At 43.8% G+C, this 144,179-nt stretch overlaps 1 protein-coding gene across 4 annotated transcripts; it reads left to right on the forward strand.

The window, feature by feature from the left end:
• Positions 1 to 16,976: 16,976 nt before the first annotated feature.
• On the forward strand, positions 16,977 to 100,759 carry TBC1D30 (TBC1 domain family member 30). Of its 4 annotated transcripts, XM_044280486.1 has the most exons (15): positions 16,977 to 17,067; positions 21,164 to 22,126; positions 49,899 to 50,063; positions 60,560 to 60,621; positions 63,087 to 63,152; positions 70,619 to 70,744; positions 76,254 to 76,439; positions 79,672 to 79,840; positions 83,627 to 83,795; positions 92,038 to 92,143; positions 92,586 to 92,698; positions 95,279 to 95,418; positions 96,337 to 96,543; positions 96,682 to 96,732; positions 98,869 to 100,759. In XM_044280486.1, exons 2-15 carry the CDS (start codon positions 21,634 to 21,636, stop codon positions 99,618 to 99,620), a joined length of 2,805 nt encoding a protein of 934 aa, XP_044136421.1. In that variant the 5' UTR covers positions 16,977 to 17,067; positions 21,164 to 21,633; the 3' UTR covers positions 99,621 to 100,759. The 4 variants fall into 4 exon arrangements, with proteins under 4 accessions (XP_044136421.1, XP_044136422.1, XP_044136424.1 ...); XM_044280487.1 differs by lacking the exon at positions 96,682 to 96,732; XM_044280488.1 differs by lacking the exons at positions 16,977 to 17,067; positions 21,164 to 22,126; positions 49,899 to 50,063 and adding an exon at positions 59,561 to 60,307.
• The last annotated feature ends 43,420 nt before the right edge of the window (positions 100,760 to 144,179 follow it).

Here is a 144,179-nt window from a genome sequence, read left to right on the forward strand (position 1 = left end):
AAAGCAGCAGATCCAGCTTCCCAAATCCCAAAAAGCAGCAGATACAGCTTCCCAAATCCCAAAAAGCAGCAGATACAGCTTCCCAAATCCCAAAAAGCAGCAGATTCAGCTTCCCAAATCCCAAAAAGCAGCAGATCCAGCTTCCCAAATCCCAAAAAGCAGCAGATCCAGCTTCCCAATCCCAAAGCAGCTGGATCTTCTGCTTTTTGGCATCGTTCTCATACAGAATCATAGTTTGCCATCAGCAGAGTGCTGTTTAGACGGCTTAGACGGCACAATATGCTGCCATCAAACGATGATTTGGGTGACCACACAAGCGATATTACCCAATGATTATTGCTTGTTCATGCGGTAATCAGCGGCACCTTTTATATCAGCAGATTATTGCTTCCATGTGCTTCTGCATTTGTGTGGCTGCAACATGCAGAACTCAGAAACCATTGAAGTCAATGTGATGCCAGCGGCCAGTAACTGTGTAATCCACAATCCACATTTTTATGGACCACCAAATACTTACGGTCATGTGATTGCTGCCTTAATATGTTGTATAAATCACATATCACATATAAATCCTTCGATTTTCAATGTTACCCTTCCTTTATGCAGCATGCTCCACACTGTACAATAGGACACTTTATTTCACTGCACATTGACTCTATGGACATACAGGAATTTTCTAATTAAATAGGAAATGAAGCTTTGCTAAATCAGCGAGGTTGTCATTTGAGCCCATTGTCTTCCTTTGCAGCTTAGTTGGTATGCTATTGGTTTTCCTGGAACCCAGTGGTATACTATTACATATGACTTGGAAACAAACATTCATTGTTACGTCTTGTACTCTTGCCATGATGTCTACACTAGAAATACACAATATTAGGGCCTCTTCATACATTACTGAATTGCAGAAGTGTGCTGCCACTAATATTTATTGATCTTAATTTGTTTATTCACACATCCTTTTTCTTCCACTGACAAAACACGCCCATTGAAGTCTACGGATCTGTGAAAACCGTGTTCTGTCAGTGATTTGCACTAACCACTGGTTGGAAATGCCAGGCATGGTATTCAGCCAGTTCCCTCACGTTCTCCAAATCTGGTTGTTAAAGAGGTTCTCTGGGAATTAAGAAAATGGAAATACTTAAATATTAGTTTAGTATAAATATATTTCAAAATATATTTCATTAGCTATAATAGATATATTTACAAAGATCACAGCAGATAAGTAGGATATTCTTAATGTTTTTCTTTTTCTTTTTTTGTTTCAAAATAAAGTATGGTAACATACGGCAGTACGTGTGTAAACGTTTTCGGCTATGCAAAGCCTTCCTCAGACACTGAAAGATTACAAAAAAATGACAATCAAGCCCTATGTAGATACTATATTAGGTTAACAGCATATAGTTCTAGCAAATAATATATAAATAATATATAAATAAATAATATATGAAAATAGAATATGAAAATAATATAATTGATAATAATATAATACAAAATACAGAGGCTGACTATGCGATCTACAAACCGGATTCCAAAAAAGTTGGGACACTAAACAAATTGTGAATAAAAACTGAATGCAATGATGTGGAGATGGCAAATGTCAATATTTTATTTGTAATAGAACGTAGATGACAGATCAAACGTTTAATCCTAGTAAATGTATAATTTTAAAGGAAAAATACGTTGATTAAAATTTTCACGGTGTCAACAAATCCCAAAAAAGTTGGGACAAGTAGCAATAAGAGGCTGGAAAAAGTAAATTTGAGCATAACGAAGAGCTGGAAGACCAATCAACACTAATTAGGTCAATTGGCAACATGATTGGGTATAAAAAGAGCTTCTCAGAGTGGCAGTGTCTCTCAGAAGCCAAGATGGGTAGAGGATCACCAATTCCCACAATGTTGCGCAGAAAGATAGTGGAGCAATATCAGAAAGGTGTTACCCAGCGAAAAATTGCAAAGACTTTGCATCTATCATCATCAACTGTGCATAACATCATCCGAAGATTCAGAGAATCTGGAAAAATCTCTGTGCGTAAGGGTCAAGGCCGTAAAACCATACTGGATGCCCGTGATCTCCGGGCCCTTATACGAGACTGCACCACAAACAGGAATGCTACTGTAAAGGAAATCCCAGAATGGGCTCAGGAATACTTCCAGAAACCATTGTCTGTGAACACAATCCACTGTGCCATCCGCCGTTGCCAGCTGAAACTCTACAGTGCAAAGAAGAAGCCATTTCTAAGCAAGATCCACAAGCTCAGGCGTTTTCACTGGGCCAGGGATCATTTAAAATGGAGTGTGGCAAAATGGAAGACTGTTCTGTGGTCAGACGAGTCACGATTCAAAGTTCTTTTTGGAAATCTAGGACGCCATGTCATCCGGACCAAAGAGGACAAGGACAACCCAAGTTGTTATCAACGCTCAGTTCAGAAGCCTGCATCTCTGATGGTATGGGGTTGCATGAGTGCGGGTGGCATGGGCAGCTTGCATGTCTGGAAAGGCACCATCAATGCAGAAAAATATATTCAGGTTCTAGAGCAACATATGCTCCCATCCAGACGTCATCTCTTTCAGGGAAGACCCTGCATTTTTCAACAAGATAATGCCAGACCACATTCTGCATCAATCACAACATCATGGCTGCGTAGGAGAAGGATCCGGGTACAGAAATGGCCAGTCTGCAGTCCAGATCTTTCACCTATAGAGAACATTTGGCACATCATAAAGAGGAAGGTGCAACAAAGAAGGCCCAAGACGATTAGACAGTGAGAGGCCTGTATTAGACAAGAATGGGAGAGCATTCCTATTTCTAAACTTGAGAAACTGGTCTCCTCGGTCCCCAGACGTCTGTTCAGTGTTGTAAGAAGAAGGGGAGATGCCACACAGTGGTGAAAATGGCATTGTCCCAACTTTTTTGAGATTTGTTGACACCATGAAATTCTGATTCAACATATTTTTCCCTTAAAATTGTACATTTTCTCAGTTTAAACTTTTGTTCCGTGATTTATGTTCTATTCTGAATAAAATATTAGAAGTTGGGACCTCCACATCATTGCATTCAGTTTTTATTCACGATTTGCATAGTGTCCCAACTTTTTGGGAATCCGGTTTGTAGTAAAACAAGCTTGTCCGGATCTCGAGGTCATCTGTGGTCAGAAGTAACTTTTTCTGTGTGGGATAGACACTGCGTCGGCCTATTACATGTTGCTGGGACGTCATATCAACTTGAAAAAATGCATTTAAGGAAGAAAAGTCCAGTTCCAAATCCCAATATTTAGCTCCAATACATATTCTGCTCCTAATGGAATATCGCTGTATTAACTGAGGTTACGCGTCATCCTAGTGACCCCTATATTCAATATAATCTGACCTCATTTCCACACTATACATATAACACATGTCTCTCTCTCCTAAGAACCTAAGAGATCTAAGTGAATTGTTTGAGAACATAAAAAACACATGAGAAAACATAGGAAAACAGGGCCTTCCATCCTTACCTGCGGCACAGGTATTTATATATTATTTATATATTATTTGCTAGAACTATATGCTGTTAACCTAATATAGTATCTACATAGGGCTTGATTGTCATTTTTTGTAATCTTTCAGTGTCTGAGGAAGGCTTTGCATAGCCGAAAACGTTTACACACGTACTGCCGTATGTTACCATACTTTATTTTGAAACAAAAAAAGAAAAAGAAAAACATAAAGAATATCCTACTTATCTGCTGTGATCTTTGTAAATATACTACCCGGGGTGGGAACCCTATACACAGCAGCAACTGACTGTTTGCGAAAAAATTTTTTGTATAAAATTAGCTATAATAGTTCATTTTTTTTCTAAGGAGCAATCTTTAGGAGAAATAAAATGGCCGCTGTCCTATTAGTTCACACAAAACCTGTCCTCATCACACAGCAGGACAAGTTACTTTACAGCAGTGAGGTAAAGAGCTGCCTCCTCCTCCTCCTCTCTACTCTGCTTGTCAGGAATTATGATCCTGAATACAGATGATAAGATCTTTAGCTGAATCTCTGTAGGAATGGAGTTCATGAGGAGACATGAAGTACAGAGAGGACGGACAGGACAGACTGTGGTAATTTAGATTGTATACAAGTGATGCTGCTTATTATCTACACCCCCACTATCCTCTCTGTACTTCGTGTCTCCTAATGAACTCCATTCCTACAGAGATTCATCTGAAGAGCATATTAAACTACAGTATATTCAGGATCATAATCCCTGACAAGTAAGAGAGGAAGATGGCGCAGCTCTTTAATTTGTCTTTCTGTGTAATTAGGACAGGTTTGGTGTGGACTAGTAGGATGGCGGCCTTTTCTTTTTTCCTAATGATTGCTCCCCGGACAAAAGGAGACATTTTTAACTAATGAAAGGTATTTGGTTATATATTTATAATGAAGTGATATTTAAGTATTTTCATTTTCTTAATTCCTGGAGAACCACTTTAAAATTACAGCAGCAGCTGCAGATGAACGCTTCCATTCCATAGTTTAGCTCCTTAGGCTTTTTAAAAGTTGGGTGGTATCTGTGTAGTGTATATATGGTGTATTTATGTATGTGTACCATGTATATGGTGTATTTATGTTTATTCCATATACATGGTGTAAGCGTGTCCACCGCTGAGTTGTCCACCTGTTGTTAAAAATTTGAATCCCACCCCTGGGAGATGCTATGCAGATCCTCTTTTCAGCCTAGCAGTTTATGTGGAAAACAGAGGACACACAGAGGGCAAAAAACAGATACCCAGACCCTTCAAGGACATCTACATGGATAAAACACTGACAATTTTTTAGGCATGTAAAATGGACATCGACATGTGAATAAGGCCTAAATATGATAGAACACTAGAAGCAGATATTGTAATATCAATTAAAGGGGTTGGCCCATCTGGGACATTGATGGCCTCATCATAAATTAGCCAAATCTGTGGAGAGTTCCTGACTCTCCCCTGACAGATGAAGTGAATTTTTTGCCTGACACTTTTGTTCTCCCAGGAGATAAGCCACCACCAGAAGTGTTTGGCAGCAACTTTCTCCCTTAATATGAATGGGGCCGGCGCTTCCATATAGGCAAGGGGGGCAATTGCTCCCGGGTGCCCGAGTTCTTAGGGGCCCCCAAGCCCACCACCCGACACCTGCCGATCCCGAGCCATATTTTTTTTTTTTGTGAGTCCTGCGCTTGGGTGGGCGTCGCTCAGACTCCGGGAAGGGGGTCAGCGGCGGCGGCAGGTCACAGGGAGATGAACGCTTCCATTGTTCCATTGTCCTCAGGACAGTGACACAGATGCCTGTGCTGTGGGGCAGGGGAGGGAGAGGCATCTCCCTTCCCTGTTTCTCTGATAGGCTGCCGGCACCAGGCCCGCAGCCCATCAGAGGCCGGTGCATGCGGCGCGATGACGTCATTGCGCCACCTGAGCTGTACAGTGCGGGACACAGGCCGGAAGAGGCCTGCATCGCATCTTTGTGTGATGGAGGTAAGTATAAGTGTTTTTTTTTATTTTTATACCAGACTTTTACTTCCACATGGGGGGAGCGGGAGGCACTTGATACTGGCACATGGGGGTGGGGGTGGGGTTTGGCACTTGATACTGGCACTTGGGGGGAGCGGGAGGCATTTGACACTGGCACATGGGGGGGTGTTGGCACTTGATATTGGCACATGCGGGGTTGGCACTTGATATTGGCACATGGAGGGGTTGGCACTTGATACTGGCACATGGGGGTGTTGGCACTTGATACTGACACATGGTGGGGGGTTTGACACTTGATACTGGCACATGGGGGGGAGGCACTTGATACTGGCATATGGGGGGGTTTGGCACTTGTTACTGGCACATGGGGGGCATGGAGAGGCACTTGTTACTGGCACAAGGGAGGTGGAAGAGAGGCAATTGATACTGGCACATTATTATGGGGCACTATGGGGGCTTCTACTAAGGCCACAAAGAAGGGGTATTTTATATGGGGGGCTCTGTGTGGTACTAGTATTTTCAGGGGTATTATCTGTTTCTGCAGTATAGTATTGGGGAGCACAGTGGCACAGTATTGGGGGTAGTAGGATGATTTGTCCAGAAGATGGGAGAATGATGGAAAAGTAGTAAACTAAGATTTTTTTTTGTTGTCAAACTGCAGAGACGGAAAATGGCGACAAAATGGTGGTCTGGTCTGAAGGTCTGAAAGGAGAAGATGAGGACAGAGAACATGTACATCAAAGGAGACGTCACTGGATGGAAGAAGTATGGGGCACTGTATTTCTGTAGTGATGGGGAGGGGGCCCCCCTTATTGTTTTTCGCCCCATGGGAAGTTCCTGATCATTTTGTTCTCCTGGGAGATTAGCTGCCGCCAGGATTGTCTGGCAGCTACTTTATCTTTTCTCCCCGTTGAATACACATACACTGTGTGCACAATTATTAGGAAAGTGAGTATTTTGACTATATCATATTTATGCATATTTTCCATCTCCAAGCTGTATAAACTTGAATGCTTATTGGATTGAAGCATATCAGGCGATGTGTACTTATGGAGATCAAGACCCTATATCAAGGGGTGCATAATTATTAGGCAGATTGTTATTCCTCTATCAAAATAGGACAAAAAGAGATTTAACTGACTCTGAAAAGTCAAACATTTTTTAAGTCTTTCAGAGGGATGCAGCACTCCTGAAATTGGGGCATGATCACAGAACAATCAAACGTTTTGTTGAAAATAGTCAACAGGCTTGCAAGAAACCCTTTAACTAACAAAGTTTTGAGAAGAATCAAATGTGAAGTGACCAGGAACCCATTATTTTAGAACTGCAACCTCTCTGGAGTGCCCAGAAGTACAAGGTGTTCAGTGCTTAGAGACAAGGTAAGGAAGCCTGAAACCCAACCACCACTGAACAAGACACGTCAAGACTGGGCCAAGAAATATATCTGAAGACCGACCTTTGAAAGGTTTCATGGCCTGATGAGAATGACTCTTGACGGACCAGATGGATGGGCCTGTGGCTGGATCAGTAATGGGCACAGAGCTCCATTTTGACTCAGACGCCAACAAGGTGGAGGAGGGGGACACTGCTATGGGCTGGTATTATTAAAGATGAGCTAGTTGGACCTATTCATGTTGAAGATGGACTCAAAATCAACTCCCAAACGTATGGCCAGTTTTTAGAAGACATTTTCTTCAAGCAGTGGCACAGGAAAAAAGTCTGCATCTTTCAAGGAAACCATTATTTGTATGCAGGACAATGCTTCATCGCATGCATCGAAGTACTCCACTGCATGGCTAGTGTGGGCATTCGCTCTAGTAGTTAGGATTAGCGCAGGGATGGCCAACATGCAGCTCTCCAGCTGTTGCAAAGCTACAACTCCCAGCATGCCTAGACTGCCTACAGCTATCAGCAGAACATGGTGGAAATTGTAGTTTTACAACAGCTGGAGAGCCGCAGGTTGGCCATCCCTGGACTAGCGGATGCAGTAGAGAGGCAAAGCACACAGTTCTTGAATTAAACAGCGGTGTTTTTTCACACATTGGTGTATAACAAAATGCAGATATGGTTTATCACAAAAGGCAGGTGGCTTGGTGTTTGTTCACACACAAGGAAAGTCCATAAACAATAAAATTCACCTTTTCTCTTGAGTGTTAATTCACACCCTGTTAGCAGTTCAGCTTCATCAAGTCCATAGGTGTCCTGTACGCCTTTAGAGGGGCCTGAGTCCTCCAGCCTCGGCTCAAACCTCAAATCCCAAACACAGCCCTTAGTTCACAGCACACAGACTTCTGAGCTCCACTGTCAGAGGGAGGTAAATCCACCACACCTGACAATGCTGGCAGTTTTTTATTCCTGGCAAAACCCAGCCTGGAACATAGGGAGTAGTCACCCACCCAGCACTTTGACTACTCCCAGTAAGAGCCATCCCAAATCAGCTATGACAGCCATGCTAAATCTCAAGGTGTCAATGAGCAATAGCTGCTGCTGACACATAAAATACAGACTCTTACTTGAACCTCAGTGACACATACCTTCCATCCACGATGGTTCCAGGTACCTTCTTACACTAGCCAGTAAAGGCCTTAAAGATGATAGAATAATGACGTGGTCCCTTCATTGCTTGATCTAAACCCTATTAAGAACTTGTGGGCCCTTCTTAAACGGGAGATTTATGGTGAAGGAAAACATACACCTCTCTGAACAGTGTTTGGGAGGCTGTGGTTGCTGCTGACAGACTCCATGGAGAGAAGGCTTATGGCTTTTATTAAAAAGCAGGGGGGCTATATTGATCAATAACACACACACACACATTAATAGTTGCTTATTAAGTGTGAACTCATATATATGCTTCTAAGAAAGACAAAGCCTCAATTTTACTTTCTTAAATATTCAGTTTGAAATGTATTACCATTTTGGATTGACAGACAGCACTATAGTTGTTCAATAATGAAATTAATTGTGAAAAATACAACTTGCCTAATAATTGAGCCGAATCAAATGTGTTTGTGTATGGAGGAGTCGGGAGAGACAGCTGTCGGCTGAACAATCGCTCTGCTGACAACTATTGAATGTATATGGCAGTATACTTTAGTGTACTAAGCGGGAATGAGTTCCCAGCGAACCAGCACACTACAGTTAGGAGCTAAAGCTAATTTTACATGCGCATATTCAGTCCAGGAAACACGTTCCATATGATGGCTGCATTTTCCGCATAAATACTTATGATCCTGTCAGTTCCTATCTGTATTGTACCCAAGATTAGCTCGCACAGGGCGCCTGAACACCTAAGGCCAGCCCTGCTTCCAGGACAGAACATGATTGTGTACAATTATCCTTATGGAAGTATTGCATGCCCAACTCTATGACACAGTGTCATCTTAACACTTTGGAAAATACACTTGGAATCCATGGCAGAAATCCAAGGCTGTTTTTTTGCACTGGACTTTCAGTTCACATGCTGTAGGTCCGCCAGTGGATTTAGCCCCTTTCAGTGGGGCTAATCCATGAGCATGCACTTGTGGTTTCCAAAAACAACGTGGATTCCAAATTTTGATCAATGGTCAGTTAATGTTAGGTTTTTTTGCTGTGGATTTCAGTGCAGAAAAAATGACAAAATCCATGTCCAAAAAACTTCATGTTCCATGTGAACCTTCCCTTATTGCACAGGCAGGACAGTGTTAATATTTGTCTGGTAAACATTATAGAAAATAGTTTTTACTGTAAGAGGGATTACTATACCTGATAGTCTGATTAAGGAGCTACATGATCACTGGATTAGCACATGCAATCAAGTTTACACTCTTTAAGGCCTCCTGTACATGAACGTGTGCTGCCCGAGGTGAAAACTGAAATGGCAAATGTCCCTATAGTGACCACCTTAGAATGTGTGCCGACTGAGGGCCAGATCGCAACCCCATTTACTTGGATGAGGTCCGCGATCCGTCCGTTCCGCAAAAAGATAGAGCAAGTTCTGTCTTTTTGCGGAACGGAAGTACGGAACGGAACTCCACGGAAGCACTCTGTAGTGCTTCTGTAGTGTTCCGCTCTGTGCTTCCGTTCCGCATCTCTGGATTTGCGGACCCATTCAAGTCAATGGGTCCGCCTCTGTGATACGGAATGCACACAGAACGATGCCAGTGTATTGTGGATCCTTATATGCGGTCCGCAATATGGCAACAGGACACCTACAATCGTGTGCAGGAGGCCTAAGGCTGAAACCCCTGGCAGGGCCCCAGTACAAGATTGTTAGAGACAGGTGAAATGTAAGTTATTATTATAATTTATGATCAGTGTATGCCATAAAAAAATATAAAACTGTAGCAGATTTTCTGGTATGTCCCCATATATACCCTACAAGTAATTACTGTTTACAGTGGTATTTACATGCAGGGTGTATCTGTGATTAACCTCTGTACTGCATATACTGTATCTACTTATATTGGTAATTACATGCAGGCAGGGGGCACCACCAATGAGGCCAGGTGAGGTGATTGCCTCAGGAGGCATCAGGTAGGAGCAAGAGGGGGGCAGCAGAAGGGCCATGGGCAATGATTAATTCCATTGTTGAAATGCTCATCTCTACATATTCGACTGCATCACTGTACTCAGGAAAGCAATGCAGTTGAATGCTGTGACAGGGAACAGGAGTGATGTCTCCCTGGCCCACTGTTTCCTCTAATAGGCTTTAGTCCTAGTTCCTGTAGCCTAATAGAGGCCGGTGTCATCATTATCGCGCTGCCTTTGCCGGGCTGCAGAAGGCTCAGGGCACAGACTAGAAGAGGTCTGTGTCTTGTACTGCATCGCTGACAGCAGAATGGAGGTAAGGCTACTTTCACACTAGCGTTCGGGGCTCCGCTTGTGAGTTCCGTTTGAAGGCTCTCACAAGCGGCCCCAAATGCGTCCGTATGGCCCCAATGCATTCTGAGTGGATGCGGATCCGCTCAGAATGCATCAGTCTGGCACCGTCTGTCCTCCGCTCCGCTCAGCAGGCCTGGCCGTGTGGAGGAAAACGGATCCGTCCAGACTTACAATGTAAGTCAATGGGGACGGATCCGTTTGAAGGTGACACAATATGGCTCAATTTCAAACGGATCCGTCCCCCATTGTCTTTCAATGTAAAGTCTGGACCGATCTGTCTGACTAACTTTCGCACTTAGAATTTTTTTGTGAATTATAATGCAGACGGATCCGTTCTGAATGGATCCCATTGTCTGCATTATAGGAGCGGACACCAGACGGATCCGCTCTGAACGCAAGTGTGAAAGTAGCCTAAGTATTTGAGTTTATTATTTTATTTGGCAGCATGCTGTTCACCCACAATGGAGTGGGGGTTATTTTTAACTGGAGAAATCACTATGACATTGCGGCTGTAAATAGGAGCATTTTTGTACTGGCACACATTATAAGGGGGCTGCTATGGGGACATTCATTCTACTGGGGGCACTAAAAGGTGCTAGTTTTGTGTACTGTCACACGTTATAAGGGACCATTTTTTGTACTGGCAAATAAGGGGGCATTTTTTGTACTGGCAAATAAGGGGGCTTTTTTTTTTCTTAGATAGCGCACATTGTATGGGAGCATTTGTATACTGGCACACATTGTAAGGGAAAGCATTGTACTGGCACACATTCTAAGGTGGCCAATATAGGGACATTTGTCATTTCAGTTTTCACCTCGGGCAGAAAAAAATCTAGGTGCGCCCCTGCCCCCGTAGTATATATGGTGATTTTTCTCTGTACTGTGTATATACTGTATCTGTTTATACTGGTAATTACATGCAGGGTGTATATGGTGATTATCTTATGTACTGTATATACCGAATCTGCCTATAGTGGTAATTATATGAGCAGCGTGTATATGTGATATCCTCTGTACTGTATATACTGTATCTGCCTATAGTAGTAATTAAATGCAGCGTGTATATGGCAATATAAACCATGCATGTAATTACCAGTATAAGCAGATACAGTATATACAGTACAGAGGATAATTACATATACACCCTGCTTGTAATTACCAGTATAAGCAGTTACAGTATATTCAATTTATTTAAAATCCACTTCTGGTTTTGGCTGAAAAACTTGCAGGATAATCTGCCTCAAATCTTCTTCCTCCAAAAAAGTAATTGGGGGATATTTAAAGGGATTATCCCATAAATAATATAAAAACAAGAAAATGTAGTACAAAAAGTAGTATATGACAAGCTCTTTCTAACAAAGCTAGAACCAGCCCTGTACCACACATGGATCCAGAGATCTCCCCATTCATTGTTCTGCTAGATTTATATCAAGACTAGCAGAAGTACCCGGCTTTGCACCGGTATATTTCATCTATTTCATTTTATATTTTCGTGTGTCGTAAAAAGATATAGACAGTTTCCCCCATAACAGTGACCTCCACAGTGCCCGCCCCTTTAACAGTGACTGCCGCTTTAGCATTGACCACCCCTTTAACGGTGACCTTTATAGTGGCCGCCCCTTTAACAGTGACTTTTACAGTGACCGCCCCTTTAACAGTGACTTTAACAGTGACTTTCACAGTGACCGCCCCTTTAACAGTGACTTTCACAATGACTGCCCCTTTAACAGTGACTTTCACAGTGCCTGCCCCTTTAACAGGGACCTTCATGGCGCCTGCCCTTTTAAAATTGACTTTCACAGTAACCGCCCCTTTAACAGTGACTTTTATAGTGACTGCCCCTTTAAGGGCTCTTTCACACCTGCGTTATTGTCTTCCGGCATAGAGTTCCGTCGTCGGGGCTCTATGCCGGAAGAATCCTGATCAGTTTTATCCTAATGCATTCTGAATGGAGAGAAATCCGTTCAGGATGCATCAGGATGTCTTCAGTTCCGGAATGGAACGTTTTTTGGCCGGAGAAAATACCGCAGCATGCTGCGCTTTTTGCTCCGGCCAAAAAAACTGAAGACTTGCCGCAAGGCCGGATCCGGAATGAATGCCCATTGAAAGGCATTGATCCGGATCCGGCCTTAAGATAAAAGTCGTTTCGGCGCATTGCCGGATCCGACGTTTAGCTTTTTCTGAATGGTTACCATGGCTGCCGGGACGCTAAAGTCCTGGCAGCCATGGTAAAGTGTAGTGGGGAGCGGGGGAGCAGCATACTTACCATCCGTGCGGCTCCCGGGGCGCTCCAGAGTGACGTCAGGGCGCCCCAGGCGCATGGATGACGTGATCGCATGGCACGTCATCCATGCGCATGGGGCGCTCTGACGTCACTCTGGAGCGCCCCGGGAGCTGCACGGATGGTAAGTATACCGCTCCCCGCTCCTACTATGGCAACCAGGACTTTAATAGCGTCCTGGCTGCCATAGTAACACTGAAAGCATTTTGAAGACGGATCCGTCTTCAAATGCTTTCAGTACACTTGCGTTTTTCCGGATCCGGCGTGTAATTCCGGCAAGTGGAGTACACGCCGGATCCGGACAACGCAAGTGTGAAAGAGGCCTAACAGTAACTTATACGCTCATAAGGCGTGTCTTTCCTGCTGGAGCTCTATTCCAATCACAGCTCAGGAGGCAGTTGAAAGATAAAACTGAGCATGTGCAGTCATCTCAGTAAGCAGGTCAAAGAAATGAGAAAAGAAAACACACCAGGTGGCGCTATACAGATACATTTTATTGAACTCGGTGGCTATACAAAAAATGTGATTACATACAGGTACAAAAGTATTCTGATCCAGGTGCTGGTTTGAAACTGTCGAATATTTTTGGTGGGATGACCCCTTTAACAAAACCAATCAGATTTCACCTTTAATTTTTCAGAGCTCCTTTGGAAAATGAAAGGTGGAATCTGATTGGCTATTTTAGGAAACTAAGCCAGTTTTCTGTTGCAGATTATACGTATTTTTTCCATGCAGGTTTTTGTGCAAAAAAAACACACAGTAAGGCCTCATGCACACGACCATTGTTTCATTCCTTGTCTGTTGTTCAGTTTTTTCGTGACTTTCAATGGGTCCGTTGAAAACTCGGCTAATGCCGTTTGTCATCCGCATCCGTGATCCGTGGTTCCAGTCCGTCAAAAAAATATAACCTGTCCTATTTTTTTCACGGAAAACGGTTCGCGGACCCATTCAAGTCAATGGGTCCGTGAAAAAAATGCGGAGGCACACAAGATTGTCATCCGCGCCCGAGTCCGTTTTTTTTCTATCATTTGCATGGCAAACTTGACTTAGACTTTTTTTTACTTTCCTTTATGTCTGGTGATCCTCCAAAAATAAAGAAAGACACACGGAAACAAAACCGGAAATGGATCACGGAACAACGGAACCCCTTTTTGCGGACTGCAAAAGAATACTGTTGTGTGAATGAGGCCTAATCAAGTACTAGCAAAATGAATGAGATTTGACAAATCTCATGTGCACTTTGCGTATATTTTGTTGCCGTGTGTATTGTAAAATCCACAGCATGTCAATTGTTTCTGCAGATTTGTAGTGCGGACTTCACCCCATGAGATTTACAGGGTGAGATCCAGAGCAAAAACATGTCAGAATCTGCAACAAAATCCACAAGCAATACATGTGGATTTTGGTGTCCCCGCACCCATGAGCAGGTAGTCTAAGGTAGTGTGCCGGCCGGGCCCGTGCTGCGAACCGCAAATTGCGGTCGGCAATGCACGGGCACCAACCGTGGGGCCGCCGCACGGAGATCGCGGACCCATTCACTTGAATGGGTTCTCGAATTGCATCCGACTGTCCGCCTTGCAAAAAAGTAGTGCATGCAAGTGCATCAAGTGAATGGGTCCACATCCGTGATGCAGGGTGCACATGGCTGCTGCCCGTGTATTGTGGACCCGCAGTATGTGGGCCGCAATATGGCCACGTCCAGGCAACTACCGTGTGCATGAGCCCTAAGGGTGCTTCACACATGAATTTGGGGAAGGAAATAGGAAGGAAGATGGACACCTCCTAGTGAAAACCCTAATCAAAGCCCTGACTGACTACCAGTATGAACAGACCCCAGTGAGGTAGGTGAGTTCACACACAGGAATACCTACTGGACCCTGGTACTAATGACAGGTATGAGACATCCTGTTCCTCCAAAATGAAGGACGAACAGGAGTCTCCCGAAAAACTGCAGTGTAATACAGTACCAGCCAAGTGTATGGGAATAACTCTTCTCTTAGGTGCAGAAATTGACCTGCAGTGTGGATTTTGAAATCCGCAACATGGCAATTGTGGTTTTCCTGTGTGGATTTTGCCCTTTTCAATGGAAGGCTGAGATCTGTAGAAAATCAATCTCAAATCCTTGTCAAAATACCCAATAAGCGTCCATTCACACGTCCGTTGTTTCTTTCCTGATCTGTTCCGTTTTTTGCGGAACAGATCTGGACCAGTTCTGTACCCATTAATTTTCAATAGGTCCTGAAAAAAATCGGACAGCACAATGTCCGATTTTTTTTCAGGGCCTATTGAAAATGAATGGGTACAGAACTGGTCCAGATCTGTTCCGCAAAAAACGGAACAGATCAGGAAAGAAACAACGGACGTGTGAATGGACCCTAAGGGCCCTTGCACAAGACCGCATGCCCTTCCAGACATATGATCCTATAAGGCCGTTGTTCACGGCCGTGAGCGGTCCGTGGAACCGCAGCCTGGATTCCTGCTGAGAGCAGGAGCGCACGGCATCATTGGTTGCTATGACGCCGTGCGCTCCCTGCTGCCGCCACAGTACAGTAATACACTGGTATAGATCATACCAGTGTATTACTGTATTGCAGTGGCAGCAGGGAGCGCACGGCGTCATAGCAACCAATGACGCCGTGCGCTCCTGCTCTCAGCAGGAATCCAGGCCGCGGTTCCACGGACCACTCACGGCCGTGGGCATTCGGCCTAAGAGCGGGACAATAGCCCCGTGGGAGGCCCGACGTGCACAGTATTATTGTACTCAATGATGCTGTGTACTCCCCTGAGCACGATCAACGCCGCTCCGGGACATGTGGCCCCCATGTCTCGGAGGGCATATGATCATGTGAAAGGGCCCTAAACGTAATAAATAGTGCAGATTTATTTGCATCTCTTTGAATGGAGCCAAGCACCGTGATTTGCGGACAAGAATAGGACATGTAAAAAAAGTTAAAAAATGTCGACAGGCACTCTATATCTGGTTTTTAAGGATATTTATTGATTGATATTGTACAGAGTTTTAGTTAAAAATGTTAATTTTTATTCTTATTCATTAAAAATTATTAAAAATTATTAATAATGAATAAGAATAAAAATTAACATTTTTAACAAAAACTCTGTACAATATCAACCAATAAATATCCTTAAAAACCAGATATAGAGTGCCTGTCGACTTTTTTTTTTACTTTTATCAATTACATACTTATCAGTGGGCAGGTGAACCACCTCCGACAAGAGCACCATTCCAGGGAATAATTTGGGAGAGCCACTATTACTCTTGCACAAGAATAGGACATGTTCTATCTTTTCACTGTACGGAAATACTGAAACGGAATGCACACGGAGACACTTGTTTTTTTTTGCTGAACCATTGAAATGAATGGTTCAGTATATGTACCGCATACTGAACTAAAAAAACTGGACAGTATACTGAACGCAAAATACTGTCAGTGTGCATGAGCCCTAAGGCATTTTTAAAGCACGTTTATTTCACTGATGTCTTTCTGAGAAGCAGATGTTAAAAATTGACCCATTCAATTGTATGGGGGCAGTCTGTCAGTGAAAAACGGACAAGATAGAATGTGTTCTATTTTTTTACGTCCGTTTTTCGCTGACATTGAAAAAAAACTGCCGCGTGATTGAATAATCCCATAGACTACCATTGGTTTTAAAACAGACATGTGATGGCCGTTAAAAAAATGTACATTACATGTCCGTTTTTCACTGTCGTGTGCATGTAGCCTAAGGATGCCAAACGGATGCCATACGGAACATCATGGTCACTTTTTTTGCGGATCCGCAATTTGCGGACCGCAAAACACATACGGTCGTGTGCATGTAGCCTTAGCTTGTAATTTTTGTGCAGATCCGTAGACGACACACAAAAACAGCATGGACGTGTACTGGGCTGTTTTATGCTTCCCAATCATTTCAATGGGCGATTCAGTGAGGACTGCGCCCCAAGGTTGGGTGTGCTGCTTCTTTCTTCTGTTTTCCATTGCTATGAATGGGAGGCTGTTTTGAGGCATATTTCTGGAGCTGATTTTAAGGCGGAAACGCTACAGTGTGAACTGGCCCTGTGGTTTTTCCACATAACAATCCGCCCAGAGAAACCCAGGCAATCTGGATGGTGTGCAGTCCTTTATGCAAAGAGTGATAATAGCTTTCTAGAAGGTACTGCAGCTATGGAGGAGGGTACAGGCTGCTCTTCAGTGTACATACAGTTTGCCAGGTGAACCCAGCAGTATTTGTACATCCTGGCACATGATGCCAGGCGGGGAAGCACAGGCTGAACACTTGTCATCAGGTCCCACTCCCGCCCTTCCTCTCCGCCTCACACATGACTCCGCCCTGCTGAGCTGCACAGCCGGGAGAGCAGCCGTGGAGATGGCAGCAGGGCAGGAGGCTTCTTAGCATGGCCGGACTGTCATAGCACCAGGTGTGTACCCCCTGCCATGTGTCGTGTGTACTGCGCCACTGCCATGAATGCTGCCCGTGTGGAGGGCCATTGCAGGATGTGCACTGCTGCCGTAGGAAACTTGTCAGAAAATGTCCCGGAGAGAGGAAATGCCATAAGTTTGTGCTGTGTGCCTGGTGACTACATAGTGGTGGGTTAGCCCCTGCACCCTGAGGTGGGCACTGAAGGGCAGCTCATGGAGGGAGAACACACAGGTTAGGTTGGCACCAATCCCTGGCACCAGTGTCACATCTCCCCCCTTCACTGGCACTTTATTTTTTAGTATTAAACAGGGTAGGTGGAAGGACCTGGCCATGTTATAACAGGAGTGTGAGTGGCCATGATCTGGTATGCCAGATGGCATAGTATGCCATGGGTGCTTTTTTTTGTTAGTTTTTTTTATACTATAATACTGTTTGTGATAAGAAACTGTAAAGGTCCACTGAACACACTTTTTTTTAGCAATTTTAAAAACAATTTGCTCAGCATTTAATTTTTAGTGGCATTTTTTTTAAATCTTGTGACGTTTTGTACTTTCTTTTTCTGGTGTCTTCAACACTAGGAAACTTATAGGAAAAAAAAGCTTCTAATAAATGTCGTTCCCAGAGCACGCTGCTTTTTGAGCTAAGTAAAAGTAAAAAAGTAGTAAAATAAATTATACTCATTCAAGAGGGAGTTCACATCAGCGTCATTAAAATGGAAAATAACGGAATTGCTAAAACTGAACATTTTAAATGCATTCCGTTGTGATCCGTCCTCATAGAGTTCAATAGGGGAAAAAAACGGAAAGCAGCATTTCGTCAGGTTTCCGGTGTTTTGGACTGAAAAAAAGTCCCGTCTGCACGTTCGCTGATGTGAACTCCCCCTTAGGGTACAGCGTTTTTCTTTTACGGCATAGAGTTCCATCATGGGGATTCAATACCGGAAAAGAACTGATCAGTTTTATCCCCATGCATTCTGAATGGAGAGTAATCCGTTCAGTTTGCATAAGGATGTCTTCAGTTCAGTCTTTTTGACTGATCAGGCAAAAGATAAAACCGCAGCATGCTACGGGTTTATCTCCGTCCAAAATTCCGGAACACTTGCCTGAATGCCAGATCTGACATTTTTTTCCATAGAAATGTATTAGTGCCGGATCCGGCATAAAAAATACCGCAATGCCGGATGCAGACCGGTAAAAATGTGAAAAAAATATATAATGGATCAATTTCTCCAGATGACAAATGGAAAGACGGATCCGTTCTTGCAATGCATTTGTGAGACGGATCCGCATGCTGTCCATTTGCATGCAGATTGCTGGATCCGACAGGCAGTTCCGGCGACGGAACTGCTTGCCGGATCAGGCTACTTTCACACTTGCGTTCGGAGCGGATCCGTCTGGTGTCTGCACAGACGGATCCGCTCCTATAATGCAAACGCTTAGATCCGTTCAGAACGGATCCGTTTGCATTACCATGAAAAAAAAAAAAAAAAAAAAAGTTTGGATTTTTTTTTGTTCATGATAGTGCAAACGGATCCGTTTTGACTTTACATTGAAAGTCAATGGGGGACGGATCCGTTTGAAAATTGAGCCATACTGTGTCAACTTCAAACGGATCCGTCCCCATTGACTTACATTGTGAGTCTGGACGGATCCGCTTGCCTCCGCACGGCCAGGCGGACACCCGAACGCTGCAAGCAGCGTTCAGGTGTCCGCCTGCTGAGCGGAGGACAAACGGTGCCAGACTGATGCATTCTGAGCGGATCCGCATCCACTCAGAATGCATTAGGGCTGGACGGATCAGTTCGGGGCCGCTTGTGAGAGCCTTCAAACGGAACTCACAAGCGGAGCCCCGAACGCAAGTGTGAAAGTAGCCTCACTCTGCCGCAAGTGTTAACTCCCCCTTATAAGCATAATTGTTGGCAAAAAAAATACTCTACTCAAGGATTGGAGTAGTTTTTACTCCAGGTGCACGGACTGCCAGAGGATGCACCTAATTTATGTGGAGGCATATGCTTCATCATACATTAGATGCATCCTCTGGCAACACAGGGGCTAACAAAGACCCCCATTGTTCCAAACCCCACTGTAGTACCACCACTGTGATCTTGCCGGCCGGGCTTGGTTCACATGACAGCAGTAGTGACACGTGCTTGACCACTGTAGGAATATGACCTCATGACTGCTGCAGCCGGGGTAGCAGTGGAGTGAATGGGGTTCTAAAAGGGGGTAGAACAGTTTTTGTTTTAAAACATTCACAACTCTTTACCATTTTTTTACTTTGACAGCGCCTTTAAAAGGGACCTAAACTGTTACTGAAACCGCTAAGGTGCAGCAGTGCGTCTCGGAGTGTTCTCCACCTTCGGGTTTCATCTGCTCTGTATGGATCCATAGAAAGTGTAGGGGATCTATACTCTGCATTCTGGAAAAACAGAGCTGATGATAGCTGAAGGTACTGAGTTGCTCTGAGAATTGGTGCAGCATCTTTGGGGTGCGTATGACACCCCGTGTAATACAGTACCAGCTCAGGCTTCTTTCATGTGTGTTGGAGCCCTGTGGCAGGTAGTGCCGGCATAGAACAGCCCGCTGGAGCTCCCTGGATTCGACATAGCAAGATGTTACCGCATCTTCTCCAGTCCTATTGGCTATAATGGGATCCGGCTGAGATCTGACCGCGACCCGGCAAATATGCCGGGATTCGCTGGGGCAAAAGCCGTTGCATGCAGTGGTTTTTGCCTGGCCAAACTCTGGCATATTTGCCACGTAGTGGCTAGATTTCAGCTGGATCCCATTATAGTCATTGGTGGGCCAACGGGCATGCTATGCCGAAATTGGAGAGCTCCGGTGGGCTGTTCTCTGCTGTAGATTTTAAAAATCTCATGTACCTGGTGCAGAAATTGACTTGTAGTGTGGAGTTTGAAACCTGCAGCATGTCAGTTGTTTGTGCAGATTTTCAGAGCAGAAAAGCATGAGATTTGGAGCAAATCAGCATCATGTACCCTACATATGGCTGCAGCATTCCACCCCCCCAAAAAAAAATAATACAAAAAAACACACCATGGATAATAACATTTCAACTTAATTCTTTGAGTGAAACATCAAACTAAGGAATTTTAGTGAACAGCAAACTAAGCAGTAAAAACCAGTGTCAGGCAGCTGCTGCCAAGGCCAATAAGATAATGGGTTGCATCAAAAGGGACGTAGATGACCATGATGAGAACATAGTCCTGCCACTTTAGAAATCACTAGACAGACCACACATGGAGTACTGTGTACAGATCTGGGCTCCTGTGAACAAGGCAGACATAGCAGAGCTGGAGAGGGTTCAGAGGAGGGCAACTAAAGTAATAACTGGAATAGGGCAACTACAGTACCCTGAAAGATTATCAAAATTAGGGTTATTCACATTAGAAAAAAGACGACTGAGGGGAGATCTAATTACTATGTATAAATATATCAGGGGTCAGTACAGAGATCTCTCCCATAATCTATCTATCCCCAGGACTGTGACTGTGACGAGGGGACATCCTCTGCATCTGGAGGAAAGAAGGTTTGTACACAAACATAGAAAAGGATTCTTTACGGTAAGAGCAGTGAGACTATGGAACTCTCTGCCTGAGGAGGGGGTGATGGTGAGTACAATAAAGGAATTCAAGAGAGGCCTGGATGTATTTCTGGGGTGTAATAATATTACAGGCTATAGCTACTAGAGAGGGGTCGTGGATCCAGGGAGTTATTCTGATTGGAGTCAGGAAGGAATTACTTCCCCTAAAGTGAGGAAAATTGGCTTCTACCTCACAGGGGTTTGTTTTTGCCTTCCCCTAGGTCAGCAGGATAACAGGCTGAACTGGATGGACAGGTGCCCTTTTTCCGCCTTACAAACTAAACTAAACCAGACAAATCTACAATTTTAAATGATACATTGCAAGTCCTGCACTAGGTGTCATTTTTGAGTGCAATTGTATTTACTGGACAGTGGTCATCGGACTCTTCTCTCCTACAAAGGGTCTGCTGGTGACCACCATTCCACCCAGCGTCAGATAAAGCAGGAACCTCTTTCTGTTGTATATCACTCATCTCATAATATTTCTTTTGTAGGGATTGCAGTGTCTGATTTAATCAGGTTATAACTACAGAAGTGTCCCTTCTGCTGTGAAGACATTTGGGATCATTTGGCCTGTGTTCCTGTCTCCTTATCCCGGCCACCCCACCCATCCTGCCAAGTGAAGTAGGAAAGTTGACGTGCATGCCTGCAAGCAACAGCAGGTGGAATGACTGGAGACGTCACTCTTCTTCTTCACCTGTTACACAAGTCGCTGAGAAAACTTACCAGACAGGTTTCAACCACTGCAACGGAAAAGCAGGGGAGAGTAAATAAAGGAGGCAGCTGAGGAGCGAGGACGGAATAATGGCAAGTACTGTACTCCCTCCCTTCCCCTATGAATAGTACATTCCCGGAACTTTTTCAGGTGTCTGAAAGTTGGATCTCGTGGAGGAGACTAGGAGACAGACTGGAATGGATATTGTTTGGGCTGTCCTGCATTGTTCCTGTATGATGTGCTAAAACCATGTCTTCACAGTTAGCTGAGAAGGAAAATGGGGACGAGACCATCTATGACGAATTATGCATAGATGATGAGAGTGATGTGTTTGTTAACAACACTCATCCTGACTCTGGGTTGACACAAAACTTAAATTTATGGCCTATCGCTTACCCAGCTGTCTGGCCACTTCCATCTTCTGAAGGTTGCGAGGCACAGGCGCTTCCTAATGAGAACTCAAGTGGAAAAAGTAGCACTGATGGTGCCAGTTGTAATTGTGGCCTGGAAGCACGCAGCCGCACTTCATCCCTGGTGAACGGTTTACTTACAGAACTCTATGACACTTATCGGAATGGATCTGGGTCTGGTCTTGGCCTGTATCATGACAGCGTGGACAGCTCGACAGAGGCGTCCGGGTCCGATGCCTTTCTGAGCAGGAGTAACCCCGAGTCTGGATTCTTGCTGGAGCTTTCCCAGAGACAGAGCCGCAGGCATCAGATACTGTTCCTCAGGCAGAAAGGTAAGCGTGATTTATCTCCTATCTCTCCATTATGCAGTAAGAAAGCCATTGCATATATAACCTAAGACAGCTTGCACTAACCACATTTTATTGCATTTTATGTCACTTTTATGGGATACATTTTGAGAGCATGTTGCAACTTCAGACATGGTCTTTTTTTTCTGTACAGTTGTATGAAAGGCATACTGCACTTTTCAATACAGTTGGGGCAATGGTGTACTGGCCAAACCTATGCCAAAGGACACTGGTTTGGCATACCTCAGCCTCTGGCATGTTAGACGTGTTCTTCCATTATAATTCCAGGACTTATTTGCCAGGGATAATCTTATTCAGTTGTAAAACTTGGATGGTAACTATTCTACTGGTTAGATCTGCAGAACTATATTTAAGCGGAACTGTCAGGGGATAGCATTTCATTAACACCTCATTCATGCCATCGTATTTTTCCTCGGCGTATTTTTGAGGATCGGATGCAGACCAATTCATTTCAATGGGGCCGCAAAAAATGCGGACAGCACACCATGTGCTGTCTCCATTCGTGTGTCCGTTCTGCAGCCTCGCAAAAAAAATTCCTTTTATTTGTCCGTTTTGTGGACTAGATTGGGCATTCTTACAGCGGGTCCACAAAAAATAAAAACAGATGCAACACGGATTTTATCCGTATTGTTTGTGGATCCATGTTTTGCAGTCGGCAAAATACATATGGTTGTGTGAATGCACCCTTAGTAACAGCTTGTACTCGTGGTACAGGTATAGACTGGGTTCTGGAGATTCTGAAAATCCCTACTACTTCCTAATGATGACCTTGTAATGCTTTACTATGCAGTTAAGGGCTCATGCACACGGCCATAGCCATTTTTGGAGTCCGCAAAACGTGGATACCGGTCGAGATCCTGCCACAATTTATAATTATTATTTTTTATTATTTCCTCAGAAATGTCCTATAGTTGTCCTCAAAACAGACGAGAATAGGACATGTTCTATATATTTTTTTGCCATAAAAAAAAAAAAAAAAAAAAAAAAAAAGTGACCATGTGAATAGCCCCATGGACTACAATGGTTCTGAACTACAATGTGTGTGTGATGGCACACGGCTGTTTTTCACTTTAGTGAAGGTACCCTAAGTGAGGGCAAAATATACTTAGGGACACATTTATTAAGACCGACGTTTTAGTAAAGCCTTGCACTCGCGGTGGATCCGCCGCAGTTATGTAGAGGCGCCGGCCTCTTCATAACTTCTGCTGATCCACCACCGCGTCTAAATGTAAGCTATATTCCTTGCTGTCTTACGTCTAATCCATTTTCAACTGCAAAAACAGGTGTAGAAAATGGTAAATGCCCGTCCTCTTCCCCGGCAACGCCACGCCCACTTTTTTTTTACCTGGTATGAGCAGGGAAAAGTTGTGCCAGAAATGCACCTTATTTAGGCGTATTTTGTGTTTACTAAATGGCCCCCTTAATTTTAAAAAGGAGTTATCCATCACTTTTTTTTTAAACTAATGTGTCCCCCTTACATCTATCAATGTGGCTTACAACTATCACATTGATGATTATGACAACATCCCTATCAGGCCAGCGCTGCCCTCCCCGGTGTAATTGGGCTCCTGACACTTTTTGGATCACAAGCCGTACATTGTGCACATGATCTAGGCCTGGCTACAACCCACAATGTACCGGAAAGCCATCTTGCAGGGATCCACATTCTGTATACAGAATCACTTTTGCAAGAGGCATTATTCAGAAGAATGTATTTTGCTGCATTTGGAAACATCAGATGAGTGATGGGGAAACTCTGTCCATGTTCCATCCGAAAACACAAGGGACTGCTTGTAGATAATGGTTTGATTTTCCTGCAGACCTGTGCATTAAAGGCCTAATTTACACAATTTTTATTTTTATTTTTGTGGATTGGATGCAGACCCATTCATTTCAATGGGGCTGCCAAAGATGCAGACAGGACACCGTATGTCCGTTTGGCAGTCCTTCAAAAAAGAGAGCGGAACACCCCTACTGGAATATCCCTTTAACCCCTTAGTGACAGCGGAGAGTGGGGACCCGACTCTCGCATGAGAGCCTGCGGTCCTGCTCGAACAGCCCGGACCGGCAGGAGTGCCAATCCGGGCTATTTAACACTATACATGCAGAGGGCAATGGCGCCTGCTGCATGTAAATTGCTGACAGAGGGAGCAGACTCCCTCCGTCTCCCATCTGCATTCCGCAAATGCGATTGCGGGGTGCTGATGTAGGCCCCAAGAGCAGCCTTGAGTAATTTCCAGCAGGCAGTACTCACCGATACCAATTACCGATACCAATTATGGTGTGGTAATGTTTTTACAGCAAATTTAATTTAGTCATAGGGGAGATTTATCAAACCTTGTATAAAGAAACAGCGGCGCAGTTGCTGATAGCAATGAAAAAATTAAAAGCTGGAATTTGGTTGCTATGGACAACTGCTTTACTTTTCCTTTTTACAAGGGTTAATAAATTAATAAATGGGCATATAACAGTGTTTCCCAACCAGTGTGCCTCCGGCTGTCCGGGCATGCTGGGAGGTGTAGTTTTGCAACAGCTGGAGGCACACTGGTTGGGAATCATTATTATATGCCCATTTCCGCCCCCCCCCCCCCACCTTATTTTATATTCACTGTTTGAAAATGTAATGGAGAGAAATTAACTGAATTTCTCCTCCATTTCATGCACCCTACCCACCTGGCCTGCTGTAAAACTTCCCATGCGGATGCACCAGAGTACTGGGAGGAAGTGGATTTAACTTCCTCCCAGTGCTAGGCAACAGCATGGGACTTGAAACACCGCCGCACAGAAGTCCCGTCCCCACGCTGATTGGCTGTGACCGCTGCTGCCACCACACAGAAGACGACACGGAACCTGGCGCTGCAGCCGCCATCCCCCGCCATCATCTTGGACACAGGACAGGCTGCTACATGGCCATCAGGTATCGGCAGTGGTATCGGCGACAACTGCACAAGTACAAGTACTTGTGCAAATGTCCGGTATCGATACCGAGAATAAAGATATTATGTTTTTTATACCGAAAAATGAACGCTGTAAAAACGTAGTGGCAGAATTGCTGTTTTTTCATCTGCCTCCCAGAAAGAGTTAATAAAAGTTAATCAGAAAGTTATATGTACCTCAAAATGGCGCCATTAAAAACTAAAACTTGTCTGGCAAAAAAACAAGCTCTCATAAAGCTACATAGACTGAAAAATAAAAAAGTTTTAGCTCTTGGAATGCGACGATGAAAAAAGGAAGAAAAACACTTGGTCAGTAAGGCCCAAAACAGGCTGGTCACTAAGGGGTTACAGGGAGTCTTCCAGTTGCACAAAAAAAACACTAGCAGTCAACCTTACTGCATTATATGTCAGATGATGACTTTCTGAGTGCATTTTGACTCCTCCAGCATAAGGGTCCATTCACACATCCGCAATTGGGTCCGCATCCGTTCCACAATTTTGCGAAACGGGTGCGGACCCATTCATTCTTTATAGGGACGGAATGGATGCGGAGAGCACACTATGTGCTCTCCACATCCACATTTCCGCAGCGGTTCCCAGATCTTCCGGTCCGCGGCTCTGGAAAAAAATAGAACATGTCCTATTCTTGTCTGCAATTGCGGACAAGAATAGGCATTTCTATGGGGGTGCCGGCCGGGTGTATTGCAGATCCGCAATACACTATGAACGTGTAAATCAGTGATGTCAAACTCGTGGCCCTCCAGCTGTTGCAAAACTACAACTCCCATCATGCCTGGGCATACTACAGCTATCAGGGAATGATGGGAGTTGTAGTTTTGCAACATCTGGAGGGCCATGAGTTTGACATCCATGGTGTAAATGGATCCTAATTGTGATCTGTGACCCGCACCCTGTGTTTACATCCCGGTGCAGTACTGACGGGGAGTGTCTGTAGTATCAGGTCTCCGCCTCTCCTTCCCCTCCCAGCTGGAATATCACAGATCTGAGCAGGGTCTGGCAGCCCATTAGTATTCGCTTCAATGCAGTGGATGCTAATGAAGCTGTGTTGGATATGGGTTGGGGGAGGGGCCCTTTTCCAGCACATAAACGTTAACTAAAGAAATTAGGCTACTTTCACACTCGCGTTTGGTGTGGATCCGTCATGGATCTGCACAAACACATCCGTTCAGATAATACAACCGTCTGCATCCGTTCAGAATGGATCATTTTGTATTATCTGTAACATAGCCAAGACGGATCGGTTTTCTATTGTGTCAGTGAAAACGGATCCGTCCCTATTGACTTATATTGTGTGCCGGAACGGATCCGTTTGGCTTAGTTTCGTCAGACGGACACCAAAACACTGCAAGCAGCGTTTTGGTGTCCGCCTCCAAAGCGGAATGGAGGCAAACTGATGCATTCTGAGCGGATCCTTTTCCATTCAGAATGCATTAGGGGAAAACTGATCCGTTTTGGACCGCTTGTGAGAGCCCTGAACGGATCTCGCAAACGGAAAGCCAAAACGCCAGTGTAAAAGTAGACTTATTTAACAGGATAGGTCAGTATCTGATTGTGGGAGTCTGACACCCTGGACCCGCCCCATATCAGAGTAGGAAGAGGCACTCACAGGAGCACTGCTGCCTTCTCAAATAGCTGATCGGCGGGGGGTCCTAGGTGTTGGACCACCACCGATCAGATACTGATGACCTATCCAAAATAAAAATAAAAAAATCTTGGAAAACCCATTTTTAATAAATGTCCCTCAATGTGTTCACTATATTGTGCAGATTATTATTATTTATTATTATTATTATTATTATTATTATTATTATTGGGAAACTAAATATTATTTTGTGATATTTCATAATAGGGGTCCATTCACACGTCCGCAAAATGGGTCTGCATCCGTTCCGCAATTTTGCGGAACAGGCGCGGACCCATTCATTTTCAATGGGGCCGGAATGTGCTGTCTGAATCCGCATTTGAGGATCCGCACTTCCGGATCCGCACTTCCGTTCCTCCAAAAAATAGAACATGTCCTATTCTTGTCCGCAATTGCGGACAAGAAACTGCATTTTCTATGAGAGTGCTGGCGATGTGCGGTCCGCAAAATGCAGAACGCACATTGCCGGTGTCCGTGTTTTGCAATTTGCGGATCTGCAAAACACATACGAACGTGTGAATGGACCCTTAGGCCTCATGCACACGGACGTTTTTTTGTGGTCCGCAAAAACTGTTTCCGTTGTTCCGTGATCCGTGTCCGTTTTTTTTCTTCCGTGGGTCTTCCTTGATTTTTGGAGGATCCACTGACATGAAAAATGAAAAAAAAAAAAAATCTAAGTCAAGTTCATGGACACGGATCACTGACACGGATCACTGACACGGATCACGGACGTGGATGACAATCTTGTGTGCAGCTGGGATTTTTCACGGACCCATTGACTTGAATGGGTCCGTGAACCGTTGTCCGTGAACAAAATAGGACAGGTCATATTTTTTTCACGGACTGGAAACACTGATCACGGACGCCGATGCCAAACGGAGCATTTTCCGATTTTTCCACGGACCCATTAAAAGTCAATGGGGCCGTAGAAAAAAACAGAAAACGGAACAACGGCCTCGGATGCACACAACGTTCGTGTGCATGAGGCCTTAGGATGTTAAAAAAAAAAAATTGATTTTTCCTTTGTAATGTTCTTAACTAGAGATGAGCGAATTTCCACTTATGAAATTTGTTCACACTTCTTTGGTGGTGAAAGGTGAATTGCGTTATGCATTCTGTTACCACGGACCATAACACAATTCTAGGACGGAATGCATAACGGAATGCCTTTAGAGGCAGGAGAGGACTCTCCTGCATAACGGAATAGGGACGGATCCGTTTTGCAGCCCATAGACTTTATGATGGAATGAATAACAGAATGCCTCTAAAGGCATTCCGTTATGCATTCCGTCGTAGAATTGTGTTATGGTTCGTGGTAACAGAATCCATAACGCAATTCACCTTTTACCAACAAACGAAGTGTGAACTAATTAGATAAGCGGAAATTTGCTCATCTCTATTCTTAACAATAACTTTGCAGAAAATTGTAACTTTTACCAAAAAAGCTGGAAAGTAAAAATTCAGTTTTTCTGCCATAACTTTTTACTATAAAGATTATTTTGCAGGTCTTAGTGAGTTTTGAACCTTCTGTTTGCGGCCAGATCCCTGTTATACCCCATTATAAGTCAATGGGGTCATGCGGCAGTATCTGGCAATGCTGGCAGAGCCTGCAGAAGAGCTCTGCTGCAGATGTGAAACTAGCCTTACCCACTCCTCTATAGAAAATCTCTCAGTTGGGATTTGTTAAGCCTTATGCACACGGCTGTTGCCGGCCGTGGCCCGTATTGCGGCCCTCAATCAGCCCATTCAACTTGTTGAATGGATCTGAATCTGTCGCAGCTGTGTACAAGAGGCCTTATAATTTTACGGTTTAAAAAAAAAAAATTTAATATCACAAAACAGTATTTGGTATCCAGTAATGATGTGATCGAGATTGGAAACCAACACAGTGGAAAATGTCACGTGACCGTGATGAATATAGTTGTCCACAGCTACTAATCTTACTGCTAATTTAACACCTTAAGGACAGAGGACGAGAATGCTCGTCCTAAATGGCTAATACTTTGCGCCCCAGGAAGAGTACACTCGTCCTGCAATCAGCAGCACGTATACTGACAGACGGATCCCTGCTGCATCCACCAGCATCGGTGATAACGCAGATCCCAGCGCTGACCGCGGCATATGGAAAGTTTGCGCTCCCTCTCCTTAGCCATTGGGTCCCCGCGCTGCGGTGGCAGGGACCCGATGGTTTCCATGGCAGCCCCAAGCCATTCCAAGGCCTTGGGGTCTGGCATGTACGGAGGCCTATGAGTCCTAACCCCCACGCTGAATCTCATAGGCAAACTATCAGTGTAATACACTGATAGTCAGTGCAGCACAATACAGATGTATTGTGCTTCATTGAAACGGGGATTAGACCCTGTAATGTTGAAGTCCTATAGTGGGACAAAAATAAAAAATATTAAAAGTGAAATAAAAGTGTTTTTAATAAAAAAACAAAAGCCCCTTTCCCATAAAAAGAGACATATAAAATTTGTAAAAAATAGAAAAAAATAAACAGACATATTGGGTATCACCGCGTTCGTAACAACCAGCTCTAAAAAAATATCACATGATCCACCCAGTCTGGTAAACACAGAAAAAAATAAGAAGAACTACTGTGCTAAAAAAAACCATTTTTGTCCCCTTTCATCACAAAAAGTGTAATACCAAGTGATCAAAAAGTAGTATGTACCCTAAAATAGTACCAATCAAACCGTCATCTCACCCTGCAAAAAATGAGCCCCTTCCTAAGACAATCACCCAAAAAATAAAAAAATCTATGGCTCTCAGACTATGGAGAGACTAAAACATGATTTTTTTTTTGTTTCAAAAATGCTTCTATTGTGTTAAATGTAAAAAAAGTAGACATATTAGGTATCGCCGCATCCGTAACAACCTGCTGTATAAAAATATCAAATTAAATAACCCCTCAGATGAACACCGGAAAAAAAAAAAAGCCACTTACATCACAAAATGTAATACCAAGCGATCGAAAAGTCATGCACACACCAAAATTGTACTAATCAAACAGTAATCTCATCCTGTAAAAAATGAGACCCTACCTAAGACAATCGCCCAAAAAATAAAAATTAACTATGGCTATTAGAATATGGAGACACCTAAAAATATTTTTTTTTCAAAAATGCTTTATTATGTAAAACTGAAACAACCAAAAAAGTTGTCATATTTGGTATTGTCGCTTCCATAACAACCTGCTCTATAAAAATACCACATGATCTAACCTGTCAGATGAACTCTGTAAATAAAAAATAAAAACTGTGTCAAAACAGCTATTTTTTGTTACCTTGCCTCACAAAAAGTGTAATATAGAGCAACCAAAAATCATATGTACCCTAAAATAGTACCAGCAAAACTGCCACCTTATCCCGAAGTTTCCAAAATGAGGTAATTTTTTGGGGAGTTTCTACTTTAGGGGTGCATCATGGGGTCTTCAAATGTGACATGGCAGCTTAAAATTATCCCAGTGAAATCTGCCCTCCAAAACCCATATGGCGTTCCATTCCTTCTGCGCCCTGCCGTGTGCCCGTACAGCAGTTTACGGCCACATATGGGGTGTTTCTGTAAACTACAGAATCAGGGCAATAAATATTGAGTTGTGTTTGGCTGTTGTAAAATCAGTTTTGAATACCTTGAGGGGTGCAGTTTCTAAAATGGGGCCATTTATGGGTGGTTTATATTATGTAACTACAACTTGTATTGGATATACACTAAAAAAAAGGGGGAGGGAGGGTCAAACTCTGTAAAAAGAAAAAGGCCCTGTCAGAGGAGAAAATAAAGTATGCAATGTTCAGAGGACTTTTTAATAAATGGGTCTTGAGCACAGGGGGTAGACTAATGTGATGCTTGTAAGTCACTACCCACCAGTTACTGCCACTGGGGGGGGGGGGGGATTATTTGTATACAGTTGCAAGAAAAGTATGTGAACCCTTTGGAATGATATGGATTTCTGCACAAATTGGTCATAAAATGTGATCTGATCTTCATCTAAGTCACAACAATAGACAATCACAGTCTGCTTAAACTAATAACACACACAGAATTAAATGTTACCATGTTTTTATTGAACACCATGTAAACATTCACAGTGCAGGTGGAAAAATTATGTGAACCCCTAGACTAATGACATCTTCAAGAGCTAATTGGAGTGAGGTGGTCAGGTGTCAGCCAACTGGAGTCCAATCAATGAGATGAGATTGGAGGTGTTGGTTACAGCTGGCCTGCCCTATAAAAAACACACACCAGTTCTGGGTTTGCTTTTCACAAGAAGCATTGCCTGATGTGAATGATTCCTCGCACAAAAGAGCTCTCAGAAGACCTACGATTAAGAATTGTTGACTTGCATAAAGCTGGAAAGGGTTATAAAAGTATCTCCAAAAGCCTTCCTGTTCATCAGTCCACGGTAAGACAAATTGTCTATAAATGGAGAAAGTTCATCACTGCTGCTACTCTCCCTAGAAGTGGCCGTCCTGTAAAGATGACTGCAAGAGCCCAGCGCAGACTGCTCAATGAGGTGAAGAAGAATCCTAGAGAGTCAGCTAAAGACTTACAAAAGTCTCTGGCATATGCTAACATCCCTGTTAGCGAATCTATGATACATAAAACAAGAATGGATTTCATGGGAGGATACCACAGAGGAAGCCACTGCTGTCCAAAAAAAACATTGCTGCACGTTTACAGTTTGCACAAGAGCACCTGGATGTTCCACAGCAGTACTGGCAAAATATTCTGTGGACAGATGAAACCAAAGTTGAGTTGTTTGGAAGAAACGCACAACACTATGTGTGGAGAAAAAGAGGCACAGCACACCAACATCAAAACCTCATCCCAACTGTGAATTATGGCGGTGGGGGCATCATGGTTTGGGGCTGCTTTGCTGCATCAGGGCCTGGACGGATTGCTATCATCGAAAGAAAAATGAATTCCCAAGTTTATCACGACATTTTGCAGGAGAACTTAAGGTCATCTGTCCACCAACTGAAGCTCAACAGAAGATGGGTGTTGCAACACGACAACGACCCAAAGCATAGAAGTAAATCGACAACAGAATGGCTTAAACAGAAGAAAATACGCCTTCTGGAGTGGCCCAGTCAGAGTCCTGACCTCAACCCGATTGAGATGCTGTGGCATGACCTCAGGAAAGCGATTCACACCAGACATCCCAAGAATATTGCCGAACCGAATCAGTTCTGTAAAGAGGAATGGTCAAGAATTACTCCTGACCGTTGTGCACGTCTAATCTGCAACTACAGGAAACGTTTGGTGGAAGTTATTTCTGCCAAAGGAGGTTCAACCAGTTATTAAATCCAAGGGTTCACATACTTTTTCCACCTGCACTGTGAATGTTTACATGGTGTGTTCAATAAAAACATGGCAACATTGAATTATTTGTGTGTTATTAGTTTTAGCAGACTGTGATTGTCTATTGTTGTGACTTAGATGAAGATCCGATCACATTTTATGACCAATTTGTGCAGAAATCCATATCATTCCAAAGGGTTCACATACTTTTTCTTGCAACTGTATGTACATACCAACTGGCTATTGGTCCATTACACTGAGCCCAGGATGTATGATGTAAATATACCACCCCATATGGGGTCCCAGTGACAGAGGGAAAGACAGCAGCCAGGTGAATAAAAAGAACTTCACTCACAGCTAAGCCAGACGCCAACCCCAATGTGACACGTGTGTGGAAGATCACAAACACCTGTGGCTGGACTAGTGCAGTGAATATAAGATGCAATAGTAGAGGAAGAGTGTCTGAGGCATGTGTATAATGTTTGGTTTGTGAACAGATGACCAACACTATTCCCCTCTACTAATGGCATTCAAGAGCCATGTCAGATAGCTCAGCTTCATAAGCAACAGGCAGAAAGTATAGGCTCAACGCGTTTCTTCTAATTAGTCATCAGGAGCGAGTAAAACTGCCTATAGATACGTAATTATGCTGAGCTGCAGCTGTCCCACCAGCATGGCAGCCGAACATGCTACTTTATGAAGGGGAGATCCCTCCCCTTTCATGATGCGGGGATTCTGGAGCAGACCAATCGCTGACCTGGAGGCGGCAGCTGCCTGTCAGCTCCTTCATTGCAATTGTGAGCGCTGAATAAGGATTCCCAACGTAGGAATTGAATGCTTGGCATAACTAAAGGCAGAGTGAAGGATTAAATCGCCAGGGAAAAACGGACGGGGACAATGCTGTGGCACTGAAAGTAGTGCGCTGAGAGGCCAATCACATAGAACACACAGAGATAAAAAACCAAGTGTAGGTAAGTATGCCATATGAGCAAAGATGCAAAGGGGGGGATACGCATAAATTGGCAAAAAGCAGTCGGAAGATGTATCCCTGTGTCATAAAGTATAGCATATACCTAAGCCATGCCTCCTCTCCTCCTTGCAAAAGATGGAACTAGGAGATGACAAACCGCAAAGAATATACTCCCTAAAGAGACATCTACTGTATTCAGTCAATAAAGCGGACATACGAAATATGGTCATTGAGTCCTTGAGGCCGCAGTGTCCCCAATTTAAAGGTCCATTGGGCCTCCTTCTGTAGGACTCGTTGATCCAAATGCCCCCCACAGGGAGAGGAATGCGGCATCTCAATCCCCTGAAACCGTATGGCCTGTATGTCGCCTGAATGTCGATTACTGACATGATGGGCCACAGGGGTGTCATTGTTTTTGCGGATGTCATTAGGATGTTCTCTTATACGGCGTTAGAATTCGCGGATTGCCTTCCCCGCGTATTGTATACCGCAGGTACATGTAATCCGGTATACCAGTCCGGAGGAGCTGCAATTAAAGTACAGATGGTATATGACTTGGTGGTAACTGTAGTACAGAATGTGGACCCGGGCTTGATGGAGTCACATGAAATGCAACTGCCACAGCGAAACGTCCCTTTACAGGGTTTATCCACCCAGGTAGAAGATGTTGGTGTCTGAAAGAAGCTGTGGCAGAGATGATCCTTGAGGTTGCGACCCCTCCAGTACGTAATCGCAGGAGTAGAACCGACACAGTTACCAAGGTCGCGGGTGCATGGTAGCGAATGTTGGTAGGCTGAAGAGACTACCCTACGGGGGTAACCTCTATTCACAAATCTGTTGGTCAGATCATAAGCTTTAACCTGGAAATCTAAAAGGGACGAACAGTTGCGACGCACTCAAAGAAATTGCCCCTTCGGTATACCCTTTTTCAGCAGATAGGGGTGGCAACTTTCCCAATGTAGTAGTGTATTTGTTGCCGTGCTTTTACAGTTGTGACTTGTATGTATCCCACCGTCTTCCGCCTTCATCATGGTCAGATCGAGAAACGTGATCTTAGTAGGGTTAATTTCCAAGGTGAAAAACAGGCCATGGTTATTAACATTAAGGGCCTGCACAAATTCATTGAACTCCTGTACAGTCCCATTCCAGAATATTAGCACATCATCGATGTATCTAGCCCACATCGTGATGTGACCTGACCAGGTGTTCATCTCATCTCCAAATACTGTCTCCTTCTCCCACCAGCCCAGGTACAGGTTGGCATAAGACTAGCCATGTCCACTCCCCTATCTGGTGGTAGACACGCCAGTTAAACAGAAAGACGTTATGATAAAGTCAAGCAGTCTGGCAACAAATTCATTATGCAGAGTATATTCCATTACTCGTTCTTGCAAAAATTGCTGTATAAACCTACACTCCTCCATGTGAGGAATGGAATTATAGAGGGCCTCCACGTCGAGACTGGCATGAAAGGTGCAGTCATCGACATGGAGTCCATCCATTTTGTTTACAATATCCAATAGTGTCCCTCACGTAGGAGGGCAATGCCAACACAAAAGGAAGCAGGATGATTTCGACATAGGTGCTAATCTGTTGGGTAAGGCTGTTGGTGCCCGACACGATAGGTCTACCTTTGAGGGGATGTCGACCCTTGTTCACCTTCGGCAGACTGTAGAAACATCTGGGGATGTGCGAGTAGGAGCGTGTCAAACTCAACTTTACTGATGATGCGCGCTTCAAGAGCTGAGTTCAGGATATACTTGAGTTCTTTCAAGTACTGCTCAGTTGGATTGGAGGGGAGAATATTGTAACAATCCCTGTTATTAAGAATGTCCATGCACATCCCAACATATTGTTCCCGGTCTAATAACACTATATTCCCCCCCCCCCCCCTTATCAGCAGGCTTTATAACGATGGTATCGACATGCTCAAGAGATAGAAGGCCCTCAATTTCCTCCAGTTGTCCTAGTTTATCAGTGACAACCCTCAGGAACACATCTAAGGGGTTGTCATTTATAGGTGGATTTAGGTGGGAGCATTTCCTCATCGAGGTTAAAGGGCCTTTTACCTGGGATCCCTTCTCCCTCAATAAGGAGATCAGCAAAGTTGCGCACATCCTCCAGATCTGCCAGATCAACACCTAATGCTTCACATTGATGTCTATTGTGGTGAGTAAAGAATTTTTTCCATTTCAGGTTCCTGATAAATAAATTCAAATCCTTGATCCATGTGAACAGATCAAAGGAATGAGTAGGAACAAGGGAAAGGCATTTCTTGAGAAGGCTAGTCTCACCATCAGATAATGTCCTATGCGACAGATTCATTACTTGTAACTCATCTCCTGCGGGGGCACCGGAGGGGGGCTTAGACAGACACATATTTACTGATCCCTCCTCTCTCTGAGTAGATACGTAGTTAGAGGGGAGCCCTGGCCTAAGAAATTACTAGTGGCCCTAGACTGAGTACCTCTACGTGGCCTACCCCTATTCTGTCCCTTGGAGGGTCTAGGAGGCTGCAATGGCAGGTCAATTTCCGCTGCAGATATATCATATCATAATTTATATTTATGCAAATGAGCTAGTTGGAGCATCATGGGTCTGGCTGTAGCACTAGGAGCACTGCTACAGCTACTTTCCGAAGGTCCGTACATTCTCCACTTCCATTGATTGACAGGGCAAGACATCTTTCCTTGTCTTCTGACACCTGCGCTCTAGAAGTGCTGCCAACTACATCATTCCACCCTAATGCCACCCTGGATTCAGAAACGGGGAAGGAGTGCCGTCATATGCTCTGGCTCCAGCGCATCAGTACGATCAACTCTAGCAGGCAGTATGCCTGGTTTAATAGGGTTGATCATGTTGACAGATGCTCTTTAAATTAAATTATGTAACTCAATAGTGTCAGGGCTTGAGACGACCTGTTCCTTTCAATATGAAGGAACCAGCGTCTCCCTGGGGCCTAGTAACAAAAGACAGAGGGGAAACAACTAAATATAAAAGGGAAGTAACACTTAACTTCTGAAGTAAATGGAGGAGCAGGAACTCAGAAGAGGACCACACACCAGCACTTCCAATACCAAACTGAAGCTATCAACTGCATAGCATGATGGGTGAAGCCAGACTAAATAGAGGAGTTGGAATGCCCACTAAGCTACACCTGAGACAAGAGGTGTGGTCATTACCTGCAACCACACACAAACCAGTGAAACCAAAGAGGCTGTTAGATCACATCATGTGCATCCAGTCTCTTAGATCTTCTGACACCTGTCACGTTAGAGACCGTGACACCAGTGCTTCAGGCATAAAGGAATCAAACGTTCCCAATAATTGCCTGCTTGTCAGCGGAGATGAGAGCTGCGCTAAAACTGAGGAATCGCCTCCACTTTATAGGGAATGCGATAAATTGTCCCCATTGAAAATAATTGTTCCTGGTCAGCAGCTCTATGTTTATACAGCAAGATCTGCTGCACAGAAACAATCATTTTAGATGCCAAATGAAAGACACGATCACCCAATGAAGTGTTTGCTCATTAATTGGGTCATTGCTGGCACCCTTTAAACAGGCCGATTTATTTGGTTCTACAAAAGCTCATCTCTGATAATTGCCCTGATTTTTGGTCCATGTAAAAAGACTATCACACTGCTTTTTATAAAACTCCCCACTTAAAGGACATCTGTCAGCAGATTTGTACCTATAAAACTGGCTGACCTGTTACATGTGAGGTTCACAGCTGAAGGCATCTGTGTTGGCCCCATGTTCATATGTGCCCGTGTTACTGAGAAAAATGAAGTTTTAATATATGCAAATGAACGTCTAGGGACAACAGGGGTGTTACCATTACACCTAGAGGCTCTGCTCTCTATGCAACTGCCTCGCCCTCTGCACTTTAACAAAGCCAGACAGTACAAATGTGATCACATCTGCCCCTGACCTCCTAAAGTCAATAAACGTGCAGGGGGCGTGGGCACATATGAACATTCAACCAACACAGATGCCTTCAGCTGCCAAGCACACATGTTACAGGTCAGGCAGTGTCTTGGGTACAAATCTGCTGACAGATGCCCTTTATCCGCAATGTTGGTACCATTGTACTTCTGTTCTGAAAGTAAGCTCCAATACCAGCGACCCACCAGCCTATGTCCCCGACACCTAGGATGTCATGGTCAGTGACATCATCCCACATATTTGCACAACTGTGACATCATCACATTTATGACGTTATCAGTAATCTTACAGGCATGTTGGTCAATGTCACTTGCAGGTTATGACATCACGGCCCTGTGAGTTCATGCAGCATTGTGACATTAACACATGCACTTGTGCTCTTCAGAGGACCCACCAGCATATGTTTCTTAGCTCTCAGCATGGCCCACCTCTTGCCACCGATTTTCTAGCAGCTATGCATTTTACATCTCAATTTATAAAATACCACCTATCGTGCACTTGACATCACTATCTGATGGGTATTGTCACTAACATTGACTAATGATGCCACTACTCCTATGAATTCATCATATGGCCTTATGCCCTACAGGGGATACAGCAGCTCATGCCCCTCACAACCCTTGGCTACAGAGCAAAACATGGGTCAATCCTTCCTTGTGTCATGTTTAGTTAATTGAAACTTGCACTGGAGTGAATAAACAGTTAAAGAGGCGGAGGGGGAAGAAGTGTCAACCGCACTTATTCAAGACACGTGGCATGTTACAGGAGCTATAAAACAAATGTACACCCTCTGCTGCTTGCAGATTTTTACCACAGGCATCCAGACAAACCCTACAATCTTGTAGACCTCTTGGGTTAGACTAGAAGTGAATGCTGGGCCCTGATCACTCTCAATGACCCCAGGTACCCCGAACCTGCAAACAGTTTCCTTGCATTAGTTTCTTAGCAGTGGTGGTTGCTGTCTGGTTTCGGACGGGGTAGGCTTTTGGCCACCCAGAGAACAAGTCTATCATTACTAGCACATATTGAAACCCTTTGGCATCTGGATGTGGTCGATTTGTATCCTCTGAAAGGGATATAAGTCCTTTGGGAGACATTTCCGGGGCGTGGGCTCAGTTCTGCAGGGGTTACATTCGGCACAGATGAGGCAAGACTGGGTATGTCTTACCAGGAGCGGGGTGATTCCTGTGGCCACCCATATTTTTTTAAGTAGTTATTTTATGATGGTTTTGGATTGGTGGGTGGGCCCATGAGCTACTGAGGCTATTAGGGGATAGAGGGCTCTGGGTAGGCACACTCTCTTTCCTTGTGTCCAGATTCTTCTTCAAGGGCTGACTCTTTCAACCAGGTTTCCTTTTCCATGGTAGTGGCCTGTTTCTGCATTTGTTTCAGTAGGTCCCATGTGACTTCTTTTTGTTCCAGGTCTTCCTGTGCTACCATAATCTGGTCTGATTGGACTCTTTCCTCTTCCTCTGCTGCTTTTCTGGCTGCTTGGTCAGCTAAGGCATTTCCTCTGGCCTCAGATGTCAGCTCGTGTATGGGCCTTTACCTTGATCACTGCCACTTGGGTGGGCAGGAGTACTGCTGCCATTAGAGCCGCTACTGCTGAAGCATTCTTGATTGGGGTTCCTGCAGCTGTGATGTAATCCCAGGCCTTCCATTTTACTCAAGTCATGAACTACTCCAAAGGCATATCTAGAGTCTGTGTAGATATTGGCTGTAGAGTCTTTTGCCATGAGGCAGGCTTCAGTGAGGGCAATGAGTTCAGCCTCCTGTGCTGACTGGGCTGGGTGCAGTAGTCTTGCACACAGCGCCTCATGCTCACTAGTGACTGCCATGCCTGTATGGAACTTCCCTCTTGTCATCGGCCTACCTTGAGCCATCCACAAAGAGAGTCCAATGTAGGTTTGTCAGAGGAGTGTCTTGGACTGATGGTGGAGTCCCTACTTCAGCTTCCATCATTGCGATGCACTCATGTTTTTGTTCCTTGTAAAGAGAATCGGTTGAGGTCCATAGTTCTTCTTCCTGAAGATCCTCTTCAGCATGTAGATCAATAAAATCTTCAGAATCTCCAGTATACCACCCCTTTGGAAGAGGAAGGGAGTGCAGCAGGGTTGAGGATGTGGCATCTCTGAATGGTGACATCTGGCAGAAGCAGTCTACACTGGAGCCAGAGGTGGCGTTGTGCAGTGAGGTGTTTAGGTTGACTCTGCTGAAGGACAGAATAGTGAGGGGTTGACCAAGTACAACGTCAGATGTGATGTCCAGAAGAGAGCTGGCAGAACAGATTGCTCTGACACAGGAAAGGGGGGCTTAGAATAGTAACCCAAGGGACTATTTCGGCCACCTTGAGTTTGAGTAAGGACTCCAGTCGCATGGCCCTGACGTTCCATGATATACAGTCAGAAAGGAAGATTGTAGTTGGGGATGCCAAGAGCAGGGGCAGATGCAATGGCGGTCTTCAATGTCTGAAAGGCTTCTCCGGCCTCCATTGTCATCTGGAAAGGTGTAGTAGCATTGCGGGGTATGCAGTCATATAGGGGCTGCATTAGGACTGAAGCATCAGGGATCCAGGGTCTGCAGTAGGAGTTGAGGCCCAGAAAGGTTTGCAGCTGATGAGGGGTGTCCGGGAGTTTGATGTCAGAGATGGCCTTTTTCCTGGCATCAGTGAGGTGCTTGCTACCTTGAGAGATACAGTGACCTAGGAAGACAACTTTGGGGAGACACAGCTGTAATTTGGCTTGTGAGACTCGACAGCCAGCAGAAGCCAGGAACTGGAGAAGTGAAACAGACATGGATAGGCAGACTTGCGGAGAGACTGCACAGAGGAGTAGGTCATCCACATATTGCAGGAGTTCCACTTCTGGGTGATCGGACTGCCAGGGTTGCAGAACAGAGGACATACAGTGCTGCCCATAATTATTAATACCCCAGGCAAATTTTGACTTGACTGAAAGTTACTTTTATTCAACCAGCAAGTAATAAGGCACACAAAAGCTCGCTTGGCCTTTGCAAAAGCTCATCTGGACAAAGAAGAAGACTTCTGGACTTCCGTGTTATGGTCAGATGAAACAAAAATTTTATTGTTTGGTCACAATGATGTTTCCTTAATTTGGTGTAAAAAAAGGAGAAACCTTCAACCCAAAGAACACCATCCCCACTGTCAGACATGGTGGTGGGAACCTAATGCTTTGGGGGTGTTTTTCAGCCAATGGACCAGGGAACCTAATCACAGTAAACGGCACCATGAAAAAAGAGCAATACATGAGGATTCTCAACAACATCAGGCAGTTTGCAGAGAAACTTGGCCTTGGGCACCAGTGGACATTTCAGCATGACAATGACCCAAAACACAAAGCAAAAATAGTGAAGAAATGGTTAGCAGACAACAACATTAAGGCTACTTTCACACTAGCGTTCGGGTGTCCGCTTGTGAGTTCCGTTTAAAGGCTCTCACAAGCGGCCCCGAACGGATCCGTCCAGCCCTAATGCATTCTGAGTGGATGCGGATCCGCTCAGAATGCATCAGTATGGCTCCGTCTGTCCTCCGCTCCGCTCAGCAGGCGTACACCTGAACGCTGCTTGCAGCGTTCGGGTGTCCGCCTGGCTGTGCGGAGGCAAACGGATCCGTCTAGACTTACAATGGAAGTCAATGGGGACGGATCCGTTTGAATTTGACACTATATGGCTCAATTTTCAAACGGATCCGTCCCCCATTGACTTTCAATGTAAAGTCAAAACGGATCCGTTTGCATTACCATGAAGAAAAAAAAAAAAAATATTAAATCATCCCTGCCATCTGTTTTGGATGAATATCACAGCATCGCTGGATAAAGATCACTTCTTCAAAATGAAAATAGCACAGAAAACGCAGTGTACTTCTTGTTTTTGATGCGTTTTTAGTGCGGTTTTTCATTATATAGATGTAGGACCTTGCAGTCTTCTCCATTATCGATTTTTTTTAAATGTATTTTTAAGTGTTAGGGCATTGAATTGTTAAGGGGATTATTTTATTGTTTTAACCTTATGCAATGATTTACAAATGTATGCATTATTAGTTTACCAAGTATGGGAACCCACTCCACAGAGGTGAAATCCACTCCATATAGTAATAAACCCACAAGGAAAATGGAGGAATGTGGGCGGGTGTATCCCATATATAAGGAGTGAGGATCCACTGACGGGGAGTCGTGAAAGTGCCATCCGGGTTCATCATCGGGTACAGCGTAGAGTCCAACGGGACACTAGGGGTGACGGGGGGATCCGGGCCAAAGGATATTAAAGGTCCAGCCATGGGCGTTCGCTGTGGAAAAGATGCTGCCGTAGCAGGGACTGATGAGACGTGCTGGGGAACTACAGAGGTGTGGTTATGTGGGGGCGTGGAGCACCACAGGCTAGGCATGTATTACCAGAGTCGTAATTTTGTTGACCGCACACTTTACAAGTCCAGCCTTTTTCCTGTCTGACAGCGCCATTATAGGGTGGTGGCTGCTCACGCCCAGTTAGTATATCGGGTTTACAGTAGTATCTCTTGCTGCTTTAATCACAATTTAGTTCTCCCCCGTCTTTCCTTACTACAGTCCAACCACACACGGATGGTATCTATTAACCTTTCATCCTCCAGCTTCCCTCTTTTCTCATTCAACAACGTCTGCCACATAGCCGGGCGCACTTTGCCACCTTTTGGTATGTTATCCAATTTTTCTAACTTGCTTAAACATTTAACATGGCGTTTGCCTCTCCGGTCCACCACGTACTGTTCGGGTGAACAGTAGCCCTTCGGGACACTTTCCTCATTTCCCTTCTTCTAGATCCTTCACTTTTGTTCTGGACAACACAGAAACCTGATGTAACACGTTGAGCCTAATGTCCCACACACTCTGAGTAGACACTGGCCGGTCTCCTCCCTACTGTCGTCTCTCGGTCACAACGCCGGGGTGACCGATTGACACAGGCACTTTAGAAGACCTTTGGATTTATATCAGTCTGTGTTTCCGTTACAAAGGGTCACACATTAAAAACAATAAACCACAATACATCAAGAAAGAACCCTTGCGTAATGTCCAATCGTCTCTCGCACCTACTGGAGCCGTCTAGAGACCTCTGTATAGCGTAATCACTGGACCTGATGAAGCTTTGAGTACCAGACAAGCACACCTCTGGGCTGCTGCGGACCTCTCTTCCCTCTTCTGTGATCGAGTCAGACAACCGGGCTGCACTCCGATACAGGCAAATAGGAGAACTCTCTGTCTCTGTCAGTGATACTTGTCAACAGAGTCTTTACAGTTTTTAAACACAGTACATTAAGACTTTAAAACACATGGGGTTTTTACTTTCATGCCCTCGAGGACGCCCCAAGCTGACACGGCACCCCTCCCTCAGACAGGCACGGATGGACTACACCAAAGGACACATGGAGGTAAGTTAAGACCGTTTTCTTACCTCTTATCACGGGCCTGCAGTCCCGGTGTCCGTTAGTAAGGTCCTCCTCATCTGGTCATCGGGGGTGCCGGATCAGGGGATCTTATCCTCGAGCCCCACGTTGGATCTGGTCAAACTGCCAGTTCGGTTGATGTACTGCTCCAAATCAATGTTAAATGAATACCTGCACGGAAAGATCAAACCGGCACACACAAAGCTGGGAGTCAAAGCAAGATCTCTGGTTTATTGCGGAACAGCAGACAGTATATAGGACAGCAAATATAGAACCGAAAGGAGTGGGGGGTGTAAGGTGGCATATATCTTTTCTATTGGCTATAAACTCTGGATTTTCTGTCACATCTATGTGCAATAGGAAGTTCCCCCCTCCCCCTTCCAGATGGGGAAGGCTGCTTGCTTGAGATGAACAGAAACAGGTACATAAGCTTGAGGTACATAATGAAGCATGAAAGTAAGCTTCTTGTTCTAGGCATTGGCTGGGTGCCTGGCCGCCATTTTAGCTAAAGTATAGTTCTCAATAAGCAAGTATACATTTGGTCTCAATATTCTATAGCACCATCACCTCCCTAAACTGTGATGTCGGAGGAGGCCAGGGAGTATGGTAATGACCTTTCATGATATTTTGTACGACCACTTCCTGGTAACCAAGTCTGCCTTAAACTCTTTGTATTGAAATATCTTTTTGGGTATTCACCCTTGCAATTTCATATTACCTTCATCGACTCCGTCCGAATGTCCTGCACACGTGCGTACCAAACATGGCGGAGATAATGGCAGGATAGCTGGAGTTATCTAATTGTTCCCTGTTACTAAGCTGGGATCTATTTGGTTTTAATACCATGGAAGCATATACAGTCAGGTCCATAAATATTGGGACATCGACACAATTCTAGGATTTTTGGCTCTATACACCACCACAATGGATTTGAAATGAAACGTACTAGAGACTGCAGACTGTAAGCTTTTAATTTGAGGGTATTTACATCCAAATCAGGTGAATGGTGTAGGAATTACAACAGTTTGCATATGTGCCTCCCAATTGTTATCAGACCAAAAGTAACGGGACAATTGGCTTCTGTTCCATGGCCAGGTGTGTGGTGTTCTCTCATTATCCCAATTACAATGAGCAGATAAAAGGTCCAGAGTTCATTTCAAGTGTGCTATTTGCATTTGGAATCTGTTGCTGTCAACTCTCAAAATGAGATCCAAAGAGCTGTGACTATCAGTGAAGCAAGCCATCATTAGGCTGAAAAAACGAAACAAACCCATAAGATAGATAGCAAAAACATTTGGCGTGGCCAAAACAATTGTTTGGAACATTCTTAAAAAGAAGGAACAAATCGGTGAGCTCAGCAACACCAAAAGACCCGGAAGACCATGGAAAACAACTGTGGTGGATGATCGAAGAATTCTTTCCCTGGTGAAGAAAACGCCCCTCACAACAGTTGGCCAGATCAAGAACACTCTCCAGGAGGTAGGTGTATAAGTGTCAAAGTCAACAATCAAGAGAAGCCCACCAGAGTGAATACAGTGAGTTCACCACAAGATGTAAACCATTGGTGAGCCTCAAAAACAGGAAAGCCAGTTTAGAATTTGCCAAACATCATCTAAAAAAGCCTTTACAGTTCTGGAACAAGATCCTATGGACAGATGAGACCAAGATCAACTTGTACCAGAGTTATGGGAAGAGAAGAGTATGGAGAAGGAAAGGAACTGCTCATGATCCTAAGTATACCACCTCATCAGTGAAGCATGGTGGTGGTAGTGTTATGGGCTGGTGTGGGCATGGATGGCTGCCAATGGAACTGGTTCTCTTGTATTTATTGATGATGTGACTGCTGACAAAAGCAGCAGGATGAATTCTGAAGTGTTTCGGGCAATATTATCTGCTCATATTCTGCCAAATGCTTCAGAACTCATTGGACGGCGCTTCACAGTGCAGATGGACAATGACCAAAAGCAACCAAAGAGTTTTTTAAGGGAAAGAAGTGGAATGTTATGCAATGGCCAAGTCAATCACCTGACCTGAATCCGATTGAGCATGCATTTCACTTGCTGAAGACAAAACTGAAGGGAAAATGCCCCATGAACAAGCATGAACTGAAGACAGTTGCAGTAGAGGCCTGGCAGAGCATCACCAGGGATGAAACCCAGCGTCTGGTGATGTCTATGCGTTCCAGACTTCAGGCTGTAATTGACTGCAAAGGATTTATAACCAAGTATTAAAAAGTGAAAGTTTTTGATTTATGATTATTATTCTGTCCCGTTACTTTTGGTCTCTTAACAAGTGGGAGGCACATATGCAAACTGTTGTAATTCCTACACCGTTCACCTGATTTGGATGTAAATGCCCTCAAATTAAAGCTGACCGTCTGTAGTTACAGCACATTTTGTTTGTTTCATTTCAAATCCATTGTGGTAGTGTATAGAGCCATAAATTTTAGAATTATGTTGATGTCCTAATATTTATGGACCTGACTGTACATAGCCTGAGTTCTCAGGAGGAAGCATGTGGCGCAAATACAGATTTGTCCACTTATTTCTTCCATGTAGGGTTGTTTCCATACCAAAATTTTAATTCGGTTTCGATACCATAAAAAAAGTATTGCGATACTCGATACCACGCAAAAAAAATAAAACGTCCGGCCCATATTCGAACAGTCCTATCCTATTTTTTGGGGGGACAAGGTGACTTTCCTTTTATGGCGTTCAACTCACAGGAGATATTTTTTAAGGTTTTAATAGTTTGGACTTTTCGGACGTGGCGATATGTAATATTTAATTTATTGTTTATATATTTTATATATAAAATTGGGAAAGGGGGTGATTTCTAATTATTATTATTATTATTATTATTTTATTATATTTTTTCAGTTTATGTAATAACTATTTCCCCCTTAGGGGCTAGAACCTGGGATCTTTTAATCCCTTGTCCTATTCACCCTGATAGAGCTCTATTAGGGTGAATAGGACGTCACACTCTCCCTGCTGCCCTGTGCAAAGTACACACAGCAGCAGCAAGGTTAGCATGGTGTCCAGGGCTTCAACAGCGTCCTGGCTGCCATGGTAACCGATCAGAGCCCCAGGATTACACTGCTGGAACTCCGATCAGAAGCTGCCACTGCACCACCAATGAGAGGAGGTGAGGGGACTGTGTGGCCACTGCCACCAATGATTTTAATACTGGGGAGGGAGCACTGCGCCACCAATGTTTTTAATACTGTGGAGGGGGCGGGGGAGGGCGCACTGCACCACCAATGATAACTAACGTTTAATATACAACTACAGCCGGCGGCAGAAACACATTGCCGACACCGTGCCTCTGACAGGGCGCTGCGATCCGCGGCAGTTAACCGCTCAGGTGGCGCACCTGAGGGGTTAATTGCCGCGGATTGCAGCGCCCTGTCAGAGGCAGGGTGCCAGCAATGTGTTTCTGCCGCCGGCTGTAGTTGTATATTAAACGTTAGTTATCATTGGTGGTGCAGTGGCCACAGCCCCTCCCCCTCCTTCTGCACTCTCATTGGAGGCAGCAGCAGCAGTAGCAGTAAAGGGGGAGGGAGAGACTGCTTCCTTCTCCCCGTGCTGCTATGGGAACATGGCTGCGCTGAGAGCAGCGTGGCATATTCCCTGATAATGGGCTGTGCAGTAGCACAGCCTAGTATCGATAAAAGGCAAATCGATACCGGGCTAAAAGTATTGATTGGGCATCGAAAGTTCGATACCCGAAACAACCCTATTCCATGTATATTGCAAGATAGGGGTTTCATGTGTGACCTCGGTGGAAAGGAAACTAGACTTTTCCTGACTCTTCTAACGGTTCTGGTCTGTATAACGCTGGTATCTGACATCTTCACATTTTATGATAGGGGTCTCTGGTTTCTGTGCAGTTCCATCTTACTGTTTTTTTATTGCTACAATTTCCTGATCTGTCTCTGGACAGGACATGGAAGAGGTGATGACCCCCTACAGGAATGTAAAGGGAGGGGTTGCCTACTCCTAACAATAATTTTTATATCTGAATCCCTCTATCACCACACACATCATGAGAAAAATATTAGACGCTTTTCTTTAACTTATGCCACCTCTTAGGCCTCTTTCACACGGGCGTCAGTTTTTTTGCCCGGATAAGAAGCGGGTGCGTTGCGGGAAAATGCGCGATTTTTCCGCGCGAGTGCAAAACATTGTCATGCGTTGCACTCACGTGAGAAAAATCGCGCATGTTTGGTACCCAAACCCGAACTTCTTCACAGAAGTTCGGGCTTGGGATTGATGTTCTGAAGATTGTATTATTTTCCCTTATAACATGGTTATAAGGGAAAATAATAGCCTTCTGAATTCAGAATGCATAGTAAAACAGCGCTAGAGGGGTTAAAATTTTTTTTTAACTCACCTTAGTCCACTTGATCGCGAAGCCCGGCATCTCCTTGTGTCTCCTCTGCTGAACAGGACCTGGGGTGAGCATTAACTAGGGGTAAAGGACCTTTCATGACGTCACTCCGGTCATCACATGGTACGTCACATGATCTTTTACCATGGTGATTCACCATGGTAAAAGACCATGTGATGACCGGAGTGACGTCATCAAAGGCCCTTAACCTCTATTTAATGCTCACCCCAGGTTCTGTTCAGCAGAGGAGACACAAGGAGATGCCGGGCTTCGCGATCAAGATTTTATTTTATTTTTTAACCCCTCTAGCGCTGTTTTACTATGCATTCTGTATTCAGAATGCTATTATTTTCCCTTATAACCATGTTATAAGGGAAAATAATAATGATCGGGTCTCCATCCCGATCGTCTCCTAGCAACCGTGCATGAAAATCGCACCGCATCCGTACTTGCTTGCGGATGCTATGCGATTTTCATGCTTCCCATTCACTTCTATGGGGCCTGCGTCGCGTGAAAATCTGACAATATAGAGCATGCTGCGATTTTCACTCAACGCACAAGTGATGCGTGAAAATCACCGCTCATGTGCACAGCCCCATAGAAATGAATGGGTCAGGATTCAGTGCGGGTGCAATACCTTCACCGCACGCATCGCACCCGCACGGAAAACTCGCCCGTGTGAAAGGGGCCTTAGGCTTCTTTCACACGAGCATGACGGATTGGCTCCAGATGCGTTCAGTGAAACTCGCACCATTTTGCAAGCAAGTTCAGTCAGTTTAGTCTGCGTTCAGTTCTTCATTTTTTTTTCCGCTTGGGTGCAATGCATTTTGATACGTTTTTCACGCGCGTGATAAAAAACTGAAGGTTTACAAACAACATTTCTTAACAACTATCAGTGAAAAACGCATCGCATCCGCACTTGCTTGCAGAAGCAATGCGTTTTTCACTGAAGACCCATTCACTTCTATGGGGCCAGGGCTGCGTGAAAAATGCAGAATATAGAACATGCTGCGATTTTTATGCAACGCAAAACTGATGTGTGTAAAAAAAACGCTCATGTACACAGACCCATTGAAATGAATGGGTCAGGATTCAGTGCGGGTGCTATGCGTTCACGTCTCGCATTGCACCCGCAGGGAAAACTCGCTCGTGTGAAAGGGGCCTTAGCTCGCTTACCTTAGACCAGTACCTGGTGCACACATTATGGCGCACATCACTAATAAAGTTGTTATAATTTATGACCCCACTTAGCAATGCCCTCATTGTAGATTTTTACACAAGGCATGTTGTTATTATTATTTTTTTTATACTCGGTTTATGGCAATACATGATGGACATACTATGGCAATACTTATTTGGAGGCTCTGAACTAAAAGTTCCCTTAAAAATGAGATTACTGTTGTTTGAACTCTTGTTCAGCCCACAGCTGTCTATCCTGACCCCCACTGTACAAATTCATGTTTTGCCAAACACGCATGTTTTGTGAATGGCTTATCTCTATCCAAGAAAAAAAAAGATCAGACATGTTGAAAGCCAACATGCCTAACTTTTCTTGCCCCCAACATTTGTTGTTGGGAGAATCAGTCTAAGGCCTCTTGCACACGACCGTATGACTTTTTCAGTATTTTGCTGTCTGCAAAAAACGGATCCGCGAAAAATACGGATGACGTCCGTGTGCATTACTTTTTTTGCGGAACAGAACAGCTGGCCCCTGATAGAACAGTACTATCCTTGTCTGTTATGCGGACAATAATAGGACATGTTTTATCTTTGACTGGAACGGAAATATGGTAACTGAAGGCATACAGAGTACCTTCCATTTTTTGGGCAGATACATTGAAATTAATGGTTCCGTATACGGTCCATTTGCGGGATGCAAAAACCGGAACGTAAACGGGGAAAAAAAAACGTTTGTGTGCAAGAGGCCTTATGTGTGTGGCCAACTAAAGAGTACTCCCATCTCCCCTTCACACCCAGCTGGAAATTGAGAGGTGGCTGCGCATGTGCGGCTCTCTCCATTCACTTCAATTGCATTTCCAAAAGTTAGCTGAATCAGAGCTTTGAAGAACATCTGGAGAAACATCTCTTCCAGAAACTTGGAATAAATCATTTTGAATATGATTTAATGCAGTCATAGTTTAACTTATGTGGACAATACTGTGCCCGTATTTGATTTTCATTCAAACGACATGTAAAAGTGATACAAGTTCATATGCCATTTCAATTGGTGAAAAAAGTTACATTAAATGGATTGTTTAATGTTTGACCAGGCTAATTAAAAATCTTGGACAACACCTACAATATTTTAACATATAGTCACCCGTTTCACTAGCGCAGTTCTCTGTAACCAGTCCAGTACTCCCAGTACTTGTTTTCAAACAGCAGTGGCAACGCTTCAGGATACAGCACGTGATTGGCTGCAGCAGTGAGGTGCCGAATCAAGGCACGTCACAGTAGTCATGATGTGTACAGTGACTTGCCTGTATTTAGCACCTTACTGTCTTTAGCTGTACACAGCTAAGGATAGTGATTGGCTGCAGAGGACATATGCATGCCACTGCTGCTGTTTGAAAAGAAACAGCAGTGGGAGTGCTGGACCAGGGCTGCAAGAAAGATGTGAGTATATGGTAGTTTATTATTCTATGACATTCTAGATGTTGTCTGAGATTTTTATTTAAAGTCACCTACTCAATCCCTTGTGCATGCAGCTTGGGTGCTCTGGGAGCCGCCTGCCAGCATTTGTTTTACAGACTGTGATGACGTGCCAATATCCCAAAACTTGACCGATACAGCCAATGAGTGGTCTCATAAGTCAAGTGTTGCACTTACTGGCATTATCACTGACGCTGTGATGTTTGTATGCTCTTCTTTCTAAATATATATTTTTACATGGCATTTTTAACTTTTTTCAGCTGATTTGCACCATGTACTTAAAGGCAATACATGGCAATGTGACCATCTTGATTAAATACCATTGTATTTAATAAATTCCCCTTGTGGTGAATTTCCATGCAGTTTTTAATTTTGCTTTGTACGTGTGTGCATGTAGTTTGTGTGGAATTTGTTTCTAACTTACTGCATTTGTTATCTACAGATTGCAATGAATTGAAAGCCGTAAGAGAAGAACTTAAGCATCGCATTAGAGTTCAGTCTGCCAAGCTGCTCCGCCAGCTGAAGCAGAAGGATAGACTTCAGCACAAAGTACAGAAGAACTGCGACATTGTCACGGCATGCCTGCAGGCAGTCTCCCAGAAACGTCGTGAGTATTCACTGGGAATAAGGTTTAGAAGAACGTGTCTGTAAATCCTTGCGCAGGAGTCCCAGCGACTCCATGTGCCGCGGTATGCTGCTCCATATGGTGCTTCTGGCAGGGGAGGGGGCAAGGTGCACCCTCGATGCACTTAGCTCCCCATTTGCATACGGATTAAAAGTAATAACCCTACAAGGAATGGTGCCTGTTCTAACAGTGAATTTTCTGCTGACACATTCCCTTTAAAGGGGGTTTCAACGCTAAACAGCTAAATATTTTATTATTTAACTCTTTCTTTTAAAATATGTTGGCTTTTTGAATTAAAAACAAAAGGTGTCTTAATGCCCTACCTGAAAAATTTTATTTTTTATTTTTATTAACGTCCTCTCTTTGTTTTATTGACATGCAGCATGGCATTGTATTGGTTTAAGGTACAGTACCTCAGCACAGAATGCATGATGTGTGCATCGCTGTTTCTTTTATTTAATTCTGTTTATTTCCAATTCTTTGAGTCTAACTGAATTTCAGTTGTGTTGTGTTGAAAGATGCTAACCTAAATTAAACTGTTCTGTGGTTAGTGAGAAAACTATAAAGTGCCGTACATGTGTCCATTTACCCCGATATAATGCTTATATATAAAACGAATAAACTATTTGTAAGGTCAACATATTACACCATAGTCCCCAATATACTAATTAACACATTAGCAGTGCAAGATAAAAATGTGGTGGAGAAAACTTTTCAATCCACTAAGGTTTGTAAGTCGTTGGCAGAGGTGTGGTTTAAAAGGGGTATTCTTATCTGAGACAATGGGGACATATCCCTAGGATATACCCCCATTGTCTGATAGGTGCGGGTCCCACTGCTGGGACCTATATCGAGAGCGGGCAAAGTGGTGACTGGAGGACTCTGGTCTGGCCACTACCAAGCGTGCTCCTCATAGAAGTGAATGGGAGTGCATGCCCAGCCACCGCTGCCCTTCACTTCTATAGGCCTGACGTAAATTGCTGAGCCAGCACTCAGCTATTTTTGGTGGCCCCATGGAAATTAATAAAGGGTAGCTGTGCATGCGCAGTGCACCCACCACCACTTCCGGGGCTCCGTTTAGGAGATATGCCCCCATTGTCCAAGATGAGAAAACCTAAATAATACAATTTTATACAACTATACACTCGCCTAAAGAATTATTAGGAACACCTGTTCTATTTCTCATTAATGCGATTATCTAGTCAACCAATCACATGGCAGTTGCTTTAATGCATGTAGGGTTGTGGCCCTGGTCAAGACAATCTCCTGAACTCCAAACTGAATGTCAGAATGGGAAAGAAAGGAGCTTGGCATGGTTGTTGGTGCTAGATGGGCCGGTCTGAGTATTTCACAATCTGCTCAGTTACTGGGATTTTCCACCACAACCATTTCTAGGGTTTACAAAGAATGGTGTGAAAAGGGAAAAACATCCAGTATGCGGCAGTCCTGTGGGCAAAAATGCCTTGTTGAAGCTAGAGGTCAGAGGAGAATGGGCCGACTGATTCAAGCCGATAGAAGAGCAACGTTGACTGAAATAACCACTCGTTACAACCGAGGTATGCAGCAAAGCATTTGTGAAGTCACAACACGCACAACCTTGAGGCGGATGGGCTACAACTGCAGAAGACCCCACCGGGTACCACTCATCTCCACTACAAATAGGAAAAAGAGGCTACAATTTGCACAAGCTCACCAAAATTGGACTGTTGAAGACTGGAAAAATGTTGCCTGGTCTAATGAGTCTCGATTTCTGTTGAGACATTCAAATGGTAGAGTCCGAATTTGGCGTAAACAGAATGAGAACATGTGTCCATCATGCCTTGTTACCACTGTGCAGGCTGGTGGTGGTGGTGTAATGGTGTGGGGGAGGTTTTCTGGGCACACTTTAGGCCCCTTAGTGCCAATTGGCCATCGTTTAAATGCCACGGGCTACCCGAGCATTGTTTCTGACCATGTCCATCCCTTCATGACCACCATGTACCCATCCTCTGTTGGCTACTTCCAGCAGGATAATGCACCATGTCACAAAGCTCGAATCATTTCAAATTGGTTTCTTGAACATGACAATGAGTTCACTGTACTAAAATGGCCCCCACAGTCACCAGATCTCAACCCAATAGAGCATCTTTGGGATGTGGTGGAACGGGAGCTTCGTGCCCTGGATGTGCATCCCTCAAATCTCCATCAACTGCAAGATGCTATCCTTTCAATATGGGCCAACATTTCTAAAGAATGCTATCAGCACCTTGTTGAATCAATGCCACGTAGAATTAAGGGGGTCCAACACCGTATTAGTATGGTGTTCCTAATAATTCATTAGGTGAGTGTATATACCATATTATATAGGTACTGTAGTGCCTACATAAGAATTAAAGGGCTTCTGTCACTCCACTAAAGAAAACCGGCGGTTTAATCAGGTGAACCACTGTGTGGGGCTTACTTAAAGGGTTTCTACCACCACATTTTGACCTAATTAGCGGTCAGACACTAGCGATCTGCTAGTGTCTGCTGTACCTAACCATGCTATTGTAATCCCTTTCTCTGCAGCTGTTACCCTAAAAAACGGACGAGCGGGGTGGAATACAGGGTGAGTAGATGGAGCCTCTAGGTGCTGAAAAGACGCCCCCATAGCACCTAGAGGCTCATTTGCATAGCAATAAAAGTTCGTTTTTTAGGGTAACCGCTGCAGAGAAAGGGATTACAATAGCATGGTTAGGTACAGCAGACACTAGCAGATCGCTAGTGTCTGACAGCTAATCAGGTCAAAATGAGGTGGTAAAAACCCTTTAATAGAAACCACCCATAAATAAACCTATTTTAGAAGCTACATCCCACAATTTATTCAAAACTGATTTTACAAACGGTGTTAACCCTTTAGATGCTCCACACGAATTAAAAGAAAATGGAGGCGAAATGTCAAAATTTTACTTTTTTTTTTTTTTTGTGTGCAGATTTTCCATTTGAATCTCCCCCCCCCCCTGTAACTCAGCAAGGTTAACAGCAAAACAAACCTAAATATTTATTACTCTGATTCTACAGTTTATAAAAAAAACACCCCATATGTGGTCGTAAACTGCTGTATGGGCACAAAAAGACTTAGGCCCCTTTCACATGAATGATACGGATTGGCTCAGGGTGCGTTCAGTGAAACTCGCACCATTTTGCAAGCAAGTTCAGTCAGTTTTTTTCTGCGATTGCGTTCAGTTTTGAAGTGCAATCCATTTTGAAGTGTTTTTCACGCTGGTAAAAAAACAAACAACATCTCCTATCAACCATCAGCGAAAGACGCATTGCGCTCGAACTGCATCCAGGTTACATCTGGATGCAATGAGTTTTTCACTAAAGCCCCATTCACTTCTATAGGGGCCAGGGCTGCGTGAAAAACGCAGAACATAGAACATGCTGTGATTCTCGCGCAACGCAGAACTGATGCGTTAAAAAAAATGTACACAGACCCATTGAAATGAATGGGTCAGGATTCAGCGCGGATGCTATGCGTTCACGTCATGCATCTTAACCGCGTGGAAAACTCGCTTGTGTGAAAGGGGCCTTATGGCTTTTGGAGGGCAGATTTTTATTGAATGGTTTTCAGGCTCCATGTCGAAACTACACTGTGTTAGTGAGTGCCTTGACCCCACAGGCGCTTTCGTCGAATTTAGAAACACTTGGCTGGGAAAATGTTGTTTTAACCCCAGATTTTCTAGTTTCAGAAGGGTTATGGGAGAAAAAGCACCACTCAATTGTTTACCCACGACAAAACCCCATATTTGGTAAAAAACTGCTCTGTTTCACCAGACCACAGGGTTCAGAAGAGAAAGAGTGCCAAGTGAATTTGAGGCCTAAGTTTGGTGATTTATACAGCAGAGGCTCTAAGGTGAAAAAAAGAAACCTCCAAGAAATCACTGCAGATGGTGCAAAGTGAAAATTGCAATTTAGCACACATATGCCAATTCACTGCTCAATATGTTGTGCCCATTGTGCGCCAGTCTGAAAAGCAAGCCCTCTTGTTATGCTATGTTTCTTGTTTTCTTTTAACTTACACCCTACATGTGGCTCTAGTTTTTTGCCTGGACATACAACAGGGCTCAGGATTAAAAGCGCACCATGCGTATCTGAGGCCCAGTATGTTTTTTTTACGCATCTGGTGCAGACAACCGTAGAGGCTCTGGGGTGAAACAATTGGAACATCCAAAAACTGACCCTATTTTGGAAACTCCACCTGCCCATCAAGCTATTTATTAAGGGATGGAGTGAGTATTTTGACCCCACAGGTGTTTTGCAGAAATTAATGAGCAGGGGACCATGCAAAATGAAAATGGAAAGTTTTAGGCTACTTTTACACTAGCATTTTAGTTTTCCGGTATGGAGATCCGTCATAGGGGCTCAATACTGGAAAAAAAAAGCTTCAGTTTTGTCCCCATTCATTGTCAATACGGACAAAACTGAACTGAACTCAACGGGATGCTCCAGAATGCATTCCGTTCCGTTTAGTTGCGTTTCCATACCGGAGAGCAAACAGCAACATGTTGTATTTTGCTTTCCATCCTGGGAAACTGATCAAGACAGACCCGGCATGACCCCAATGCAAGTCAATGACACAATTGAAAATTGATCCGTCCCCCATTGACTTTCAATGGAGTTCATGACGGATCTGTCTTGGCAATGTTATAGATAAGGCCCCTTTCACACGAGCGTGACGGATTAGGTCCGAATGCGTTCAGTGAAACTCGCACCACTTTGCAAGTAAGTTCAGTCAGTTTTGTCTTCGATTGCGTTCAGTTGTTCAGTTTTTTCCGCGCGGGTGCAATGCATTTTGATGCGTTTTTCACGCGCGTGATAAAAAACTGAAGGTTTACAAACAACATCTCTTAGCAACCATCAGTGAAAAATGCATCGCACCTGCACTTGCTTGCAGATGCAATGCGTTTTTCACGCAGCCCCATTCACTTTTATGGGACCAGGGCTGCGTGAAAAACGCTGAATATAGAACATGCTGCGATTTTCACGCAACGCAGAACTGATGTGTGAAAAACAATGCTCATGTATACAGACCCATTAAAATGAATGGGTCAGGATTCAGTGTGGGTGCTATGAGTTCACGTCACCCGCGCGGAAAACTCGCTCGTGTGAAAGGGGCCTAACACAAACGGATCAGTTCATAACGGATGCAGATCGTTGTATTATCAGTAACGGAAGCGTTTTTGCTGAACCCTGCCGGATCCAGCAAAAACGCTAGTGCGAAAGTAGCCTAAGGCCTCATGCACACGACCGTTGTTTGGGTCCGTTTTGGCGGCTCTGATGCGGACCCATTCACTTCAATGGGGCCGCAAAAGATGCGGACAGCACTCCGTGTGCTGTCCACATCCGTTGCTCCGCTAAAAAAAATATAACGTGTCCTATTCTTGTCCGCGCTTTGCGGACAAGAATAGGCATTATATTGACGGCTGCCCGTTCCGTTCTGCAAATTGCGGAAGGCACGCGGGTGTCTTCCGTTTTTTGCGGATCCACGGTTTGCGGACCACAAAAAACGGCATGGTCGTGTGCATGAGGCCTTACACTAATATGGCATTTCAGTGCCCAATAGCCTGTGCCATCTGAAACACATGGGTTCAGAAGGGAGACCACCTTTTGGTTTTTGCAGTGCAGATTTTGATGGATTGGTTTTGCACACCATGTTGCTATTGAGCAGCCTCTTGTGTTTTTTTTTTTTTTTTCTTGGCAGAGCTGTGTAAGGGTTTTTTTTTTTTTTTTTTTTGCAGGATCAGTTGCCATTATCATTGGTTTTATTTTGGGGCACATAGAACTTTTTGGTCACTTTTTTGGAAGCCGGATAAAGAAAAGGCAGCAACTCTGCCATTGCTTTATGGGTTTTGTTATTGTGGCATACACTGTGCAAGAAAAAAGCCATTTTTTATTTATTTTTCTAGTGATGGTCTTGTCTGGGGACTTGTTTTCTTGGTGGGATGAGGTGATGTTATCATTGGTATCCATTTTGATCACTCGATAGATTTGGCATCCGTTTGATTTATTTTTTTACGTCATTCCCCTGACAATATATCATGTAATATTTTTATAGAGCCGGCTATACCTGATATGTTTATCTTTTATTTTAATTATAAATAGCTTGATGAGAGAAGTGCTTTATAAATATAAATAAAAATGTTAACTTTTGATTTTTGTCCCACTATGGGACTTCATCTTTTCAGAGTCCAATCCATTTTACAATGCAGTACAGTACATGCTGTATTGTATTGCACTGAGCTGTCAGTTTCACACTGACAGTTCGTCTATGAGACCCAGACTTGCACCCGCTGCATATTGAGCAGGCTCACTGCAGAAGCCCGCTCCATACATCCCCTGTACCGGTACGTCATGGTGATTGAAGGGGTTAAGGGTATATTGAGTGAGCCTCTGTGGTCACATGCGCTTGGGGACACATCACTGCTGAGGTGCATGTGGCTATGGATGGAACGTCACACTACCAGCCAGACTCTGATGTGTGCAGTAAAGTGAAGATATACGGAGAATCACTGCTACAATCACTATCCCCAGAGTTAGACTGCTGAGGACAGTGATTGGCTGCAGTGGTCATGTGCTGAATACCGGCATGTCAACAATCCGCGTCAGGAGGTCCTTGGCTGTTTGTATCCCTGTCCTGTGCCTTTCGGTGGATGCAGTACTGATACTGTATGCAGTGTGAAGAGGACGTAGATGGGGAGATTAGTGATGATGCCTCACATTCTCTGGACAAAGCAATAAACAGTATCTAGCACACTGTGCAAAACATATGATGGTGTGCTAGCTATAGAAGCTGTCGAGGATTGCTTTAACACTTAAGCTGGTATGTCGCTTTTCATGGAAAGGTGTTGCCACAAATTAATTCAGAAAGAAAATCTCTGCTAAGTGTGAATAGTTTCTCCATATTTTATCACTGGATGTGTGTGTGTAAATGATCCTTTCCTTTGAACAGGCCTCTAATTATGATCAGCAGTGTTATTTCTTTATGGGCTGCTCCAGAAAAGACAGATATTGGTGGACTACTGCAGAGTGCGAGCCCTGCCGATCACAATAATGTCCTGTCTGCTTTCTGCCGTTCACTAGAATGACTAACATTCAATTGCCATTTCCAGAGCCCTTTTTAGAAACCATTAGGACTGCACTGTGATATATATAGCCTTATGGGTCAGGAGGTGCAGTTGCTTTAAAGCAGGGGTGCACAACATTTTCTGGTTGGGGGACACATTGCCAGACTGAACCTATGACAAGGGCCGAAAATAAAATTTAAAGGGGTATTACCAACTAAAACACAGTATTTATGGCATTTTGAACATACAGTAATGTCTGGTTACACTTCCAGGACTCCCATCTAATGGGTGAATACATGAAAAATACATGTGAGGAGCCACAAGACATAGACATACACGTATGTCACCAGATAGTTGGGGGCTGGACAGAATGGTATCAAGGGCCACATGTGGCCCCCGGGCCGCAGGTTGTGCACCCCTGCTTTAAAGGAACACTGCCGTCTTTTTGTATTACTGTAACAGCTTACATGTAAACTTTCTATGTGCTTTTTAAGATCATTTTTTGGATATAATTTTTTGAAGTCACGCCATGTATTCTACTTCCTTTCCTGGCTCTTAAATTCTGCCTTCATAAGGACTTCTAGCACAGCGAACAGCCTCATCTGACTCTGTCAGACCATTCACTGGGGCCAGAGAGGGTAGGGGGATGAGTGACTCCATTAGAGCACCACATATTACCCTGATAAGTGCAATGCTCTTCTGTGGACACCTTTATCTAGACCTATCCATAGAACAATAGAGCTGTCATAGTGTTATTCTAATTCTACAATCTACTATTATACTAGCAGGTAACATCCTTCCATAACAGCTGCTGTAAACTGACAATGGATTAACCGTCTATATGCAGATGCAGCCAAGCTAAAATTGATAGTTAACGCATAAAAGAGGACCTTTCACTAGTTTAAAAACTAACTATATCAGTGGGCAGAGCGGCGGCCAGGAGTCCCCCTGCACTTACTAGTATGTCTGGGCGCCGCTCCGTTCGCCCGGTATAGGCTCCGGTGTCTGCAGCTCCCTCTGTTGTACTGGGAGTCCCAGGCCATGAGCTGTGCGCTGCGATTGGCCAGCACTGCAGCAAGGGACACACCTAATACAAAAACTCCGCCCAGTACAACAGAGGGAGCTGCCAATACCGGGCGAACGGAGCGGTGCCCAGACATACTAGTAAGTTCAGGGGGACCCCTGGGCGCCGCTCTGCCCACTGATAAAGAGGACCTTTCACTAGTTTAAAAACTAACTATATCAGTGGGCAGAGCGGCGCCCAGGGGTCCCCCTGCACTTACTAGTATGTCTGGGCGCCGCTCCGTTCGCCCGGTATAGGCAGCTCCCTCTGTTGTACTGGGCGGAGTTTTTGTATTAGGTGTGTCCCTTGCTGCAGTGCTGGCCAATCGCAGCGCACAGCTCATGGCCTGGGACTCCCAGTACAACAGAGGAAGCTGCAGACACCGGAGCCTATACCGGGCGAACGGAGCGACGCCCAGACATACTAGTAAGTGCAGGGGGACCCCTGGGCGCCGCTCTGCCCACTGATATAGTTAGTTTTAAACTAGTGAAAGGGCCTCTTTAAGTAATCAATGTTAAAAAAAAATGTCAATTGACTTTTTCAATGGATTTCAATGGCTTTTGTCACTGTAACGTGTTATCAGAGTCCATTTTAGTTTGGCTACATCTATGAGTTTTATCTCTGTGCTGACTGCTAAAAATGACAATATTTTATAATATATATAATTTTTAATGGCATAGTACTGAAAAAGAAAAACAGCCAATCATTCTTTAAAAATGTGTTTAATGAATAATGAGGGGATGTACTAATACTGGCATTACAACCGCCAGTCTTGGTATGCACAGGCCTCTTCATAAATTTGGCGCTTTTCCTTGTGGTCCAGGTGCCAGACTTTCAAAGCTACGCCAGCTATGAGTATTTATGCCAGAAACTATAAATTATAGTAAATCTGGAAGGCTGCCCCGACCTCTCCCCACCTACCTTTCTTTCCACTTTTACAAAGTGCAAGACAAGTGAAAAGTCAGAAATGATTGTGGAATTATAGCTTGCACCACGATCTACGACTTTTTTTTAACGTAAACACTTTAGTAGGTGTCCCTTTCTGATGGACGTGTCCCTTTAAGGCTGGGTTCACACCTGAGCGTTTTACAGCGCGTTCCTACGCGCTGTAAAACGCACAACAGGCAAGAACCAATGATTCCCTATGGGAATGGTTCTCACCTGGGCGTTTTACAGCACGTACGATCGCGCTGTAAAACGCCCGACGCTCAAACAAGTGCTTGAGCTTTTTTTTGGGCGTTTGTCGCGCGTTCCCGCACAGAGATATTCGGGAACGCGCGACAATGTGTGCACGCCTGTCTCTGTATGCGCGATTGTAAACGCCCGTACAATCGCGCATACAGAGCGCTCGTTTCAGAACGCTCAGGTCTGAACCCAGCCTAAGGGTCTTGTGCCATAGCAGGGTATGGAGAGCATAGATACTGTACTGCATGAAAAGAGGCGTGGCTTAAATGAATCCCGTCACTCACTGTCGGTGGGTGGAGCTTCACTTAAAAGGGGTGCACCATTTTACTCCAAAATGGTGTCTCAATTCTGGGGTACAAATCTGTGTGAAAGTAATCCAACCAGTAGTTACAGAGTCAGAGAAAAGCGTGTATCGGTGCAGCACATGTATCCTCTACATCTGTAGGATGTATAGGATCAGTAAATCCGGATATCTAGGTCTATTGGCTTCCCTTGCCTGTAGTGTAATGATGCCTAGCCTCCATAAGCAGATGTGCGGTGCCATTAGGAGGAGGCTTCTACCACTGCTGGGAGGTGGGGCGCTCCTCCTCATCCGTACATGCTCTCTCCGCCGCCTCTGCACTGCAGATCTCCTCCACAAAGCGAGCATCCATCCCGTCACACGGTGCGGCCGCGACCGCCGCATGTGCGTCATTTATGTGAGAGAGCACGTCTGACATCCGTCCTACAGATGAGGCAGGAGAAGCTGTCCTGCAGCCTGAGGCGAGGGGGCAAAGGCTTGAAGAGGCAGAATGCTGGCGGAGGAGGAGTGGGCAACATCCTCAGCAGCGTGCTGAAGAAGAGGAGCTGCATCTCCAGGACGGCCCCCCGCCTGCTCTGCACCCTGGAGCCAGGTGAAGCAGTTCTCACTAATCCAGGCTTAACCCCGGCTTGGCTGGTGCGAGGGAGGCCGGAAGAGGAGCTGCGTGATGGAGACGCCTGGTAAAAGACGGCCCTTGTTCTGAGGCGCTGTGCTGCCGGGGGTTCAGCACTGGACAGCGCCCCTCTCTGCTGCCTCCGCTCAGGGCGCCGCACCTGCCTTGCTGAGGGCTTCTCACTCTTGTATGTCCTTACCGTGGAGGTAACCTTTCTCTCCTGTCCTGCAGGTGTGGACACCAAGCTGAAATTTACCCTGGAGCCTTCACTGGGCCAGCATGGCTTTCAACAGGTAAGACATCACCCTGGAGGTGCCCACAGGTTAATGTATCATTTGTTTTCCAGCTTTCTTACCAGGGTTGGCATTTTAAATATGAGTCAGTGACAATGATTCACGTCATTTTTTTTTCTAAAATTTTGAGATTGCGTTCTATTTGAACACATGTGTGCCTGTTTTTAGGACTCATTTCTTTAGGTCTTTAGAAGTACACTATTTTTTAAAATCTTTTTTTTTTTTTTCATTGATATGTTCTATACTTATATGCAGAGATTTGAAGGGAACAGGATATCCCATAAAATAGTGAGACTGAACCTCATATTCAGTATATACTGTTTTAGTTGATTCTGTCTTATAATGCTTCCTTTATTATTTAAAGATATACTGTATTTTTACGCTTTATAAGACGCACCCGATGATAAGATGCATCCTAGGTTTAAGGAGGAAAATAAGAAAAAAATATTTTTCATCAGACCTCAGATCAGATCCCCATAAATAACAGGACATCAGATCAGCCCTTCATGTCAGAACCCCATCAGACCTTATATCAGCCCACATAGTGAGACCCCATCAGCCCAGATAGTGAGACCCTCATCAGATCTCAGATCAGCCCACATAGTGAAACCCCCATCAGCCCACATAGGGAGACCCCATCAGACCTCAGATCAGCCCACACAGTGAGACCCCCATCAGACCTCAGATCAGCCCAGATAGTGAGACTCCCATCAGCCCAGATAGTGAGACCCCCATCAGACCTCAGATCAGATTAAAATAAAAACCATCTCTTACCTGTCCTGCGCCGCGGCTCCTCTCCACTACGTCCTGACGCTGTACGCGGTCAGAACAGTGCTGCGCCGGCCCCAGCAAGGAAGACCGAGGAGGGTAAGTACTACAAGCGCTTGTGGCCTTCACTCTCCTCTACCAGTACATAATTCATACTAGTGATCGCTTCCATAATAGAAGCGCTCACTAGTATTCGCTTTATAAGACACATGGCCATTCCCCCCCTCACTTTTGTGGGGAAAAAAGTGCCTCTTATAAAGCGAAAAATACGGTAATTAGCAAATAACAAAAATCCTTTACTTTGGGTTAACCTATAAAATAATTTTATCAAAATCTTAGACTAGATCTTTCTAATTTAAAGGGGCTTTCCAGGTGTTTAAAATGAATGACCTATCATCAGGATAGATCATCACCGCCAATCAGCTGTTTGAAGAGACTGGGGCGCTCCAGTAAGCGACGTGTCCTTCTCACAGCATACCAAGCACTGTGATGTCCATTGCATGGCGGCTGTGCTTGGTATTGCAACCTAGCGTTGTTCACTTGAATGGGACTGGGGTGTGCGTAGGCCATCTGATCAATGACATAGGCCTAAGAAGTCCTCACAGGAGAACCTACAAACTCTATACACATGTTGCTCTTGGTTGGATTGGAACCCAGGATGCTAGTCAACAGTGTTAACCACTGAGCCACCGTGCCTAGGTCAGATAAGGCCAACTGAGGAGATACGAGCTGCTGGAATGTTTGATATTCTTTCATGCCACTGCCAATACGGTGAGGGAAGAAAGACATTAAAGGGAACCTGTCACCGGGATTTGGAGTATAGAGCTGAGGACATGGGTTTCTAGATGGCTGCTAGCACATCTGCAATATCCAGTCCCCATAGCTCTGTGTGCTTTTATTGTGTAAAAAAAACGATTTGATACATATGTAAATTAACCTGAGATGAGCCAGAGCTTGAAAATATGACTCTTCTCTGGTCACACAAGTAAGATATGACTCTTTTATGTTAATTTTCATATGTATCAAATCGGTTTTTATACACAATAAAAGCACACAGAGCTATGGGGACTGGGTATTGCAGATGTGCTAGCGGCCATCTAGCAACCCATGTCCTCAGCTCTATACACAAAATACTGGTGACAGGTTCCCTTTAAAGTGGTTAGTCATTTTCTGGCCACTGATATTCTGCACCATTTTCTGTATCTTATAAGGTGAGCCCCCTTGTTGGCCAAGTCTTTTGTGCTGCCCTTACGGAGATTCTGTCTATAAAATGGCTGCTGATGGAGGGTCACGTGACCAGACACATCACCCAGTCTCCTCCATTCACATACACTGCACCTGCCATCTGTACTTTTACTGCTGGGAGTCTAGTGCAGGTGCAGTGTATGTGAATGGAGGAGACGGAGCGGTGTCTGGTCACGTGACCCTCCACCAGCAGCCATCTGATGGACAGGACGTCTATGCTGACAGCACTGATGTTCTTTATGCTAAAAAATATTTTATTTTACAATTTGACCTAAGGCAACTCGAGAACTTGTATTTGCTGGTGATTTTCTGTTGTAAAGTTAAACATTCTTTGCTCTGTATAATTCCTAAAAGATGTTTAGATGATAAGCAATCTGTTTATGTGAGAACATTTGCCTGTAGTTTTTTAAATAGTTTTTCATTATGTTATTATACGCTACTTGTTTTCCTAGTGGTATGATGCTCTCAAAGCTGTTGCAAGGTTACCCACTGGAATACCAAAAGAGTGGCGGAGGAGAGTAAGTTCTTTACAAATTTTTGTCTATTTTTTATAGAAAAATGTGTTGTTGGTAGAAAAAAAAAATCTGGACCCCTTATCTGTGGTACTACTGCAGATTGTGGCGACAGAGTCCCTTTATGCAGGTTCAGTCCCTAAAGCAAGTACTATAAGAAGTCCATGCAAAATATTTCTATCTTCTTATAGTCTACAACATTGTCACGGCAATGGTATGATGCCCAGAGAGTGCTGAACTAGAACAGGAGCCCTGCATGATGTTTTGTGGGCAACATTTGCTTGCCATGGTAGCTGTACATCATGCAGTAGTATCTCTCATCAGTGGAGGTTGTGAGATCACAACTAAAGGTACATTTTTGGCCAAGTAACAATGAAAAGGCGGCTGACAAACAGACGGTCCATTCACACATCCGCAAAATGGGTCTGCATCCGTTCCGGGGTGCAGACCCATCCATTTATAATGAGGCCGGAATGTGCTGTCCGCATTTGCGGATCCGCACTTCCGCATCCGTGCTTCCTTTTCCGCAAAAAAATAGAACATGTTCTATTCTTGTCCACAATTGCGGACAAGATTAGGCATTTTCTATTATAGTGCCGGCGATGTGCGGAATGCACATTGCCAGTGTCTGTGTTTTGCGGATCCGCAATTTGCAAGGACCCTAAGGCTCGGTTCACATCATGTTTTTCCCATCCATTTAACGCATTTAAAAAAAGTATACGTTAAACAGATGCCTCATGCCTCGAATGGATACAGTTGCATCTGTTCACCATTCAACTCCATTGTAAAAAAAAAAAGTATACTTTTTATTTTTATTTTTTTCTAGATTGTGCAGGATACAAGAACTTGGTATGCTGCATTTTAGTGTGTATGTGTGTGTGTGTGTATATATATATATATATATATATATATATATTGTAACATATAAGTCAAATGGAGGCATAAAACGTGATGTGAGCCCACCCTTACAGACTTATGTGTTTTAGTACACGATGTCTGATTAAAGTGGAACTCCAAGGATTAAGAGGGTTCTCTTAGGATAGGCCAGCAATATTAGATCAGGGGGGTCTGACTTCTGGCACCCCAGCTAATCGGCTGTTTGCAGCAGCTCCAGAACTTAACAGCTTCGTTCACCGTGTAGTGGCTGGGGCAGAGCTTCAGTAGCAAGCACCCGCCACCATACAGTGGGCAGAGCCATGAAGTTCTGGTGTCTAGAGCTCCTGCAAAGAGCTGATTGGGTGCTGGGAGTCAGACTCCTGCCAAGTTTGATACTGGTGATCTATCCTGAGGATAAGTCATCAATTGTTTAGTCTTGTAGAATCCTCCTTTTAATAGACTTCTTATATGTTTGCCACTTGGCTAATGCTTGTTTTCTTAGTTTTGATTTAGTTTCTTGTAGTTAATAACTATTCTGCACTTACTGTAATGGAAGTTAACGTCACCCTAACTTCCCAGCTATCTGCTTGTACTCAACAGCTAGTTTGAATTGCAGTACAAAGCACGGCATCTTTGATTAGACAGAAATAGATTTTAGACTGCCTCCCTCTTCCTTTTGACAGTCCATGTAAATTGTAATCAGATCATAGCTGTACCCTAATAGAACTTGAGGGTATAAGTTTCCTGATATTTATCTCATTACAGAGGAACTGTCGCCTATCCTGACATGTCTCTTTATTAACCTCTTGCATTCCCCGTGGAATAAAAATTGTGCATCATCATTTCCTATATCTTTGTTGTGCCATTCCTGTATTAATCTTACCAGAAGTTTATGAAAGTTTATGAAATGTAAGCAGCACGTAATAAAGGTCCATCTGTGTGCTACCAGTTGGTCATCAATATCTTATTGGTGGCGGTCAAACTCCCATCATCCTTGCTGATCAGCTGTTAAAAGGGGCTGTGGCACTCGGGAAAGTGATGTCACTTCCATCTGGTCACTTGGCCTTTTTGCAGCTCAGACCATTTCAAATGAATGGAACTGAGCTGCATTACCAGTCTTCAGCACTGTGCCTGGTATACTGTGAAGTGACCACAATGGTTGTCCGAGGGATGCAGCCCCCTCAAACAGCCAATTGTCAGGGGGGCTGGGAGTCAGGACCCCCAATCTGATATTAACCCCTTAGTGACCACCCATACGTGTTTTTACGGCGGTCACTAAGGGGCCTTGGGCTGGAGCGCCGCCTTTTTACGGCGGCACTTCAGCCCGAGTTAACGCTAAAATCAAGCGTAGTAGCTCCGTGCCCGCAGCTACCGGAGGTAGCTGAGGGCTCGGGGCAGTGATCAGAGACCGTGACAAGCGGTCTCTGATCACGTGATCGCCGTGATACACTTTATCACGGCGATCACCGAAAATGAAGCCTGAACTAAAACTTTCTCCCTCCTCTCATGTGAGAGAGGAGGGAGAAAGTCTCCGGTGCTAGGATCGGGTCCCCCAGCACTTCTATCCCTAAGCTGGGTCCCGATCCTCACCCCCCCACCCCCCTTACCCTCAAGGAAGATGGCGGCGGCGGCCGGCGCATGCGCAGACTGAAAGCCGGCCGCCGCCGCTTACTGTAAGGTCTCTCTCCTCAGGAGAGGAGAGAGAAGTTCAAGTTATGCCCCGATCGGGTCCCCAGCACCCCGATCGGGTCCCCCAGCACCCCGATCGGGGCAATAGGGCCCTTAGATATATTTTAATAAAGTTATTAGGGCCCCCCCCCCCCCCCCCCATCTAATAAAAAAAAAAAAAATGGCACAGACATGCGCACTGGTTACTGTGCTGAAGATCTGCCTTCAGCACAGTAACCATCAGGGACCAATAATAATGGTCCCTGATCATGTGGTCTCCATGATAAACCTATCATGGAGATCACATCCATTATATTTACAAAACATGGCCAGGACAGGGGCTGTGCTTCTCTCTCCCCTCAGCGCAGTTGTTCTGTGAGGAGAGAGAGATCAGACTTCTGTCCTGGCTCTGTGATTACATACTGTGAAAAAAAAAAGAAAAAAAATCAAATTATAAACTGTCCGTCAGTAACTGGCGGTCAGTGGATGTCCGTGATTAGGCGTCCGTCATTAGACGTCTATTAGTTACAGTCATTTATCTTTATTAGGGACCCTGTTCGTCTGTTACTGGCGGTCAGTGGGTGTCAGTCAGTGAGTTGTTGGGTGTCACTCCGTCAGTCGGTGGGTGTCACTCCGTCAGTCGGTGGGTGTCACTCCGTCAGTCGGTGGGTGTCAGTCATTTTTAGGGACGGTCAGTTATTTGAATTTTTCTGAGCTGTACAGAAAAAAAAAATGGCTCGGAGATTGTTAAGTGCGGAGCAGGCATACGAATTCCTCTGCTCTGACCACTCTGAATCTGGCACCGCTTCAGAGGCGGAAATATTTTCAGATAGCGGGGACTCTGATTCCATCCCCAGACCCCATAGCCCTATGGTGGTAGAAGTCACCACCTCCCCTCATTCTCCACCCAGCGGTCCCGTCCCTTCTGCTACGTGGGTTCCTGCCACTTCATTTTCCCCCCAAGTACCCCAATTTTTACCCACTCCCCAAATTAATGTGGATGTTGGCAATTTTACCCCTTATGATTTTTTTCATTTATTTGTAGATGATAACGTCCTTGAGTTAATTGTGCAGCAAACTAATTTGTACGCCACACAGTTTGCTGTACAAAAGCCCACATCTATTTATGTAAGACGGTGGACCCCCACAAGTGTCCCTGAAATAAAAAAATTTTGGGGCTTACCCTGGACATGGGCATTGTAAAAAAAACCTCTGTCCGATCCTATTGGGCTGCGAGTACTGTCCACTCAACCCCTGTGTTTGCAGCAGTTATGTCCCGTAACCGCTATGAAGTCATAATGCGGTTCATGCATTTTTCAGACAATTCCCAAGTCCCCCCCAGAACTGACCCAGCCTTCGACCGCCTAAATAAATTGAGACCCCTTATTTCCCTCCTTACAGATTTATTTTTGAAATTATATACCCCTGAGAAAAAATTATCAGTTGACGAGTCCCTTTTTAGTTTTAAAGGCCGCCTTTCCTTCCGTCAATATATTCCTTCCAAGCGTGCCAGATATGGGGTAAAGTTGTATAAGGTGTGCGAGAGCACAACCGGCTACACCTGTGGCCTGTCTATTTATGAGGGCAGAGACTCCCAACTTAACCCCCCAGGCTGCCCCGAAAATATTGGCACATCGGGAAAAATTGTGTGGGATTTATTGGCACCATTCCTGCACAAAGGGTACCACGTGTACACCGATAATTTTTACACTAGTATACCCCTTTATAAATCCCTCCATGCTGCAAACACAGGGGCTTGTGGGACAGTCCGCAAAAATAGAGTTGGATACCCACAACCGCTGGTCTCCAAACGTTTGGAGAAAGGAACATCCTTCGCCCTCGCAAGTGACCAGCTGCTTGCCGTGAAGTGGAAGGACAGGAAGGATGTCTACATGCTGACCACCTTGCATGCAGACACCACAGTGGCAGTTAGGGAGAGGGGGGCTACGGCGGACAAGCACAAACCGGTCTGTGTGACAGACTACAATAAATTTATGGGAGGTGTAGACCTCTCGGACCAAGCGCTTCACCCCTACCTGGTGAAGCGAAAAAACAGGGCCTGGTATAAAAAGGTAGCAATCTACCTCATCCAGATTGCTACCTATAATAGTTTTATTTTATTCAAAAAGTCCCAGGGAAACCTTAACTTCCTCGAGTACCAGGAGAAGGTGATTGAGAGTCTCCTGTTTGAGTCCCCCGCACCTAGGCAAGCCTTCGAATCGGAGGACGTTCGAAGGCTTTTAGAACGCCATTTCCCTCACCCCGTCCCTGCCACTACCAGCAAAACGTATCCACAGAAAAGATGCCGGGTGTGTAGCAAACATGGAAGGAGGAGGGACACCCGGATTTACTGCCCCAGCTGCCCATCACAACCAGGGCTCTGTAATTACCCCTGCTTTGAAACGTACCATACGGTTGCAAATTATTAATTTTATTTAATACCAAAAAGAACAGGGGGGGGGGGTCAGGAATTCAATTTATTCTCATTTTCTGTTTAGTTTGTGGGCTTTCCAGGGAGGGAGGGATCCCTTTGGGATGGTTCGTGGAGCTATTTTTATTTTTTTTCACCTTCTTAGCATTAATTTCTACAAAAAACTAGGGGGTCTAAATGCTCACTACACCCTAGATGAATACCTTAGGGGGTCTAGTTTTCAAAATGGGGTCCATTGTGGGGGGTTTCTATTGTTTTGGCAGCTCAACACCATTACAAGTGTGCAATGGGGCCTAAACCATTTTCAAGCAAATTTTGTGTTCTGAAAACAACTGGGTGCTCCTTTATGTTTGGGCCCTGCCGTTTGTCAAGACATAAGATTAGGGCCACAATGGGGGTATTTCTGAAGACAGGAGAAACAGGGTGATACATTTTGGAGTGTACATCTTCATTTTCATGTGCTCTGTAGAAAAAAATCTGTCTTTAAATTGACACTTTTGTGTAAAAAATGAAAATTACATTTTTTTCACCTTCTTAGCATTAATTTCAACAAAAAACTAGGGGGTCTAAATGCTCACTACACCCCTAGATGAATACCTTAGGGGGTCTAGTTTTCAAAATGGGGTCCATTGTGGGGGTTTTCTATTGTTTTGGCAGCTCAACGCCATTACAAGTGTGCAATGGGGCCTAAACCATTTTCAAGCAAATTTTGTGTTCTGAAAACAACTGGGTGCTCCTTTATGTTTGGGCCCTGCCGTTTGTCAAGACATAAGATTAGGGCCACAATGGGGGTATTTCTGAAGACAGGAGAAACAGGGTGATACATTTTGGAGTGTACATCTTCATTTTCATGTGCACTGTAGAAAAAAATCTGTCTTTAAATTGACACTTTTGTGTAAAAAATGAAAATTACATTTTTTTCACCTTCTTAGCATTAATTTCAACAAAAAACTAGGGGGTCTAAATGCTCACTACACCCCTAGATGAATACCTTAGGGGGTCTAGTTTTCAAAATGGGGTCCATTGTGGGGGTTTTCTATTGTTTTGGCAGCTCAACGCCATTACAAGTGTGCAATGGGGCCTAAACCATTTTCAAGCAAATTTTGTGTTCTGAAAACAACTGGGTGCTCCTTTATGTTTGGGCCCTGCCGTTTGTCAAGACATAAGATTAGGGCCACAATGGGGGTATTTCTGAAGACAGGAGAAACAGGGCGATACATTTTGGAGTGTACATCTTCATTTTCATGTGCTCTGTAGAAAAAAATCTGTCTTTAAATTGACACTTTTGTGTAAAAAATGAAAATTACATTTTTTTCACCTTCTTAGCATTAATTTCAACAAAAAACTAGGGGGTCTAAATGCTCACTACACCCCTAGATGAATACCTTAGGGGGTCTAGTTTTCAAAATGGGGTCCATTGTGGGGGTTTTCTATTGTTTTGGCAGCTCAACGCCATTACAAGTGTGCAATGGGGCCTAAACCATTTTCAAGCAAATTTTGTGTTCTGAAAACAACTGGGTGTTCCTTTATGTTTGGGCCCTGCCGTTTGTCAAGACATAAGATTAGGGCCACAATGGGGGTATTTCTGAAGACAGGAGAAATGGGGTGATACATTTTGGAGTGTACATCTTCATTTTCATGTGCTCTGTAGAAAAAAATCTGTCTTTAAATTGACACTTTTGTGTAAAAAATGAAAATTACATTTTTTTTCACCTTCTTAGCATTAATTTCTACAAAAAACTAGTGGGTCAAAAAACTCATTACACCCATAGATAAATACGTTAAGGGGCCTAGTTTTTAAAATGGGTTCACTTTTGGGGGGTTTCTATTATTCTGACACTTATAAACCTCTGCAAACTTGGCTTGTTTCAGGAAAAAATATGTACTTAAAAAATTTTAACATTTATGTTAAAATGTAAAGTCTCCTAAATAAAAAAAAATAAAAAGTAAAAATTTTTGTGAGTGCAGCCAAAATAAAGTAAAGATGTGGAAATAAATTTCTGATAAAAAAATATTGAATAGTATTTATGTATGTATATGAAATATTGCAGTTGAAAATAGGAAAATGTGCAGTTTTTTACAAATTTTCATAAAATTTCACTTTTTTAATAAGGATACGCATACTTTATCGGTAGAATTTTACCACCTAAGTAAAGTACAATATGTGACGAGAAAACAATGTCAGAATTACTTTGATGTGCAAAACCGTTACAAAGTTATTCTAAGCTAAAATGACACATGTCAGATTTCCAAAATTTGGCTTGGTCATTAAGGCCCAAACAGGCTTGGTCACTAAGGGGTTAATGACCTAACCAGAGGATAGGCCTTCTATTTTTATGTCCAGGAAAACCCCTTTAATTTCTCATATGCTGTCAGTGATTGAAAATTATATTTATGTCTAAACGACTACATATGAAAATCCTCTGTGTAATGAAACATTTTTTTTTTTTTTTAATATCAATTCTGCTGCGCTGACTTGTATTTCTTGTATTTTTAGGTATGGTTGACGCTTGCAGACCAATACCTTCACAGTATTTCTATAGACTGGGAGAAAACAATGCGCTTTACATTCAATGAAAGGAGCAATCCTGATGATGACTCAATGGGCATACAGATTGTCAAGGTAATACTTTACAGTGAAGGTAAGGCCACATGTACTGGCTGAGGTACAGCTGAGGTCATAAACGGCAGCCACATGCAGTTTTAGCTGAAAGTACAGTGGTTGTGCAACACATTTTTAGCTGTGGTTTTACAGGTTTCTACTGTACGTCCCAGACCTGCATCTGAAAACTGTGGTTGCATGTAGTTCCAGTCTTTCCCTTAGGCTACTTTCACACTAGCGTTCGGGTTTCCGTTCGTGAGCTCCGTTTGAAGGAGCTCACGAGCGGACCCGAACGCAGCCGTCCAGCCCTGATGCAGTCTGAATGGAGGCGGATCCGCTCAGACTGCATCAGTCTGGTGGCGTTCAGCCTCCGCTCGCCTCCGCACGGACAGGCGGACAGCTGAACGCTGCTTGCAGCGTTCGGGTGTCCGCCTGGCCGTTCGGAGGCGTGCGGATCCGTCCAGACTTTCAATGTAAGTCAATGGGGACGGATCCGTTTGAAGATGCCACAATGTGGCTCAATCTTCAAGCGGATCCGTCCCCCATTGACTTTACATTGAAAGTCTGGACGGATCCGTACTAGGCTATTTTCACACTTAGCTTTTTTTTGCTAAAATAATGCAGACGGATCCGTACTGAACGGAGCCTCCGTCTGCATTATTATGATCGGATCCGTTCAGAACGGATCCGATCGAACGCTAGCCGAACGCTAGTGTGAAAGTAGCCTTAGAAGTGCAGAATGGCATGCTTTTTTGCTATGCCTGCTTATTCATTCAAATAGCGAACTGCGTGACTGAAACGCGGAGCATTAAACAGAAAATGGTCCTGTACAGGACTATTCATGTACTAAAATGCCTTGTTAGTTAGTGGCATACGGAGCAAGACTTCACGTTAATATGTTGAAGTACGCTAAGGCTTACCAAAAGGAAAAAGTTGAAGATTTAAAACACATCACTTTACGTGACAAATCTTAAATGTCATGGATCCCTTCTGACATGTGTGAATATGTCAAGGTTTTTGTTGATATACAATGCATTTAGAAAGTTTTCAAATCTTTCACTGTTATCAACAAATTGTGTTGCGGCCTTGGGCTAAAATAAAAAACAAAATTCAGGCTTTTCTCCATGATTCTGCACTCAATATCTCATAATAACAAAGTAGATATTTTTTATTTTTTTATTTTTTTTTATAATTAACAAGGATAAAGTCAATTTTGCATTGACGTAAGTATTCAGACCCTTTACTCAGTACTAAGGCTACTTTCACACTAGCGTTCGATCGGATCCGTTCTGAACGGATCCGATCATAATAATGCAGACGGAGGCTCCGTTCAGAACGGATCCGTCTGCATTATATTGGCATATAAAAGCTAAGTGTGAAAATAGCCTCGGACGGATCCGTCCAGACTTTCAATGTAAAGTCAATGGGGGACGGATCCGCTTGAAGATTGAGCCATATTGTGGCATCTTCAAACGGATCCGTCCCCATTGACTTACATTGTAAGTCTGGACGGATCCGCACGCCTCCGCACGGCCAGGCGGACAGCTGAACGCTGCAAGCAGCGTTCAGCTGTCCGCCTGTCCGTGCGGAGGCGAGCGGAGCGGAGGCTGAACGCCGCCAGACTGATGCAGTCTGAGCGGATCCACATCCATTCAAACGGAGCTCACGAGCGGACAGCCGAACGCTAGTGTGAAAGTAGCCTTAGTTGAAGCACCTTTGGTAGTGATTACAGCCTCCAGTCGTCTTGAGTGTGATGCCACAAGATTTGCCTACTTGGATTTGGGGATTTTCGGCCATTCTTCTCTGAAGATCCTCTCAATCCCTGTCAGGTTGGATGAAGACCTTCAATGGACAGCCTTTTTCAGGTCTCTCCAGAAATGTTCAATTGGGTTCTGACTGGGCCACTCAAGGACATTCTCAGAGATGAACCTAAGCCAATCATGTGTTGTCTTGGCTGTGTGCTTATGGTCATCTGTTGGAAGGTGAACCTTCAGCCCGGAACTCTCTGGATAAGGTTTTTATTAAGAATACTGGTGTACTTTGCTCCATTCAGCTTTCCCTAAACCCTGACCAGTCTTTCTGTCCCAGCCTCTGAAAAATACCCCCAGCAAGATGCTGCCACCGCAGGTGATGAGCAGTGCCTGGTTTCCTCCAGATAAGAAGCTTATAATTGAGGCCAAAAAGTTAAATCTTGGTTTCGTCAGACCAGAGAACCATGTTTCTCAGTCAGTCCTTAAAGGGACACTGACAGGCCAAATCAGCATATTTAGTTATATATATGACATTACAGGTCTTATACAGTCTATTAAAACCATCTAAGTATCCCCCCTGTCAACCTTATAAATACCGAAAAATAAAGTTTTATAACCTGCCTGACTCGTCACCAATCTGCCCAAGGGGCGGTGTTTAATCTTAAATTGCGCCCAGCCAGCCGCTCCCAACTGCCGTTCTGAAGCCCCGCCCAGCTCATCAATATTCACTTCGCTGGGCGGCGGCTACAACTCTCCCCAGTCAAGATCCTGCGCATGGGCAATTGAATCTTCTTGGCATCGTCCTCGTCTAATCTTCTGCGCTTGCGCCCGGCCGCGGTTACATCGCGCCGAGACTGGCAGGTTATAAAACTTTATATTTCGGTATTTATAAGGTGGACAGGGGGATACTTAAATGCTTTTAATAGACTGTATAAAACCTGTAATGTCATATATATAACTAAATATGCTGATTTGGCCTGTCAGTGTCCCTTTAAGGTGCATTTTTGCATAATCCTGACAAACTTTCATGTGTCTTTTACTGAGGAGAGTGCTGCAGTGATGGTTGACCTTCTGAAAGTTTCTCTAATCTACATACAGGATATTTGTAGCTCAGCCAGAGTGACCATTGGGCTTGTGGTCCTGTTTTTTTTCTTTTCTTCCAGGGTCCTTTTTTCTCCATTTACTTAGTTTGGTGGGGCTGCCATCTCTAGGAAGAGTCTTGGTCTTGGCCACTGACCTTATGGAAAATTTCAATGCAGCAGAAATTTATTTTGTACCCTTCTTCAGATCTGTGTTTCCACACAATCCTGTCTCTGAGTTCTATAGGCAGTTTGTTCCTTCCTGTGGCTTGGTTTTTGCTCTGATATGCATTGTCAGCTGTGAGACCTTATATAGACAGAGGTGTGTCTTTCCAAATCATGTCAAGTCATCTCAAAGATGATTAAAGAAATGGGAGGCCCCATAGCAAAGGATAAAACATAGCATAACAAATACTTATGTCCATGTGAAATTTTTGTTTTTCCCTTTTTTTTTTTATCAAATCTTTTTTTTTATTGATTTTCAATAAGAGTTTATGCAAACAACCCAAAAAGGGGAAAACATAAGACCCCCCCCCCCCCCCCCCCCACACACACCCAGAGTCTCGGGTTCGTGGTTGTAAGAAAGTCTCTAGAAGAGGCATCGATGGTGGCTCCGTAGTATTCCAAGAACCTTAGTCCCAGAAGATCTTCAGGATAAGCCATTGCCCGACTTTCCATTGGTTCTCCGTTTTCCGCATGCATATCCAGCATCCACTCCAACTATCACCCAGTCATACCCACAGATCATCATGCAATACGTTCCCATTGCCATTCAAAGCAACAAGTCTACTACATTAAACCACAACATTATAATGTGATATCCAAAGGGACCATATTTTTTCAAATTTCTTATTACTCCCTTGTTTTTGGTATACGTAACTCTCTAGTCTTACTAGCATATGAATCTTATCTACTAAGTTCTGGCTAGCCAGGGGGACAGAGGCAATCTAGTGAAACGCAATTAGCTTCCTTGCCTGGTAAAGGATTCTTGTGATCGCTATTCTAAGCTCAGGGGTAATAGGTATCTCCCTGGTATATCCCAGAATACAGATTGTAGGAGTTAGTTCAATAGTTACATCAAACACATTACAGACTAAGTTCCCCACATCAGACCAATATCTTCGCAATCTTGGGCAATTCCACATTAAGTGAATTAAATCAGCATTATGTGCGCCACATCTAGGGCAAGTATCGTCCATCCTATACCCCATTTTGTGTAATAAGACTGGAGTTCTATACACTCTATGCAGTAATAGCAATTGTGAGACTCTGTGGGCCTCACTTACCGCTACCACCGGGAAATCCTCCAATACCTCCTCCCACTGTTCCATTGTTAAGTCCTTGACATCATGTTGCCATTTGGAATATAGCTGCAGCGGATGGGCCGTGTGTAACGCCTCCATTAAGCTCAGATAGAACGAGGAGATCACCCCTCTTGTATTCCCCAGGGAGGTAATATGAGTAATAATCGGATGTGAATCAGCAGAGCCCATCTTCTCCTTACGGTCTTGTATTTGTACAGCATGCCGTACCTGAGGGTAGACATAAAATAACGTCTTAGGCAGTCCAAACTCTTGCTGCAACATATTTAAAGGATTTAGGACAGTTGTTCTCATATAGCTGACACATTTGATTAAGACCATAGACGTCCCATAATTTCACATTAGTTACCGTGTTTAGCTCCTTTTATAGGTAGTTAGGCCAGAGCGGGGTAAGTTGTGTGTACCCTTGGATTCCTACAATCTCTTTAGCTTTCGACCATACTGTGTGTATAGTGCGTAGGATACCATATTGCCTACCCTGTCATAAAAAACTCCACCCTCCAAAGCTGCCTTTACATTCTTAGTACGGATAAGCTGCTGCACAACCCGCCCAGCAGTGCTCAACTTATCTGCCTCTCCCCATCCCCGAAGATGCTGTAATTGGGCCGCTATGTAATACATCCGTGGGTCAGGGACACTCACCCCCCCCCCCAGGGTTTTAGATCTGCACAGCACCGCAAGTTTTATTCGGGGTGTTTTTTAGTTTTTCCCTTTAATTAATTAGCAAACATTTCTAATTCTGTTTTCACTTTCTCATTATGGGGTACTGAGTGCAGATTGATGGGGAAAAATTTGAATTGTTTTATTTCAGCACAAGGCTGCAACATAACAAAAAGTAAAACAAGTGAAAGGGTCTGAAGACCTTTGAAATGCATTGTAATAGTATGAGGAACATTTTCTTGACATTAGGCTTCTTAATACAGAGTAACCACCATTTTGATGCAACAGACTTTCTGAATATTTCTGCTTGCTTGCCACATGATTGTTACAAAAGCATATGGCAGCTCAAGCTGCTTCTATGAATGTGAAAGGGAGTTTAGTATACTCTAATAGCATGCATTGTCTCAATCCAATAGACTTTTGCAAAAGCAAAAAGTGTGCGTGTATGCAATAGACAGGTCATCTGTCCATAAATGAGCTTTGACAGTTAATATAGTATGTTGATCAACGCCCGTTTATATATGTTTTATATGTGGTTGCTTCAATAAAAGGGGTCAGTTCTCATAAGCATGTTTATGGGAACAAAATGCTCATGTCTTTGTACAATATGGCGTAGATATATTGACCAACTTCTTGTACGTTAACCTCCATGACAGCTCTTCCAAGTTCAATAGTACACTAGTTGTTTGATGTTATTTGTATATGTGATTTATTCTAGGATCTGCATAGAACAGGTTGCAGCTCCTATTGTGGACAGGAAGCAGAACAGGATAGAGTGGTACTTAAACGTGTGCTGCTGGCTTATGCTAGATGGAACAAGACTGTAGGCTACTGCCAAGGATTTAATATTTTGGCTGCCCTTATACTGGAAGTGATGGAGGGCAATGAGGGTGATGCACTTAAGGTGGGTAAAGCTACTTAAACCCTTGTTAAAGTCAAGTTGGATAATACTCAATAGTTGTATATTTAAATGGATTAAGTATTTTTCCCTTTTTATAAGAGAACTGATGATAAGATTCACCTAGGTTTTAGAAAAGGGGGGGGGGGGGGGGGGGGAATAAGAATAACACATTTTTTATAAGACCTTAGATCAGACCCCAATATCAAAACTCAAATCAGACCCCAATCAGATTTAAAATCAAATGACCGCGAACCGGTCTAAAACAAATGTGGTCACCGGGAGCAGGCAGTTCCGAGAACAGCCCGATGAAGGCCCCCGGCAGCTGTTCTCTGAACTGCCTGCTCCCGGTGACCGCTTTTGTTTCAGACCGGCTCGCGGCACAGGTAAGGGCTTACCTGTGCATCGCCGGACTTGTGAGTTAAGATGGCAGCCCGCATGTGTTCGCCGGCCATCACTGGCGGTGAGTACATCAAGCGCTGACAACGCAACAATCACCTCCCAGCCTGCATACTAATGAGCGCTGCCATAAGTATTCGTATTCACTTTATAATACACAGTCATTTTTCCACCACTTTTCAGGGGAAAAAGTGCATCTTATAAAGCGGAAAATACGTGTATATATATACTGAGAGAGAGTCCATCCATTTCCTAATATTCTAACAAATAGCAAGGACTATTTTGTAGGAAGGATTTGTGAAAAAAGAATCTACTGTTAGAGAAAGTGTTTTGTCTTGTATGTCTCATTCGTATTATTAGATGTGGTGATTGTTTTTTTAAGTGAGGACTATGTATGTATATCTATCAAACTTGTATAAAAAGCTTTTTTCTAAAGGGAACCTGTCAGTCCTAAAATGGACCATAAACCACCAGCATTACCTTATAGCTGTTGATATCCGGTTTCTAATGATGTTCTTGTCTAGGATGCCAGAGGTACTTGATCGCTGTAAAACAACTTTTATTTCCTTGCTTGCCGTAGGCAAACGAGGTTCTTGAACTCCAGGGGGCAGCGGCTTTTATGCTTGAAGTCAAGCTTGCCGCAGCCCTTCCCACCCCTTCATGTTTGATTGGTGACCTTTTAGAATTTTTTTCAGGCGCATACGACGTATGATTTCTTTTTCCGCATTTGTGCGTTGATCCGCTGTAGTGTACTTCGCTTCAATGGGTCAATGCACAGACTCGCGCGGGCTAGCACTCCAGAAAACATTGTCGCACATCAGCGTCAGTCACAGGACCAGGGGAGCGCCAGCTTACCGCCGAGAATCGCCTTGTCCACAACATCAACATCCAGATGCCATCTACACTACAGCGAGGATCAATGCACAGGCGCTGGAAACAAGATCATATGGCACATTCTCGAGATCTCAGGCTGGAACCACACCTGAAAGAATCCAAAAGGCCATCAGTCAAATGGTAAAAAAAGGGGGCACAATGAGCTTGAATTCAAGAACCTAATTTGCATATAGGCAAGGAATAAAAGTTGTTTCGCAGCGACCATGCGCCTCTGACTCTTACACAAGAACATCATTTGAAACCTGATGTCAACAGCTGTAAGGTAGTGCTGGCGGTTTATCATCCATTTTGGTGCAAACAGGTTCCCTTTTGAGGAACATACTAAGAAGTGGGGTAATGCACCACATTGGGTTGGTAAAGTATCTTCAGCAACCGCTTAGTCTCTTGAAACACAGTTAATGAATGCATGAGAGATTATATAGCCGTGCAAGATTTTATGGTCAAAGTGCCTGCTAATAATTCATGAAGAACTAAAGCTACGTATTACAATCCCCCCCCCCCCACCCAATTAATTAGTCATGTGTTAATTTCATCAAAGCTTCCTCTAATGTAACATATTTGACAAAATAATTGAAGTAGAAAGATAAAATGAATATTTATCAAAATGCAGATAACTATTTTATCGTTTAGAAATCTTAAAAGGATGCGCATGAATTATTTATGGTTGTTCACAGCCCTTGTTGTTCTCACTGTATTTAGCCCTGCATGAAGCAGAAAACCTGACTATCATCCACCTTATTTTAATACATGTTGGGGTGCATTTACATTTCCCGACGGATGCCTCCAATGTATATAGCAGTATAGGAATACAGTTGCGTACGTCAGCCATAAGTTCCAGTCTTTAAAAAAATAATAATAATAATAATGTATACTGTGTTATATACATTGTTTTTTACTGTTTTGACTATGCTGTTTTTGTTTAGCAAACAAGGGGGTAGCAGATCACTCATTTGGTCTCTACTGGGAGAATGGAGGCCAATGGATACACCGGATGTATACACTGGGAGCATCAGTTTGCATCAGTTCAGTTTCCATTCCGCTTTGGTGTCCGTCTGATGAAATTGAGCCAAATTCAATGGGAACGGATCTGTTTTCACTGACGCAATAGAAAACGGATCCGTCCTCCATTGACTTTCAATGGTGTTCAAGACGTGGTTAAAGATGATACAAACGGATCCGTTCTGAACGGATGCAGACGGTTGTATTATCTGAACGGATCCGTCCATGACGGATCAGCACAAAACACGAGTGTGAAAGTAGCCTAAGGTCATTGCTAAAAAGCATTTGCATGAACGCTCGTTAGCGATGATCTTCCTGTGTGAGACTACCGCCAATTACCTGATGAACAAGCAAAGGCTCGTTCATCAGTTAATTAGAATCTTTTGGCAAGTTTAAAAATCACCGTTGCCCGGCGATGGCATTAGCAATCCCTCTTCCCCATACTGAGGAGGAGATTGCTGCATGTAATAGTAGCGGTCTCCCCCGCTGACAAGTAGGCAATTGCCAGGAAGGAACGCAAAGGTTAATAATATTAATAACATATAATATGTAATACTTTTGTTTTAAAACCAGAGTTGGAGTCCGTACATTTCTTCTGACTCCACTACCCTGACTTTATGTAGACACCATGTTGAATCTTTATTAATTTACGTGTAAACTTTTTTCTTCAAAACAAAAAAATAATTGTTATATAGCAAATAAGTGGTGTGAACCCTTACACAGCTAAGTATACAAATGTATGCATATTTGATATTAACAAGGTCAAGTCGATATAGTGTCATCTGTTCTGGGCAGGGCAGTCTGAACTTTTTGAGAATTTTGCAGGGCTTTAAAATGCTTTGCCGTGTCACCTGAGCATCACCATGTTCCCTCTTGGGTTGTAGTTCTTTGTATACCTTGGATCTTATTATTTTTGCGCATAAACATTGTTTGTCTTCCACCACAGATAATGATTTATCTCATTGACAAAGTGCTGCCAGACAGTTACTTTGTCAATAACCTGCGGGCTCTGTCAGTGGATATGGCTGTGTTTCGGGATCTCGTGAGAATGAAGCTGCCGGATCTATCTCATCATTTGGATGTACTTCAGAGAACCGCAAATCGAGAAAGTGGAGGTATGTTCATGCATAATGATCACATTTAAACCCTTCTTGTATCTTTATTGACAATGTGTTGTCATGGAAACTTTACTAATATTAGTGTCACGCTCTAGTGTGGGAGGGAAACACCACACCGAACATAGGAGGGAAAGGGGGAAGGAAATAAGGCTTGAAAACTAGGGAAGGAAGATGGACACCTCCTAGGTAACAACTTCAAAAAGCTGTGGCAGCACCAGGATCTCAGCCGAGATCCAAACAGCAGCTATCCACATGTCCAACTGAAGCTATAAACCACACAGCATTGTGGAGAAACAACTATAAATAGGGAAAGCTAAATGACCACAATAGCAACACCTGGAGGTTAACCCCTTAAGGACCCGCGCTGTACATGTATGGTGCTGGTGGACATGACATAAGGACCAGCGCCGTACATGTATGGTGTGCTGATCGGCCGGGTGCAGGAGCTGCGCCCGCCCCATCAGCCGCAGGGGTCCGGCTGTCACTGATGGCGGGATCCCTACTGTACGCGCCGCCATCTGTGAAAACACAGATGCCGGTGCATTTATCCTCGCCGTCAGTGCTGACAGCGGGACGGTCCCCACGCTGCAGTGACGGGGACCCGATGGCAGGGAAGGCAGCCCGATGCCTATCGTGACAGCCTGTGAGATGTAGCCCTCTGGCAATCGTCTCCATTAGGCTTGTGTCGGATTTGGCAGCGCTTTCTTGTAAGGACCTCTTTCTTGTTCTCCACCAAGATAAGGCGGTGCTCCTCCCGGTATCTTATTTTCAGCCGAAGGTGTTCTCTGTCTTCTACGTCAACAAAGACATTGTTCTCCCTTCGTTCTGCACCTCTCTCTCACTTCCTAGGGAGCGAGCTCTCTGTCAGCTGGACGTGGTTTGGGCTCTAAGGATTTACCTGTCCATTTCTAGTTTGTTCCGCCGTACGGACTCCCTATTTGTTGTTCCTGAAGGTCCCCGCAAAGGCTTTCCAGCATCTAAGGTGACGATTGCCAAGTGGATTAGTTTAGCAATTGCTGAAGTATACCGCTCCCGGGGCAAGGTACCACCCCTCGGTGTCACGGCTCACTCGACCAGGGCGGTGGGTGCTTCTTGGGCTCTGTTCCACCATGCTTCCGCGTCACAGTTGTGTAAGGCAGCGACTAGTTCTGCCTTGCACACGTTCACCAAGTTGCATACTTTTGCTTTAGCAGACGCTGCCCTGGGCTTGAGCTTCTGCGAGGCAGTTTTCATGAGGGTGTGTTCTTCCTGCCCCGTGGACTTCTTTGGAACGTCCCACGGTCCTGTGTCTCCCAATGATACGAGCGAGAAAAAAAGATTTTTGTGAACTCACCTGTAAAACTTTTCAGCCTAATGTCGCCTCCTAGTGGCAGCAGCAGCTATACCCACGGTCCTGTGTCCCCCAGTGAATTAAGCGCGAGAGATTTTACAGGCGAGTTCACAAAAATCAATTTTTTTTTGTTTCAAAAATGCATTTATTGTGTTAATTGTAAAAAAAAAAAAAAAAGTATACACTTTGGGTATCGCCGCATCCGTAACAACCTGCTCTAAAAAAGAAAAATGCCATGTGACCTACCACGGTGTCGAAAAAGCAATTTTTTGTCACCTTGCATCACAAAAAGTCTAATAGCAAGCGATCAAAAAGTCGTATGCTAATCAAGTCGTCATGTCATCCCGCAAAAATGATACCCGAACTAAGACAATAGGCCCCCCCAAAAATATGATTTATTATTATTTATTTTTTTGTTTAAAAAATTATATTGTGTAAAACTTAAATAAAAAAATACATATTAGGTATTGCCACGTCCGTAAGGACCTGCTGTATAAAAATATCACATGGACTAACCCCTCAAGTGAACACCGTATAAAAATAAAAAGTGTGTCAAAAAAGCCATTTTTTGTCACCTTACATCACAAAAGTGTAAGGCCCCTTTCACATGAGCGAGTTTTCCACGAGGGTGCAATGTGTGACGTGAACGCATAGCACCCGCACTGAATCCTGACCCATTAATTTCAATGGGTCTGTGTACATGAGCGTTGTTTTTCACGCATCAGTTCTACATTGCGTGAAAATCGCAGCAAGTTCTATATTCTGCGTTTTTCACGCAGCTCTGGTTCCATAGAAGTGAACGGGGCTGCGTGAAAAACGCATTGCATCCGCAAGCAAGTGCGGGTGCGATGCGTTTTTCACTGATGGTTGCTAAGAAATGTTGTCTGTAAACCTTCAGTTTTTTTATCACGCTCGTGAAAAACGCATCAAAACGCATTGCACCCGCACGGAAAAAACTGGACAACTGAACGCAATCGCAGATAAAACTGATTGAACTTGCTTGCAAAATAGTGCGAGTTTCACTGAACGCATCCGGACCTAATCCGTCATGCTTGTGTGAAAGGGGCCTAATACCAAGCGATCAAAAAGTCATATGCACCCCAAAATAGTACCAACCAAACTGTCATCTCATACGGAAGAAAATGAGCCCCTACATAAGACAGTCGCCCGAAAAAAACAAACAAAAAAAAAACCGATGGCTTTCAGAATATGGAGGCACTAAAAACTGCCACCTCATCCCGTAGTTTCCAAAATGGGGTAATTTTTTGGGAGTTTCTACTCTAGGGGTGCATCAGGGGTTCTTCAAATGTGACATGGCAGCTCAAAATTATATCAGTGAAATCTGTACTCCAAAAACCATATGGCGTTCCTTTCCTTCTGCGCCCAGCCGTGTGCCCGTACATCAGTTTACGACCACATATAGGGTGTTTCTGTAAACGAAAGAATCAGGGCAATAAATATTGAGTTTTGTTTGGCTGTTAACCCTTGCTTTGTTAGCGGGAAAAAAATTGATTAAAATGGAAGATCTGCCAAAATTTTCCTTTTTAATTCTTGTGGAACACCTAAAGGGTTAAGAAAGTTTGTAATATCAGTTTTGAGTACCTTGAGGGGTGTAGTTTCTAAAATGGTTTCTAATATGTAAGCCTCACAAAGTGACTTCAGACCTGAACTGGTCATTAGACAGTAGGTTTTGGAAATTTTATGTAAAATTTCAAGATTTGCTTCTAAACGTCTAAGCCTTCTAACGTCCCAAAAAAAAGAAATTGTCATTTACAAAATGATCCAGAAATGAAGTAGACATATGGGGAATGTAAAGTAATAACTATTTTAGGAGTTATCACTATCTATTTTTAAAGCTGAAAAATTGACATTTTTAAAATTGCAAATTTAAAAAAAAAAAAGGGTAAATTTGGTTGTTTTTTTTTAAATAAAAATGTAATATTTTTTACTCAAATTTTCCACTGTCATGAAGTACAATATGTGAAGAGAAAACAGTCTCAGAATGGCTTGGATAAGTAAAAGCGTTGTAAAGTTATTACCACATAGTGACACGTCAGATTAGCAAAAAATGGCCTGGTCCTTAAGGTGAAAAATGGCAGGGTCCTGAAGGGGTTAAGGGTGTGGCTTGTACCAGAAACAACACAGATGCCTATTGATCCACAAGGTAAACATGTCAAATCAAACCACGTGTTGCCAGTCTCAAAGATTTCCTGCCACTCACTGTTGCGGGGTTGTCTGTATGTCTCGGTACGTCTGTGACAATTAGATACTGTATATGCAATGTGATTGTATTGATTTAAAACAGCAGCACCAAAAAAGTGTATGCCGGTGGCTTAACCTCTAAGAAAAATGCCATGTGTGCTACAATATACAAACATACAGTAGCTGTATGTATTAGAGAATTAGTTTATGTTGTAAGTTTACATTTACTCATATGGACCTTTTTGTTCCAGGTGGATATGAGCCCCCTCTTACAAACGTGTTTACCATGCAGTGGTTCTTGACTCTCTTTGCAACCTGTCTTCCAAACCACACTGTTCTTAAAATCTGGGATTCCGTGTTCTTTGAGGGATCTGAGATCATCCTACGAGTAGCACTGGCCATTTGGGCAAAGCTTGGAGAGTATGTTTTATTTTTTTGTTTTTTGTTTTTTTTATTTGATAACATTTTTATGTAATAACTACAAATACCCCAATACACTGTAGATGACTGTATAAAGGTATACCGTCTCACCCCAATTTTTCATCAAATCACACTGTGGACAGGGTACATTATTAAAACATAACTTTTACTGGATATAGATAAAATACTACCAATAAGAAAACAAAAATTGCAGTGAGTAAACAATAACTAAACTATAGTCAGCACTCCCTGATTGCTAGAATACGTAAGTGATAAATGGGTAGCTCTTACCACTTCCAGAAGTGTAGACTATGAACCAGCATCAGGTGTGTGACACGGATATATCCTTCAGTACGGTGGCAAAAGGACATAGGTGACTGTTACTCCTAGTTATCCTAATTAGCCCTTAATGTAAAGCCCTACCTGCAGGAGGGTTTGGGGAACTAATTTCACCTGCCTACCAGACACAGAGCACCAGCCCCGATAGGGGCGACCCCATTCGAAACCTTTCCCTATTTGGGGCCTGTTCCCTGCAGTTACCCTCACTTAATTCCCTACATGCCACGTCTCCCAGTTTATCACAACTAGCGGTGAGACTAAGGTGGATAGGGGACACTTCCTCACACCAAGGCATGGACCATTGTCTCCAATTGTGCCTACAGCCTCTACGTGACAAGGAATTGTCATTGCTTCCTAATCGTATTTTCTCGCCCATTTTCCTTGGGGGACACAGACCTTGGGTATAGCTCAGCTCCCTAGGAGGCGTGACACTAAGTAAAACTGTTAAGCCCCTCCTCCATCAGCTATACCCTCAGCCTGGAGATAGAGGCTACCAGTTTTAGCTTAGTGTCCAAGGAGGCAAGACACTCCCTGCTACTGCAGGGCTGTTTTCTCCTTGTTGTAATTTTATTTTATTTTTGTTTTTTCCTAGAGATACCAGAGACGCATTGGGCCTCTCTGCTCTCCCGGGGTGAGCTGCGCCAGTGCCAACTTATCTGCACTGCTGCCTCCCCCACAGAAGCAATAGGAGGATCTGGGCAGCAATGGCTCCCCTACATCCCGCCAGCTAGGGGGTCGCCCGCACGCAAAGCCCCTCTCCCAGCTTCCTGCCACTGCGGTGCCAGTAGCTGAAGGGGCGACCCTGCTGGAAGGAACTGAGGGTGAAGACAGGTGAGATGGCTTTTCCAGCCCATACCCCGTCCCTATCGGCAAGCATGTACCCCTCTGGGTAAGGGGGGCACCCGTGGTCGCTCATTCTGAGCGCTCCAGCAGACCCTCCCCAGCTCCCCTCCGTGTATCCTGCACCCCCACGCCGTTTTCCCCCATTTTCAGGCTACTCTTCAAGACGGCTGATCTCTCCCTCCCGCCGCCGCCCGCTCCGTTCCGAACGGGGGGCGGGGCTTATGCCCGACATGACCATATCGGCATCGGCGGGGCAGGGGACAATGGTGGCAGAAGGTCACCCACCTGGGAATAATCGCCGCACTCTTGGGGCCTGCGGGCCCTTTATTTCATGGCATCCTGCTTCTTCTTAGCCCTGCGAGTTTTTTCGGCAGCAGGGGGCGTGGCTTACGCGCGCGCGCGCCATTTTGGGGGCGGAGTTAGGTTCTCCTTCACAGGAGACATTTCAAGCGCTGGAGGGGGCGGAGCTTGTTCCCCGCGCTTCTGCTGAATTCTTCCCGCGTTTCCTCACTCCTAGACAGGAAGCTGGGACACGTGGGGGACTCTGAGCACCTGGTGTATCGCTCGGCTTCTGTGGGCGCTATCTGCAGGCTCTCTGCTGTTTGCTGCTCCCTGCTGCTGCTGCTGCTGCTGCAGCTGCTGCTGATCCTCTCTACTCCTGACGTTCTTCTGAGGCACTGGTAGGACAGTTAACCCTCTCCTAACCCTCCTGGTCATAGCTGCTATATCCCTTGTGGTCTCTGTATTGGGGTACGACCACTTTTTCAGCATGTCAGATCCCACGGGTGCCCCCAAACCCTGGTACCATGCCTGTACCGCCTGTAAGGAACTTTTTTCGTGTGGGCAATCTGAGCCGCATTGCCTTGCATGTCAGGCCCCGGTGCAGGGCCCGCTTTCCGCTGCGCCCCCCGGTGCCTCTGAACCCCCTGACTGGGCTAGGTCTCTGTCTCAGGCGGTGGAAAGCCTTACACACGTAGTGGGCCGTCTCGTGGATAGACCGCCTCTCCCGCAGGCTGCCACAATCCCTGTCGCACCCGCTGGGACTACCGTTTCTGCCGCCCCCACTGATTCCCTGCCTCCCAGCGAATCTTCCAGGGCCCGGCATATTCAGAAACGTTCAAGGGTTGAGCGCACATCTTCTCCAGATGCTTCGCTCTCTCCGCCATGCGTGCGAGCTCAGTCAAGTCTATCCTCTCAAAGGGATACGCTTTCTGAGGGAGAACTGGCGGATTCGGACGTGGACATGGACTCAGAGCTTCCGTCCAAATTGGCGTCCGCGGTGGGGCATCTTATCACTAGCATCCGTGATACCTTTCACATACACGATGACCCCCCCAGCTCTGAACAGGCCGGCGTGTCCTTTCTTCGCCCCAGACAGGCCTCCAAGGTCTTTCCCATCCACGCAGATTTTTCTTCTGTGGTGTCCAAGGCTTGGACCCGGCCTAACGTCCGCTTTGTTACACCCAAAAAGCTGGACATTTGTTATCCCTTTCCAGCGGATTCTGTGACCACGTGGACGTCCCCGCCTAAGGTTGATCCTCCCGTGGCTCGCCTGTCCAAAAGCACTACTATTCCTGTACAAGACGGATCTTCCCTCCAGTCTGCTGAGGACCGTCGTACGGAATCCCTCTCCAAGGCCATATTTACTGCCTCTGGTTCGGCCCTTAGACCGGTCTTTGCCTCCGCCTGGGCTGGTAAAGCGGTCTCTGAATGGGGTTTGCAACTGGAACGGGAGTTAGGGTCGGACGTCCCTCTACAGGACCTCCGTTCCTTAGCCCAACTAATTGTCCAGGCCGGAAAATTTGTCTGTGAGGCCTCTCTTGATGCGGGTGCCCTCATTGCCCGTTCCTCTGCCCTGGCAGTATCTGTCAGGAGGGAACTCTGGCTGAAGGTTTGGGCGGCGGACGCCGCTTCCAAACGCTCTTTGGCTGGCCTACCATTCACGGGTTCCCGCTTGTTCGGAACCCGTCTGGACGAACTTATATCTGAGGCCACGGGTGGGAAGAGTACTCACCTCCCCCAGTCCAGGCCGAGGGGCGCCCCCCGTGGTCGCGCTGGTTCGTCCCGTTTTCGGTCCTTTCGCAAGCCCACCGGGTCTAGACCCGCGGCCGGTTCTTCTTCCTCTGGCCCAGCCCAGGATAGACGCAAGAAGCCGTTTTTTCGGACGCAATCTACCTGGCGCAAGCCCCAGCCCACACGGGCTCCCTCAGGCCAGCAGCCCTCTGCCTGAAGGTGCGCCCCCACCCACCCGGGTGGGGGGCCGCCTTCTACTGTTCAGGAACGTATGGCGGGCCCACATCTCAGACGCATGGGCGCTCGAGATTGTATCTTGCGGATACAAGATCGAATTTGCGTCCATTCCGCCAGACCGTTTCTTCCGGTCCCGTCCTCCGCGGGATCCCGTACGAGCGGCCGCCTTCTTCACGGCCATTCGCTCTCTAATGGACAAGGGTGTCGTCGCCCCCGTGCCTCCGACGGAAAGGTTCAGGGGGTTCTACTCGAACCTCTTTGTGGTTCCCAAGAAGGAAGGCTCAGTGCGACCGATCTTGGACCTAAAGCGCCTGAACCGTTTTCTCCGACTGCAGAGATTCCGGATGGAGTCTCTCAGGTCCGCAGTGGCCTCCCTGGAAAGAGGGGATTTCATGGCCTCAATCGACGTTCAGGATGCATATCTCCACGTTCCGGTTGCTCCATGTCATCACCGCTTCCTGCGCTTCGCGGTGGGGGACGATCACTTCCAATTCGTCGCCCTTCCCTTTGGTCTGGCGACGGCTCCTCGAGTATTCACCAAGGTCCTGGCCCCTGTCTTGGCCCTTCTGCGTTCAAGAAGTGTTTTTCTTCTCCCTTACTTGGACGACATCTTGGTCAAGGCACCCTCCTTCTCTCAGGCATCCGGCAGTGTGGGACTCACTCTGGAGACCCTGACGCGGTTCGGTTGGATCATCAACCACCCCAAGTCTTCTCTTACCCCCTCCAGACGGCTGATCTTCCTGGGGATGCTCCTGGATACGGAGTTGGCGGAGGTCCGCCTCCCGTCGGACAAGCGTCTGGCCCTTTGCGGGTCTGTTCGCAGTCTCCTCCGTCATCACCGCCCTTCCCTCAGATCCAGCATGCGGTTGTTGGGGAAGATGGTTGCCTGTTTCGAAGCGGTGCCGTTCGCACAATTCCGATCCCGCACCTTTCAGAGGGCAATTCTGTCGGCCTGGGACAAATCACCGAGGAGTCTGGACAGGACCTTTCTTCTGCCTCCCCTGGCTCGGGCTTCCCTCAGCTGGTGGTTGCATATCCCTCTACGGGGGAGGTCCTTCCTCCCACTGAACTGGCTGGTGATTACCACCGATGCCAGCTTACGGGGGTGGGGGGGGGTTTTCCCTCCCCGGTCCGTCCAGGGCGTTTGGTCTCTATCGGAGTCCAGACTTCCAATCAATATTCTGGAACTGAGGGCGATTCTTCTGTCCCTCAGACACTGGACCCATCTACTGAGGGGCCACCCTGTTCGGATCCAATCGGACAATGCCACGGCTGTGGCATACATAAACCATCAGGGAGGCACTCGCAGCGCTGCAGCGATGCAAGAGGTGACCCTCATTCTCCTCTGGGCGGAGGCGCATGTGCCGGCCTTATCCGCGATTTACATCCCGGGGGTGGACAACTGGGCGGCGGATTTCCTGAGCCGGTCCACCATCGACCCGGGAGAATGGTCCCTGCACCCAGAGGTGTTCGAAGCCCTTTGTCTTCGCTGGGGTCGCCCCGACGTGGACATCATGGCTTCCAAATTCAACCACAAGGTCCCCCAATACCTGGCCAGGGCACGGGACCCGAAGGCGTACGGCGCCGACGCGCTCGTCCTTCCGTGGCGCGAATTCTCCCTTCTGTACGTCTTTCCTCCTTTCCCCCTCCTGCCACGGGTTCTTCGGAGGATCGCGGCAGAGGGCGTTCCCGCGATTCTGATCGCCCCGGATTGGCCCCGCCGGTCTTGGTACGCCGACCTAATGTTGCTGTTGGCAGACGCACCGTGGCCACTGCCCTCCAGGGAAGACCTTCTCTCTCAGGGACCGATCTTCCACGAGCATTTAGGCTCGCTACGTTTGACGGCGTGGCTATTGAGACCGCCGTCTTAACGCGACGGGGTTTCTCCGCGGACGTAGTCCGCACCATGATCCGTGCTCGTAAGCCCGTGTCCTCTAGGATCTACTATCGGGTTTGGAGGTCCTATCTGGGGTTCTGTGAGTCCCGGAGCATCCCACCTCTCCGGTTTTCTCTTCCCACGATCCTGTCCTTCCTCCAGTCGGGTCTGGACCTGGGCTGAGCCTCAGTTCTCTGAAGGGACAGATTTCGGCGCTGTCTATTCTTCTCCAGCGTCCCCTGGCCCCTCTGGGGCCAATTAAGACCTTCTTACAAGGGGTGGCTCACTCTGTTCCGCCGTACCGCCCTCCAGTTCCATCCTGGGACCTGAATGTGGTGCTCTCGGCGCTCCAATCAGCCCCCTTCGAGCCTTTACGGGAGGTCTCCCTTCGCCTTCTGTCCTGCAAGGTCATTTTTCTTGTGGCCATCACATCTCTCCGACGGGTGTCGGAGTTAGCGGCTCTTTCTTGCTCCGAACCTTTCCTGATCTTCCACCAGGATAAGGTTGTGCTTCGGCCTGTCCCGTCCTTCCTGCCAAAGGTGGTCTCCGCCTTTCACATCAATGAGGACATCGTCCTTCCGTCGCTCTGTCCCTCTCCTTCCCACCCCAGAGAACGGGAACTGCACCGTCTGGATGTGGTCAGGGCGTTGAAGATTTATCTGGAGGTCACCGGATCCTTTCGGCGCACGGACTCCCTGTTTGTGGTTCCGGAGGGTTCGCGCAAGGGTTTGGCGGTCTCCAAGGTGGCTATTGCCCGTTTCATTAAACTGGCGGTGTCTGAGGCTTATCGAGCCAAGGGTAGAGCTCCGCCTTTCAGCGTCACTGCTCATTCCACCAGAGCAGTCGGAGCTTCCTGGGCGCAGAGGCATCGGGCCTCGGCTGAACAGTTGTGCAAAGCAGCCACTTGGTCCTCTCTGCACACTTTCACAAGGTTCTATAGAGTGCATACGCATGCATCAGCGGATGCTGCTTTGGGCCGCCTGGTTTTGCAGGCAGCGGTTTCCTGATGCTCCGGTGGTGGTCCGCCTTGGGTTTGTGGTCCCTCCCTTCTTGGACTGCTCTTGAACGTCCCAAGGTCTGTGTCCCCCAAGGAAAATGGGCGAGAAAAGGAGATTTTTGTATAACTTACCAGTTAAATCTCTTTCTCGCTCTTCCTTGGGGGACACAGCACCCACCCTTCTGTGTTTTGTTACAGGGTTATGGTCTGGCGCCCCGTTGGGTTGCTGGCTGGTTGTTTCCGTTATTGGTTGTTATCCTTTCACTACTTGGACACGCAACTGGTAGCCTCTATCTCCAGGCTGAGGGTATAGCTGATGGAGGAGGGGCTTAACAGTTTTACTTAGTGTCACGCCTCCTAGGGAGCTGAGCTATACCCAAGGTCTGTGTCCCCCAAGGAAGAGCGAGAAAGAGATTTAACTGGTAAGTTATACAAAAATCTCCTTTTTCTTCACTTCCCGTGGTTGGGATGAAAAGTGGAATGTAGGGAATAAAGTGTGGATAACTGTAGGGAACAGGCCCCAAGTAGGGAGAGGTTCCGTATGGGGTCTCCCCTATCTAGGCGGCTGCTCTGTGTCTGGTAGGCAGGTGAAATTAGTCCCCCTAACTCTCCTGCAGGTAGGGCTTTACATTTAGGGATAATAAGGATACAGATTACCTTACCGCCACTGACACTAGGAGCATCGGTCACCTATGTCCTTTTGTCACCGTACTGAAGGATATATCCGTGTCACACACCTGATGGAAGTGGTAAGAGCTACCCATTTATCACTTACGTATTCTAGCAATCAGGGAGTGCTGACTATAGTTTAGTTATTGTTTACTCACTGCAATTTTTGTTTTCTTATTGGTAGTATTTTATCTATATCCAGTAAAAGTTATGTTTTAATAATGTACCCTGTCCACAGTGTAATTTGATCAACATTTCTATGTACAATATATACTGTATTTTATTGTTGATCTATGAAAAAAAAATTGCGATATATGCTGTTTAGATTCTGGCCATAGCCCAGCTTTGCACTGCACATGGAGCTACAGTTAAACGTTGTCCATTTAACACATGATTGGCAGCATTTGCTGTGTAATTTTGAAAAGATCATTAAAATCAGAATAAGCTCCTCCAGCTTCAAAGAAACTTTGGACACTTCACATTTTATTTTATGGATAGTGGAAAAAGTCCCCAGATGTCCAGGAATTTATAGGCTGTTGGCACTCGTGTTGAATGGACATGACAGAAAGTGAACCTACACATTAAAGGGGTTGTTCACCCTTGGATGCCTCTTGAGCAGAATTCCCAGTGCGAATCGAACTGCGGAGGAAATCATATGTACCTAATCCCAGCCGCTGGGTTCCATCTCCTTTGTAGCTCTCAGATCTCCCTGCATCAACATGTGGTTTGATGTGGGTCACATGGCCACTGGGGCATGACGCATGGGAGATAGGTCACTGCTGCAGCCAACTGGATGATGTTCTGGGGAGATCTGAGAGCTGTAGAAGCCTAGGCCCATTTCATCATAGAAATGATCTACATACAAATTATACACCACATACTAAGTTATACAATGCATTCTACTCCAGGGATGCATTCACAATTCTTTTGGCTTCAGAGCTGAAATTTCCCAGCATTCTTTGTTTGTTCAGATATTATGCACACCACCATATTTTTTATCTATTTGCTATACGCATTTTTCTTAGAGAGCACACTGACATCAGTTTTTTTAAAATTTGCAGATCCATGTGACCATTCTGTAGATTATAGGAAATGTCATATACTTATCTGCATTACAAATGAGATTAGCCCTTTCTATTGATGGGAGTGAGAAAAATGCTAAATGTTTTTTGCAGACTGAAAAATACGGACACGGCCATGTGCATTATATCTTATGGTTATTCTATAGCGGTGTTAAATGATATTAAAATATTCCTGTTCTGTTTCAGGCAAATTGAGTGTTGCCAAAATGCGGATGAATTCTATAGTACAATGGGGAGATTGACCCAGGAGATGCTTGAAGACAACCTGATAGACAGCAATGAACTGATGCAGGTTATAAGCAAACTCTCATTTTCTAGCCCATCAAGTTGCAGAATGGTGTCATGTCATGTGTGAACAACACTGTGTATTATTAGTGTTGTTTAAAATGTGCCCCTGTGTGAATTGCTAGCACTTGTTTGGGTGCTATCTCACATATACTGATGCGTGAATCCCTAATTATAAATCCATTCCCATTATCTGCAAGCTTTCCATTCTAAATATTTAAGGAGGATTATGGAGCCTGAGTCATTGAGATATTGTGCCACTCATTTGGTAACTGCATACATTATTCGGAAAGAGCACAAGAAGGAATTGTCCACCATCTGTTTATTTGAAGTCTTGTATTGTATATTACTAGTTCATACTGTATATGGTACTGACTATCTTTGTGGCTATGATGTGTTTTTATGTTTGTATTTGTTATATTTACTTTGGTACAATTTACTTTTTGTAGACGGTGTACTCGATGGCTACTTTCCCATTTCCACAACTAGCCGAGCTGAGGGAGAAGTATACATATAATATCACACCTTTCCCAGCACCAGTCAAGTCTGCTTCATTTTCTGGGTAACCACATCCAGTCTTTGACCATAACCTATAACCTTTCCTTTGTCCTATGCATAGTACAATTTATCATAAAACTTTTCAGTTATTGTATAGAATGTACCATTTTATTTTCTAAATATCATTAATTTCATGCAAGGCAATGTTGTACATGTATCATATAATGTAACTGTTGCTGAAAATAGGTCTGTGGATGCGCTGTGTCCAATTCCAAAAAACAAGCCCTCATACTTCTATATGAACGAAAGAAAAAAAAAGTTATGAGTCTGGAAAGGCAGGGAGTAAAAATGGAAAATTGCATTCTTCAGGAAAGAGTTAAGGAAAAAAATAAAAAAAAGAATTAAATATTATATTGTGATGGTCAGGTGAGCTCATTTATCACTAAGTTGAAAGACAGAACTCCCTTATGCTTGTTTCAGGAACTGTTGGCCGCTGGCACCCTCCCAGTTTTGTCCTGCTAATACAGTATTGAAGGATCGGTTCAAAGCTAGAAAACACGCAGGTCCTCTTATCTGATGCTGTATCTCACAGTGGCCTGTAACATTTGTTTTTATTCTATTGTTTATTTTAGTTTTTTATCTTGTAATAAAATAACCAAACGTCACAGCCCATTGTAAGATATAGCAATACTGTAGGAACAGCACTAGATTAGAGGACCTATTTTCTAGCCTAAATGCTCACACAACAGATTCTGAAAAGCCACCTACAAAATTTGCAAATTTTTTTATTTGTTTTTTTTCAGTGTCTTTTTATTTTTAACCAATGGATGTTTACTTCAGTACGAAACTGCATTTTCAGTTCATGGTGTTTGGCGGCAAAAACTGCACAGAAAATGTGCAGATACATATGAAGCTGTTTTTGATTCTTCCTACTTATTTCAATGGGAAATTCAGCACAGATGCGACCCCAAGATAGGGCATGCTACTTCTTTTTATCCCCCCCACACTTCTTTTTTTCCATGCAGAAAAAGAGTGCTGTTTCCCATTGACCTCAATAGGCTGTTTTGAGGAGAAGACGTCCCAAAATCAGTGCCAAAAAACGGTGTGAACTGACTCTTAAACTAATTGCATCTACCGTAAATATTCAAGTGATTTTGTTTCTGAAAATTAAAGAGGAAAGCTATGTGATATACTCTTTAAGTTTATGATAGGGCTGTGGAGTTGGAAGGCCAAAGTTCTCCCTCCGACTCTTGCATTTTATAATACTCCGATGCCTTCATAAATGGCCAATTATTTAGAAATAATAACACATTTTCGGTAGTAAAATGGTGACATTGGGATTTTTCTTACGATCCTGTAAGTAATCAGGCTACTTAGATGAAACTTAAACCATATTTATTGGAATATAAGAGCTGACAACTGATTTTCTATCACCACTAGAACACCCTGCTAATCAATGTTTATAATATTAGAGATAGAACGCAGGAGAGGTGAGAACTAATTATCTACCATCACTAGAACGCCCTGTTTATCACCGTTTGTAGTATGAGAGACAGGAAAAGTGAGAACTGATTATCTGTCGCCACTAGAACACCCTGCTTATCATTGTTTATAGTATGATATGAAAGTAATCCTAGCAGACGTTTTTCAATTCAGCACGGTGTATTCTCTTATTCTAGCATACAGATATAGGCCTCATGCACACGACCTTGCAGTTTTTTGCGGTCTGCAAAAAATGGAAGCCACCCGTGTTGCCTTCTGCATTTTGCGTAACGGAATGGGCTCTGGCAATGTAAATGCCTATTCTTGTCCGCAAAGCGCAGACAAGAATAGGACATGTTATATTTTTTTAACGGGGCCGCGGAACAGAGCCACAGATACGGACAGCATCTTTTGCGGCTCTATTGAAGTGAATGTGTCCTCATCCGAGCCGCCAAAACGGCGGCTCGGATGCGGACCCAAACAACGTTCCTGTGCATGAGGCCATAGGTTTACAGGACGCATTTCTGTAAACTTAGATCTGTATGCTGGAATAAAAGAATAGACGGTGATGAATTGACTAATGTCTGCTGGGATTACTTTCATATTGCTCTTGGGGAACGCCCCTCCCTGCGCTGCGTAAGCTACAGACCGAGTGCTGTTTAAATATTATCACAATGTTTATCGTATAAGGGATAGGAGAGAACAGAGGAGAAGGTAGAACTGATTATTTGCCACCACTAGAACACCCTGCTTATCACTGGTTATAGTATGAGGGAGGGACATAGTATGAGGGAGGGACAGGAGAGGGGGAGAACGGATTTTCACCACTAGAACCCCCTCCTTATCACTGTTTATAATATAAGGACAGGAGAGTTGAGAACTGATTATCTATCACCACGAGAACACCCTGCTTATCACTGATTTCGATAAATAAATAAGAACATAAAATTATATTTATGATTAACATTTCTAAATGTGTATGAAAGTTAATATTAATGATAGATATTTTGTTAATCTGGAAGTCCGAGTTGGTACATTTCTACTAACTGCAACTCCACAGCCCTGGTTTATATTACCCTCTAAATAACTATAGTGGTGATGACTGAGAACTGAGGAAAAAGTGGCATTTAAACACTATACTGTGTACTTTTTAATATTACAGGCTCCCAAGTAAGATGCAAGACAGTGATGAAGAAAATGACATTGATGATGATGACATAAATGCCAATTCTGTTGGGTGTCTTGGCCCATTTAGTGGATTTTTGACTCCAGAACTGCAGAAGTATCAAAGGCAGATTAGAGGTAAAAAATAAAACAGACATATAGGGGGTAACTTATTAAGACTGGCGTTTTAGACGGCGGTGGATCCGGCAAAATTATGAAGAGGCTGCAGGCCTCTAATGCTGCTTCTAAATGTTAGACAGCTTCTGAGCTGTCTTACATTTGGACCATTTTCTACTCCTAAAACAGGCGTAGAAAGTGATGAATGAGTCTGGCCTGTCCCTGCTCACTCCATGCCAACAATTTTAGACATGACGTGAGCAGGGAAAAGTCGCTGATTGCGGCACAACTAACTATCTTGCCGCCATCTGTGCCTGAAATACTCCTAATATAGGCGTATTTCAGTATAATAAATGAACCCCATATTGCTGAAATTTTCTTGAAATATTTTTCCTAGAAGGGACCTATACTTGAATATAAAAACTAGGTGGTAAAGTATGAATGCTGCAGCATATAATGAGAGCAAAAAGGTGCTATATTTAGCACAAAGCAGACTAAGAAACAACCTAATTATACTTTAAAAATGCATAATCTGCATATTGCATGTATCTAATTGTTTGCTGTGAAATCTGATGGAACAGCCAATGGACTGTTTAACTGATCACACAGACTCTGCTCTGACCTCGGCCTGTACCTGACTACAGTTTTGGCTGACCCTTGGTGCTCCCCATCATTGTCTCTTGGCCAAGAACCTCTGGGAGTAACGGCAACGCCCACTTTGCTCCTAGAGGCCCATATGAATATATTAAAACATGATTTTTCTAAGCAATGCGGCCACGTTTTAACATGGAACCAACACAAAAGCCTTCCGCTGCCAAGCGCACATGTAACAGGTCTGCCAGTTTCATAGGTACAAATCTGCTGACAGATGCCATTTAAGTTCACTTTTATTAACAATTTTTAGAAATAGCCTTTTAATTCTCCTGGTCTATTTTTCAGATCAAAAAGAAGACCAAAGTTTAAAATTTGGCAACATTGCAGAACTTAGCCCGGGAGCAATTGATTCATGTCGAGGAGAATATCATGCTGTTTTTAATAGTATGATGATGGAGCGTATGACAACTGATATCAATGCCCTAAAGCAGCAGTACTCCAGAATAAAAAAGAGGCAGCTGCAGCAAGTCCATCAGGTTTACATTCGAGCAGGTAACTCTCCTAAACTGTCTTTTATACGTTTTTATACACCACCTTTTTTTCTCTCTTTTAATATTGCCGTCACCATTTGCCATTGTAATTTTAATTTTATTTTTTGCCATTCACTTGCATGTTTTATTTTTAACATAGGACTCGAAGAAGAAAAGATCCCTTCTGATCCTAGGGATCAACTTAATAATGGTATTTAAAAAAGGAAATACCTATTTGGGGTTTGGGGTTATGTTTCTAACATGACTGGTCATCTTTTGTAATGAAACATCTTGATTTTACTTGTTGATTAACAATTTGCGCGTATGGGAATTTGAGCATATGTTCTTGCTCAATGCTCAGTATGGACAATAAGAAGTTTATTTCTAATTTACACTGTCATGGCTCATAATGACAATCACTACTGCACACACTCATTAAAACCTAGTATGTAAGTATGTAATAAAAGGGGTATTCCAGTTATAATAAGTTATTCCCTATCCACAGGATAGCGGATAACTATTAGATCGGTGGTGTCCTACCACTGGGACCCCCACAGGATAATGATAATATGGGCCCCATACCCTATAGAGCCCACTGAAATGAACAGAGTGGCCAGTCGGACATGTGTGCTTTTGCTCCATTCATTTCTGTGGGAGTTCTGGAGATAGCTGAGAGCAATACTCTGCTCTCCGGAACTTCCCTAGAAATGATTGGAGCGGCCACACGCATGCACGACTGGCTGCTTATTTTAGGGGGCTCTACAGATTCTGGGACCCCTATTATCGTGATAACGTGATATAACCGGAATACCCCTTTAATATACTCTCCATACCTAATGTAGTGTCTGTTGTAGGACTCTAAAGATGTTTCACACTGTGAAGGATTACCATGCATACTTTCATTATCTTGAACCATTAACCATCTTTCCAAATATTTCTTCACAAATCAGTTTATGTTAGACTTAAAGATGAATCGTAAATATGGGATTTCTTGTTGATTAATCTGCTTTCTGTCTGGTGGAGGGGAGTTTTCATCTATATAAATGATGAAGATAAATTCTACTGCTGTTGCAGTAAACAATACAGAATTCCCTTATTTCTTTTTTTCCCAATTTGTAAAAAGCCTTGTTTTTCTCAGTTCTTTCATTTATTTGCCCTTCTAAGTTTTGATTATTAGGGGATTGTTGATTTTTATTTTTGTAGAGTGGTTTAAGGTTTAAAGATGTATTCTCAGAGACATTTGTGGCATGTCCACAGCATACAATAAATAGATACGTCCCTATCCGGGAAGGGTTTATATAAATCACCAGGAATAAAGCCTCTGTAGGCTAATAACCTCACTTGTCCCGGATATTAAAACGTAACTTTTACTAACTCAAATAAAAGGACTCCTATATCAGTGACTATGAGCTAAAGAGAAAGGGTAAAACTATGTAATGCTCTGTCAGTTCTATAGCACGTTATCTGTAACTGCAAAGATAGCCGGGAGTGCACTCCCCATGCCTGCACATACTTGAACACTGTATTCACTGGGCAGTATTACACCGTCCTATATATAGTGTTCTCTGGATAGTACTGTGCAGAACCACTATTCACTCTTGTGTGGGCTCTATTGTATTGTGCTGCACTTGTTTCCAGACCTGACACAGGCATCAGAAACTAAAAATCTAAACTGTCCCCCAACATGTTTCGCCAGCTAATCTGGCCTTCATCAGGGGTATCGGACAGACTTCGGTCAGTCTGTCTGATACCCCTGATGAAGCTCACAGTCACTGATATAGGAGTCCTTTTATTTTAGTTAGTAAAAGTTACGTTTTAATATCCGGGACAAGTGAGGTCATTAGCCTACAGAGGCTTTATTCCTGGTGATGTCCACAGAATATGCCATAATTGTCTAATAGATGCGGGTCCCGTCTCGCCCCACTGGCCGTCGTGTCCAGGCTGTGAGAGATGACTCGCTGTGTTATACTGTTTCTGTAACTTGCATTCACTCCTATTATAAAAACAGTGTAACACAGCGAGCTCAGCAGTTTCCTTAAACCAAGCTACCTCATGAAGCTTGGATGTTGCCGTCAGTAAGATAGATGTGGGTTCACTTTTAGCACCTGCACTAATAAGACATTATTAGACTTACCCTGTGGATATGCCATCAATGTCTGAGATAAGAATAGGCCTTCACAGTAGGTCTGACTATATCCTGAAATAAACCACCCATTGTGACTATAAATGCCAAAATCCATCTTTATTCATAAATAATTGCAGACGGGAGTTGGTGTGGTAAACTGGTGTGCCTGACAAGTGGCTTTACGTATTTGACATCTTAAAATGTTGTGTAACCTCATTTCAGATAAAGGACCTGTGAGCAGCATACTGCCATCTCAAGTTAATCATTCCCCAGTAATAAACCATCTGTTACTCGGCAAGAAGTTAAAGCAAGTAAACAAAGCTGCTAAAAATACAGTCGTCCAGTTACCAACCTCGAAGTCCATGATCCTACCCAACGAAGAAGCCAAAGCAAAGTTGAATTCTCCATGGCGGACCCACATTCGCGTTCATAGAAAAAATATAGCAAAGGCCAAAGGCTATGGGGACACAATTGGCCTGATAGAAGAGCAAAATGAAGTTTTCAAAGATCAGGTTGATGCAGCCAAAGAACCAGAGGACATTGAGGACGACACTTCCACAGTGGAGAGCGGAGACATAAGCTTAGATAGGACTGTTATGAAGGCTGATGGACATTCTCCGGAGCCTGTTTTTGAAGATGAAAATGCAAATGTAACTGTTGTGCAGAGCAAGCTGGAGACTTTGGAGCTGAGCACCAGTGATGAATCTAAAGACATGTCTGAGGTGATCCAGAATATTCAAAGAACCCCATCAAAGTCGCACAGCTCCTCAAGTGAAAGTGGAACTTCATTAAAATCACCAAAAGGGCCTGTTTTCAGCCCCTTCCCATGTGTTAAGCCTCTTAGGAAATCTACAGCTGCTAGGAATCTGGGGTTGTATGGGCCAAATAATAGAACCCCAACCGTAAATTTCCCTCATATGAGCAGAAGTTTCAACAAGCCTGCTAATGGTGCGACTGGGAGCAAAAAACGATAACGGCACTTTATTCCCTATGTAGACTCTTTTTGATTTCATTTTCTCTGTCCTTACATTTTCATAGCTCTCGTGGAAAATTTGTCCACATGTAACATGTTTCTGTAGATTTGTGGTTCCACATAAGAGACTTTTCTTGGGTATTAAAGGAGAATTTGGCAGTAAAAGGCTGCAAATGAGGGGGACTGATATGGCAAGAATAATTTCTACGTCCATTATGTATCATTCTTGGTATTTTTGTCATTGCTTTTTGGAATCTTAATTGTTTGCTGTCACGTTAGAATTCTTTATCTGCTAAGTAAGTGTGACTGGCATAATGTGATACAGAAAGCTTAGTCTTGATGTGCTATAAATAGGAAGCCACAAAAAGTCATTCGTCCAATTTCAGTGGAACTTTTTTTTTCCAAACCAATATTTATATACTGGATGTAAATTACAAATCTAATATAATTATTTGTTATTATAAGGGAATATATAAAAAAAAATAATGAACATTTTGCAGAATCGTTGCCAAATGCCAGCATATGCAGTGGCCACCTGGTCTATGCTTCAGACTTGCTTAATTGACACACAGGTAAGTTATTGCAGAGCAACAGAAATGTGGGATATTTATATTTTTACATCGGGGTGTTGTTGTTTACTATCATGTAATCCTATTTAATTATATACCTTTCCTGTATATTCAGAAATCATGTACATGGCTTAGGTTTGAGTAGTGCGGCAGGATGGTTAGGAAGCTTGCTTACCCGCATTGTGGCCTGAGAAATGTCCTTGTCAGAAAGTGAAGAACCAGTTTTCATGTGAACACCTCATTTCTGCATGCTTTAATTTGCATCCTGTGTTGGCTTGTTCTTCACATGTGTTATTAGAAAGAGGTGGTTCTTTCTAGAAGACAGTTAAGATGTTCTTGCAACTCTTTGTCTCTGTTCCCATAGGAAAAAGTTTCACTGATGTGGTAACTTTACTTTTGACTTTGTAAAATGTCTAGCTACTTGTAATGCTGATTCCCAAATATTACTTGTTCATATTTGAAGTGCCAAATGCATGGTTCTCTAGAAAGGTAAAACTGCAAGGTGGAATCTAGATATGTGCTATGTGTTGTCTCCTTTCCTTCTTTTCAGTAATAAAGTACTAGAACAGCATGGTGTTGGTGTCATGATTATCGAGATGCTCTTCAAGGTCAGAAACCTGCAGATTCTATGGATTATTGGTTGGTCACTTATACCTCAAGGTGCACACATGATAGTTCTGGCTCAGACACACAGGGAGCAGCCTACAAAAGAAGCTTCGAGGGAAAACTATGGGCAAATGCTGAATTTTCAAGTCTCACTTTAATTCACATGAAATAAAACCGAGTCATATTTAAATTCAGGTTGTATAGTGAGCTACTGAATAGACCCTAAGGCAGTGATGGTGAACCTTTTACAGACAGAGTGCCCAAACTGTAACCCAAAACCCACATATTTATCTCAAAGTGCCAACACGGCAATTTAACCTGAATACTACAGTTCTGATACAGTATATCTTCCATGTACTTTATCATTTAGCTATAATAGCCTGCCTACATTCAATGCGCCGCCCGTGCCGTTCATAGTGCGCCCTGCGCTGATGAATGGCAGGGAAAGTCTAAGGCATATTGGTACACCATAGATTTTTTCCAGGGAGCGGGTGCTCAGAGAGAGCTCTGAGTGCCACCTCTTGCACTTGTACCATAGGTTCGCCACCACTGCCCTAAGGCAATGGCAACATTGAATGGAAATGGAAGACTTCCACTTGTAGAAAACACATCCAAACTGAATCATCAACATTGAAAATCTACGTTTTGAGATTATGGGGAAAAAAAAAACAAAAACATGGATTTATAGGTGTTTTGTGCATGCTGCTAATCCCATATGTATACGTAGATTTGTTTTATTGGTGTCAAAAATATGAGCAGATTTGCTATTTTATTATAAAACATATGTATTTTAGGAATATGAACTAATCTCTCATGTGCTTATGTTTGTGAGCGTCAGTCCAGTTTTACACGTCAGTCCAGTTTTTAGTCCAGGAAACGCGTTCCGTGTGTGAGCAGTATTTCCTGGACTAAACACTGCTCCTCTGAAGTGAACCAGCAGTGAAGCAGCAGTGTCTCACCGTGGGTCTGCTGAACTTTACTCACCTGATTCTGTAACTACATTTCACAGCATCATAAATCATTATAATGCGAGTTTATTTCAGAGGAGCAGTGTTCAGTCTGAGGAATACTGCTCCCACACAGAGGACATTTACTGGACTGAATATGCCTGTGTGAAACTGGTCCTGCTGCTGTAAACTCAGTACCAAGAGCCTCCTGTTCTCCAAGAGTTTCTGGTAAACTGGATCATGGTTCAGGAAGTAACAACCTTGGTAAGAAACTGTGAATGTTGGTTAGCTGTTTTAGGCTTCCCTTATCTGTCTTTCTCTGCTTTTGTAGCATTTCATTTACTACATTTAGAGCAAAAGTACACCTGTCTCAGCGATGAACTCAGCAACGATTTTACATGCATCCTTTGTCGACTATATGACACTTATTCATGCTTTAGTCCAACATCTGGGTCTGCTTCTAGGTAACTAATGTCACATGCCTCCACTAATGAACATCTGAAGTCTAGAACCAGCACATGTCTAAATGGCAGGCACACTGAGGCTAACTGCCTGGCCAGGCAGAGGTGGGTTGGCAAGTAGAATAATATAGAAACAGGCCCAAATGTTGAAGTATAGATACATGAGTAAGGGTACTTTCACACTAGCGGTTTTCTTTTCCAGCATTGAGTAACATCAAAAGGGCTCAATGCCGGAAAAGAACTGATCAGTTTTATCCCCATGCATTCTGAATGAAGAGCAATCCGTTCAGGATACATAAAAAAGTGCCATATGACCCACATTAGGATTAAAAGGGTTTTCCTCTGGATAGGTCATCAGAATCTGATCAGTGGGGGTCCGACAACTGGAACCCCTGCCGCTCAGCTGTTTAGAGAAGGGAGCTGCACTCCTGTGAGCCCTGCTGCCTTCTCGCAGCTTACCAGGCACAGTGCCGTACATTGTATAAAGGGTGTGCCTGGTATCGCAGCTCAGCCCCATTAACTTGAATGGGGCTGAGCTGCTCCTTGGCCACATGAATGACTAATGTGTAGTCACTGACCGAGGAAAAGCTGAAAGAAGGCCGCGGCACTACTGCGAGCACCGCTACCTTCTCAAACAGCAGATCAACAGGGGTCCTGGGTGTTGGAACCTCACCGATCAGTATAAAACTCCCGGAAAACACCTTTAATGTATAAAGTGGCCAAACCCTTTAAACTAGGAAACCTGGTGCTTCAAAACCTTTACATATACAACATTCAGTCACTGATATGGAAATCCTTATCTTATTGCTGCCTCTTGTCATAACGAACTTTATTTGGAACATACCATATCTACTTTGCTTTGAAGTATGCTTATTATTCAGTTTTCAACAGCAGAGGGCGGTATTGTACTATGCTACTCCAGCAGGTGACACATTATGACACAGTGTAGAGTGCATGCATTTGTTCATTTAAGCTGGATTTTGAACTTTTTTTTGTTATTTAACTTTTATTGCTTTCTTTTTTTAATGCTCTTTATAGTATAGATTTTCTCATTTGCTTTCAAAGGGGATTTCCAGGTATTTAATATTGATGACTGATCCTCAGGATAGGTCATCAATATCTGATCGTTGGGGCCCGGCACCCCTGCTGAACGGCTGTTTGAAGAGGCCGCTATGACATAGTTTCCTCTCAGTTTTCTAAGCACAGTGTCATCCATTACATAGCGGCTGTGCTTGGGATTGCAGCTCAGTTCATTCACTTGAATGGGACTGAACTGCGCCTAGGCCATTTGACCAATATACGTGATGTCACAGTCAATGTATTTTATTTCCGTGTCTGCTCCAGTTTTTTTGCGGACTATATGCTGTAACGTTCACAAGTCACTCCGTGTGCATTTCGTTTCCGTATTTCCGTTCTGCAAAAAATTCTTACGGACAAGGCTAGTACTGTTCTATTAGGGGCCAGCTGTTCCATTCCGCAAAATATGGAATGCACACGGATGTCATCCGTATTTTTTGCGGGTCCGTTTTTTGTGGATCGCAAAATACATATGGTCGTGTGCAGGAGGCCTTAGGAAGAGATCCTAGCACTCAAATAGTGCCGCGGTCTCTTCTAACAGCTGATCGTTAGGGGTGCCATTGGTGACCTATGCTGAGGATGGGCCATCAGTATGCAAATCATGGACAACCCTGTTGATAGTTTTGGATTTACTCTACAATAACTTAAATAAAATTGTTTTTAAAACTTTTGCTTCAGATCATTCATAGTAACGGGTCCAGTCCAGGATCATACTCCATGATATTATATTTTGATCTATTTATTGATAAGTTTATTCTTTGTTGTCTTCATTTTGGTACGGATTTAAAAGGGTCATCTGGGATTTTGATATTGATGGCCTATCCTCAGGATAAGTTGTTAATATCAGGTTGGCAGGGTCCGTTCTGATATTGAACTCTTCTTCCAAGGCGAGTGACTTTTCCATATGTTTCACATGGTCTAGGTGTGGCTCAGTCCCATTCAAGTGAACATGGCTGAGCTGTAATACCAAGAACACAGGTGTTATCCAATGGATATCCAGCTGATCGGCAGGTGTGCTGAGAGTCGGACTGTTGAAGATCTGATGTTGATGACCTATTCAGAGGATATGTCATCAGTAGGGATGAGTGAATCGACTTTGGATGAAACATCCGAAGTTGATTTGCATAAAACTTTGTTCTAATACTGTACGGAGTAGGAGCTCTGTACAGTATTAGAATATATTGGCTTCGATGAAGTTATTGCTTGCTACCTTGGAACCGAACCAGAGTTCGGGAAATGTTTTTTTACAGTACAAATTAATTTATGGAGTTAGTGAGCGAAGTCTAGCAATAACTTCGGCTCATCGGAGCCAATACATTTTAATACTGTACGGAGCTCTTGCTCCGTACAGTATTAGAACGAAGTTTTATGTGAATCGACTTTGGATGTTTCATCCGAAGTCGATTCGCTCATCCCTAGTCATCTGTATCAAAATCCCAGATAACCATTTTAGGAATCACCTAGAAATTTGACACGTGTGATTATTTTACCAAAGACTTTTAAAAGGTAGACTTTGAGGCTGGGTTCTAAAGTGACTGATTAGCTGTGGATTTTGTGAAGCAGACAAATGTTGCAGAAAAGCTGCAGATCAGACACAGATTTCATTCTTTGCATTGAAAAGGGGGAAATCCTCAGTATAAATTGACATGCTACAGATTTATAATCCGCACCACAGGTCAGTTTTTGCTGCTGATTTTTTTCTGCCAAGTGTGAGCGGTCCATAGTAACACGGCCTGGATTCCTGATGACAGCAGGAGCGCACGGCGTCATTGGTTGCTATGATGCCGTGCTCTTCATGCCGCCGCTGCACTACAGTAATACACTTGTATGATCTATACAAGTGTATAACTGTAGTGCAGCGGCGGCATGAAGCGCACGGCATCATAGCAACCAATGACGCCGTGCACATTCGGCTTAACGCTGTAGATTTGCCTCATGAAAATCTGCAACAGCAAATCCACAGCTAGACAGTCACTTGTGAACCCAGCCTGGAAGTATTAATGACATGGTACTGCACCCCTAAGCTTTTAAACAAACTTACCTCTGCTATGCCAAACATCTGTTGGCAGTTTGGTTCCCCAAGGGCTGAGATGGCTTACCTCCGGCACTCCAGATGTGGTAAAAATAGAACGGAGCATGCTGCGAGTCGTAGTTTCCCCGCAGCTGGAGTGCCAGAGGTTAGCCATCACTGCCCTAGTGGCACTCTTTCTTTCGTATATTTGGGAAATGCCCATCACGTATGGCTTTTATTTTTATTTTTTACTATACATAAAGGTGTTTGCAAGCGGAAAAATGTACCATTAGGCGATTGAACATGTGCTACGATCTTTGATTGTCCATATAATACACTGCAATACTTCTGCATTGCAGTGTATTATGTCACTTGCTGTAAAAACTGACATGCCTGTTCAGCCCTGCCAAATAGAATTAGGTTCCGTCTGTGATCTGCATTCCCCTCTGCTCCTGCCTTTGAATGCTAACAACCTTACGTATTTGCAATGTTTGAAGTTCTTTCTCTGCAGTACAAGTTGTTCCTTGTAAAATGCTGTTACATAATTTTTCATTTTCAAATGTCCTTCTAGTTCTCACAAATTCTATTGACAACAGAACTGTTAGCACCCCCTATTTTTTTTTTTCGTGTTCCTTTTATCTTTTTATAAAATAAAAACAATCCCATAAAATTGCCTTAGGTGCATGCATGGGAATATGTCATCAGGATCTTGGACAATTATCTATAGTAATACATGAGTAGTACTGCAAATAAGGAGTCCAGATCACTATTTTTTTATTTTCCTACTGCCCTCCTTTACCCCTCTGTCAGCGTTTGGAATTTAGCAGTCTGGGAAAGCTGGGTAAGAACCTCTGCAGAGATGTAATGGAGCCCACACTTGGTACATACATTCCGCATAAATTATGGGGGAGATTAATCAAACTGGTGTAGAGTAGAACTCACTTAGTTGCTCATAGCAACCAATCAGCTTCCACCTTTCATTTTTCACAGCTCATTTGGAAAATGAAAAGTGTAATCTGATTGGTTGCTATGGGCAACTAAGTCAGTTCTACTTTACACCAATTTGATAAATCTTCCCCTATATCCATAAATATATCAGGACAACCGGAGTATATACTGTATACGTAGTTTGGCCTCCAGCATACCTCCACATACTCTGCAGTTTTGTTGAAAGGCAAATCTGCACAATTCTGTAGTGAAAGGAGGAATTATCACTGTGTAACTGGGCAGATTAGTTGTATATACTATAGTAGAGCTGCTACATATTGTTTCTGTGGTTGGCAGTTACACATTTATTTTGTACTATAGTAACTAGGAGAGTCCTTCCAACAAAATGGCCTCTCTCATTGTGTGGACAAAAGTTATCCAGACTAAATACATACAAGATGAAAGGAAAGGTTCCAGCACTTCGTATTCTGGTTATTGCTTTGTCTTTATTTCACTATTAGTTGCAGACTACATCTTGTGGATATCACATCCCACCACCGCGACAGGTTAAGGGTCCATTCACACATCCGTGGTGTATTGCGAATCCGCAATACACCTGGCCGGCACCCCCATAAAACTGCCTATTCTTGTCCGTAATTGCGGACAAGAATAGGACTTTCTATTTTTTGGCGGAGCTGAGGCCCGGAAGTTCGGGACAGCCCTCCGTTAATGCGGATGCGGAGAGCACATAGTGTGCTCTCTGCATTCATTCCTGCCCCATTGAGAATGAATGGGTATGCACCCGTTCCCGATATTGCAGAACAGATGCAGACCCATTTGCGGACGTGTGAATGGACCCTAACATGTTTCGAACTCAAACGTTCTTAATCATAACCCCTATGATTAAGAACAATTGAAACATGTTAACCTGTTGCGGTGGTGGGATGTGATATCCACAAGATGTAATCTGCAACTAATAATGAAATTAAGACAAAGCAATAACCGGAATACAAAGTGCTGAAACTTTTCAGTTTATCTTGTATGCTGAGAGGACTTGTCCGTTCCGTGCATGGGAGCATTTGGTGAGCTAGAATTTACCTTTTTTCCCCAGACTAAATACAGCCTTCTATATTTTCTCTCTCACATGCACTAGCATCAGAGGAGGGAGGGGGAGAAGACATGGGTGCAGCCTGAGAGAACAATGCAATCCTTTTCTATTGTATTTTTCAATGGTCTGCAATTGTGATATCTGATTAAATAAGAGCAAATAACAAAGACACATAAGGAGATTATGTTTTTTTTTGTTTTTGGATTCTGCCTTTAGTGCCCCTTAAATTCCAAAAATTCCTGGACAAGATATCCAAACCAAGATCATCTAATTAACCATATCCATGTATGTCCTTCAGATTCTATGTGATATTTTCTGCCCAATTCTGTTTGCATTGACTGATTGCATTGACAGATTGCATTGTGCTTTTTTGTTCTCCATGATGCTGTAGTCCACAGACGCAGTGAGTCTACACTTGAATGATTCATGTGTGATATTGGAAGCGAAGGAACTGATAGGATGGTTCTGCAGCTTTACACGGGGGGACGACCTAGTAGATTGTTAGGAAGGAAGCGTTCACCCAGAGTATGGGGAGGAGCGACCGCTAATAGATTGTAAGTCCTCGCGGGTAGGGCCCTCTCTCCTTCTGTGCCAGTTTGTAACTTATCTTGTTCATGCTTAGTGCAATTGTCTGTATTATGTATGTGCACCCCTTTTCATATGTACAGCGCCATAGAATGAATGGTATTCATAATAACAATGCCATAACTCTCGCCCATACTGTCTTGTTATTTCCCGGCAAGATATCGTGTTTACATAGCACAATCTGCCACTGGGAAACAATGATCTTTTGGGCGGCACAAAAAATCCAATTACCCGATGACCGAGTGTTTTGGTCGTTCATAGATTCCTTCACTAGTAACACTCGTTAGCAATAATCTGTTCAATTGCCGGCCTGTGTAAAGGGCCCTTAAGACTTCTATCTGGTAGATCTGCATCTGAAACCTTACTGTTTGAATATGTTGATAAATTGGAGGGGACCTCTGATGTGACTGGGAGCTGAGATGGTTGTCAGGGGTAGTGCCCCCTAAAAGTAATATTGGGTCTGGGTGGAATTATTTTTTGTAGGTGTGGGTCCATAGGGATTTCTTTATCGGGGTATCGCCACGTAATATATATATATATATATATATATATATATATTTTTTTTTTTTTTCCAACACAGTTCATACTACTGATCCTTACTTTCACAACTTGCCCATGATCCATCAATAGCTTCCACTCCAAGCTTGTTGATCGGACCCCCTCAGTCATCAAACTGTCGTTTTATATCTTCCCTCGCCTCTTTTAATTTACAGCTCTTTAATTCACTATTTGTATATTAACATTGACAGTCAATCTGAATCATTAAGGGTACTTTCACACTAGCGTTGTTTGAATCTGGCGGGCAATTCCGTCGCCGGAACTGCCCGCCGGATCCGAAAAAACATGTGAAAACGCATTATATTTGAATCCTGATCACAATGAAAAAATGCATTGGAAAAAAACCAAATTTTTCGGGTTTACCATGCAAAAGCCGGATCCGGTTTCACGGAACACACGGCTCCGGATCCGGCATTAATACAAGTCAAAGTGTTCAGGTATTTTTGGCCGGAGGTAAAAATACAACATGCTACGGTTTTCTGAAAAGCCTGATCAGTAAAAAAAAAAAAAAGAACTGAAGACATCCTGATGTATCCTGAACGGATTGCTCTCCATTCAGAATGCATGGGGATAAAACTGATCAGTTCTTTTTGAGATTTGAGCCCCTAGGACGGAACTCAGCGCCAGATAAGAAAAACGCTAGTGTGAAAGTACCCTAATCAACACTGCGCCTGCTCTATATACACATGGATATATAACTCAATACACAAGTTAGCTACCCAGCCTCTTCAATCTTCTTCCTCATCTCAACTGCGGCATAATGTCTGATGAAGGCTTGCGAGCCGAAACGTTACACGATTATTGCCACGCATGAAATAAGATCTACTATCAATTAACACTACGTGCTGTAGTTTTTGTTTTATATATCATTCATGAACACTGTAACCAATTTTGTTCCCGATTCAATACGCTTCTCAACATTGTTTCCCGCTACTCATACTGTGTATGTCTGTTACACTTGCTCATTTCATCCCAGCACCTATACAACCCTTTTGCCCTCAGCCAGCACCCATAGGCTTGCTGCTTCAGTTCTACACTGTTCCTGTCACTGCACAAACCACTTTATTGACTCTTAGAAAATCATAGATTTTTATTCATACTTTTTTCCCACATTGCCCTCTTCCGTACCTCCCCTAAAATAATCTGTTTTTAATTCCTAGTGACAGTTTTATTCTCTGAGGCTACACGCATTTATGTCCAATGCAGGGCTCTTCTATGCATATATTTTTGTATTTGGGGTTTCATTCTTTCATTATGTGATTGTATCAGTATCCTTCAGTTTTATCCAAATAATTTTGTACTGGTATGACCAGATTTTGTGATTTACTTTAGCTTTCTGTGTCATTGCCATTCTTAGCTTCGACCAACCTGGTGCCTTTTTAAGTATACCGTATTTTTCGCTTTATAAGACGCAGGAGGAGGAAAATAAGAAAATAAATATTTTGAAACAAAAGGTGTGCTTTTGGTGGGTTTTGAAATAATGGTGGTCTGTGGATGACACTATTATGGGGGATCTGTGAATGACACACTGTTATGGGGGGGGAATCTGTGGATGACATACTGATAAGGAGGGAGCTGTGGATGACACTGTTATGGGGGAGATCTGTGGATGACACATATATAGCATCTTATGCTGGTCCCCTCTGTGTCTTCTCATGTCCCTGTGTAAATAGTGACCCCCATTACACCGGGCCCCGCTCACAGCAGTCTTCATATGTAAAGTCTAGTCATGTAATCCTCAACAAGTGGCTCTGTAGTAGTACTCACTATCAAACTAGCAGGTGGGCAGCGTAACGTCACTCAGCCACGCTCCTGCTCCGCCAGCTTCATTAGCGAAGTGGGAGGAACATGACTGAGGGAGTGACGTTACGCTGCCTGCCTGCTAGTTTGATAGTAAGTACTACTACAGACTATTACCGTAGTTTAACAAAGCAGAGCCACTGGTTGAGGATTACATGAGTAGACTTTACATATCAAGAGTGCTGTGAGCGGGGCCCGATATAATGGAGTACAGTGACTGCACCGGGCCCCACAGCGAGTGCAACAGCAGTTGCCGGCCTCCAGGCCCTCCTCCCACCCCAAGTGATAGAGCTTTCATACATCGCAGGCCGTGCTGTGCAGCATAGCAGCTGGCGATGTATCAGTGTCAGCAATGTAAAAATTGCACCATTTGCTTTATAAGAAACACTGCCATTTTCCCCCCACTAGTGGGGAAAAAAAGTGTGTCTTATAAAGCAAAAAATTCGGTATATACAGGTACATCTCAATAAATTAGATGAATATCATCGAAAACAATTTATTTCAGTAATTTACCTCAAAAAGTGAAACTCACATATTATATAGCTTTATTATACACAACAATCTGTTTCTGGCGTTGATTTTATTGTTGAGGATTACAGCTTACAGCTAATAAAAAACCCAAAGTTAGTATCTCAAAAAATATAAAAAAGGCAAATTAAAAAAATAATTTTTAATACAGAAATGTTGGCCTACTTAGTATATGCACTCAGTCTTTGGTCAACTCTCCTTTTGCATGAATTACTGCATCAATACAGTGGCACTTCCATATTTAACCAGGCAAGGAGTCTGAACAAAATCCACACCAAACCATGCTGATTATGTTGCGGTTTTTCATGCAGCTGAGGCTACTTTCACACTAGCGTTCGGCTGTCCGCTCGTGAGCTCCGTTTGAAGGGGCTCACGAGCGGACCCGAACGCTTCTGTCCAGCCCTGATGCAGTCTGAATGGATGCGGATCCGCTCAGACTGCATCAGTTCCGCACGGACAGGCGGACAGCTGAACACTGCTTGCAGCGTTCGGGTGTCCGCCTGGCCGTGCGGAGGCGTGCGGATCCGTCCAGACTTACAATGTAAGTCAATGGGGACGGATCCGTTTGAAGATGCCACAATATGGCTCAATCTTCAAGCGGATCCGTCCCCCATTGACTTTACATTGAAAGTCTGGACGGATCCGTCCGAGGCTATTTTCACACTTAGCTTTTATATGCCAAAATAATGCAGACGGATCCGTTCTGAACGGAGCCTCCGTCTGCATTATTATGATCGGATCCGTTCAGAACGGATCCGATCGAACGCTAGTGTGAAAGTAGCCTGATTCCAACAGCTGATATGAAAAACTCCCCAAAAACAGTATACTAACCTTCTGCCTCTTTTGTGCTGAGGCTTTCCTGATCCCTGTAATTCTGGTTCCGGCAATGACATCTCAGCATATGTGACTGCAGAGGTCACATGTTGAGATATCCCTGGAGGGGGCCAGTAAACCAGGATCGGCAGGGAAACAATGGATGCCTTGCTACAGCAGACCTGAAATGTTATTATTTTTATTTTTTTTCAAATCTAAGTTTTATTAATTTTGATGAGAAATACAAAACAAATAAGCAAATGTGTAAAATTTCATGCAAAAAAACCATACATTACATAGTGTACAAACATAGTGAGAAAAACGGAAACAGAGCATGCTACAGAGAGAAATTGCAATGTCAAAGGAACACAAATCCATAGAAGAATAATGAGACAAATAAAGTGTGTGTGTTGGGGGGGGGGGGGGGGGATGCAAGTACAAACAGAATGTCAAGAAAACCTATTTATCTAGCCAGACCAGGAAGCTGTATGTAATCCAGGGCAACCATTGTCTCTGTTTGGTAGGATCTGTTATGATCTTCAGCCATGAAAGTCTCCATATGTTTGATATAGTTAAGCTCATAGAGCCATTCTTTAACCCCTTAAGGACTTATGACGTACTGGTACGGCATGTTTCTCGAGTCCTTACGGACCCATGACGTACCGGTACGTCACAACTTTAAAAAACTAGGTTGCGGTGCCGCTGCGGTTAATAGGAACAGGATGTCCGCTGAAATCATTCAGCGGGCATCCTGTCACAACGGACATGACCCCCCCCCCCCCCCCCCGCGCGCGTATCGGCGATCGCAGCAAACCGCAGGTCAATTCAGATCTGCGGTTTGCGGCTGGGTTCGGTGGTGCCATCGGGTCCCCATGCGGCTGTAGAGGGGACCCGATGGCATGGAAGGCAGCGCGATGCCTAAAAAATTATGGCTCTCAGACTATGGAAACACTAAAACATGATTTTAAAAGTTTCACTGAATATTTTTTCCACAAAAATATATATCAATCTGCTCAGCTTCTCCTGCTGTATAATATGGTGCTCTCAAATTGCACTGCATTTTGTGGTGACAAGTCAGCTTTAACCGCCTCCGGACCCCCTAACGCAGGATTGCGTTCCGGAGGCGGTCGATTCATTCCTCCTTGACGCGCCAGCGCGTCATCTCACGAGACGCGAGATTTCCTGTGAACGCGCGCACGTTCACAGGAACTGCAGGTAAGCAAGTGGATCTACAGCCTGCCAGCGGCGATCGTTCGCTGGCAGGCTGTAGATGTGATTTTTTTGACCGACTAAAAGGTATATTAGATGCTGTTTTGATAACAGCATCTAATATACCTGCTACCTGGTCCTCTGGTGGTCCCTTTTGCATGGATCGACCACCAGAGGACACAGGCAGCTCTGTAAAGTAGCACCAAACACCACTACACTACACCCCCCTGTCACTTATTAACCCCCTGATCACCCCATATAGACTCTCTGATCACCCCCCTGTCATTGATCACCCCCCTGTAAGGCTGGCTCCATTCAGAGGTCCGTATGTGTTTTGCGGATCCATGGATCGGATCTGCAAAACACATACGGACGTCTGAATGGAGCCTTACAGGGGGGTGATCACCCCATATAGACTCCCTGATCACCCCCCTGTAAGGCTGGCTCCATTCAGAGGTCCATATGTGTTTTGCGGATCCATAGATCGGATCCGCAAAACACGGACACCGCGGATCCGCAAAACACATACGGATGTCTGAAATATCTCTCTCTAATGACAACTTTGTATAAAAAAATTGGAAAAGTTGACTTTTAGAGAGATATTTCTCTCACCCAGCATGGGTATATGTAAAAATACACCCCAAAACACATTGCTCAACTTCTCCTGAGTACTGCGATACCACATGTGTGACACTTTTTTGCGGCCTAGGTGGGCAAAGGGGCCCAAATTCTGAAGAGCACCTTTAGGATTTCACAGGGCATTTTTTACATATTTGGATTCCAGACTTCTTCTCACGCATTAGGGCCCCTAAAATGCCAGGGCAGTATAACTACCCCACAAGTAACCCCATTTTGGAAAGAAGACACCCCAAGGTATTTTGTGATGGGGATAGTGAGTTCATGGAAGTTTTTATTTTTTGTCACAAGTTAGTGGAATATGAGACTTTGTAAGAAAAAAAAAATCATCATTTTCCTCTAACTTGTGACAAAAAATAAAAAGTTCTATGAACTCACTATGCCCATCAGCGAATACCTTATGGTGTCTACTTTCCGAAATGGGGTCATTTGTGGGGGTTTTCTACTGTCTGGGCATTGTAGAACCTCAGGAAACATGACAGGTGCTCAGAAAGTCAGAGCTGCTTCAAAATGCGGAAATTCACATTTTTGTACCATAGTTTGTAAACGCTATAACTTTTACCCAAACCATTTTTTTTTTTTTTACCCAAACATTTTTTTTTTATCAAAGACATGTAGAGCAATAAATTTAGAGAAAAATTTATATAGAAATGTAGTTTTTAAAAATATTACAACTGAAAGTGAAAAATGTAATTTTTTTGCAAAAAATTTGGTAAATTTTGATTAATAACAAAAAAAGTAAAAATGTCAGCAGCAATGAAATACCACCAAATGAAAGCTCTATTAGTGAGAAGAAAAGGAGGCAAAATTCATTATGGTGGTAAGTTGTATGACCGAGCAATAAACGGTGAAAGTAGTGTAGTGCAGAAGTGTAAAAAGTGGTCTCGTCATTAAGGGTGTTTAAGCTAGGGGGGTTGAAGTGGTTAAGAGCTTCAGATTTGGAGTAAGTTATTTTCAAATTACTAACACTCTTAAACTGCTCCCATTTTTTTTTTTTATAATAAGGGTAATGGAGAGGATGGGATTAGACACATAAAGTAATAAATAATCCCTGTATAAAGCTAGTTTATGGTCTCAACAACCTACTTATACACCAGTAATGTCAGAGCATTGGAGGATGGTGATTGCAAGATGCTCCTTAACTATTACAGAGGAAGGCTAGTTAATAGCCCTAACGTCTTATATGAATTATAGAGCATTACTTCCTTTTGGATGCTGCCTCCACTCCTCTTTTTTGTGGATGTTGATAGGGAGCAACTGGACAAGGCTCTACGGGGGCGTGCACCTGAGACATCAATCATCACAACTTGAAGTGGGTGCTGTATTTTTCCTTTTTCATTACAGAAAGCAGGGGGGACAAGGGAACCCCCTTCCTCGTGCCATTAAAAAGGGAAAGGAAAGAAGATTATTCACCTTAACTTGAACAGAGAGATTAGAATAAAGGGAACAAACATTTCCTAACAGAGAGTGGCCAGTATCGATTTGTGTAAGGGCTGCGTTCAAGAATCACCAATGAATGCACTCAAATGCTTTATCAGCATTGACTGAGACCAAGCAATGCTTCCCGCCCTTTTACAAAATTGACTTAGTCAGTGCGAGTAATCTAAGGAAGCAGTGCTATGATCTTGGCAACAGCTGTGTTAATTAAAGAGATGGGATGATAATTGGCACAGTGGGAGAGCTCCTTCTCAGGGTTAGGAATAACTGAGATGTGAGACATGCGAGATGAATGGGGGAAAGAGCAAATTGCACTGAAGACTCAAGTTAAGAACAGAACTTATTAAGAGAAAAAAAGCTCACCACGTTGTTCCTATAGGACCGCACCCTTGCCACTTGAAGAGAGGATCCACAGCCCGGTCTCGGCACTCAACACCTAGACCAAAAGGAAAAGGATAATCTTCATAAAATGTAGAAACTTTATTGCTGAAACATCAAAAAAATCCATAAAATAAGGTCCAGCTGACCTAGGTGTTTAATCATGTTACAAATGCTGGACATTTAAAAACAGAAAGGACCGATGAGGGACTACAATGGAAAGCAGCATCATGATTGGATACAAGCTTTCAGTTGTATACAATTACAATATACTGTCACGATTACAAAAATTCAAGAGAATAAATAAATCAGTTATGGAGAAAGGATACCTTTAATAGAAATCCAACAAATCATATCTCCAGTTCACACCTGTAGGAATTCTAGAAAATGTCCCTGAAAAGCCTTCCTGGCTAGCAAAAGTTGCTGTTTCCTCCTCTAACATGCTTTTTAACCCTTTCAATACCAAAAGAAATGAAATAAGTGAGTTGGTTATTATGAACTTCTGTGAGGTGCCTTGGCCCTTGTTTACACGACCAATATACTCAACTATGCGCTTTTTGAGTTTCCTTGTGGTGCAACCTATGTATAATAGATCACACTTCATATAGCAAATTTCATAGACCACATAAGGCTACTTTCACACTAGCGTTCAGAGCGGATCCGTTCTGAACGGATCCGCTCATATAATGCAGACGGTGGCTCCGTTCAGAACGGATCCGTCTGCATTATATTGTATAAAATTTTCTAAGTGTGAAAGTAGCCTGAACGGATCCGTCCAGACTTTTACATTGAAAGTCAATGGTGGACGGATCCGTTTGAAGATTGAGCCATAGTGTGTCATCTTCAAACGGATCCGTCCCCATTGACTTACATTGTAAGTCTGGACGAATCCGCACGCCTCCGCACGGCCAGGCGGACACCCGAACGCTGCAAGCAGCGTTCAGGTGTCCGCCTGCTGAGTGGAGCGGAGGCTGAACGCCGCCAGACTGATGCATTCTGAGCGGATCCGCGTCCACTCAGAATGCATTAGGGCTGGACGGAAGCAGTTCGGGTCCGCTTGTGAGCCCCTTCAAACGGAGCTCACGAGCGGACAGCCGAACGCTAGTGTGAAAGTAGCCTAAGTAGTATCGCAATTGATAGAAGCATAGAATGTGTCGGCAGATAAGAACCATTTGACCCATCTAGTCTGCCCAATATACTGAATACTATGACTAGCCCTTGGCCCTATCTTATATGAAGGGATGGTCTTATGCCTATCCCATGCATGCTTAACCTCCTTCACTGTATTTGCAGCTAACACTTCTGCAGGAAGGCTATTCCATGCATCCACTAATAAATGTAATTAAAAAGGAATTATTATTGGTCTTGGAACTAAACGTATATTTTTTGTAAACTTTACCACGTTACAGTGGCTGCCACCACAAGGGAGGTAGATACTAAAAGAGTACATTTTTTTGATCTGGTTCTGATTGGGGATTCATTTAACAACTGTATTCACACTTCCATTTACTGAAAGCCACAGGCAGAGAACACTGTTCTGGATGCTACTTCTAATCACTAGGATAAGACGAGCTTGCTCCAATGTATATATATATATATATTTTTTTTTTTTAAATGAGACATCTGACAGGTTAAATAAGAGAAACTATAAAAAATGGACATTTGACAGAGGTTCACATTTAGCTTTATAAAAGTCCAGACATAATCTCATTTTTTTCTAAAAAAAGTAAAGGTGAGTCTAAATGTTTTATCCACAACGTTCAGTAATAAGTTTTATCAGATAAAAAAAATATATTCTTTAAATATCTCCCTGTATGGAATCGTGACACTAAATTGCAACACATTCTTGATGCTGGATGTATTTGTGGAGTCAAAAGAGGAAAAACATTGGGTAATTTATTATCTCCCAGTCTTTTCCTCTCTCACAACAACTTTTTTTTAAAGAGAACCTGTCACCCTGCAACAAACATCCCAAGTTGGCAGCAGTACCTGAGTACCTGAGAGTAGCCAGCAGCATGTTTGTTCATTTTCTTCCTGCAGGCAGATGAAGCAAAAGCTGTAAAAACGTTCTTTAATCCCCTGCCGGCGTGCATCTCTAGTCAGGCTTGAAGTCACGGAGGCAGCGGCCTACTTGCTTCAAGTCACGGTAACCACGCCCCCTTCCCTGCCACTTCGCTGTGATTGACAGCTCGGCTGGCTTTGCCGAACTGCCAGCTGTCAGTTACAGAGAAGGGCCAGGGAAGGGGGCGTGGTTACCGTGACTTGAAGCGAGGAGGCCGGCAGGGGATTAAAGATCATTTTTACAGCTTTTGCTTCATCTGCCTGCAGGAAGAAAAGGATCGTTACTACCATGCTGCTGGCTACTCTCAGGTACTGCTGCTGACTTCAGATGGTTTTTGGAGGTGACAGGTTCCCTTTAAGCAAAAACAATACGTTTAGTTCCAAGACCAATAATAATTCCTTTTTCATTAAAACATTTATCATTATCATATAAGAAACATTTAAGAAATTAGCTAAAGCCTTACCAGGTTTATTGGAGTATTTATATAAGAATTTCCTACTCCGCTCTTTCAAATTTTCCGTTTTCTTATTTTTTTTAAAATCTAACAGTGCTAATACTTGGTTCCTAGTCTCAAGTAAGATTACAAAGGTAGAAGGGGTTTGAGAGCGTTTATGAGAAGACTGTATTTGGTGCAGATATTTGTTAATAAGAACTGCCTGTGCTTTTTTAGAAGAGATGTGCTTTTTTAGAAGAGAATTTTGTTGGATAAGCACACCCCAAATTACACATTTTAAAACGTTCCATTGGACAGACAGGGATTAGGGTCCTTTGTATGGTCAGATAGGAAATTGGTTATAGACTGCTTCACAACCATCAAGGTACACTAGATATTTCATTAAGTCCATTCTTTAGAGACTGTATTATGGTAGGTAATGATAAGGTAAGGAAAACAGGAGAGTGATCAGACCAGATCATATTACCAACTACATAACAGCTGCCACGAGAGCAGTTGATGTCTGACAAGAAAAAAGTAAATACAGCTGTACATATTGTGAACAAGAGAGTAAAAAGAATAATCCTTATTTGCCAGGTGTAGAATTTGTCACAATTCTACAGGGTGAGCCTCTAAAGAGTTTAGTTTTGAAGGCGTTTATCTGACAATTTGGGATAGTGGCCCTGACCGAAGAGGAGTCTAGTGCATGGGTTGGCCACTTTCTGGTTACTGTTGACCAATCTGCTTGTGAGATGATTATATAGAATTTACTAATATAGCCTTTGTTGAAATTCTGCACCATTACAAGTCTTTTGAGCTGTCCACACAGACGTCCTGTCCATAAGATGTCCGCTGATGGTGGGTCATGTGACGAGGCAAATCATCTTCATGTCATGTCTCCTTCTTTCAAAAACATTGTATCTGCACTAAACTCCCAACAGAACAAGTGCAGATGGCGGGTACAGTGTATTTGAATGGAGGAGACATCACATGGAGGTGATTTGCCTGCTTACATGACCCTCCATCGGCAGCCATCTAATGCATAGGACCTAGGTGTGGGCAGCACAAAATACTTTGTAAACAAGGGCGTATACCTGATAAAATACAGAAAATGGTGCAGAATATCAACAAAGGCTATATTAGTAAGTGCCATATAATTATCTCACAAACACATTGGTCAACAGTAACCATAAAGTGGCCAAACCGTTTAAGCGTTAAAATGAAAATCTCCTTCCATCGCAATCAGTACCTCTTGCAAAGTCGGAAAGAAGACTCAAAAACCTAACTCCAATGTTTGCCTGATTTAAGGTTTGGTAAATATACATTAACTATCGTAAAATGTTTGTCTATGTTTGACTATGAGCATTGATAAAAGTATCCACAAGAGTAGCAGCAAGCGATCTATGTAGTGCTATGCTAACTCCTATGGATTGAGAATTAGGATTGGTGCAATGGAAAGAAGTAGAAGAGAAGAAAAAAGGAGAGAAGAAAAAGCTAATACATAAACAGCAGCGACATCCTTCCAATGGCGGCAATCCACGCAATCCCTTTGGGGCCTGTGATGTTAGGGGGCCCGTGGGGGCTGAATGGTCCCGCCCTTCACTTTCTAGTCTTAAAAGCTGGTCTACACAGGAGCAGAAGAAGGAAGTATTGTATAGTGAAGCCTGCCCTTCCTACTGGCTCCGTCTGTAAGCCAGCTGGCCAATAAGCAGGGAGATGCTATGGTGCTGGGTCTGCCTATTGGCCAGCTGAATTTCAGCATCATCTCATCTGAACTCTGGTGTGGCATGGACGTGGTTTACGGTTGCCAGCTCCACTGCAGGGATGTGAGGAGGGCGACATAGGTTTTGCAGGTGCCAAGAGAAGTTTCCAAATTGCCCACCCAGTGTGACCATTGCGGCCATGCCAACCAACATCCTGCCTCAGTGACTGACACGTTGGGGACCTCAGTGAGTAGCAGAGGCTGCAGGTCTACTGCAGCAGTCTTGATCTGACTGCCAGTGTAATAATCATTACACTGTGCTGCAATGCCTTAGGGCCTCTGTTGTATGTATGTATGTGTGTATAGATATGAAGTAAATATGAATACTGTATAGTAGCTTGTTAGTACAAGCCACAAAGGCTATTAGTATTAGGGCAATGAGGGGCAGAGACTGAATCCTGATTGGAACTTGAAGCATTTGTCTATATGGGGATATGCTGTATCTATAGGAGGGTTACTGCTATTAGAGCCATACAGCAACCCCCCCCCCCCCCCCCCATAGTTAGTTTATCTCATAATGCTTCCACCAGGGGGCAATGGGCCCTCCTTTTTGGCAAAGTCGTATGAGAGAGATCCACCAGTTATATTGTGGCACCTTCCACGTCTATAAATGTATTTGACAAAGTACGTTGTGGGGTCCAGTTGGATGATCTCTACATAGACCCAGAGTACGGTGAGCTCTGTTGATTTCCAGTGGAGTATCAGGAGGTTTGTCTAAGAAAGAGTTGAAAATACTTTGATGTGAGGGAAGCAGGTCTTGAGTAGCTACTGTTATATTGCTCCTTCAATTACGATTCTCTGCATCATCTGTGATATCATACAGCATGTGAATGTGCTGGATTTGTTGCTGTATAATAGAGTGGTTGGTACTCCAAGTCTTGCTGTGGAGTAGAAACCAAGGCATCCAAAGACTGTACTTTAGGATATAGAGTAGAGATGTTCTCCTTCAGAGAGCGTATCTCAACCGTGCACATGGACTCTAGACGAACGATGTAACACCCCATGTTGCCCTTCGTAAACATGGAGGCCATGTGGTTTTCCAAGCATGCCAGTTCTGCACTCATTTCAACCAACTACAAGGGATCTGTGTGTGCACAGTCCCCCAGAGATAGTGGTGGAAAATCAGGCGTAGAGGTTGGGACTATATCTCCGAGCTGGCAAGGTACTGTAAGTCTCTGGTGCTGTCTGCCATTGCTGCACCAGGCCATAGTGGAGTGGAGACAGTGGGCTCAGTGAGATTGTTATTGAGAGAAATTGTTTGCAAGGACTTTTTGGTTTTCTTCTGCATGGGAGTGATGGTAGCTGCAAGTAAGAGCTATTGTAAGGACAAATGTCTGTGAGAGGATAGGAGTGGCTTCACCACATGTATGCTTGGCCCCATGTCCAGGCCATGCCCTCCGTTTTTTTAATTTGTAAACAATTCTGCACATCTTTGTATTTTGCAAGGTTATCCATGCTGCAGTTCAATTTCCAAGTATAATTTTTTCCGGGGATTTTCATACGTGCAAATATAGATGGAAATCTACAGTATTTCTCGTAGATGTGGAACCTCGCTTTAGTCCTGATTTTGGGGACAACCCACTTTTCAGTATGCTTTCTAAAATAAAGTACAGTAAACATGGTTTCCATACAAACCAATGCAAGAACATTTCCTAAGTCTATTAAATAGACATGTTTTTTGTGGGCTTTACCGATGACCCCCTTATAACAGCTACTGAATTTTAATGTTCCTGGGCAAAGGTATTTTATTGTATATAACAAATAAAATTGAATACCATCCCCTATGGCCACTATTCCAATATGAAAAGGGTAGGAAAATAGAGACACATTCAATCAACCTTGTAATAGAGCTTAAAAATGAAAAAAATGCATACTTTAAGAACATTGCTGTTGGTGTATTTACCACTGGCCAGACATACGTTGGTTTATAGACATTTGAGCATAGTGGTATAGCCATTAAAGCAGTTGTTGGCCCAACCACAGATCAGGGTCACTCAATCTCGAGATTTCTTCTAGAATTTAAAAAGGATCTAGACAAAAATGTACACAAACATATTAACCACTAAACAAAACATTTGTATGGTTTATGTTACACTAATCCTCTTAGACACTAGATCTTTATTATATACCCACATCAAAAGGAGCGTGTTTGCTATGGTTAAGAACTTGATACTAACAAGCAATTCATACAGTAGGCTTTTGTTTCCAATCTCCTTTTATTTTTTTGTGATGGCAATGAATTCCTGATGTGCTCTCTATTTCACTACAATCTGCTGTTTCACAATTAAATATTTGGCATCTATCCGTCATGCTTAGCCAGAGATAGTTTTTCTTGGAAATTACTACTGCCTGCTGAAAAGTGATGTGGCAGCTAGATAATACCAGAGTCCATGTTGTGGTCTATCCGATTAGTAATGAAACAGATCACTACTATTGATTCCACCTAACGGTTTATCTGTTTTTCCAACACTGGTGATGGGATCAATGGTGGTATAATAATAAATTTTTTCAGTTGCCTTCAAACCATACTGATCATTCATTTTATTAACTAAGTTTAGTGCCATATACACTACGTGCAGAATTATTAGGCAAATGAGTATTTTGACCACATCATCCTCTTTATGCATAAAATATAAAGTAATGTCGCACTAGAAAGAGGGGGGGACTGCCAGAGGTGCTCCCACTAACAGACGACACCCAGTCTGAAAAAGTGGAATAAATGATAAATAGAAGTGGGGCACTCTCTTAAGTATAGGGATCTTTATTACAACAATACATGTAAAATACAATAAAATTGATATAGCAAGTGAAATGCAATAGAATTAATAATCAATGAAGTAGATAAACAATAAAATCGGCAGCAGATAAAACAGAATTTTGATTCTAAAAATGGTATTAAAATTATATTAAATAGCTAACATACACATTGATCCCAGAATAAATAAGTAAATTATTTCATTATTTCTCCACTCTGGTAAAAGTTCATTCATATAATAGTTCTGTTAATGTCTTTTATTTATTTAAATATCAGGATTTCCAAACTTGACCAGTCTTTATTTGTGAAGCTTCAGTATTTAACTGAATGGAGAATTCTCCTATTGAGGAATATTAGACTCCACTTCAGTGAGTCTGCAACATTGTGTGCATATGGTAAAGCGTTCAAAGCAATGTAGCTGTTTCGCTGATTGCAACAGTGTTAGAAGAGCTACTAGTAAGTACAGCGGCGTCCCGCTGTATATTCGGCAAGCGATCGCTGTGAAGGCAATGTTATCTTACCCGGCGGTCTTTTAGCTGGACGATACACCCTCGACTCGGCTTGTATAACTTCTGAAGTCCCGGTCTCAAGGGTAGCTGCTTTAGGTTTGAATCTTGGCGCCACTTGGATTTGTTTGGTCCACGTGTCTCTGGCGTCTCTGATGTCGTAGTGGATAAGTTTAAATAGATCCTTTTTGTGCTGCAGTGTCCAGATCGCCGGAATTGTATGCCTTGCCTTCCTTAAGGGGGGAATGTGTACCTCTTTATGCATGTTGTCTTACTCCAAGCTGTATAGGCTCGAAAGCCTACTACCAATTAAGCATATTAGGTGATGTGCATCTCTGTAATGAGAAGGGGCGTGGTCTAATGACATCAACACCCTATATCAGGTGTGCATAATTATTAGGCAACTTCCTTTCCTTTGGCAAAATGGGTCAAACGAAGGACTTGACAGGCTCAGAAAAGTCAAAAATAGTGAGATATCTTGCAGAGGGATGCAGCACTCTTAAAATTGCAAAGCTTCTGAAGCGTGATCATCGAACAATCAAGCGTTTCATTCAAAATAGTCAACAGGGTCGCAAGAAGCGTGTGGAAAAACCAAGGCGCAAAATAACTGCCCATAAACTGAGAAAAGTCAAGCGTGCAGCGTCACTGGAGTGCCCAAAAGCACAAGGTGTGCAATACTCAGAGACATGGCCAAGGTAAGAAAGGCTGAAAGACGACCACCACTGAACAAGACACACAAGCTGAAACGTCAAGACTGGGCCAAGAAATATCTCAAGACTGATTTTTCTAAGGTTTTATGGACTGATGAAATGAGAGTGAGTCTTGATGGGCCAGATGGCTGGATTGGTAAAGGGCAGAGAGCTCCAGTCCGACTCAGACGCCAGCAAGGTGGAGGTGGAGTACTGGTTTGGGCTGGTATCATCAAAGATGAGCTTGTGGGGCCTTTTTGGGTTGAGGATGGAGTCAAGCTCAACTCCCAGTCCTACTGCCAGTTTCTGGAAGACACCTTCTTCAAGCAGTGGTACAGGAAGAAGTCTGCAAGGTAAGAAAAACATGATTTTCATGCAGGACAATGCTCCATCACACGCGTCCAAGTACTCCACAACGTGGCTGGCAAGAAAGGGTATAAAAGAAGAAAATCTAATGACATGGCCTCCTTGTTCACCTGATCTGAACCCGATTGAGAACCTGTGGTCCATCATCAAATGTGAGATTTACAAGGAGGGAAAACAGTACACCTCTCTGAACAGTGTCTGGGAGGCTGTGGTTGCTGCTGCACGCAATGTTGATGGTGAACAGATCAAAACACTGACAGAATCCATGGATGGCAGGCTTTTGAGTGTCCTTGCAAAGAAAGGTGGCTATATTGGTCACTGATTTGTTTTTGTTTTGTTTTTGAATGTCAGAAATGTATATTTGTGAATGTTGAGATGTTATATTGGTTTCACTGGTAAAAATAAATAATTGAAATGGGTATATATTTATTTTTTGTTAAGTTGCCTAATAATTATGTACAGTGATAGTCACCTGCACACACAAATATCCCCCTAAAATAGCTAAAACTAAAAACAAACTAAAAACTACTTCCAAAAATATTCAGCTTTGATATTAATGAGTTTTTTGGGTTCATTGAGAACATGGTTGTTGTTCAATAATAAAATTAATCCTCAAAAATACAACTTGCCTAATAATTCTGCACTCCCTGTATTTACAACTTGACCCTTAAAGGGGTTAATCCACTAATATTACATATGCCCAAGTCTACAGATACAGCTAGGATTATTTCTAATCTTGGGTGTTACCATTTCCACATAGTTCATACTAGGCTCAGACTGGCCCTCAGGGGAACAGGTAGTCCCCTGAATAAAGCAGGCCGCTAGTCCCCTGCACAAGTGGTGCCTGGAAACATCTGCATGGATATTGTATGTTCTCCCCATGTTTGCGTGTTTCTTCTGGATACTCTGGTTTCTTCCCATATTCCAAAAGACATACTGATTGGGAACATGGATTGTGAGCCCCATTGGAGTCAGCAGGTGATGATAATGGCGGTGAAGCTCTGCGAATTATGTCAACGTGATATAAGTGGGTGAGATAACTATCACCCCACTCCCTGAACCCCTGCTAACTGCTCAGCAGGGAACAGATTTTTGGTACTTTTCTATGAAATAAGCAATTTTTTTTCTTCTTTATATCCACCGAAAGATTCCGTTTGAGATTCCAAATGTTTTGCCTTTATATGTATTTTTGCCTTCTTTTTACTTCTGTATATTCTTTTATAATGTAGGCTTTTGAAATCCTGTTCTGATTTGTTTGTAATTGGTACTACACTGGCATTGGCTGACCTTTCTATGTTTTGTATGCTACTATTTGCTGAAGGTGTTTTGTGTATACCCCAAAATACTGGATGTCTTTTATGTGCTTTTGAAAAAATAAACTTAGGTTTTATCTTTCCAGTTCAGTGTGGAGCTATTTACATTTATGGGAAAGAACACACACATTACTCCGGAGGAATCACATCTCTAAGTACGTGTTGTGTGATATTCTATACACAGTGGCTACAATGGACCTTTTTTGTAAGAGCACCCACATCTGGATGCAGGATGGAATATCATTCTTAGAGGTGTACCTGCATGGTTCTGGTTAACCAGCCCAACATAGTTTCACATTGATGTTTTACTGGAATGTTAACAGTTTAAGACTTATGGATAGAAATTCTGAACAAGAATGATAAACATTTAGAACCTCCTGTTTCATATGCCATGCTGCTACCGTATGTCTCCTCTCTGCTCCTTTAACCTGTTAAATGCTTACAGACTGGTGAATGCCAATATGTAAATCTCCCAAAAATAAATTGATTTATGACCCGTTTATTCAACCCCCACAGCCCCGGGTGTGACCTGATGTTCTTCATTTCCTGTTTTTGATAAAAGCACTGAACGGACACATGTGAAGCATATATACAGTATAGACTTCAAATGCAGTGTGAATGAAGTTTAATAAAGTATTCACATGTCATGCAGGTGAAGTTAATGCAGAAAAATAGCTGTGCACATAATAAAACCCTTCCACAAGAGCACACACATTCCTGGCTGCTTGTTAAATGAAGATAAATGTGCCTACAAAGTATTGGGGATTCCAGAATCTCGCCTTTCTGAGGCTCAGTATATGTAATACACTCATCTGGTACATCTCTCAGAACTATTCAGTCTTTTAACTATACAATACTGGTACAATTCCTCTTCTATTGTATACAGGATATACTTATATTCAAATAACCTATATTTATGCTGTTTATTAAGCAAACTGAATGAAAACGACCATTATATTCACTGCTTGTCTGCATGAACCTTAGAAATAAGAGTTGTATCTCTAAGTGGCTTCATTTTTTATATCGCGACTAAGCAACTTTATAACAAGGTTCAGCAGCACATTGTAGTGGTTTTGTCTAATTTCTCTTTGGAGTCTTTCATCAATTGCCATTATTGTTCACCTTGCCTACACAAAATTCCCAATGGTACATTCTCACAGGGTTATTCAAGAGCCCTGCATTTAAATGCTGCTAAAGTACTGAACACTATAGGAAGAAAGTTGGCGGAAAAAATAAATGTAGAAATGATTTGGAGAGATGGTATGGCTTAGAGCCCTTTTACAAGGCCCTGTGATGGGGAACAAATGCTTGTTCCTAATTATTGCCCCATGTAAACGTTCTGTACATATCAACCAAGGATATGCCGTTATTCACCAATTAGCTTTTGTTCCTTAGTAATATTTTATTGCAGCTTGTATATTTGGATAATGTGTTGGACAATCTCTTTTTGTTGAAAGGGTCCCCAATGATAAGCTGGTCACTAAGTTGACCAGCAGTGATCAGGAACCCAGCCATAAGCATTTAAAGGGATTGTGTCATTTCAGCAAATAACATTTATCATGTAGAGAAAGTTAATACATGACTCTGACTAATGCATTGTGATTGTCCATATTGCCTCCTTTGCTGGCTGGAATTGCAACACGCCAGACCTGCAGGGTATGACGAAGTGAGGTCACAGTTATGGGCAATCGAGGGTTACTCACTATATTGGAGAACCCTGGGCAGGCGCGTGGCAGTGAAGGAGAGGTAGACACGGTTCCTCTGGGGCACACTCTGTATATAGGGACCAGGCCTGATGGTAGATGACGTGCCCTGGATGTTACGGGTATTTTGAGTGCCTGGGGCAAGGTCCCTGTTGTATTCGTGACGCCAGTGCCTTTGGTCGGTGGCACGCCGATTGGTGGTTGGAATGATGGAGGTACACAAGTAGAATAGGGAACCAAACGTAACTTTACTGAACAAACCAACTTTGTACAGCAGGTAGTAGTACAGTCTTTCAATCACAGTTCCACAAGTAGGCTTATTCACAAAATGGCAGGTAATATTTATGCAAGATACGCAGAGGGTAAACTCACAAGCACTCAGCAGCAGGTTGTACCTTTCCTCAGAATCAATGTACACTGTCCTTTCTAGAACTCCTGCTCTGGTTTTATATCCCAAGGCCCGGATGCCTAAAGGGTGGCTTAAATCCTTGGTTACTTTCTTCCTCAGGTATTAGATTCTTGCTGCACTTTCTAGTTTCATCTGCCCATCAGGGTTACTTAGCTTACCCTGGATCGCCCTCTCTTGTAAAGTGGATGACTGTGGGTTTCTCCCAGGAGGTTGAATCCTGCAACTGGGGTGTTTTCAGAGCTAACTAAGGCTCTCTTGTTCTCAGGCAGGCTGGAGCTTCTCAACAGCCTCCTGGACATCACTAGCAGCCAGGGCTATCCAGCTGCATGTCAGGAGCAGGCTTTCTAACCTCTGTCTTCTCAGACTCCTGACTCTGCACTCCCACTCCCTGTCTAAGCCTGGACATTTATACTAGGGGCTCCCTATCTCCCTCTAGTGTCTGGGATGTCTAACTACACCCAACTAGGCCTGCTGTTGCATCATACAGGGGTACATTGCATATAACAACACATTAAAACATACATTAAATGCACAATTAAACATGACATTTCTGTTCCTTGTGAGTAGGAGTAACGCGCACACCAATTGACCCTTGTGTAGTGCCCACCCCTACGTAGTGGGACACTACAGAATGATTTTTCCATCACATTATACACTGCTAGTTTCCATGGTTACGACCAACCTACAATCCATTAGCGGTGGCCGTGCTTAAGCCCTATAGAAAAAAATCACTAGCCTATGTGAGCTCAGACGGTCCCGGCCGTTAGAGATGCTGACCCTTTTCCTATAGTGTGCAGGCAAGTCCACTACTGATGGATTGCAGGGCGGTCGTAACCATGGAAATTAGCAGTGTATAATGTGATGGAAAAATGAATCCAGCGAGCAAAGGAGGCAATATGTATAATAAAAATACATTAGTAAGTGCCTTGTATTAACTTTCTCTACATGATAAATGCCACTTGCTGAAGTGACACAACCCCTTTAACTCCCCTGTAGTGCCACAGTATTGGAGATAAAAGCATTATAAAATCAACAGGCTATCCATGTAATGTATAAAAAAGACCCTAGTTATTAACTCAGAAAAACTCATTCTTGAGGAGTGCTGCATACATACTTATATACACTGCTGCATGTCAACCTTCCTATTGAGTTCTCCTAACTAGCACACAACATTTGCAGTATAACATATTTACTCATCTCAGACATAAAATGCTCTTCTTTTTAATACTTGCATTCACATCCAAGAAAAAGTTAGAAACAATAGATTTCATTTGAAATCTATCCCTGTATTTCCAGTATGATTTTGCTGTAGGCTAGTATTAAACTGTCTGGGAAATAGTTTGAAAACGGAAACACTGACTGATATTATCTTTAAGTGGGACATTTTCAGAAAACATTCTGCTATCAGTGTCTCCACCATGGTGACCATAATCAGCTAGTGGGCATTTGTATTTATGTTTAACTGCCAAGTGAACAGAACTGAATGTCTCTATGTAATTAAAATGTCGGCTTCCAGCATTGTCTGGACATTCCATTACAATATGTTTCCCATCAATACGGCCACAACTGTGTGCAAATTGTCACCCTGTTTGAAACATTCTGTAATTTCCTTCCTTTCTTCTTTGTATTTTGGAAACCACAGATATTGGATTTCTACTTCTTTTCAGATGATGCATTGATTTTATTTTTAGAAGCAATTTCAGTTGTGTTGCACAGACTGTATGGAAATCAGAAACAATCGTTTTTATGTCACCTAATGGACCCTAAGAAAGTGACAATTGCACTGTTGCAAAGCTATATAGTACATTTTGACAATGAGGGGCAGAATAAGGTGCTTTGGTATAGAAGGCAGAGATGGCAAATGAACATCTCATATAGTATTTTCGTATAGTGCTTTTATTACACTACCATAAAACATTCATGATGTCACCATACCATACAGAGCTCAAATAAAATGATCACAGATTGTTCACACAATACAACCATAATTTACACATATAAGGAAACTAAATCTTCCATTCATACCCTAGTATTGCACATTTTGGATTTGGCCAGGGAGTAGGAGTAAGCCTTTGTCAAACCCTTAGTGTCTTCTTGGTACTGCAGCAGTGTCGTAAAATGTATTAACTACTGTATATAAAAAAAGATATAGGACTAAACACAATAGAATGGGGGAACATATACAAAAACATTAAAAAGTCAACGATTTCTAGTAGTTTTAGGATTATTTATTTTAACATTATTCCTAGAATATACCCGACACTGTCTTGCTAAGTAAGATTTATAAAGAACGAGAATCAAAATGTTGGAGATGTAGTGAAGAGTCTGCTAACTACATTCATATGATATGGACCTGTTCTAGAATGCGATTGTACTGGCGAGAGGTCTTTGGATTCTTAACTGCAGAGTCTTTAGTACCTCTTCCATATAAACCGGAAGTGGCCGTCCTAGGTTGTTTACCATCATCAATTAGGGTAAGAGAGGAAAAAAGGGTCTGGATAAGAGGTCTTATGGCGGCAAAGGTTATCATTGTGAGAGAGTGGAGATCAAAAAGAGCACCGAACATTAGGGAATGGAAAAATCTATTGGCAAGAATCGAGAGATATGAGGAATATGTGGTACGTCCTGAATATGTGTCATCTTTGTCCCGGGGGGGAGAGATTGGGTGACCATTGGCGAAGTTTACCGAGACGACCATCATGAGGGGGGTGGGAGACGGGTGACAAGTTTGGATAGGTCAGTAGGTGACCGAGTCAACTCTAATATGGAATTGAATAGGGAATATTCGAATTCTCTTAAAACAGCGAAGACTACTCATGAGATTTGCATGTTACCGTCTGTTCAATGTGATGTAACTTTTTGTACCTGTTATGTTGGCAGATTGTGTACTGTTGTACTCGGAATCAGCACTGCTAAATTTTATTTCAATTTTGTACTGTAAGGAAAAAAAAAATGTAATAAAAAAATTAAAAAAACAACAAAAAACTACTGTTTATGATGATACGTGCTTGGAAAAATAATGGATTTATATGTATCTATTGCTGGTATCTTCAATAGATTTATTTGCATAGATTAAGAGACAATTTCACTGGTATAACTGATGTATGGTATACGTTCCACCTATCAAAATTAAATCACTGTCGTTAGGAACGCTATATTTCTGTTAAAACTGTTACTTTATTAATCAGAAAAACAAAGGGAAAGGGGACTAACCTATATTAAAATTCTAGGACGCCATCCACTCAGTATAGGGTCGATAATGAGGACCTATAAACCGCATAAACGGTAAATACAACCGCGGATGGGGTCACCAGAAGTGCCGCAGGCTAGTGCTGTACTGCAGGTTAAAGCAGAGGGCCATGGGGCCGTGCTAATTAGATCCACAGAAGTAAGCACTATGGCGCGGTCAGAGTGCTCTGAATCACTACCAGCTGATGTATCCCTCGACTAAAGTTACGGATAGACTAATCCAGTGATAAACATCTGCCTGCAGAAGCCGATCTCAATTGAATCCATCCGTTCATGTAAAACGGATGTCTGAGAGACGGCCCTGCAAACACGAATCACTGGATCTAAGCTAAGCTGGGTGAAACAGACAGAACTGGATTGCCATTGCTCATTAACTTGCAGAGGGCTGAGAACCGCAGACCTCAACTGCAGTATGAGCGCAATGCAGATGCATATGAACATTAATTCATCCCCACACCACACTCGACGCGTTTCGCCATAAGGCTCGTCAGGAGCGTGTATCTGTGGTAAGCAGGATAAATATTCAAAGCTGCTGAGCCTCCGTTACAGAGACTGCAGCTGTAAGTACGAGGTGGCCGAACGCGGCCGCTCAGGTGCACAGAATATGAGGAGAGTCCTCCTCCCCTCTTCTGGGCCCCGCCTACAGAACGGCCAATGAGGATGCAGGAGGCGCGGCTTCGCCGCATCATCCATCCCGCCCCCATTGTGCCGCCCCCTCCATGAGACCGGCCCAGATGAATGTAATAACATTCTGCATTAAAGTTAGAGTAAATATACGCGGCGACTTACTATCCTGGCGATATTTCTATAGCACCGATCGGGACGGGGATCATACAGTGGTATGAACTGTTTTATTTTATTTGTTTTATTTAATTGGTTGAGGACATCAATCGGTAGTGGTAGAGACGACACAGAGGGATCAAAGAAGACCCAGCAGCATTTTATTACTGGATGGCGATACTGTGATCAGGTTGATGTGCATAACGATCACTTCATAAATTAAAGGGGCAGTGCGTGATATAATGTGGTATAAATATTCACAACCAATAAATGCACTATCATGCCCCCTGATATCTCCTGGCCCCATCACTGGCCTAGGTGATCTGATAACATGAGATCATTACTGGTCAATCCCGCTGGGACACATGGATCGTGGGCAGTATGTCATCACCCCTAATGTTCCCCTGTTGCACCTCAGCTCCAGGGATCTAGAGAAAACACACAAAGGAATTATACTCATTCAGTCCCTGGGGCTGGAGCGCACATAGGCGGTAAATCCATTGTGTCTCTTTTTGTAATAAACGCCTATCAAAGTCGCCTCCTCTAGGTGACCTGAACATAAACACTATGGGATTATTCTTTACATCAGAGATCCAGGAATCTCAAATCAACTTTCTGGATTTGACCATCTTCAGGGACAGGATGGGCAATATTGGCACACGACTGTTCCGCAAGGAGACTGCGACAAACAGCCTCCTTAGTTGGGACAGCTGCCACCCCCTGCCCCTGAAGAGGGGAATTCCAAAAGGGCAATACCTTCGGGTAAGGCGTAACTGCTCCAGTATGTCGGATTTCAGAACGGCATCCAGTGATCTACGAACCAGATTTAGGAGTAGGGGGTACCGACAACATGTACTAACTAAGGCGTACCAGCACTCGCTGGCACAAAACCGGGATGCCCTCCTTACCCCTAGGTCGGGATCGGCTGGAATGGACCAGTTGCGCATCATAGCCACATATGATGAAGCACACAACACAGTGCGTGACCTGCTTAAGACCTACTGGGGTATTCTTAAATCAGACCCAGATATTGGGGATATGATAGGCGATGTACCTCTAATTACATACAGACGTGGACGTAGTTTGAGAGATCGCCTGGTCCACAGCTTCTTTCAGGGCCCGACTACATCCACATGGCTGAGTACCAGCCTTAAAGGGACCTTCCGCTGTGGCAGCTGCGTGGCTTGCCCTGCAATCCAGACTGGCGCCACATTTATTTGTAGCGTCACTGAACAGAGATTTACGATCAGATCATTTGTTAATTGCAAAACAAGAGGCCTGGTATATTTGGCCACGTGTGTTTGCGGAAAGCAATATGTGGGTAAAACCACAAGAGAATTCCGTAGAAGAGTAGCAGAACATCTAAATGACATCCGCAAAGGGGCGGATACTCCTATTGCCAGACACATATCGACCATGCACAATGGTGATGTGGATGTCATTAAATTTCAGGCTGTGGAGGTGGTCAGAAGATCACCTAGAGGAGGCGACTTTGATAGGCGTTTATTACAAAAAGAGACACAATGGATTTACCGCCTATGTGCGCTCCAGCCCCAGGGACTGAATGAGTATAATTCCTTTGTGTGTTTTCTCTAGATCCCTGGAGCTGAGGTGCAACAGGGGAACATTAGGGGTGATGACATACTGCCCACGATCCATGTGTCCCAGCGGGATTGACCAGTAATGATCTCATGTTATCAGATCACCTAGGCCAGTGATGGGGCCAGGAGATATCAGGGGGCATGATAGTGCATTTATTGGTTGTGAATATTTATACCACATTATATCACGCACTGCCCCTTTAATTTATGAAGTGATCGTTATGCACATCAACCTGATCACAGTATCGCCATCCAGTAATAAAATGCTGCTGGGTCTTCTTTGATCCCTCTGTGTCGTCTCTACCACTACCGATTGATGTCCTCAACCAATTAAATAAAACAAATAAAATAAAACAGTTCATACCACTGTATGATCCCCGTCCCGATCGGTGCTATAGAAATATCGCCAGGATAGTAAGTCGCCGCGTATATTTACTCTAACTTTAATGCAGAATGTTATTACATTCATCTGGGCCGGTCTCATGGAGGGGGCGGCACAATGGGGGCGGGATGGATGATGCGGCGAAGCCGCGCCTCCTGCATCCTCATTGGCCGTTCTGTAGGCGGGGCCCAGAAGAGGGGAGGAGGACTCTCCTCATATTCTGTGCACCTGAGCGGCCGCGTTCGGCCACCTCGTACTTACAGCTGCAGTCTCTGTAACGGAGGCTCAGCAGCTTTGAATATTTATCCTGCTTACCACAGATACACGCTCCTGACGAGCCTTATGGCGAAACGCGTCGAGTGTGGTGTGGGGATGAATTAATGTTCATATGCATCTGCATTGCGCTCATACTGCAGTTGAGGTCTGCGGTTCTCAGCCCTCTGCAAGTTAATGAGCAATGGCAATCCAGTTCTGTCTGTTTCACCCAGCTTAGCTTAGATCCAGTGATTCGTGTTTGCAGGGCCGTCTCTCAGACATCCGTTTTACATGAACGGATGGATTCAATTGAGATCGGCTTCTGCAGGCAGATGTTTATCACTGGATTAGTCTATCCGTAACTTTAGTCGAGGGATACATCAGCTGGTAGTGATTCAGAGCACTCTGACCGCGCCATAGTGCTTACTTCTGTGGATCTAATTAGCACGGCCCCATGGCCCTCTGCTTTAACCTGCAGTACAGCACTAGCCTGCGGCACTTCTGGTGACCCCATCCGCGGTTGTATTTACCGTTTATGCGGTTTATAGGTCCTCATTATCGACCCTATACTGAGTGGATGGCGTCCTAGAATTTTAATATAGGTTAGTCCCCTTTCCCTTTGTTTTTCTGATTAATAAAGTAACAGTTTTAACAGAAATATAGCGTTCCTAACGACAGTGATTTAATTTAGATTAAGAGACAAAAGCATTGCAAAGGCAGAAATCCAATGGTTTGTTGCAGAGTCCAATAGTGTGGCTAATACTGTTACCAATCTGTGGATAATGTAGTATAAATTCTGAGAAGGACTAGATTAAGGGAATGACCACAGGTTCAGGTTTCTATATGCAGTTTTGAAAGCCAAAATCAGTAGTGGATCATATAAAAAGAGAACATATGAAGGACAGACACAGACTTCTCCTTTTTTTTTTTATTCACTTCTGATTTTGGCTTCCAAAACTGTATCAGGAAACCCAACCATGTGGTTGTACCCAAAACTTTACAACTTTTTCCCATTTGATATCGTTTATTACTAGCAAATATCTGATTAAATCCCAACTTTAGCACCTCTTACAGAAAGAAAATTCTACTATGAGATATGTCAAGGCTCATGCACATGACCTGTAAGACAGCAAGTGTAGAATTCAGATATCATGTAGCTACTAGCATGAAAAAAAGTAAATAAAAAGCATAAATTTAACATATGATGGGGTATTTACTTTTAATACATTTTTTGCCTGCGCACTAGCACCCGTGATTGTCCTTTTTATTTTTCCTACTTGGAATCTTTGTTCTGTTCTCCATTTTTTTAGACAATTCAGCAGGAGAGAGCGGACATTGAAGCGGGAGTTCTGATTGATTTGTGAAGACTAGAGATGAGTGAATTTCATATTTTGAAATTCGTTTACTGGTAAAAGGTGAATTGCGTTATGGATTCCGTTACCACGGACCATAACCCAATTCTATGACGGAATGCATAACAGGATGCCTTTAGAGGCATTCCGTTATTCATTCCGTCATAATAGAAGTCTATGGGCTGCAAAACGGATCCGTTCCGTTTCCGTTATGCAGGGGAGTTCCCTGAATTGCGTTATGGTCCGTGGTAACAGAATCCATAACTCAATTCACCTTTTACCAGTAAACGAAAAGTGAACAAATTCAGTAACCTAAAATTCGCTCATCTCTAGTGAAGACCTTCCCAGTGATACGCCTTCTATCAAGTGTAGAGCTGGTGAGTCTTATTTACTAGGTATTGTCACTTTGATTTCATACATTGTTGTGCCCTGCACAAATTTCTATTTCTTCAGACAAATAAATTTGGTTTTGGGTTACTCCTAAGGGCACTATCCTGGCAGTCCTCTAGTCTTTAACCCTTTAACTCTTATAGAGAAATCTGGACTCTGGGTGCTAACTCCAGGAGTATTCTCCGTTTGATTGACTTCTGACCCACGGGACTCAAGAGACACCGGTGCAGAGCACTGAGGGATCAGGCAAAACTGTAGTCTGATTCAGACCGAGGTCAGGGCATGCAGAGTACATGCAATCCAATAACCAGTTCAAGGCCAGGCCAGACAACTCAGGGTCAGAACAGAGATCAGGCAGAAGTCCAGGCAGCAAGTGGAAGTGCCAGCAGGATGCAGGCTGTAGCCTGCAGGAAGAGATAGCCAGCTGATCCAGCAGCCGGGTCCACAAGAAAGGAGAAGGAAAAGACCAGTGGGTCCAAGCTAGTGAGCAGAGCAGGGGCCACGCCGAGCAGGGAGAAAACTGAGATGGAGTACTGCTCCTGTGATCAGTAGATGTCTTTGTCGTGTAAGTAGAAGGGAACGCTTTACCACATCTGGAAGTAACTAGTGACAGTGGATTCAGCTTCCAGAACTCCAGAAGAAACGGGTATCCAAAGAGGAACCTGTAAATGCTGAACATACACAACAAAGAAAGGAGAATTAATCTTTTCACCCCCAGAGGTTTTTAGTTGTTTTTTTTTTTGCATTTTCTTTTTGCGCTCCCTGCCTTCCCAGAGCCATAACTTTTTTATTTGTCTGTTCACATAGCCATATGAGGGTTTGTTTTTTGCGGGACAAGTTTTACTTTCCAACGCCACCATTTAATATTGCACATGATGTAGTGGGAAGCGGGGAAAAAAATTTCAAAATGGGGTAAAAATTGAAAAAAATATGCAATTCCACCACAGGTTTAATTTTTTTATTTTATTTACGACATTCGATGTGAGATAAAACTGACCAGTTACTTTTATTCTACGGGTCAGTATGAATCCGGCGATGCCTTATATGTATAGTTTTTCTTGTGTTTTGATTAAAAAGTGGGGGAAAAAAATCAGTTACATTTTTTTGTCGCCATCCTTTGGCCCCTATAGATTTTTTGTAATTATGTGTACGGGGCTGTATAGGAGCTCATTTTTTGCAGGGCGATCTGAACTTTTCAGTGATACCATTCTGGGGTGTGTATGACTTTTTTTTAATTTTAACTCCTTTATTAACAAGAATAAATTCTCAATAACATCATACAATTTGTTACAAAATACAGTATAAACAGTGATTCAGAAACCGCATTGTCCATCTCTCCAGTCAACTGCTGCATCAATGTAAAACCCCACACTTCTTGATCTATTTAGCGTCATGAGATAAAAGCTCAGGCAGCCCCATTAAATCGACTGAGCCATGTTTCCTCGAGTTGTTGATATAGCTTGTCGCAGTCTCGAGGTCGAGTACATAGTGAGATGCGACCCACACCACAGACCCTACACCTTATCAAATGTTTGTGGTTTATTTTGGTGTTTATATACTATCTTTAAAAATGGTAGGATTTGGTTTATTTGTAATTTCCACATGGTCAAATTCAGCGTAATGGGGCAATACCATTTCAGAGCTATACATTTACGTGCCAAAAATAATGTTTCCTTCAAGAATATTGTCTTGTAATGATCCCAATTCTCTTCATTCAGTATTCCCAACAGGCAGACCTCAGGATACAATCTACCCGGTATGGCAAGAACGAAGAGAGGAAATCAGTCACCTCCTTCCAGAACAAAGCAATCGGGTTACAACTCCATATCATATGCCAGAAGTCTGCTTCCAATTCCCCACACCGCGGGCATGCCGTGGATGTTGCTCTGCCCATTTTATACAGCCTGATTGGTGTGAGATATGTCTGATGTTTTACCTTCAGAAACTGCCGCCGCCCAGCGCGTCCCTCCAGCCCGCCCATCTCCTCCTGAATGCGATCCTCGTATGTATTCTGCGCATGCGCAGTAAATGTCTGACAGCTTCCCTGCTCAGACATCTCCACTGCGCCTGTTCCTCGGAGCACTATGGCGTCATCGCGCAGGCGCAGTGGAGATGTCTGAGCAAGGAAGCGGTCAGACATTCACTGCGCATGCGCAGAATACATACGAGGATCGCATTCAGGAGGAGATGGGCGGGCTGGAGGGACGCGCTCGGCGGCGGCAGTTTCTGAAGGTAGACGGAGCCTCTAGGTGCTAATGACGCCCCCATAGCACCTAGAGGCTCATTAGCATATTAATAAAAGTAGTTTTTTTAGCCAAACCACCGCCCCAAAAGCAATTATATTAGGATGGTTGGCCAGAGCAGACACTAGCGGATCGCTAGTGTCTGACAGCCAAATATGTGACACCTAAGTGGTAGAAACCCTTTAATATAGAGCTGAATTATTTTATTATTGATTGGTGGCGATACTTGTAAGTGTGGGTATTAATCTTTTCCATTTGTCTATTATGGGGGGAGGATTGGCACCAGTCTTTGCATGCACTAAGTATGAGTATATAGCCGATACTAATCCTCTGGGACCCTGGGTTTTGACAACTATTTAGAGATCCTGGTGCTATTATTTGGATACTTACTTTGTATGACTGTTCTAAATTGTAGATATGAGAAGATGTAAGTACGGGGTATACTTTTGTGACAATGCCTCAAATGTCATTATCATTCACTGATCATAAATATCTCCAAGGGTTAATGCCCCTGCCAATTTCCATCTATTCGTCCCCATAACCACTTGCATATTTGGCAGTGATTGGTTGTATCTGCGACTACCTCAGTAAAATAAGACATTGTTTTAGCCCCTTTCCAAACCATCTGAGCCATTATATGTAATGGCAACATTGGTTTCTGAAATTTAGGAGATGCCTCTAATACCGACCACAATGTGTTTTAAAAAGTACTCTGAGGTAGGTAAATCTTCTGTTGTATATCAGGTATGAATGGGCCATAGTTGGCCAGCCAGGTAATATGTATAATAATATGAACAGTATCGGATTACTATACATATTACCAGGCCAGCCAGGTAATATGTATAGTAATCTGGTACTGGCATACCTGCCTCCGTTTTAGGACGTCTGAGAGTATCTAAACTGAGCTTGGCTCGAGATCTGTTGTCATGGAGTCTAGTTCTCTAAATATCGACTTGGGTATTCTTGTTTCCGAATGTTAAACTGCTTATAGAACCTTAGGGAGTACAATCATTTTAATTAAGTTAATCCGCCCTGCCACCGAGATAGGCAAAAGTTTCCAGATTTGAAATTTGCTCCGTATATGGTCAATTAAAGGGTAAATGTTAAGTGAAAGAACTTGGAAATTTCGTTTTGTAATTTTGACCCCAAGGTATTTAAATGTGTCCACCACCTTTAATCCAGCTATATGGGAGGGGCCAGTCCAATCTGCCCTACCCAGAGGCATGTATACCGACTTCTCCCAGTTAATTCTGAGACCCGAGTAGTCCCCAAATTCATTTATTAAGGCCACCGCGCTGCTGAGGGATGATTCAGGTGATGTTAAATATAGAATCATATCGCCAGCTTATAGTCCTAATCGTGCTTCTCTGTCTCCCATCAGCGCTCCAGTTATATCATTACTGCCTCTCACCTTAATTTCTAAAGTCTTAACTGCCAGAGCAAATAAAAGTGGTGACAGTGGACAGCCCTGTCTTGTTCCCCCGTGGAGGTGGAATCTTTCAGACTGTTCTCCATTTATCAATAACCTGCTTACCTGGTTGCCGTATCAGATTTCAATCCATCTGAGGAATTGTGGCCTGATCCCAAAACCTTTTAGGCCGCCAAGCAAATATGTCAGCTATATAGAGTCAAATGCCTTGGCCAAAGCCCAGTCCGCATTCAGGGAATAACCCAACTGCATAACAACCTGAACCCTTCTGATGTTCTCAGTGGTGGATTTACCTGGCATAAAACCTGTCTGGTCCTGGTGGATCAGTGACCAAATTACCTGATTGAGGCGAGCTGCTAGTATTCTAGTCAGGATTTTATAGTCCTTGTTTAGCAGTGCTATTGGTCTATAGGAACCACAGTCCAGGGGATCTTTGTCGGGCTTCAGTAGCAGTACTATAGTGGCTTCCATGAATGAGTCGGGCAGACTCCCTACCTCTAGGGCGGAACGAAAGGTGGCTAACAATTGGGGTGCCAGTGTCTCTGCATATTTAGCGTACACTTTTTTTTTTGGGAGCCCGTCTGGACCTGGAGATTTCCCATTGTTAAGATCTGATATTGCCTGTTATAGCTCTTCTAGACTGATTGGTTTGTCTAATTGGGTACTTTGTGTTAGGAGAAATTACCATCCCAAAACTCACTAAGTGTGTGGCTATATCTGTTTTAGGTGCAGTTATGCTGGAGCGCTATAAGTCTTGGTAAAAGTTTGTGAATGTGTGGATGATTGCTTCCTGTGTATTTAGTTCTTGTCCCGAGTCGTTCCTGATTGCCAAGATTGCTGAAGATGATCAGCTGAGCCAATAGCTTAGCTGATTGGTTGCCTAGTTCAAAGGTAATCTGTTTAATAAAGAATAATTTCCTGTCAGGTTTATCTTTAAGTACCGGTAAATATTTTCTGCCCGCCTGAAGCCATGCGCTCTGGTTAGCCTCAGTCAGGTTACAGGTGTATTGTTTTTCTAGTGTGGTGCATTGAGACTACAGCTCCACTTCAGAGCGTTTGGTGTCTTTCTTGATGTAATTTATTCTAGAGTGCAGTGCTCCACGTAAAAAAGCTTTCAGCGTGTCCCACACAAGAGGGCTTGTTTTCATGCATTTTCAGGAACTCCTGTAGTTGATATGGAATTCCATCTGCTGAGCTCATGAGATTCAACCAGACTACTTTCGTATGGATCCCTATTACAGGCAAGGGTTCCCTAGGAAATGCTATGCAGCAGCCTCCTATCATGCACAAAGATAGGGGGTGCTGCACACAAGCTCCGGCTCCTCCTGGAGCCGGAGCACCACCGAAAGCGCGCGCTTTTGGTTTTCAGCGCAATCAGATGCCGTGGTCAATCCTGAGAGGTTAAATGTTGTTTTTACAGGACCTTTCACCTGTAAAAACAATGTGAACTAAGTATGCTGACATGGAGAGCGGCACCTGGGGATCTCACTGCACTTACTATTTATCCCCGGGCGCCGCTCCGTTCTCCCGTTATGCCCTCCGGTATCTCCGCTCTGTAAGTTATAGTAGGCGGTGTCTGCCCTTGTCCTGTGGGTGTCTCCTTCTCCTAGGCTGCAGCGCTGGCCAATCGCAGCGCATAGCTCACAGTCTGCGAAACAAAAAACTCCCAGGCTGTGAGCTGTGCGCTGCGATTGGCCAGCGCTGCAGCCTAGGAGAAGGAGACGCCCACAGGACAAGGGCAGACACCGCCTACTATAACTTACAGAGCGAAGATACCGGCGGGCATAACGGGAGAACGGAGCGGCGCCTGGGGATAATAGAAAGTGCAGTGAGATCTCCGGGCGCCGCTCTACATGTCAGCATACTTAGTATACATTGTTTTTACAGGTGAAAGGTCCTCTTTAAGCTCTTTAAAGGCCTGTTCTGTTTCCAGGGTCCACCTAGCCATGACTGACTTTGTACCTTTTGTAAGCTCCGTTAGCGGGGCAGCTATTGCGGCACAATTCGGTACAAATCATCTGTAATAGCCCACTATTCCCAAAAAAGCTTGTATCTGTTTCATTGTAAGTGGACATGGCCAGGTTTGAATTGCTTCAACTTTGTTGATTTGAGGTTTAATTAGACCTCTCCCTACTACATAACCCAGATATTTGGCCTCTTCCATACCCATGGCATATTTTTGGGGGTTTATAGGGAATCCTGCTGTTCTTAGGGAATTTAGTATGGCTTGGACTTTACCCAAGTGACTCCCAATCTTGGATAAAGATGACGATATCATCCAGATATCCAGCTGCATACTTTTTGTGAAGGCCTAGGATCCTGTCCATAGCTCTTTGGAATGTAGCTGGGGCACCTTGTAAACCGAAGGACATCCTCACATATTGGAAAAAACCCTTAGGCGTGGAAAAAGCAGTTTTTTCTTTAGCGTCCCTTGATAGAGGGATTTGCCAATACCCTTTCGTCTAACATAGTGATATACCGAGCAGGACCTAACCTCTCAATGATTTCGTCCACTCTTGGCATAGAGTAGGCATCAAAACCCCGAAACCTCATTGAGTTTTCTGTAATTATTACAGATCCGCCATTCTCCAGATGGTTTTGGTACCAATACTATCAGACTGGACCACCCACTCTGGGACACCTCAATCACTCCTAGATCTAGCATCCTTTTGATCTCTTGTGACATAACTTCCTTACAGGCCTCAAGAATTCTATAGGGTTTTATGTTTACCCGAACATGTGTTTTTGTTCAAGCCTCATGCTCAATAATATTAGTGAGGCCTGGCAAATCTGAGAACAGGTCCCTATTCTGTTGTAGTAGTTCCTTGCATTACTGTTTTTGTGATTTGGACAGGGTCTCTGCAATTGTGACATTCTGACTGTTACTTTTTGCATCTACCACCAAACAGGTTGTTTCAGGGGAGTTTCTATCTTTCCATGGTTTTAACAAGTTCACATGATTGAGCTGGATAGGTTTTCTTTTCCCAGGTTGGTGAACCCTGTAGTTAACTTCCCCAACTTTCTCAACAACCTCATAAGGCCCCTGCCATTTAGCTAGGAATTTGCTTTCCACAGTGGGTACTAAAACTAGCACTCGGTCCCCTGGACTGAACTGCCTGACCTTGGCTGCCCTGTTATACACTCGAGCTTGGTTATCTTGAGCCCTCAGCAGATGTTCTCTTACTATGGGCATGACCTTAGATATCCTCTTCTGCATTTGTGCAATGTGTTCAACCACACTTTTATAAAGGGTAGTCTTATTTTCCCAGGTTTCCTTCGCCACATCCAGCAACCCCCGAGGGTGCCGAGCATATAATAGTTCAAAAGGTGAAAACCCATTGGAGGTTTGAAGAACCTCTCTAATAGAAACAAGTCCCAATCACGACCATCCTTCTCTACCACCTTTTTTTAACATACTCTTAAGCGTTTTATTGAATTGTTCTACTAGACTGTCTGTCTGCTGATGATATACTCAGGTTCTCAGTTGTTTAATTTTAACATCCGACACAACTCTTTCATGACCTTAGACATGAATGGTGTTCCCTTATCAGTTAATATCTCTTTAGGTATACCCGTTCTGGCAAACATCTGGAACAACTCTCTCGCAATGTTTTTCAACGAGGTATGCCTTAAAGGGACTGCTTCCGGGTATGTGGTGGCATAGTCTACTACCACCAGAATATACTGCTGACCTCTAGCTGACTTTACTAGGGAATCTACGAGATCCATTGCAATCCGTTCAAATGGGACTTCAATGATTGGCAGAGGGACCAAGGGGCTTTTGAAATTTGGGACAGGGGCTGTCAACTGACAGGTGGGACACGACTGGCAATAGTCTACTATTTCCTTGTAACACCCCAGCCAATAGAATCTCAGGATGTGTTCTTGGGTTTTGCCTGCTCTGAAGTGTCCCCCTAAAACATGAGAATGGGCCATACCTAGTACTAAGTGTCGATATGGACCAGGTACTAGCAGTTGTTCCACTACTTCATCCCTACTTTTGGTCACTCTATATAACAGATCAGTATTTATGGCGAAGTGGGGAAACTGATTATCAGCCCGGGACTTTGGGCAACCCCATTCAGTACTGATACATTTTCCCGTGCACCTTTTAAGGTAAGATCCCTGAGCTGTGCCGCTCAAAAATTATCCCGAGACACCTCAAGATCAAGAACATTGGCTGCAGGGGTTAATTCCTCGTCTTCATCTCCTAACATTACAGCTAGCGGAGACTCAGCTATTGCCCCAGGACACATTACCTTTCCCATCACAGCACTACTAGAACACTCAGTACTTGTCAGTCTCATCGGGACCTCAGCTTTAGCCCAAAGGTCCCAGAACAGCGGAAAGTCTCTTCCCAGTATCATCGGGTGCAGTAAGTCCTTCACAACTCCCACCTCATGCTGTATAGTACCACATGCAATGTTTATGGATACCCGAGCAACCGGATAATCCCTGGTGTCTCCATGGATACACAACACTCCCACATGCTTTTCAGGGTTTAATATGTGAGGCACCATGGACGTCATCAAAGTGACCAAACTGCCAGAGTCCAGAAGGGCAGTCACCATAACACTGTTCACGGTCACTTGACACACCTGGGGTTCTTTCCGGGCTTGGGTAATTGCACTGCACACAGGATGTGCAAAAAGGGAATAATTTTGGCCCACACTGCACTCCATGGACTCGGTAGACAAAGGGCAGTGTGCTGCTATATGTCCGGGAGCCTGACACCTCCAATAGATAATGGGGCCGGCCTGGACTCTGCTTCCGGGCTCCAACTTCTCCTTGACCTGGGTTTTCCAGTTGGGAGTGGATTGTAGTCCTTTCTTGGGGAACCCTGTTCCGTATTTTGGGCTGCAATATGGCCGTCTCAAACCCACCAGATTTTCCAGGGAATCCTCCATGCTGATACCTTTCTATGAGGCTTACCAATTCGTCCGCAGTCTGGGGATTTCCCTGGGCAACCCAACATTGTATGGGTTTTGGCAGCGTATAGAGGAACCGATCCATCACTACTTTTTCCACCATTTGAGCTGGGGAGGATGAGTCTGGCTGCAACCATTTTTGTACAAGGTGGGACAGATTGAACATTTGTGACCTGGGAGGCTTGTCTTGGCAAAACTCTCAGCGGTGAACATGCTGCGCTCGGACTGCGACAGTCACACCCTGCCAAGCAAGAATTTACGCTTTTAACTTACTTTATTCTTTAGCATCTTGCAGGGTTAAAT

The sequence above is a fragment of the Bufo gargarizans genome, chromosome 2, assembly GCF_014858855.1.
Source record: "Bufo gargarizans isolate SCDJY-AF-19 chromosome 2, ASM1485885v1, whole genome shotgun sequence".
NCBI lineage: Eukaryota > Metazoa > Chordata > Amphibia > Anura > Bufonidae > Bufo > Bufo gargarizans.

What these genes read in the sequence shown, in the direction of transcription:
- TBC1D30 (XM_044280486.1), top strand. Translation starts at nt 21,634, where the DNA reads ATGTCTTCACAGTTAGCTGAGAAGGAAAATGGGGACGAGACCATCTAT. An exon ending in ATGAGGGTGATGCACTTAAG is followed by an intron (nt 76,440 to 79,671) that starts GTGGGTAAAGCT and finishes CTTCCACCACAG; the next exon opens with ATAATGATTTATCTCATTGA. An exon ending in ACAGCAATGAACTGATGCAG is followed by an intron (nt 92,144 to 92,585) that starts GTTATAAGCAAA and finishes TACTTTTTGTAG; the next exon opens with ACGGTGTACTCGATGGCTAC.